Raw genomic sequence first — 144,179 nt, forward strand, 5'->3', positions numbered from 1 at the left:
ATCACACTGGCACAATACGTGTGAGAGAGGATTTGGGGTTTAAAATAAAAGATTTTAAAAAAATCAAGTCAATTAAATTAAGTCCCTCACATCTGTACTCTTATTCAAACGCTGGTTATGAAGTCTGGGTTATTGCTCTGAGTCTAATGTCCTGATGTGAACATTTCAAAAGAAGAGGGAAAAAAGGTTTATTTATAGTCAATCCAAATCTGTTGGAAATATTTTGATGTGGTCATAATTAAATGTAATGTTGATGTGGCACAGTGAGTGACTATCAAGAAAATAAAAAACCTGAAACTTCATGTCAAAAAGTTCGCCAACCTAAATCTAAAGTCTTAGTTCAGACCAAAGATTTGTGCCAAGGCGAAACCATGTTAAGCCTGATTCATACTTTGTCATAAGTGACTCGTGCCCGAAACTAGCCGACCTATAGGCTCACTACGTCAAATCTTTGCTTCTGGGGGGTCCCTGATACATAATATTTTAAGATGGGGGTCCTTGACATGAAAACGTTTTGAGAACCAGTGTTTCAGAAAACTGTGATTTAGAAGACATTTATAGAACCGGGGGACCTCAGGTCTTAATGGGTTATTAACGCAGTGCTTCTTAACCTTTTCAGACCGCGACCACCAAAATAATCATATCTTAACTGGGGACCCACACCCTGATGAGCACTAAGAGTTGAGGCATTACATTTTGTATAACACAGTTCTATTGTGGAAATAGCAGATCTACATGCTCACAACGCCTCGCAACGCGAGCGTTGTGAGCAGATACCCTCTATACACTTAAACTTTATGTTGGTTCGTTTACTGTTGAGTGAGAAAAAGGTTGAGAACCCCTGGGTTAACAGGTTAACCATTTCCCTGAATGACTACATTTCCCACCATGCAGTGCTGGCGTGGGGAGGACGGGCGTGTTCATCACGCTCAGCATCGTGCTGGAGAGGATGAGGTACGAGGGAGTGGTGGACATCTTCCAGACCGTCAAGATGCTCCGCACGCAGAGACCTGCCACCGTCCAGACAGAGGTCTGCAATGCTTCTCCTTCATGCTGTACCTTTTAGAGCAATGGTCTTCAACAGGGGGTCCGGGACCCTGAGGGGGTCCTCAGAGTTACTGCAGGGGGTCCTCCAAATCTTTGTGTGATAGAAACTTTTTTTTTCTCCTTTTTTATATGAAACACTTGGACCCTAGCGTCCATATTCTGAGAACTTTTGCCAAAAATAGCAGATCTACAAGCTCACAACGCCTCGCGCTGCGAGGCGTTGTGAGCTTGTAGATCGGCTATTTTCGGCAAAGGTTTGGTCTAGAGGGGAAAAGGAGCAGACTAAGTACAGAGTGAAAGGTCAAGTTTAGTCAAGTATTGACGGTTCAGGTGGTTAAATATCTGAAAACACAAATTGACATGAATCCAAAATACACTGATGATTGTGCTGTCAAACAATGAAACAATATGGAATCTATGAAAAGGTTATGGGGGTCCCTGCTTCATCTCTCTCTCAACTAAGGGGTCCTTGGCCTGAAAACGTTGAAGACCCCTGTTTTAGAGACCACTTGAGCCACAGCATGCCTGTTCTGGGCCGCAAAACACGCGTAGATCAGCTATTTTTGGTGCAAAAAGAAAACTGCTTTGTTTGGAGGGTATAAGTGGTTAAACCCCCGCCAATTTTCCATTTTCAATTCCAAAATCGGCATGATAAAATATGTTTTACACGGCCAAAGCATACATATAACATTCTGTGAAACACACACCATCTCTCTTTCCGTGATGCGGTGGTTCCTTTTGTCCTTGGAGCCCCCCCCCCCTTCTTACATCTGACAAAAACTGAGAGCCACACCAACCATAGGAAGAAGGGAGGTCCGCACACTGTTCTTGTAGCTCCAGCGCCAATTTTATTAAGGAGAAACAACGTTTCGACCCTAGCGGGTCTTCATTAGGTCTGGAGACCTGATGAAGACCTGATGAAGAGCTCTGGCGGCGAAAGGCCCCCAGAGCTATGGGAGCCCTATTCTGGCGGCGCCGAAGGCGCCGCCAGAATAGGGCTCCCATAGCTCTGTGGGTATAACTCGATCACTGCCCCACACACACACATTTGAGAAATGTTAACCACTTTCCTACAGTATATACTGTGGCAGATAACTGGCAGATAACTGGAAGCAGTACTCTTCCTATTGTGGCCTCCTGGTGGCGCTACAATAGGCCAATGTGAAAAGGGTGCCATGTCTTCTTCAGCCTTTCACGGCACACGAACACTGCATTCATGATTTGAGGTATTTTGTTCCAATGCCTCGACCTGCCGATATACTGTAACAGGTCAATGTGAAAAGGGTGGCATTTGTTCCATGACCTACAGCAGTGGGAATGTGCATGCAAAATGTCACGGAAATCACAGGCTGCGTTCATGAACCAATCCTGCAAACTTTGGAAGCCAATAAGCCAGTTAGGATGGAATATGAATTATCGGAACAATATTTATAGCACGATTTATTAGGGATGGGTATCGTTCACCTTTGAATCAATACGATACCTTTTTCGATACCTGGGAATCGATACGTACCCTTTTCGATACTTTTTATTTAAGTTTAACTTCAACACGGAAAGAGTGGTGACTCGCTGGCTGCAAGAGCAGAGGTGATGATGATGATCACACAGTGTGGCGGAGCGGAGAGTATAGACGTTGGATCATCATCATAATAATAAACATTATAGGCTATTGTCGGCTATTTTCCACAGTAACGAGTGTAGCCTACTAAAGCAGTCATTAAACTCTCAGTAGCCCAACTGTTAGAGATGCGACCGGCCAGGGGTGCGTTCAAGAGTATCGAAACGAGGTATCGTTCGTTTTTACGTGAACCGATACTCGATAGTATCAACGTCATGCGATCGATACCATTAAAAGTATCGCAAACGATACCCATCCCTACGAGTTATTGGAGTTAGGGTTGATTTAAAAACAATTACAGTATTTTCTGGACTATAAGGCGCACCTGACTATAAGGCGCACTGTCAATGAATGGTCTATTTTCAAACTGTTTTCATATATAAGGCGCACCTGACTATAAGGCGCACATAATAGACGCTACCGTTGCGTTATGCATCCAACAGATGGAGCTGTGCTAAAGGGAATGTCAATGTCAATGAATGATCCATATATAAGGCGCACTGGACTATAAGGCGCACTGTAGTTTTTTGAGAAAATTAAAGGCTTTTAAGTGCGCCTTATAGTCTGGAAAATACGGTAAGTGACATTTTGTCCTTGCCTATGGGAATGTGCGTGGACAGTTTCCACTATGGTGGAGACACATATAGATTTCTTTTGACTACTTTTGAACACTATTATGACCTGTAAATGCTAGTTATGATCTTCTACAATGTGTCTAAAATGTAGACACATTTAGACACGTTTAGACCCACACTGCTCTGACGGACCTTTTCTCTCCCCCTCCAGGACCAGTATCAGTTCTGCTACCGGGCCAGTCTGGAGTATCTGGGAAGCTTTGACCACTATGCAACATAAAGCCCTCCAAACCACATCCCAAACCACATCCTACCTAGTGCACTTCTCAAAAAGGTCACGAGTGTTTATGAGTCAGTGCACTAGGCAGCAAGCGTGTCTTTTGGAGATTTTGCCCGCCGCGTGCGGAAGTGAAAGGGGACCATCGACCTAACCCTATATACCCAGCAAGAGCACCTCTACCTGAGCCATAGTTACCTGCTTGACAAGGGTGCATCCTTCCACCCTCAGCCCAAACTCACCCATCGGTCAGTCTGAAGAAGCAACTTCCACCACCGCTCAAAAGAAATACAGGATATGGATGGTATTTGTTTCAGTGCTCGGATCGCTTTACATTGTTTGGGTGTGGGACTCGTCCCATCCACTACCAGTGTAGCATCACCAACCTAAATACAGTACAGGACTCCACTACAGTATTAAAACTGTCACATGAAACTTTTTTTTTTTTTTTTTTTTTTTTTCTATCTTGAGACTTCGACAGAAACTTATACCAATCAATGTCATGGAAGCCTCAAGGACTGAGTGAACTTGTGAGCTGTTAAAGCCACTTTTTGAGGGACCTAAATGGCCAATGGGAGGCTGACAACACTAGAGCACACAGTATTGAAGAAAACAATGAAACACACAAAAAGAAGAGAGACACCAAGAAGATTTTCTTTGTTTGTTTGTTTGTTTTGGAAACAGACTCTCGTTTCCTGAGAATGAAGAAGATATTTCTAAAGTAAAAGAAAAAAAGAAAAAAAAAGAAAGAAAAGAAAGAAAAACACCATTTCAACCTTATGCTTCACAAATTAAGATAAGGGAAATTTGGGAGAAGGTCAAAAGGTACAGTACAGTACGCCACAAAGTAAAAGGTGAATTTAGTTTTTTAGAAATATATAGATCTGTGACTATCTTTTTTTGTTTTTTTTTAAACTGGCTATTAATTATTTTTCATGTTGTTTGTTCTTTTTTCTTTTCTTTTTTTTTACTGACTTGTGACTTTGTCCCCTCTGACCATACACAGACAAGGTTGTGAAATGTTTTCTTTTTTGTAATCCAATGAGGCGTAGCGAGGTTTTTGTAAAGATATATAGTACTGTTTTAAAGTGTACAATCAAAGCCAATTTGAAAATGTTCACTGTTCTATGAACACCACCACCGTCACCGAGTGTCACTCCTCCTCCTGTAGTCCCTTCTTCCCTTTCTAACGTCTCTTTCCCACAACCAAACAGAACCCCTGCAGTTCTGAGATGCTTTTTTGTTTACGTTAACATTATAGCCACAACCACTCCTGAAAGTGGAGCTACGTACGTCATCAAAAACAAACAAATAGCAGAGATAGCCGATCCACAAAGCTAAATCCACAATGTATCGCAACGCGACGTGTTGTGAAAGTTGCCGATCTGCTATTTTAGAAAGAAAGTTTATGAAAGTGTAAGTTGTGAGTTCTGGGTTACCGCCTCTGGAGCAGGGCCCAAATAATGAGGTTCTGAGAAACCTTATGTGAAACCAAGCTGTAGCGTATGGAAACACATCCAGAACCCGTGGAATACAGTTCACTTAGTTCTTGTGGTTGAAGAGAGCCATACCTTCTCTTTTCTAACACCCACGCAGAGTTGGAGAGACCCGCCGCCTCATTTCTATCTAGCCATGTGATGTCATTAACATGGGTGGCCATTTTGAATTGCCAGGGACCATAGAAGTACAGTGTTAGAACCTGCTGCTACCAAACCTTACACTTTACCCCACCAAGCAGTGCTGTGTGCAGGTCCAGAGAAACCCCCACATCCACATAAAGCCTGAGTTATACTGCACTTGGTTGCACCTGGGGGGGTCACACAGTGAAAAGAGTGGATCTACAAGCTCACAAAGTGTCGCAGCGGGACACGTTGTGAGCTTGTAGATCTGCTATTTATGGTGTGCGACACCTGCATGCAACTAAGTATGAATGAGGCATAACGTATGCACAGAATAATGAATAGATCTATGAAAAAAATATATAAGTATTTATATGTTGAAATAAGCTTCACAAAGATTTTTCAAGCAGGGATGGAGAAAGGGGGATTTAAAAAAAGGTGGGAGAGAGAGGGTGAAATGATCTTTCTCACTGGAATGCTCACCAATATATGACTCTGTCTGATTCAGTGTGCAATAAGTAGATGTATTATTATTATTATATATTTTTGTGTCAAGTCACTAACTGCAGTTGTATGCCATGATGATGATAATAATGATTATGTTGACGGTGTATCATTTTTTATGAGTGATATGGTATCCGCCACCGTTTAATTTGTCCAAATAGAGCAGTGGTTCTCAACCTGTGGACCGGGGACCACTGGTGGGCCCCCAAGTAGTTGGCAAAACACAAAGAAATGGCATTAATTTAAAACCTATAAAATGGCTTTCTATGTAGAATTAATAATAAATAGGAACTTAAAGTATGTGATGTACCTTCAAGCAATGAAACCCATTTTGATTGATCATTAAAGCAAACCTGCTCTGAAAATTACACATGGCCCGCCCATCGGACCGCTTAAAACTGCTGTGTTAAGTGGTTTGATTTTTGATTGAATACTTTTTTAGATGTTTGCATAGGAAAAAGTACAGGACGGTACACTTCAGATACACGGCCCACTGAAAGGATTTAAACCACTAGAAAGCACAATGGCTTGTTTCTATTGGGGTCCTTTTGTACTGAAATTCATAAAGTCGGGTCAGATGGGCGGGCCGCAAACACTTGGGGATTTTCAATTGGTCCCTGATTCAGAGAAGGTTGAGAAGCACTGAGACGGAGGGATGGCCTCGGACCTACATAGGACCTACAGTACATCGTCACTGTCGGGCCAGAAACCTCGTATTTCCAAGTTTCAAGTTTGTACGTTTTTTCACCAAGTAAAGCCCTGCTTCATCATACAAGGCTGTCGCACAAAAGTAGTGAAAACAGCCGATCTACAAGCACCTCGCCCTGTTTTCACTAGTTTAGTTAATTTTTTTAAATGATAAATACAAAACGAACGGTCTTGGACATACAAGGTTTCCACCCGACAACGACGACATACTGTAGGACCTCCATAGGAACTAGAGCTGTTCTCTCGTCGCCATGCCAGTAGAGGATGTCATCCCTTAGTGTGTCACAGCAACCAATCCAATGATCAAACTCATATTTCAGCAGCGTCCGATACGTATTTTTTAGTTTAGATTTCTAGTGCCTTATATTACACGCCTATTTTGATAAAGTTACTTTACAACTTTTTTTTTTATGTGTATTTTACGTGTGTATGCTTGTACTGTATGTATGTGAACTGGAATATCCCTGTATGTTGTGTATAACTCTATTATGTTACGTTAATGTTATGTTGTGTTACATTTATGTTATGTGACATATGTACTGTATGTGTTGTGCGTTCAGTGGTCGGCTGCATGGAAGGTAGGCTGGGTGGTTGTTGTGTTCACAATGTTAAATCAAGCAACAGCATTAATCCTGTTTCATTAAATAAATAAACAAACACATTTTCATGAGACTTCACGACTAGAGACGAAAATAGTGATTTAAAAAAGGCCATTAGCAAGGAGAGTCCAATTATCTTTGATGAGAGAGGCTGGAGAATGAGTTTTCAAGTTTTTCCATTTTTTTCGTTTTCCTCCTGGGGCTTTTAGTTCTGTGCAGAACGTTAAGAGACTTACGTTTGGCTGCCATGACATTTTGGCCATAGAAATAACTTGGGCGATGACTCTGAACTGGCCCCGGCCCCCGCACTCTTACTCTCGCCTACAGTATGTGGGACTATGAGGATGAAATAGTTGTAGCTTTCTTGTCAATTTGAAGAAAAGCAAAATGACAAACTTTCCAGGGATGGTTATGTATTCAACCTGAAGACCTGCACCTAAAATCAGTAAGGCATTATTATTATTTCTGCTATGTTGTCTGTATATTTCTTTCCTTTACTGACAAAGGCTGAGGGAGGTTCAGGTGCTAAGTTTTGTTTTGTTTTGTTTTAATCTTCATTCATGCTTAACCATATGGGATCATTCATAATTGTCCACAATCTTACCTTTCTTTTTTTTTTATATATGCATGGTACCACTTTTAAGACGCCCCCTTGGTCACACCTGTTATGGGAAGACTTGCACTTTCTCTCTTTGTACTATGCACTAATATTAATGCCCTGTTATCCCTGAGATCCCCCAAAGGAAAAGAATAATAATAATAATTTTACTTGAACTAGGTAAAGATGGACCCTATAATGCTCACAATGGTTGTGTATATGTAAATAACACAAAACACAGAGTAATCTAAAAAAGAAGAAAAAAAAAGAAAAAAAAAGTCAAATGCATTAATAAATAAACAAAGTAAAGAATAAAATAAAAGTCTAACAGATATAACAGAGTTGTATAATGAGAGGATTCACCTGAAGTCACTGATTATGGCACATGCCGTAGTGCAATACATCACATCATGGATATATTGTACCACAAAAGAAGAAAATCACAAGTGTTATATCCCCCCTTCCCCCCAATGTATCATGTGGATGAATAAAACTGGAGTTTATAAATTGTATAAAATAAATTAAAAAAACAAAAACATGGTGTGTTACATGGATCCGTTACCTCCAATTGGTCTGTAAATGTAAGGAGTTTTTTGTTTTGTTCTCTGCTCCGGGTGAAACAAGTGCTTTTTATTTTCTTACTTTGGTTCTCGGGGTGTGTGAAACAGAAAAAAAAATAAGTCTGTATGGAATTCTGGTCTTTGTCGACACAAGTTTGATTTGTTACAAATAAACTGAAGTGAAATACTTCCTTTGGGTGTCATTTTAAGCGGGAGCGTTTCGCTGTTACTACGTGTCATCTGTTCGATTGGATTAACCATTGGGCCGGTGGGGCCGTTGCCAGGGGCCCTTGGCTCTCAGGGGTCCTTGGGGGAACTGGGCCGCGAGGTCATTGACAATTTACTATTACATTTATACGTTAATTAAAAACGTATAAACGTATAAAAGTGTGGGCCCCTCCTCTGTTGTCTACAGGTGCTTTCCTGGCCCACAGATGATCATCGTGGCTTAAAATCCGAGCTGGGTAGTGCGCATCAGGAGGGAGGGCCCTGTTCTACAGTTCAATGGTTTCAAGTCTAAAAAAAACAACAACTAAAGAGCGCTTCAACAGTAGTATTAAGGTAACAGACATGGGTCAAAAGTGACTGAGGTATAGTATGGTGGCCTACTCATTGCCAGAGTTCAAGTCCCAGTTGATCAATGCTGTATGGTGTTTAACTTTACCAATTAAAAGCTAACATAGGCCTACTAGAACACTTCAAATTTACTAAGAGATGTCTGACTGAATGGTGCATGCAGCACATAGATTCCATTTTCAAATCAGCAGCTTAATTTAATTTTAATAATTGAAGACTAACATACAAATGAATAGTAGGCTACTAAAATGATTCTGAAGAATGTCTCTGAGAGGTGGTGTAATGGTCTAAGCATCTGATTGTATGTGCAACCAGTCCTTGTTCAAATCCCACGCCTCCTATTATTAAAAGCTGGAGTAAGTGGAGTTTCAACTTAACTTTACTAACTGAAGACAATCATGCAAAATAACTCTTGAATATTAAGATACCATTGCATTAAACAAACTGAGTTATTATAGTGTAGATGTTTAATGTGAGATACAATAGAGACAATATCACTTTGTTTTCATGAGTTATAGGCTACAGCCATCTAAACACTTCAATTTCAATCCAAAAGCCATAATTCAATGTTGCACAAAGACGTTGTTATGATGTCTTTTCTACAATAGCCTCTAATACCCAGACTTTTATTTAGCATTCTCCTCTCTGTCCACTTTTTGGGGATTTTTTCTCCGGGTGTTTCGCCTTGATGGGACTCACTTTTCTCCGGGTGTTTCGCCTTGATGGGACTCACTTTTCTCCGGGTGTTTCGCCTTGATGGGACTCACTTTTCTCCGGGTGTTTCGCCTTGATGGGGACTCACTTTTTTCCAGGTGTTTCACCTTGATTTTGGGACTCACTTTTTGGGGGATTTTGGGACTCACTTTTCTCCGGGTGTTTCGCCTTGATGGGACTCACTTTTCTCCGGGTGTTTCGCCTTGATGGGACTCACTTTTTTCCAGGTGTTTCGCCTTGATTTTTTGGACTCACTTTTTGGGGGATTTTTGGACTCACTTTTCTCTGGGTGTTTCGCCTTGATGGGACTCAATTTTCTCTGGGTGTTTTGCCTTGATGGGACTCAATTTTCTCCGGGTGTTTTGCCACTTTTCTATGGGTGTTTCGCCTTGATGGGGACTCAACTTTTTCCTGGTGTTTCGCCTTGATTTTGGGACTCACTTTTTTGGTGATTTTTGGACTCACTTTTCTCTGGGTGTTTCGCCTTGATGGGACTCACTTTTTTCCAGGTGTTTCGCCTTGATTTTGGGACTCACTTTTTTTTTTTTTTTTACTCTGAGGCAATTATCTTAACCAGTGCACCACTGTGGTTCTTATTTAGTCTGTTCTCTTGCAAGCTGTCAAGTGAAAAATTAGAGGTAAAGGTACAAGAGCCAGGTAAAATCCCTTTATTGGGTTTTAACCAGAAACCTCCCGCTTGTCAGTACTGTATCTACTCCACTGCACCACCATGGCTCATACTTGTTGTTCTCTTGCACAATTTCAACTGAAGATTAGTTAAAGGTATAGGAGCCAGTTAAAACTTTGAGCAACACCCTTGCCAGGTTTGAACAAGTAACCTTCTGGCCACAATGCCTTAACCTTAACCACTAATCCATGAAGGTTGAAAAAAACAGATAAAAATAGGAAATAAACAACAAATGGTTTTGCTTGTGGTAACTTGAAAAACACACCTTGAATCTAGAACCTTCAGATAATGAGAGCTGTAGCTTAACCACTGCTCCACCCCGCAGGTGGCCCACCATGGATCATACTGGTTTTTCATCTTGCATGTTCTTGATTACAAGATTAGACAAGGGTAAATGAGGCAGGTAAAACTAAATTAAAGGTCCTTGTTAGGATTGAACCAACAACCTCCTGACACTAAGTCCAATTTCTCAACCACTACTCCTCATGGTTAACACTGTATAGTTTCTCTTGCATTATTTTCCCTAAAAGATTAGATAAAAATGCACGAGTAATGTAAAAAATGGCAGATATCTATGCTGGGTTTGAACCAAGGACTTTAAAATTGCAAACTCTATGTCTTTACCACTGCACCAACTGTAGTTTGTACTTATATTCGTCTGTGTTGTTCAGTGTAAGATTAGATAAAATGTAAAAGATCCAGGTAAAAGTTGGAGAAAAGTCACCACTGGTTTTGAACTAAGAACGATCTATATTAAAGGTCTGTATCCAAACCACTCCACTATTCAAGTTATCACTTTTCTGCATACTTTAACCGAGCAACTTGATTGAGATTTTTACTTTGAAATAATTTGTAGTTTTTGAAATATTTAACTTTAAGTGCCCAATGCATTGTCAATGACAATGGCCTTTTAAAGGAGAGGAAAACCAAGCCATCAGTGTTAATTGCTCAAATGCAGAGGAGCTAGGATTTGATCCTCATGATGATGATGAGTCAAGAGCTTTTCCAACAGAGCTACCATAACTCAGATGTCTTAGCGCCCAATGCATTTATGAAGACATTTTATGTGAAATTAGGTAGAATAAAGCATGTTTCTGCAATGAATTGTAGCATTCACAGTCCCCTCGATGTGTGGTTCAAGTTTGGGTCTGATCGAACTAATTTAAACAGCTTTAATCGCTGGTTACCATAGCCAGATATTTGACCTCTTGGCCAACCTTTCAATTGGCCAAGAGGTCAATACTGCCTTGCTCATTAAATTAAGAACTAGAAATGCAAGGTGCCAACTTGCGCACAATAGCCCATGTATGTCCTAGTTGTGCGCAAGCAGAGTGCGCCATGAGGTGCGCTCACCACTGGCATCACCACTTAAAAACCAAAAAAAAAAGAAAAAAAGAAGATATATGCCAATGCCATCATCACCACTGGAATCACCAGGAATACTGGTCCCTCATTACCTGTTGATGATGTCGGTGCCAGAGATGCTGCTTCCTGATTGGCCTACGGTCTTAAACAAGAGAAGACATCGACCAACAGACATACGTACGTACGTACGTACGTACGTACGTACATACATACCCAGCCGATCACTCTGCTTGCGTATTAAAGTAACTATAAGAAGATGGCTGGTCAGGGATATGGGGCAGCACTGGCTCAAGGGGTAGAGTGGCTACATGGGAATGGCAGGGTTTCTGGTTCATCCTAGCATCCTGTCAAACTAACTGCTCCCTGGGTGCTGTTCAGTAGCAGCACACTGCTAATACTGTAGGCTGGTTTAATACAGAGGAGTACGGAGCCCCCTAGTGGCCACTGGAGGGGGAAAAAATATATAATGCTAATTCGTGGCCACGAATTACTATTTCGTGGGCATGAATTAGTATTTTGTGGCCACCAATTACTATTTCGTGGGCATTAATTAGTATTTCGTGGCCACCAATTAGTATTTCGTGGGCATGAATTAGTATTTCGTGGCCACCAATTAGTATTTCGTGGCCACCAATTAGTATTTCGTGGCCACTAATTACTATTTCGTGGCCACCAATTACTACTTCATGGCCACCAATTACTATACTATTTCGTGGCCACCAATTACTATTTCGTGGCCACCAATTACTATTTCGTGGGCATGAATTAGTATTTCGTGGTCACCAATTACTATTTCGTGGCCACCAATTACTATTTCGTGGCCACCAATTACTATTTCGTGGGCACGAATTAGTATTTCGTGGCCACCAATTACTATTTCGTGGCCACGAATTAGCATTATATATTTTTTTTCCCTCCAGTGGCCACTGCGGGGCTCCGTAGAGGAGACATTTTGTGTATGTGCAAAATATTACCCAATTACATGTTTTTGTTTAGTTTTTAACTACAATCCACACGCAAACACACTTGCTGATATTCAGGAGAAAGCAAGTAGAGTACGTCACTCAAATATAGCTGACTGTTGTCTTCAGGATCACAACCTGTCAACTGGCAAAATTGATCATTACACTTCAAATACTGTACAGTGATGCTCACACTATCATATTGCTGGTTGCTGGTTTAATTATTGCTGGTATTAACCTATACCTTTTAAATAATTGACAGTAACGTTAATAGAAAAGCAAACATGGATGTTTTTTTTATTTAGTTTTTCTTACAGCAGTTAACAATACATTACCTATAGCAAGCCAAAAATAAATACAGATATTAACTTAAATAATTTGAACAAAGTGATTCAACACAGAGTCAATAGAGTTTCTTTTTAAAATGTGACAGGTAGTGAATCAACTTCAATAGTCTAACATGGCCTCTTATCCTTCTCTTTTTTTATCATTACATCCCTTTGAGAGAATGATGAAATGAAATACGGTACAGAAATTCATTCCTTCTCAAATGAGAATTTAGTTTCAAAAATCCAAAGCAATACTTTTGGATATAAAAATGTTTTTTAATCAGTGGATGAAAAGAATGGAAGAAGAGGAAGCCACAGCAGATTACTGAGACACAAACCGTCAGAAGCATAACGTTGTTGTCGGGTGGAAACCTTGTATCTTCCAAGTTTCAAATGTGTACGTTCTTTCGCAAAGTAAAGCCCTGCTTCATCATACAAGGCCGTCGCACAAAAGTAGTGAAAACAGCCGATCTACAAGCACACAACGCCTCGCACCGCGAGGCGTTGCGTGCTTGTAGATCAGCTTGTGGATCTGGACATACAAGGTTTTCACCCGACAACGACGACAATGATGTTTAACATGCGGAACAGCAGGACACGGGATGAAAAAATACAACACGCAGTGCAGAAATATTCTAAATAATACAAACGGACAGAAAACAGAGTCCCAAAAGTCTACTGTAGGTGACGCTATTTAGAAAAATCTAATTTCTTGAAATCGTCAAATGTACAAATGAAAAACATCTCGTTTCAAAAAAGGTGGTGTGACAAATATAAGCTTTTTTTTTGTTTGTTTTGTTCATTTTTTTTCTTCTTTTTTTTAAATTCCCTGACAGATGTGAAAGCACTGAGCCAACCATGGGCCACGATACACCCGGTTTAGATCACCAGTCCAATCAGAATCCTCCTCCTGGCTTAACACTTCACCCTACAAATTATCAGACACCAACACACATGAAGCTAATGGCCATCTTATCCACTAGACCCATTCCGTAGAGGTTCTGAAACCAGAGGTGGAATGGGCAAACAGTTGTTAAGATGGACCTGGGTCCTACACGCACAGATGCTTCTTGAGCATGCGCGCGTGTACACACGCACGCACAAAACATGATAAAACAGTACATTTCCCATTTACATCCCCCCTCTCTACACAGTGCATTCATTTGTCATTGATCTTTAGCCTCTCAGCGTCCTATGGCCTAATTCATACTTTGTTGCACGCTAGTGCCGCACACACCGGAAATAGCCGATCTACAAGCGTCGATCTGCTATTTTCAGTGAGTGCCACATTGCGCGAACCGAGTCTAAATCGCTGGCGTAATAATACGTGGCTCCTCATTTCCCTTTGGAGTTGCGCGGCTCCCATGTGCTTCTGGTGGCGGTGCGGAGGTCGGACAGAGCCACGTAGTCTTTCTGGAAGCGCGAGTTGGGAGTTCTCTGCCTCTTCCTCTCGCCCTGCGTGGTGAAGAAGGTGTCCTGGAACCGCATACTGGAGGCTGTAGACTAGAGAGAGAGAGATAGAGAGATAGAGACAGAGGCAAGTGAAATTAGAAAAGTCAATGATGTCAGTGCTGAGTCTGAACATATATATTTTTTTAAATAATTATTAATAGCAGTTTACACAGTGTTTATAAGGTGAGGAGTGTAGATCTTAGGTTTGGGCGGTATCCATTTTCTCATACTGTACCTTCATACCTACCTGACATTTCACCGGTGTACAGTATACGTCACGTTATATGATGTTATATTATTCGTGTAGAGGAAAAAACATACACGCTTATAGAAGTCCTTGTAACATATAATCTAAACATTATCTGGCATACAATGAGGTGTGTCTAATATGGTCTCTGTCAGGTGGAAGTCCAAAACTGTTACTTTTCAGCATTCAAATTCAAAAGCAGCAAAAGTAGCTGATCAGCTTGCAGATCTGCTATGTTTGTGTGATGCTGTAGTACAGGGTTCCCCAATAGGCGGCCCGCGGGAGGCTACTGTCTGGCCCCCACCAACCACAGTAATAATGGTGGTATAAGAGCAGCAACAACACTAGTATATTGTCGTTGTCGGGTGGAAACCTTGTATGTCCAAAACCGTTTGTTTTGTATCTATCGTCTAAAAAATGTACTAAACTAGTACAGCCGATCTACAAGCACACAACGCCTCGCATCGCGAGGCGTTGTGTGCTTGTAGATCTGCTGTTTTCACTAGTTTTGTCACTTTTGTGCAATGGTCTTGTATGATGAAGCAGGGCTTTGCTTTACCAAAAAACGTACACATTTGAAACTTAGAGATACAAGGTTTCTGCCCGACAGTGACGATATCTGAACTGTCGCTGGAGTAGCGGGAACGCCGCCGTCGCCCCCCGCAATGCTGTGGCCCTCGGCTTGGTACCCTAGACATAATTCGGCCCTTGAGGAAAACTAATCGGGGAACCCTGCTGTAGTATGATCAAGTAGGGCGGTGATTTACAGAAGAAAGAAAACACACGAATAGAATAAAATATAGAGATAGATAGGTTTCTGCCCGACAGCAAGGATAAATGCAATTAGCCTACTAAAACTACTGCAGTAGTCTGGTGTAGTCTCTGCCTACCAATATGTCTGGTGACGTCTACATTCAATGTAAGGGGCTTGAACTGGGTGGAAACCTTCAGAGATATAAAGACCGGGAATGCGTTAATTTAACCATTATTTTATGCTTTAACTATAAAATCTACGCAGATCTACAAGCTCACAGTTCGTGCTGGGCAGCGAGCTTGTAGATCTGCTATTTAAAAAAAAAAAAACTTGAACATTTGTCTTTGAGTATTTTGACCCGATTCTAGACTATAAATGTCTTCAAAATCATTCTAAGGTTTTTGAAAGACATGTTTTTTACGTCAGTGGTTCTCAAACTTGTCAAGGACCCCTAGAATTATATGTAGTTTTCATGCCGACCCGCGTCTCAAAATATTATGTATCAGGGAGCCCCCACAGAAGGAAATGTTTGAGTTACAAATGTTCACTGTTCAAAGATTTGAACACATTTTCATGGTTTGAAAAAAATAGCAGATCTACATGCTCGGAGCGAGGCACAGTATTTCTGCTATGTTTCAATAGCTAAAATATAAAATAATTCCAGGTCTTAATGGGCTAATATAGATGTTACCAGACATTTTGGTAGCTGGAGAGCTCCAATATGGCTGGCTACGAGAGACTATCGTAGACAAAGTCTGGCTGGGTTCAAATAATCATGGCCTATAGAAAAATGAACAGAAATAATTATGCACACTCCTTCCCTCCATAGATTCAGCATACCTTGCTGGAGGAGCCGGTGACACTTGTTGCTGTGGCGGGTGCCGACACATCAGTGGTCTGAAAGGTGGTGGCAGACTGGCAGTTCAATAAAATCATGCGGCTGATAAACTGATTTTTGTAGTTGGAAGAAGTCATCTCAACATAAAGTTATATGTGGTAATATTTTCATGATTCCGTGTCTACTTTTTGGACAGTAATGAGAACCCATGGATTAAAGCTAAATGAAATCTCACGACTGACAAATGGTGTCCTAATGTGCGATTTGGGAAACCCCCACCACACACACACACACACACACTAGCGCTGGTTCCTAAACAATTAACGCAATATGTTAAATTATTAGCACATTAGGCTTTCATGAAATATCTGAGACCATTAGTGTTTTGATGCTTCGTTTGACCGCTTCAAATGCGCTAATCTTAAATAAAAACCAAAGTAGGGATGGGACGTTATGAAAATGTCATATCACGATTATTGTGACAAAAGAAATTGGGATTTACAATATTATCGCGATAATTAAAATCCATTATCCTGGGGCGGAACATTTGTCAGAACATGTCAAACATGACATTTGATAGAGTGAAGGAAAAAAAAGACTGTATCAAGTACGTATATTCTAAGTACCTTTTACCAATTATAGAGGGTTTAAGTGGTACCGGATAGGCAGTTCGGCAAATAAAAGGTAAATTGATCCCAGTGCATGACGGAGGACGATATCACGATAAATTAAATCTCCACAATATGATTATCGTGAGCGTTTTTTATCATGAACGATAAACGATAATATCGCTTATTGTCCCATCCCTAAACCAAAGTAGCCTATCTACAAGCTTTCAATGAGAGCTTGTAGAACAGCTACTTTCGTTGTGCAACATGCTTCCACAGAAGACATGCCAACTTCTATGGAATCCAAATGACTGAAATCAGTCGTGGCGGCTGAGAACTTTAATCCATGAGAACCATACCTTTATTTCTGAATACTCTGGTATACCGTAACACCTTGATACCGCCCAAGCCTATTAGATCTACATTTTAACATGCAGCCTATTTATTGCTTATGGGCTGTACAACAGTAGACTACAGTACAGACTGTGACACTTACAAGTCTACCCTTCACCTTTTTAGGCAGGTCTTCATCCAAAGTATAAACATCCTCCCTCTTTGCCAGCACCTGAGACCCATCCTCAAACTCCACCTACAGTGAGAGAACACACACACAAAAAAAACTCTCCACTTATTATTGTTTTTATGTCTATATTTTTCTCTATATCTATATTTGTATAAGTTTTTTATATGCAGTGATATCAACCTAAAGAAAAGAGTTTGCTCTCAATGAATATGATCTTCCCTGGATGAATAAAGCCTGATTCAATGCATGAGTTTATTTTTCTTTTGACAATACTCAAAATACTCTCTGTTTTACATTTTTTTATGGTTTATCCTTTGACAATCCCTTGTGCTGCGATAAAACAAATATCCATGTTTTTAGCCCCGCTAGCTACATGTCTCTTAAGGACTGGCATTTAGTCCATCGATCTGTCTAACACTTGTAAACTCAAAGGTATGAAAACTACTGGCTGGATTGCAATGGAATTTGCCAATTGGTCCCGACTCCTAAACAAGACGCGTTTAAAACTACTACTGCACCCAAGTTGTTAGGAACAGCGCAACCTCTTAAGAGCTGCTAGCAGGGCTTTTAAACTCTTAGGCCTCTAGTTTGAGGGCAGAAAATGTTCATGTTTATCGGCAGCAAAACTGTTGGATTGACACAGCAGCGAATTGGTAGAGTTGGCAGTAAGTGGCAGGTTCAGCAGGGGAGGGAGCTCAGCACATTGTGGAAGTCAGCGCCTTGAACGCTTGCGCCGCTCGCTATGGCAAAACCCCCGCCGGGTCAAAACAAATGAGAAGTCTAGCAGGGGAGTGCTTTAAAATGCAGAACAAACACATTTTGGCAGCTTATGATTTCCCTGAGCTATACAAGATGTCTTGAGGTGAAAAGCTCTCTCAAGGAAAACGGGTTCCGACGATACAAGGTTTGTTTAAATGGAGTGGAGATTAGAGATGTGACAAAAATGATATTTCGTAAATATATATTTTTTTTTAATGGAGGAAACATACATTTCTACAACCGCTACAAGTTACCTCCCCATTCATAGCACAGTAGAAAGGATATATATCTTATTTACTTTGAAAACCTATTCAATACATCCACCCTTAATCCACCCCATGTTCGCTCGAACAACGTGTATGACAGGCATACACGTTGTTTGAATACTGTACTGTCTGTTGAGAGAAATCCACATTTATCTTAGTTGCCTTTACAGAGGTTCTCAAACTTTGTAATTCCAAGGACCTCCAGGGTGGTATGTATTAGGGTAATCTAAACCTAACCCTAACCTCAGTAAAACTATGCCTAAACCTAACCCTAACCCTAAACCCTAAGTCTAACCAAAGGTCGGTCCCCTGTATTAGGGTCACAGACCCCATACCTCGGGTCAGAGAGTGTACAAATGGAACCAAATGGACCATTGGGGGCCACAAATGATCTTACGAGTCATGTGACAAAGAGCATCCCACAGCGTATTAATATCCCATACTGTTATGTCATACACCTTATGTCATAGAAATGCAGGTCATGACGGATGCAACCAACTACTTACAGAACCTTAGCTAGGCAACCCAACCTGCTGAGCACCACTTTCTAATTTCATTTTTAAACACAAAGGAACAAAAAAAAAAATAGTTCCTGTCTTCTTCTGAGATTGACCCATTTCTAAAACCATCTTTAGGTGTGTGTTGTGTGTGTGTGTGTGTGTGTGTGTGTGTGTGTGTGCGTCAGAAATGCATTTGCGCATAGCGAATGGTTGACGCCCAGCTAAACTAAATAAAGATTCAAATGGAAGCAGCCTGACATCTTGGCTTGGTTAATATTTCAGTGTGTTTGAATAATGCAGATTGTCACCTCCTCCTCATCCCCCACCTCTCGCTCTTTTCTCCCCTCTACCCATCCTCTTCCGCTCTGCGCTCTCCTTATGTGCATTTGCTCCGATCTGTCCATCTCCTCCCTCTTACAGGCCCTCCTCCCCTCTGCCCACAGCTCTCCTCTTTTCTCACCACTGCTCCAATCAATCTGCCCCGTCCTCTCCTCATCCTCCCATCTGGCGCATCTTCTTAAGACTGCCTCGGTGCCCTCGTCGGCTTTTCTTTCACCCGCTATCCCTTTCTGAGGCTCCACCTGTCTCTATACATAGACCTGATAACGTCAGCCGAGTCAGGTGGATTCTGAAGGCGGTCAAGAAGTTTATTGCAGTGTTCCTATGACCATCTGCTGGGTTTTGCAACATTCTCTGCCAGCTATCAAAAGACACCATGTACATATTCATGGAGATGATGTGTGTTGTTTGCACTTAGGGCTGTCACAATTGTTACATAATAGTCTAATCGTGATTATTTGACATAATCTTGATTATTTGACATAATCGTGATTATTTTTCAGAATCGTCATAATTGTTTCCATGTTGAAAAATGTTCATACTGTATTATGTTTTTTTAAGTTAAAAATAGTGGAAATAGCAGATCTACAAGCTCACAACGCGTCGCGATGTGAGCTTGTAGATCGGCTATGTCCACTATCAATGTTCTTTTTTAAGTATAAAGTTGTCAAATATGTCAGTAATTTCTTTGTATATTTAGGTTATGTGTCATATCTGCCATGTGCAACTTCAAAGCCTAAAAGCTAAACAGAAATGTAATCGCGATTATTTGAGTGACAATTAATCGTCATGTAAAATGTCATAACAGCGCCCTACACAGCCCTATTTGCACTTGCGTATGCTTGCTCACTGCACGTGGTGCTGGCTGTGAGAATGCACAGTACTGGCATGCGTACCTGGTACATATAGGAGACGTTGGACCCCAGGTATTTGGCCCCATAGAACAGTCCATCCGGCCATTTGACCTGGACAGCCTCTCCCACCTCTGGAGGACCCAAGTTCACACAGTCTCTGCTCTGTAAAAGAAAGGAGAATACTGGTCAGTCTGTGTGTGTCTTCATGCAAAAATGCTCCTAATTGTGAACAATAAGGTTTGGGATGAAAATAAGCTTAGCCTTATGTTTGTTGTGTCCATAGTAGGGATGGGACGATATGAAAACTTCATATCACGATTATTGTGACAAAATAAATCGCGATTTACGATATTATCACGACAATCAAAATCTATTATCCTGGGGCGGAACATTTGCCAAAAAATAGCCGATCTACAAGCTCACAGCGCGTCACAACGTTGTGAGCTTGTAGATCGGCTATTTTTTGGCAAAGACATTTGATAGAGTGAAAAAAAGACTGTATCAAGTGCGTATATTATAAGTACCTTTTACCAATAGAGGGTTTAAGTGGTACCGGATATGCAGCTCAGCAAATAAAAGGTGAATTGATCCCAGTGCATGACGGAGGACGATATCACGATATGTTAAATCTCCACAATACGATTATCGAACCCGTTTTTATCACGATAAACGATAATATCGCGTATCGTCCCATCCCTAGTCCATAGTTAAGCTGTTTTGTGTACAGTAGATGTTTGTGACCATTCAGGCAAGATGTGACAGTCATAAACGACACATTGCCCACACAGTAGAATAGTGTTAGAACATAAAAGCTTACAAACTGCAATACAAGGGACACTACATGGGAGTTCAGGACCATACTGCATGTGCCTGCAGGCATCATATCTAATTTCTGGGAAAACATGATCTCCCAAAAGGTTCTCATGGTTAGCTGGGCTGACATTGGTCTTGGCAGAAACACCACTTAGAGAGAGCTTAGGCACTATGAATTGTTTGTCACTATTTGGGGAACATGCAGCGGGGAACACGTCTTCAAGTTACTAAAAACACCAGGTTGTTGTAACTCAAATGACATTGCAATATTAGTCAACCATGATTCATTCGATGGGAGCGTGCGCCTAATGCCTTCACTGGGTTAGCCAAGATCACAGTGAAGCCAAGTTCACCATGACCCGAGATGGGAGAACGTAATCCCAACCCAGAGGAACCTGTCAAAATAGAATGAGGCGCCAGGCTTAAAAGATTTCTTAATGATTTATTGTCAAAAGAATTATGTTGCTATATAGTGTACATAGCGACAAGAACCCAAAAAGGGGTCCCGTCTTGAAAAGTAAAAACCCCAAAAGGGTTAGTTCCCATCCAAAATGGGTTAAGACGACATCATCACTGCATCAGGCTCACTAGGTAGAAGGCTCACTAGTGTCGGAGGTGCTCTGAACGGCAACGTTTCAAACGGAGTGCAATGGAGACGTCTAATCAAGTAGGATAAACTTTAATTTGTCGTTTCTTGAAGTTTGATGGAGAAGCAGGTTAATTTAGGCTACAGTGTTGATGGAGGAAGAGTGTCTTATGCCTGCCTGTATGCATGCAGCGCAGATCCACGCGGTGCAGCGAGCGCACGCACACACACGCACCGCACGCAATCTCACACACACACACACACACACACACACACACACACACACACACACACACACACACACACACACACACACACACACACACACACACACACACACACACACACACACACACACACACACACACACACACACACACACACACACACACACGCCTCTGTTCTGTGTCTGAACGTGATTGAACGGTGAAGCGATGACTTTATACTTTTATGCAAAAAAGTGCGGGGATTGTGAAATCAAGCGATAATCAGCGGCATTTATTGATTATTGCGGGAAATTCTGCGATCGCATAATCGCGTTTTTCTGGAGGGTCTAATCTATACTGTTATACTGTTAAACTGTTTGTGTGTCCCAGTCTCTGCTCTTGGCTGGCTTCTCTGTGTATTTCCGGTCCTCTGCTCCAAGAACCATTTGCTAACAGCAACTACAATAGCTAAAGTTAAATGTTAAAGTTAAATGGACCAAGCAAGAAAATGCCTCACATCTCATACACATTAATGTTGTATGTACTGTATGCTGCAAGGTTTACCAATCCACAAAGTAGCACTTTCTCCATGGCACTATGAACCAGTCTAACTCTATGCACATGGAAAACTTCTCCAGATGTTCACAGCTCAAAACTTGGAAGGTGTGGCTACATGAAAACCACGTAAGACATTTGGGGCTAGATTCAGAGCTGGCTCACACGTACAGAATTAATGCGAGACAATCCAAAACATACCCACATTCTGGAAGTTTCTCTGTGCAGATGTTTATCTCATGCGCAGGGAGGGGGGCCTATATTCTTAGGAATAATGACACATGATAAATGACCTGATGAAGGTTAATATTAAAGGCTTGGTATTTGAGAAAGTTCAGGCTAAGGGCTTCCAACACATTGCAGAGATAAATGTGGGGCTGATATATCGACCCATCCTGTGCAGATACAGTACAGTATATGCCTACGGGGTGCAGGTGTGTGCAGGTGGTGGTCCCAAAGTCTGAATAGTAGAGAACATCTCTGAACAAAATCTGTATTAATTACCTGATTACCTAATCTAAACTCTGAATGCAGCCATTAGGAGGTTAATGAATGCAATCAACGCCTATATGGAATTAAAAGAATGTGCTTGCAAGTATAACAGCTGTGCATGTACTGTGTGTGTGTGTGTGTGTGTGTGTGTGTGTGTGTGTGTGTGTGTGTGTGTGTGTGTGTGTGTGTGTGTGTTTCTTTTATAGCTCTAGAGGTTTCAGTCTAGAACGACATGAATTAATCCATTAACTTCATTGCCTCCGGAAGCGTCAAGTCAGTCATTTCCCCGCAGCTATGATGTCAAGAACCAACGCTTCAATTACCCGCTGTTCTTTGCAAAGCTTAATATTCCTATTAATTCCCTTTCCTTCTGAGCAGTTCTTCCAACTAAATTGGCTCATGTTAAGTTGTCACATCACGTGACATGCCCCATGTCAAGTGAGCGGTTGATTATAATTAGAGCTATTTAACAGTTCTGCTGCCGTTGACATTCCTCACCGTCATTGAAAGGGTTAAAGTCATGGTGCCGTTGACGGTGAGGACTGTCAATCTTACTGTATATACAGTAAAGGTATAATTACTTACTGTACGTCACTCCGGTCCCGCCCGCATCGGTAATGTCCGCGATTTGTTTACAACGCACATCGGGCATGCACGCGACGTCAACGTCCTCCATAGTAAATCCATTGAGAGGCCCATAAAGAGACTTCATTTACTCAAAAGAGACATTTTCATACAAAGAGTGGTCTCCATACTGTACACTATAGACTCGGGCTGGGCGCAGACATGTTTCTCTTCTGGGCTCACACTGTCATGTGACTAGATGACGTAATCGTTGCCGTCAAGTGATAATCCAAAAAAACAAAAACAACCCCCTTCCGGCCCTTCAAAATAATAGCGGCGGCCTACGGAGGAAACGGCGCGGCACCAAGGCACCAAGCATCCCTTCAGATTAAAAGGCAGTAGATGTGTTAATAACACAGAATCCTTTGTTCCTTTGGCAGCTTTGTGTCATGGCACTAAAACAAGTAACACGCCGTGATGGCGAGAAGCGATCGTCAGGTCGCGCTGAAACAACTAAGCATAAGAAAGAAAAAAAGTTTGCAGGCCAGGGAAACAACAGTCTTATTTTGAAGTCCACCGACCGGAAGTCAATGGTTGACGTTCATCTAACTCAGTGGTTCTCAACCTTTTCAGGCCGTGACGTCCGCCCTGACAAGCCCTAAGAGTTGAGGCATTCCATTTTGTATATCACGGTTTTGTTGTGAAATAACGCGAGGCGTTGTGAGCATGTAGATTGGCTATTTTCACAATTTCTGCCTCTAATATTTGTCAATTTGGCCAATGTTTAATTTGTCATTTCCGAGGTATTAAAGTCCTTAAATTGTCACTTTAGAAATGTGCCATACGCTTAAACTTTATGTTGGTTTGTTTACTGTTTACTGTGAGAAAACAGTGTTGCACATTAAGTTAATCATCTGGGGACCACCCAAAATAATTTCGGGGTCCCGACCCACAGGTTGAACCAGTGATCTAACTTGACACATGCAGCTGCTTGACGTTAGCTGCTTGCTGGAGCGCCCCAGCTGACAGCAATTTCGCCCAACATACACACAGATGCATGTGAGTGATTAGCGTGACTCACTCACGGACGGACATGAGTTCGCACTTGTAACAAGCATTTTGTGTTTCAGTTGTGACAGCACTGATGGGATCATTTCTAAAACGTTTGAATGTATGAATAGTCCTCACCACTATATCCTCCGGGTAGGTGTCATTGGAGAAGGAGCCGTCATCGAACATGACCTCGTAGAAGGTCTGAGAGGTGATCTGGGTGACCTTGGAGCTGTAGTAGCGAAGGTTCTTGTGTTTGGAGATCACCGTCTGCCCCAGCGAGATGGCCACCTGCCGCGCATGCTGCTTCTGACACACACACACACACACACACACACACACACACACACACACACACACACACACACACACACACACACACACACACACACACACACACACACACACACACACACACACACACACACACACACACACACACACACACAGTAGATATTAACCATGAGGCTGATTCTACAAATGTCTTCAAAATCTAAACAGTTTCAGTGTCAAGGAACCCCAACATGTAAGATTTGAGTTACAAATGTTTGTTTTAAAAATAGCGTGGCGGCATGGTGGTGCCGTTCTGTGAGCTTGTAGATCTGCTATTTTTGAATAGCCCAAAGTATAAAATAATGGTGAAAGTGGTTAAAATCTAAAAAGTTACAGATGCCTTCCAGGTCTGAATGGGTTAAGGAAAGTTCACCTGCAAATAATTAAAAGTTTACAGTACAGTATAGAGCACTTTATTACATTTGATTTGCTTAAAAATACTATTACAATAAAACTAGATTTGGCCCCTGTTTACAAATGAGATTATGAGTTTATACTTTGATGAGTTTATGACTTGCTGATGTCCATTTGTGCAGTACACAATTTGGTTCATGACAAACACAGAGACTCTCATCACTCACGGCTGAGGTGATGCGTGTTTGGTGCCTGTGGCAGGTGATTGACACGACATATGGCCAATCATCAGGCTCCATGGTTACCCCAGCAGCATGGGCACAGGTGACATGAAAGGAGGTAGGACATCGACCACATGAGCATTGGATACAAGCTCCTGTCTGCCGCTTCCCTGCACAGCGCTTGCGACAGTAGATACACTTCTGTAAGGAATACAGACATGCATGTAAAAACAAAATTACTCTCAAAACAAAACAAACAACAAAAGTTACTTTCCAAACATCTCAGAGGCATTTACATTTATGTCACCTGCTCTTATCCAGAGCTGCTTATAAGTGCAAAATGTGAATAAACAGAGTAAGCCAATAAACAACGGTAAATCACATAAGTTGAGTGCAGAGAGAATAATTTAATGCCTAAAAGAAGCTTGGACGCCAGGTAAACTATGAACCGAGCATCTGTCTAAACAACAAGCTATCTAAATCCTAATTTAGAGGGGGGATAAATTAGGATGGGGGGGGCTTTTTATGCTTTTATTGATAGGATAATAGGTTGACAAGAAATGGGGAGAGAGATGGGGAGTGACATGCAGCAAAGGCTGTCAGGATCGGGACTAACATTGCCACTATGCCAGCAGTTCGGGCCACTTTGGTTGATTTTTGTGGATTATTTGTAATAATATTTTAGAAAATCCTTTTCTTATAAGTTACATCGATCAGTTCGATTAACTGTTGCACATTTGTGACATTATGTTGCATGTTTAAAGACTGGACAATGTTGTAGCATGTTCACTGACAAAAGGCATAAATATCTTAAGTGGTCCTCAGTTCCTCTGTTGTACTGTAGTCTAGGAAACCCAAACATACAGTTTGCAATGTTTAAACCTTGGAACATGGTCAAGTGTGAGTAATAACAGATCTGCTTTCAAGCGCTGAAGAGGAACTATTCAGTATTAACCAATTATTATTATAACATCTGTAAGTGCTTTGCTATTTAATGTATGCCCTGAAAAACATAAGCTAAATGATACAGTCCATGCCAATTTCTCCTATGAAATGCATATGAAAAGGAAATGTTCTGACTGAGCAAACCCCCTGTTCCCATTTGGTAAATTCCACACAGCTCACTTGACCAAAATCTGCATTTTATGCTACCAAACACAAAATAAAATAATAAAATAGCCTATTGCGTGCTCCAAATAATCACTGGTTCAGTCTGCTCTGCTCTCTGTTATTGGATACAGCAAAGCAAACAATGTGTGGAGACCACTGGGCATTGAGTAAGACAGTGAAACAGAAATAGTGGGTGAGAGAAAGACAAGGGGGGGAGATGACCCCCAGCCCAAACAGTCACAAAGAACATGTTATTTCTCACCACAGAGTGCAAGGAAACCCTCAAATAAGACCCAATCTGATGACATCATTTGAGGTTTACACAAGAGCCAGTGTTACAGTGCCTGTGTGTTGTGGTGTTTTTTTTTGTCATCTTGGAGGTCAGAGACAGAGAGTGGTAGACATTAGACAACTGCTCTCGAGTCGGTACAGTACATATAACGATGCACGCACACACACACATTTCTCTCACACACACACACACGCACGCACGCACGCACGCACACACAAACACACACATTTCTCTCTCACACACACACACACACACACACGCGCACGCACGTGCACACGCACGCACGCACACACGCACACGCCCGCATTTCTCAAACTACTGCTGGTTTTCTGCACCAAACAGCCCATCAAGTCCATTTCCTCTGCTGCTGTGGCATCTTTCACCCTCTTATCCTCTGCTCTCCCACTAAGGGGAAGAAATGACGGCATTCCCCCCATTATAGCCCTACTCTCTCGGCTCACTCCTTTCTCCCGCATCACAGCTCTCTCCTTCCTTCCAGTCTTCCCCTCATAAGAGACTATATAGGGATGGGACGATAAGCGATAATATCGTTTATCGTGATAAAAAACACTCATGATATTCGTATCGTGGAGATTTAATTCATCGTGATATCGTCCTCCGTCATGCACTGGGATCAATTCACCTTTTATTTGCCGAGCTGCATGTCCGGTACCACTTAAACCCTCTATTGGTAAAACATACTTGTAATATACGTACTTGATGCAGTCTTTTTTTTTCACTCTCTACGAAATGTCTTTGCCAAAAAATTGCCGATCTACAAGCTCACAACGCGTCGCAACGCGACACGTTGTGAGCTTGTAGATCGGCTATTTATTTTGGCAAATGCTCCGCCCCAGGATAATGGATGTTGGGGATATTTTGATTATCGCGATAATATCGTAAATCGCGATTTCTTTGGTCACAATAATCGTGACATGAATTTTTCATATCGTCCCATCCCTATAAGAGACCTTCCCTTTCCCCAACCCCTGCCTTTCTCCCTCTTGCCAAGTTGTTTCACGTCTCTTTCAAGTTGAATTTATTCATTAATCTAATTCCACTGAAGCCGTATTTATACAGTATCTCCGTACATGGAAGCATGTAATAGGCCTATATTTAGAGGAACTCTCTTGGGGAATGTGCTCTGCTGGCAAGTGGGGCTCAAATGGGATCTAGGCTGGCTCGTAAATATGAAAGCTAGCAGATAAAAAGGCCTGATGATAACGTACGTACACTCTCATAACACTGTATATATACAGTAGTATGTGAGCACTGAGCACATGCAGAGGTACCTGCATTTTTTTAAAGGGCCCTGGGAGCTTTCATCTCTAGGTATATTTGAATAATAAGTAAGCATAGCCAAAGGCAAGATTGTACTGTATTTGAAGGTTGGTAAATACAAGGTCTTTTACAAATCCCTGTATCCAACTAAGCTAGGCCCTTGAAATAAGTAGCCTTCTTTGCTTGTTTGCTTTTATAACTGAACATTTGCAAATGTTATTCAATGTGAAACCTGCTTTCTATAAAAGCTAATTCGAAATTCTACTAACGTAGCATTTTAATTAGCTGCTAGTTTACTAGTAGTATTCATACATAAACAGAGGATCTATGTTTTTAGTTCATTTGGTGACCATAATTAAACAAGTTTTACTTTTATTTCCTAAAATGATTACCATTACCATGTCAACTTTTTTGCCTGTATGTTTTGGCTGTCTCCAATGTCTACAGACTAGTATAGACTGACATGTTATCATTAGTAGCTTTGTAACCTTAAGGCATTAACAGAGGCTAGCAATATTATCGATTACCCATACGGCTGATATATACTATATATCTATAACCTATTACAACAGGTGTAGGGGGATACAACTATCAGGATACCTTGATGTTTAGGACGGACGGTGTAATAAAGGACTTAGATACACATTTATGAAAATGAAACTCACTGAACTACCACATAGGATGTGTATCAAATGTCTCTCTGTGCTTACTGCCTAGTAAACTTTTGAAGAGACTTTTCCCCCCCACATACTGTAGGTCACCCACTTTTTTAAATGACTAACTTGGCCTACATTTCATGAAGACTTAAACCACCTTCAATATGGACAGCAGTACACTGATGAACTGACCTGACTGTCTGGCCTGCATATTCAGGCCAAGATGATGAACAAGACTCAGACTGGCATGCAACGCACATCTTATCTGTGTGTGTCTGTAGCTACAGTATGTGTATAAATCTGCGTGTTAAAAAACAACAATGTGAATGTGCTTATGTAGTGTGTGTGTGTGTGTGTGTGTGTGTGTGTGTGTGTGTGTGTGTGTGTGTGTGTGTGTGTGTGTGTGTGTGTGTGTGCGCGCGCGTGTGTGTGTGTGTGCGTGTGTGTGTGTGTGTGTGTCTAACCCACTTTCATCTCCAGAGTGTATTTGGGTCCCTGTGTTGAGCCATGCGTTAAGAACATTCCCACAGTAAATTATGAATGCGTGTGCGCATGCAAGTGTGTACACGTCAGTAAATTATGAATGTCTGGGGCGACTAGTGCCGGCTACAGGGGCAATGGGTACAACGCAAAGATTCTTTTTTTGCACGTGGCTCCGCTGAAGGGACGCACAAACGAAGGAGTGGACAAACTACAGGAGATGAAAGTGTGCCAGTGCCACCCACAGTCTGTGGCCCTCACCGTTTACACACACTCATCATAACATCCATGTCGTGCTGTCAAAGCTACGAAGAGATATGGCGACACCCGCTGTGCCTTCTACAGATGTGTTTACATGCACTGTATACTGTATCTGCTACCGTGAGAGAAAGGACAAGAGGCTCAGAGCTCCCATGCAAGCCAAATGACGTCATGATGACGTCCTCCGGTGACGTTCAGAACTAGGCCAGATCACAGCCCATATGGGGATGATCTTGACGTCATTACCAGGACGTCATATGGATTTATGGATTATTGTTATTGTTTGTAATGTTGAAATATAAGCATATAAGGTTATATTCTGGGACATATCTGACTAGTTATGATATTTATCTGGCCTCGATCGGACCCTCTGATTAATCCAGGACGTCCGTTTTCGTGGGCAGGATTTATGTTGGTTGAAATCAGGTGATATTCTAGGCCAGATCTGACTAGTCATGGTTTGACTTGATATGGCCCCAATCGAGACGTCACTGATTGGTCCAGGTCCTGACCGTGCTTGCTGGGTCTATTTGGCTCTTAAACTCTACTAGAGGTTCGGGCTGCTACGCCGCGGCCCGTCCTCACACCTACGTCGCACCACTGATCCGGCATCCCGCCGGCCCATCCTCCCTCTTTGTGCAGTATGCAGTCAGGGAGTAAATGCTGACTAAAGGGAACAAGAGTCTCTCAACAAGTGACGCTGGTGGCGCCACTGGACCACTTGGGTTTTACAGCAGTGAAACTACGTGGGCGTTGACTCTCCAGTGGGTGCTATTTGTTAAGTACAAGCTGAAGAATTTAACGAATGAATAAAATGTGTATAGTTTCAATGTGGTGGTCCAGGGTGGCTTTCACTTCATGTTGCACTGATGTTGAGACGTTCCGGCCTGTCCTCACTTAAGCCACTTTAATATACTGTAGGATATACTTTGTTGACCGGGGTCCACCAGGGGTCTGCACTTGGTCGTCCCCCTATTCCCTTTAAACCACATTTATTTGCCCCCAAAACTGCCAATTTACCGACCTATACGTAGTACGTACCCCAACCCATCTGTGAGATAATTGGAGCAGAAATTGTAAGCTCTAATGCCAGTGAGAGTCATTAGCACTGAAAATACACCAAACGCTTCCATAGCATATTTAATAAATAATACAGACTGACTTAACTCATTGATTGTCCAGATTAAAAATAAACTTTCTGGCTACACCCGCATAGTTTCACTGCTAAACCCAAGTGGTGAATTTAGTCTGCCTTTACTCCCTGACCTTGTACCGCACAAAGAGCTACACCAAGCAAATTATGGTTATGTTTAGAAAACAAAACGTCTGATAATTTATAAAATAACATATTTTTTTACAGAATAAAGAAATCAGATCAGAGCCATGGTTAAAGTTAAACTCAGAGGACATAGGCCTACTGGCCGAGTTGTCTCAGGGTGAGAGAAATCCCCATTGGCAGCGCCTTCTCTCTGATTCAATAGCCTGGTTGTGTTCTCCCAATGGACTTGGTTTTGATTGTTGCAACAGAGGAGGGAGATTAACAGGAAATTGATTTGAAAGCTAAATGAATGCAACACAGCAGTTCCGCCTGAGGCCAACAAGAGTTGTGCAAATCAAGTTGTGTTTAGTATCAATTTAAATTATTCCAGGAGGAAAACAACACAGTAGGCAAGCAGCCATCAATTTGGCCACGTAAAACACTTAAAAATGAACATGCTTTCTGGCTTTTCAGTGTTGACTGAATATTAATATGTTTTCTGGTTTATTCTCTCAAAGTCTGGTTTATGTAACAGTTATGAACACAATTATGCAAAACCCAGGTGCTGCTCCACTTGGAATTGGAAACTGAAAGAGTGGATTATTACATACGAATGAGCTTAGCCATTTTCCACCGGGTGTCACTATTATGGGCATGTCCTTAAAGGCGAACATTTTCTGAAATAGCGGAAAATAAACGATCTACAAGCTCACAGCGCGTTGCAATGCGACGTGTTGTAAGCTTGTCTGTCAGCTATTTTGCAGCACAACACCATCGTACGACAAAGTGTAAAATAGAGCTTAAATGATTCATGGTAATACAGTCGCAGCTGATATGAATGTGGATGCAATTCTAAAGGCATTGCATCAGCCCCTTGCTTTTACTGACACAGGAGCAGCTCTACAATTTGTTTCTCTCTGACATCACCATCCACCCTGCTGTTCCTAGTTAGAGGCATGCTTCTGTTCACAATTCAACTGCTCTCAAATGACTGCGGAATTCTTATGTACGGAAGCGACGTTTTAGCATGACTAACACTGAAATACTTGTTGACTTTGTTGTTTGGACACCATCAGTGATTTACACATTATTTGTCTAAAGCAGGGGTCTTCAACAGAGGGTCCGGGACCCCTAGGGGGTCCTCCAAATTGTTTGTGTGATATAAACTCTTTTTCTCGTTTTTTGTATATGAACTGCCAAAAATAGCAGATCTACAAGCTCACAACGCCTCGTGAGGCTGTGAGCTTGTAGGGGAAAAAGAGTGAAAGAGAGTGAAAGGTCAAGTTTATTAAGTATTGACGGTTCAAGTGGTTAAATATCTGAAAACACAGATTGACATGAATCCAAAATACACTGATCATTTTGCTGTCAAACGAAGAAACTATATGGAATCTATGAGAAGGTTGTGGGGGTTCCCACTTCATCTCTCTCTCTCAACTAAGAGGTCCTTGGTCTGAAAATGTTGAAGACCCCTGGTCTAAAGTGTCAATATCCTAATCATCCCATGCTTAATTCAGCACCTTAACCAAAACCTGTCCTATATCCTACATACGGTGCAAAAAGCGTTTTTATTATAAGAATAATATAAGTTATAAGTTATGTTAAAAGTAAAATGTCACACCAAGTAAGGCTCATTAAAACCCTGAAATACTCTTTAAATACGGTATGCTTGTCTCCTAAATAACAATGCAAGCTATGTACTAAAAGATAACATTCGATCACTGCTATCCATCTTGTGCTTGAATGTGCATCTCCCAACAATTGTGTTTGTGCTGAGCTATCATGGCGCCTGCAGCAGAGAGCTAACTATAGTGGCACTGTGTGTCAGGTCTGCTGAGACTGGTTTTCTCATTAAGCAAACATGCACACATGCATGCACACCAATACAAAAAGTAACACAAGCACGTTCAAACACACTTAGGTAGACCGGCACATAAACTCGGGTATGCATGCACACACACAAGTAGTTAATTATCTAGCTTTGATGGCGGGCATGTTCGTCTCACATTGTTAATTAGCGCTGAGAACACTTTATTAATTAGACTGAGCCATTCCTCAAGGTCCTGGGGAATTCCAACAGTGGATATGTGTGTGTGTGTGTGTGTGTGTGTGTGTGTGTGTGTGTGTGTGTGTGTGTGTGTGTGTGTCCTCACCAGTTTGTATCTCTGCATGGGGATCCTACTGGTGTCAATGGGACTCCTCTTGGCTTCATCTGTGAACCTCGCTTCAGGCAGAGCTACAGCACACATAATGTGGGCCCACCTGCACACGCACACACAAAATGTTATCTGAAGACACAAACAACGACTTAATCTTAATCAAGCTTAAGCGATCGCAAATGAACAAATGCAGCTAATCGTAACACAAAAGCCTCTTACTTGTCATCGGTGGTTTTCTTTAGCGCTCCACCCCTGAGATTGCATAGGCAGCACTCCTAAGAGACCGAGAGGAGAGGAGCATCACATCCTCCATCCAAAGAACAACTTCTTTAATCTTTTGTTGACTGAGTTGGAATCAATCGCTTGCCCAGGCACTAACTCCGTTTAGTCCAGCCTGTTTGTTTTGATTAATAGTAGGGCTGCAACAGTCCATCTAACTAATCGATTATAAAGAATTATGATAATTTCATGAAATAATCAATTAATAATGTTTTAACCCATTTAGACCTGGAAAGCATTTGTGCACGCACTATGAGCTTGTAGATCTGCTATTTTTGATGAATCATGTTTAAAGCAAACATTTTTAACTCAAATCTTTGCTTTCTGGGGTGGTCCCTGATAAATAATATTTTTAGATGGGGGTAGGCAGCCAAATACATATTATTTCGGGGATCCATGACATGAAAACCTTTTGAGAACCACTGATATTATAGCAACATAAGAGTTTCAGCAAACTGATTTAGAAGACATTTTGTAAGAATGGGCCTCAGGTCTAAATGGGAAAAGATTACGTTTAAATATGATTTAACTGATTTAGTGTACTATAAGGAAAGATAACACCATGCAAGGGACTAGGGTTAGTGAACGTACTGCTGTGAAGCTTCCATCCGTACAACGATCACATGACCATTCCCCACTGACATCTTCGGCAGCCACTCCATAACAACCTGAAATACAAACAATGATCACAATTAGTTCTACACAAGAATGTAATCCAAAGTTATATTGATCTATAGGATTGTAGTTTGAGGGCTTAAACACTTGTTTATCGGCAGTGCAACTGATGGGTTCGTAGGTTTGAGATGGCAGCTGAACCGGTGAGCCTCGTCCTAGCAGTAAGGGACTAAAGACTCGCTTCATGAAAAGGGACATCCCACAATGCCACCACAAGAACACTGGCTTTTATTTTGCCATTTTATTTGGATCTGCGTACCCTATCAAGTCGATGTGGTTCTCCAAATAACAGGGAATGTCCCTTTTCTCCATATATGGCTGTCGGTCATACTTGTACATGTTCAATGGAATATTGTGGACACTCTCACATCAGGAAGGCTACATCCACAGTGATGATGTAGGCTCACAATACTTGTGGACCACAGGAAGGCTAGCGACCACTTTGTGTAAGCTAATGAGAATCATTATAAAAGAATAAAGAATAAATACTTGGGAATCCTGTGTTTAAAGGATATTAATGCTGACAGAGTTAACACAATGTGGGTGTTGGTTATCAGCCGAGAACACCAGTTTACTGCCCTCCGCGCTAGAGGCTTTAGAGTTTGGCAATGCACCGATACATGTCTGACAGGAAAGGGCAGACAATGCCTGCCCTTATTGCAAGTTGTACTACCATAAGAACATTTATTTTCCAAAAAGACAAAAGTGTACAAATACAGACAAACACAAATAAACACAAAACCACATTTTCCACATCTCCCATTGTTGTTTCCATTGGCTGCTGACAGAGTGGTGGGTTTGTTCCGTGCAGAAGAGACTACTGTTGCAGACTACGCGGAAATGTAGATGTCTGTGGAATGCATGTGTCTGTATTGCGGGTGTGTTAAGGGAAGGTTAAGCATAACATTTTAGAAGTTAAGGTTGTTCAAGTGCACTACTATGTATGCGTGTGTGAGTGAATGCAGGTGCTTTCATGCATCTGTGAGTGTTGTTCAGTCATGTATCAATGACCGTTCTATGCCACTGAGGCTTGCCACAACCGTGCCAGGCTTGTTCTGGTGAGACGCATTAGCTTCGGGGGCTAACGCGGTGAGTCCTGCCCAACCCCGACAACGTAACACACACATACTCTCAAAAGCAAAACACAGGCTGGAAAAACAACAGCAGCAGCTTTGCTTTAGTTATCGTCTACGTATGTCAGTGGTGGCAAACATTTCATGAAAAGAGAGTTTCTCTTGGCCAACAGGATTCGTGTGTGTGTGTGTGTGTGTGTGTGTGTGTGCGTGTGTGTGTGTGTGTGTGTGTGTGTGTTCTCCATTCCTGATATCCATCATCAAACTAAATATAAAACCCAAGCTCACCGCTACATCCTTAACCCATTTAGAACGGGTACACATTTTGTGTATCATTATTTTATGCTTTAACTATTGAAAAATAGCAGATATACAAGCTCACAGCGCGGCACCGAGTGCCGCGCTGCGAGCTCGTAGATCTGCTATTTTTGAAAAGTCGTGAACATTAGAATTTCGACCCGATTCTATAAGTGTCTTTTGAATCCTTCTAATTCTAGGCCTAAATGGGTTAAAAGAGTTCAAATAACAACATGGAAGGAAAGCAACATCAAACCATATTTATCGTTTGATCACGCAACCAAAAATGTGACTTTTACGTCAATGTCAAATATGCCCTTGATCTCTCTCTCACGCACGCATGCACGCACACACACACACACACAAAAATGCACAGATACACACAAACGTCCTTCCTCTTCATCCCTCATAGCCCTCATTCTCAGTTGAATTGTGAACAGAACAGTTATAAGTGAGACCCCCACAACCTGGTAATAGATTCCATAATATAGTTTCATCTTTTGACAGCCCAATCATCAGTGTATTTTGGATTCATGTTAGTTTGTTTTCAGATATTTAACCGGTTGAACTGTCAATACTTAATAAACTTGACCTTTCACTCTGTGCTTAGTCTGCTCTTTTTCCCCTCTCTACTCCAAAGCTCTTTGCCGAAAATAGCCGATCTACAAGCTCACAACGCCTCGCGCTTGTAGATCTGCTATTTTTGGCTAAAGTTCTCTGAAAATGGACGCTATGGTTCAAGTTGTTCATATAAAAAAGGATAAAAAAAAAGTTTCTATCACTCAAAGATTTGGAGGACCCCCTGTAGTAACTCTGAGGACCCCCTAGGGATCCCGGACCCCCTGTTGAAGACCCCTGATCTAAAGGATTTACTGCAGAGACACAAAGTTGTGTGTGGATGTGTGTGTGTGTGTGTGTGTGTGTGTGTGTGTGTGCGTGCGCATTTAATTGCGACTTAAGAGTTAAGAGTGTACACAAGATATAATTGGTAAATGTACGGTATATGGGACAGGGAAGAGACCTAGGCCTGTAGGAATATGAGTGGAGGATTGAGAAAACGTGTTACGCATTAGTGTCTGTGTGCATGTACTGTATGTGTGTGTATTGTATACTCAGGGTTGTATCAGTGTGTGTGTGTGTGTGTGTGTGTGTGTGTGTGTGTGTGTGTGTGTGTGTGTGTGTGTGTGTGTGTGTGTAGGCTTGTGGCATTGGCAGCAGCTGTTAGACAGGAAGTGCGTGTGGTAAAGACAGAGGATTCATCTGCGTTCAGCTGACGAAGGAAATAAAATACTCCAAACCACAGTGTCTGTGTGTGTGTGTGTGTGTGTGTGTGTGTGTGTGTGTGTGTGTGTGTGTGTGTGTGTGTGTGTGTGTGTGTGTGTGTGTGTGTGTGTGTGCACGCATGCACGCGTGTGCATGAGGGACTGAGGGAGCGAAAAGGGAGAGGGTGAGGAAAATTAAGGGGAAAGAGTCAAGACTTAAACCCACTGAACCTTTGAAAATTACATCAAGAGAGATGAGTGCAGTAAGAACTCTTCATAGGTTGGCGAAGAGAAGGTAGAGGGCATCCATGAAGAAACCCAGCAAACATTAGCCAGTAAAGTACTGGACACACAACACTAACTTAACCCATTTAGAACGGGTACACATTTTGTGTATCATTATTTTATGATTTAACTATTGAAAAATAGCAGATATACAAGCTCACAGCGCGGCACCGAGTGCCGTGCTGCGAGCTTGTAGATCTGCTATTTTTGAAAAATCGTGAAAATTGGAATTTTGACCCGATTCTATAAGTGTCTTTTGAATCCTTCTAAGATTTTCTGAAAAACCTATGTTTCTATGCCAGCAATCTGGCCAGCCATCGTCAAAGAAAAGGTCCTTTTCACTTAAATGGAGCTCATTTAGTCTGTTCTTGAGAGACTACTATGTCAGTGGTTCTCATACTTTTTCATGTGAAGTACCCTCAAAATGATATTTATTTGGCCACGGACCCCCATCTCAAAATATTTCGTTCCAGGGACCACCCAGAAGCAAAATTTGAGTTACAAACGTTTGCTTTGAAAATACAAATATTCAAAGATTTGCACACATTTTCACGACTTTTTCCAAAAAATAGCAGATCTACAAGCTCGCAGCGCGGCACTCGGTGCCGCGCTGTGAGCTTGTAGATCTGCTATTTTTCACTGGTTAAAGCATTCGATAATTTTAGGCCTAAATCTGGGTTAAAGACAAGGTAGCACCATAGAAGTGTGACTGCAACTGTAGGTGCTACATTTTTTTTTTCACACATAGCCAGCTTATTTTGCCCTGGGTGAGGGGAGTGAAGCCAACAGAGAGGGTGATATCGCATAACGCCTTGGGTTGATAACCCCAGGAGCTGATATGACAATAGTGCAAGCTAAAGGGCTGACCGTGTGTCACTATTAGCACCCTCACTGGGCAAGGATCTCACCATGACAGTCATGGCCGCAATGGTTGGCAAAATGCTCTCCATTTCTTTGTGAATTAATAAGGACATGGGAATGTGATAACTAAATCATCCCCAAGACATTCATGGTTGCCCTCAGTAACCAACCTCAGGCAAAGATGAATATCTAGGGAGGCAATACAGTATATCGTCATTGTCGGGTGGGAACCCTCTATGTCCAAAACCTTTCGTTTTGTGTTTATCATTTTTTTAAATGATTTAAAAAAGTGAAAACAGCCAATCTACAAGCACACAACGCCTCGCAATGCGAGGCATTGTGTGCTTGTAGATCTGCTATTTTCACTAGTTTTGTGCGACAGTCTTGTATGATGAAGCAGGGCTTTACCTTACCAAAAAAACGTAACAAATTTGAAACTTGGAGATACGAGGTTTCTGCCCGACAGTGATGATATGTATTTTCCTACGTTTTTTTTTTCATGTACCAATGTCAGCCAAAAATGTCAAATAATACATAAATAATACATACACAATTAATTTATTCCCTGTAGAACGTCCTCAGTGCAATGACAGCATGTGTCATACAGTATGCACTCCACTTCTTTCTCATAAACGTGTAGCTACTTTAAAACAATTTAAAAAAAAATATTCCGAATTCTTGTTTGCAGAAGTTTTCGCCAATAATGGAGAGAGGGCGAGATCATTTAGCGACCTTTAGCGACCCGGTCGGTAGATCTAGCGACCTGGTCGGTGATTTAGCAGCCCGGTTGGTAGATTTAGTGAAAACTACCGACCAGGTTGCGACCAGGTTGGAGGTCGCTAAATGATCTCGCTCCTACTGCAATAATGACATGGCCAAGCAGTCACACCAGGTAGAAAGTGGTTGCACGCACGAGCGCACACGCACAGTCGCACACGCACAGTCGCACGCACGCACGCACGCACGCACGCACACACGCGCACACACACACGCGCACACACACACACACACACACACACACACACACACACACACGGTGGATACGTACTTGCATGGACCTGCAGGCAGCAGCCCTGACAGTAGAGCAGAGGAGAGGTCCCGTCCTCCTGCAGCAGAGGGTTGGTGGGAGCCGGAGGGCAGCTGTGCTCCCCGTAGGAGAAGCAGATCTCTGGTACCAAGGGCGTGGTCCTCCTCAGCCCTGCTGCCAGCTCAGCGTTGCCATCCAGGAGGGGAGAGGAGGAGGCCAAGGAGGCCGGGACGGGCTTACTGTCCTCGGCTCTGTCCTCGCTCTGAAGGAGCAGCCCAAATGAAAAAGAAAATCAGCTTGGCTTCTTGAGTTTTTTCGAGTGAGGCGTTTTCTAAGGCAGTGTTTCTCAACCACTGTGCCTATGGGGACCTTTGGTGTGCCCCTGAGAAGGGTCAAGTCAAGTGTGCCCCTTGAAACTGCTTTAAAGCCAGTATTGTATTTTAACATTTTAAAAATGATTTGAACTAGTGAAAACAGCCGATCTACAAGCATACAACGCCTCGCGGTGCGAGGCGTTGTGTGCTTGTAGATCTGCTGTTTTCACTACCGTTGTGCGACAGCCTTGTATGATGAAGCAGGACTTTACTTTGCGAAGAAACATACAAATTTGAAACTTGGAATTACAAGGTTTCTTCCCGACAGTGATATTTTCCCTCCCCCCCCGTATTATGTTGGTGTGCCCATGGATTAATTCTTGGGACATGAAAAGTGTGCCCATGCAGAAAAAAGGTTGAGAAACACTGTTCTAAGGGTTAAAGAGCTTGCACACAGGTCTGTATTTTACTTCAGAGATTTGTCGCACATAAATAAGGAACACAACCTCGCGTAGTATCAATCACGTTTACACACCGCCTCTGAAACTTTAATCCGTCAAAAAAAAAAAAAAAAAAAATACCGGATCAGGTTCGATTTTCTGCGTAGTGTCTAATATTTTATTTCGGAGGAGAGAGAAAGATAAAAACCAGCATTTCGACAACATCATTGCCTTCCTCAGGTTATTACAACCTTATGGATTCACAGTCACACTACAAACAGGTACGTCAGTTACAGGTTTATCAATTACAGGATATATAGAGATCTGTCTGCCAATAAAAGTGTGTTCAGGGCCCCCGCTGGCCTACTGGTCCAGGCGCATACCACTTAGGCATTACCACATAGACATGGATGCCTGCGTGTCTCTCCCCATCTCTCCCCCCATCTCCTGTCAGTCTACTGTCCTCTCAATAAAGGCATAAAAGCACAAAAACAAATCTTTGAAAAAAAAAAAAGTAAATGTGTGTTCAGCCAAATTTTTTGTCTTGTATCGGAAATAGCGGATCTACAAACTCACAAATAGTAGATTGGAATACAGGTAGATTGGCTGTTTTCAGTGCAAGACACAAAGTATAAATAAGGTCCCGTGTACCTGATAGTAGGGCATGAAGAGTGTGCAGACAGAGCAGTACGGTTGCATGGTGGCTGCGTTGGCGTTGTACTCCCTCTCTGCAGTGAAGTTGTTCTTCTTGCTCTGCCACAGGAAGAGGAGGGGCTTAGCCCATGCTTCCACTTCCTGCTCCTCCTCCTCCGCCAAGCTTGCCTCGGGAGGCTCTGAGTTAAGACACATAGTACAGTCTTAGTACAATGCAAAGACTTACATCAGGGGTCTTCAACGTTTTCAGGCCAAGGACCCCTTAGCTGAGAGACAGATGAAGCAGGGACCCCCTCTACATGTTGTATAAAACTGTTTTGCAGATTTTCATCGATTTAGATAGATTTAGGTAGATTCATAGACTTGTTTGACAGCACTGTCATCAGTCGATGTTAGTTGGAGTTGTGTTAAAGTGTTTTTTCAGACATTTAATCACTTAAATTGTTGATACTTTGTAAACTTGAACTATAACTCGGTACATGGTCTGCTCTTTTTTTTACCTCCACACAGGAGACCCCGTGGCAGACCAAAGACCATATGGAAGGATTATATCTCCAAACTGGCTTGGGAACGCCTCGGTATACTCCCTGAGGGAGTGGAGGAAGTTGCTCGGGATAAGGAAATCTGGAAATCTCAGTTGGAACTGTTAAGCTCAATACAGACCGGCGAATTAGCGAAGCGTCGCAAATAAGCGAACAAAAAGGCGAAGTAACCGAGGACCCCTAGAGGACTCCCGGACCCCCTGTTGAAGACCCCTGTTGAAGACCCCTTACATATTCCATTGGTGCCCTTTTCAACAATGTCATGGGCTCGGAGATCCATGAGTGACGCACTAAACACAAACTTAAACTTTTACGTCTTTAACACATTTTGTTAATTCAGTGTATTCTACAAAGAAACTACAACCAAAGTGTGAACTGAATATTAAGAGCCTTCACACAGCATGCCTCGTCCTCCCTGCGTTTTTAATCATCTTCTCTGCCAGATCAGACTTAATCCATCCAATGTGGTAACAATTTCTCCAGTGGCTTGAACAAAAAAAAGAAGAAAAAAAAAAACAATCAATCCTGAATGAACGGAGCCCTATCTGTTTATAAAATTGCTCCAAATGATTGAGAGCCCTCATCATCATAAAATAAGCTAGCCAGAGCCATGAATGGTCATTTCATGGTCATTTCTTACTCGGGAATAAACAACTAAAATGGCTGCTGAATTATTCATTTCTTTCCTCAACCACAAAGATGATGAGCGTGACTATGGATGTGTATACAGTACAGTACACACACGACCACGTATGTGCGTGAGTACGTTAGTAGCCGTTAACCGAGGGAGGGCTCCCCTTCTTCAATTTTAACCACTTTAACCCTGGTGTCCCAATTTTGGTCATGTCATTATGGGCAGAAATAGCAGAGCTAGAAGGTCACAATGCATCGCGACACGCTGTGAGCTTCCAGATATGCTTTATTCCTTGTACTACACCGTCGCACAATGATGTATAAAATATCACCAGGGTCACAACAGCAACCTCAGGGCTGGAGGGGTTCAAATCACTAAGACAGATTGAGAAACTCCAACCAGGGTAACAGCCCAGTTCATTTCACTGCGGTAGACCAGACAGATAAATCTGGTTTGGTGTGTGCTTGTTGAATGTGTGCAGTGACGTCAGAGGAGTCATTTGAGGCGGGGGGATAAAATGTGAAAAATGAAGCTGGGACAGCAGAGCTGGTTGAACTCTTCCATTTTTACAGGCTATATTTCACGGAACAGAAACTGTTACCCGACATTGATTACACAATATTTCAAACATAATGAGTACACCCCCGTCATTTTGTACACAAATGTTTCACGAAAACAATTAACATCAACATTCATTATGAGATTGTATTTCTGTCGGCAATCAAAAGCCAAGGTAACTTTTCGTTTTTTTTTTAAGATGAAATTTGCATTTTTGACAAATACAAGCGGTCAAATAGCCTTATGTGAACTTAATCTGTTTTTTTTTTAATCAAAGGCTTGGTTAGAAGGCTGTGTGTTTGTGTTTGTGTGTGTGTGTGTGTGTGTGTGTGTGTGTGTGTGTGTGTGTGTGTGTGTGTGTGTGTGTGTGTGTGTGTGTGTGTGTGTGCGTGCGTGCGTGCGTGCGTGCGTGCGTGCGTGCGTGCGTGCGTGCGTGCGTGCGTGCCCCTACCATCGTCACTTGCAGTCTGTTGTTTAACAGCGGTTGGCACGGCTCTAGCAGTGGGTTTCCTCAACGGGTGACGCCAGCTCTTACTGGTCCTCCTCTTCACAGACAGGGCAGGGTACTGGCAGGGGCGTCACAAGGGGTAGGAAAGTGGGACTGAGTTACTAGGGCCCAAGGTGGTGGAGGGGCCTTAATTATTTTATACTTTAACTATTGAAAAATAGCAGATATACAAGCTCACAGCGAGGCACCGAGTGCCGCGCTGCGAGCTTGTAGATCTGCTATTTTTGAAAAGTTGTGAAAATGTGTGCAAATCTTTGAATATATGTATTTTTTAAGCGAACATTTGTAACTCAAATTTTGCTTCTGGGGGGTCCCTGGAACTAAATATTTTGAGATAGGGGTCTGTGGCCAAATACATACCATTTTGGGGGTCCTTCACAAAAGGTTTGAGCTTTACTGACATCGAAACATAGATTTTTCTAAAAACCTTAGAAGGATTTGAAATATTCAAAGATTTTCATGATTTTTCAAAAATAGCAGATCTACAAGCTTGCAGCGCGGCACTCGGTGCCGCGCTGTGAGCTTGTATATCTGCTATTTTTCAATAGTTAAAGCACAGGGGTCCCCACAGTGAATCCTTGTACCCAGGGCCCAGAATTTGGTGCGACACCCCTAGGTACTGGCATTAGAGAGGCAGCATCAGTGTTAATTTTGTCGACTAAGACTAAAAGACTACAAGATTTTGATATTTAGTCGATAAGACCAGACTAAAACAATTTCAGAAGACTAAGACTATTATGTATGTTATTCAAAAGACTAAGACTAAATCTAAGTCTAAGACTAATGGCTGTAAAGATTAACACTGGTATGTAACTGCAATGAAATTAAGGCCAAATACATCTTTTATGTATGATTTATTTTGACCATGTAACAGGCAGTAGAAGACAATGACTTGTTTAGAATTATGTGGTTATATTTAGCCTAAAAAACGTATCCTAAAAGGCGAAGACTAAAAGTCTAAGACTATTCCCAAAAGACTAAGACTAAAATGTTTTGATATTTAGTCGACTAAGACTAGACTAGACAAAAACAATTTCAGAAGACTAAGACAGGACTAGGACTAAAAAGTGTGTTATTCAAAAGCACACTTAGACTAAATCAAGATTTGCTGAAAATAATGAACATTGGCAGCATTAAATGTGTGTGTGTGTGTGTGTGTGTGTGTGTGTGTGTGTGTGTGTGTGTGTGTGTGTGTGTGTGTGTGTGTGTGTGTGTGTGTGTGTGTGTGTGTGTGTGTGTTGTGTGTGTGGGTGTGTGGCCAAATGTCCCCACAAGTATAGTATAATTTGAGAAATAAACATTGTGAGGACCGTTTTCCTTGGCCTTAAAAGAGAAATGGTTGTTTATGGTTAAAAAATGTTTTGGGGTCGCTGTTGGCGACCCCAAAACATCTAGGAAAAAATCTAGGAAAATATACCTTCCACAAAGGCTTCAGACAATATGGCTTCCCTCAACTGGGGGTGGAACCTGCATGACAATAGATGGAATGCCATCTTGTATTTGGCCAAAAAATATTAATTCACACCAAAACCACCAATCTAGGCTGAATAGTAATTGAGATGCAACCATTTTAAGCTCCCGGCCACCATCTTGAAAAAGACGCCTTTCTGGGACAGGAAATCTCAGTTGGAACTGTTACCCCCGCGACCCGATTCCGGATAAGCGGTTGAAGATGGATGGATGGACCCAACCTATTTGCCGAAAATAGCCGATCTACAAGCTCTATGTATGCATAGAGGTACCACAATCAGTTGAAAATATATATTTTAATTTTTTTTCATTTGAACCAATTAGACATTTTAAGCTCCTGGCAGCAATCTTTGACGTTTGACGTTGATGTTTCCAGAATGTACATTTTGCTAGATTTGTTTGTATATTATTTAGTATGACCAATACTACCGGAGTCCATTGAAAACCCTTGTGTATCCATTTTTGGGGGGGTTAACCTTATATTGACCCATCTAGTGTGCGTGTGAGACAAAAACTATGCCGACTGATATGAAAAGGATACTCACAGCACAAACCTCTCCAGGTTCTAGGCCTGCTTCATCACACTCATGGTCCGATGGATCATTTTCCTCCTCTTCATCTGATGACTCACTACTGCTATCCTCCCTGGTTTTCAGACTCTGCTCCAGTTCGTGCACTCCCAGTCCCCCCTCCTCCATGTCAGACACCTCCTCCTGTGCTGCACCTCCTCTCAGTCCCAAAAGACAAGCAGGTGTGTCCAGATCGCCCCCTGCATCCCTTCCCCTCCCAAGCTCCCTGCACAGTGCTAGGGCTTCAGTCACCTCTGCTTCCCCTCTCTGTAGATCATTGCCTTCACAGAGCGCCAGGGGCTCCAAGACACCGGCTGACACGAGCGAGGTGGGCTCCAGCTGGGCCCAGGTAAGCGGCCCGTCCCCCTCCTCTGGGTTCCCAGTGTGGCAGAGGTCTTGGTCCGCATTGCCCGGGTCCGTGACCTCTTTACACTGTGGTTCAGTCCACATGGTGTAAGCCAGAGACTCGTGGGTGAAGTCGGAAGGGAGTTCGGGGTGGAGGCTTTGGATGAGTACCGCGGGACCCGGGGAGTTGAGGTTTTTCCAGATGCTGCTGGAGAAGGGTTTGGGCTCCAGGTAGGGGCTCTGGGAATTACAATGGGAGGGAGAGTACACATTTTGGTTGAGAGGAGATTCATACACATGATGGTGTTGTAGTGCCAGGTTGCTGTCATGTTGGGTGTATAATGGGAGAGATGGCGCTGGCAGCTTGTGGTCTGAGGTCGTGGTCAAAAGAGAGCCTATATTACTGAGAGTGAGTGTGCCGTCTCTTTGCGTTAGGTTCATGCAGTCCCCCTTAGATGTTAAATCTGCCAAGCTTTGCAGCGGCTCCATGTGAAGAAGAGTGTTCTGAACAGGCTGGCTACTGGTGGCGTTGCTCTTTGTAGTGTTAACACTTTTTAACGTACTATCTTCATGATTAATGTGAACGGTATCATTTGTCAAATTAGCAGCGTTAGCTTCCAAATCAGGGATGCTAGGCCAGCCATGGTCACAATGAGGAGAATCCAAACGCAAGTTGCTAGCATGATTTACACACTGAGTTTGTTTTAATGCCATTAAGTTGGTCTTTTTCTTCCCTGATTGAGTTCCCTGTGAGGATAGAGAGCCACCCAGCGTCTCCCGCTGAAGCACAGGTGCCACCTGGTCAGGATGTGATCCTGTTGGAATGGCCTCAGCTTGCTTCTCCTCAACAATGGTAAGCGAGGGCATTTCTTGAATGAGGACAGGCGGAAGGGGGCAAAATCCAACCTCGTCTCCACCGCGTTCAGGAGTGAGGAGTGGCATATCAACTCCACTCTTCTGTAACAGGGGAGGCAAAAGGTTTTCCTCTGTGCCGTTTTTGACACAGTGTTGATGTCCCGTGTGGGGTAGGGATCTACTGGACGTGTACCTATCCCCTCCTCGCGGCTCAGTGTGGAGATCATAAAGTGCTTGTGTGCTGGAGTGTTGGTTGATATGTGCTGGGTTAGTCGAGTTTGTCGTCTCTGCCTTAGCGTTGTTGTTAGTGTCAGGCTCACTACTTGTGTTCATTTTGCTGTCCGTGCGTAATGTTGGGTTTACAGCTTCATCTCTACATGAATGACTAGATACCCGGGATTCAGAGTCAGAGGGACACAAGCCTACCTCAGGCACAGACGGACACACTGTTGGGTAAGAGGAGCCCGTTTGGCTTGTCTGTGGAGGGGTGACCAACATTGAGCAGTCCTGAGGAGTTGAGAGGTTTTGTGGGTGAGGAGAATGTGGCTTGGACAATCCAATTCCAGCACACATCTTAGGCCTTCGTTGGGTTCCAACAGCACTTAGGCCTTTGACCTCTGAACTTGAGTGGCGGTCTTGAGAGGTGGTACCCACTGCCAGGTCTAAACTAACCTGTAAGGCAGCGGAGGGAGTGGGGGTGGAGACTGGGTTTTCGGATGAGTCTATTTTGGAAAAGCACAAACTGTCATTCTCCACCCGTTTCACCTTGACCACACACATCTGTTTGCAAGGACCTGTTGTTGACAAAAACAAGGTAAAATGTGTTATCTGCAAAACAGAACTGCAAATTATTATTCAGTTATCAGTCTAGACACATTGAAAAAGAGAAACACACCGACTCAGCCACACACATAGGACATTCAATATCTAACATCATTCTTTTCTTTTGTAACTAACTCAAGAATTATAATTTTTACCCTTTTCGTCATCATGACCAGATCGTTCTGATTTTCTGTTGTTGTAGAGACTTTTGGTCTCCACAAAGATAGTATAACTTGGTACACACGCTCTTGACTGCATAGCGCACACTCCAAAATGCACTAGATAATAATTCACTTCTCAAACAAAATACCTTCTGGCACCACCAGTCAGTCTCTTACCAGGTAGCTGGAGAGAGTTCTGATTCTGGCTGTGCTTTGATACAGATTCAACTTCTTCTTCCTGTTCCTCCTCCTCTGCCTCTTTAGTACTGCAAGTTGTCTGTCGCCCCTTGGGCCCAAGTGGACCACCTTTCCTCTTGCTACCGCACAGGGCTGTGCTGCCTTCTAAAGTGAGCGGCGCCTCTGTGGTTCGGAGGCGCTTGGAGCGCATGCGGGAGTGGGTTCTACTCCAAGAGAGAAGAGGATTCAAAGTGAAACCCTGATTAACACTCACATTAACAATAGCAGTTTAGGCAATCCTTAAATTTTGTGACTTGGGAACAAGGCCATTTGGACTATAGATATGTCATAGGTTTCATGGCACAAAAGATAACTTGCGTTAATGTAATCTACTGCAAGTCTCTTTATGAATATACAATGTCATCTGATCTCACCTCATATTTTTTTACTGATTTGATATATATTATCATTCATTGGTTACAATGAAGGATTATGGGTCCCCTTAATACAATGAGCCCAGCAAGCAATTTATCACTCAGTGCCAGTTTGCAATTGGCTGAGCTCTATCCCAGTGCAGAGACAAACAATACTGCAATATTTCTGAGGACATTTTAAGGCATTTCTGCTTTAGCTGTAACAGAGAATAGATACAGCAATAAGTACAGATAGACGGTTTGACACTCATCAAGGGTCTGGCCATTTATGCTTTGAATTCCCTTTGTGTATGAAATATGCTGCACATAAATTTGCCATGCGGCAGACTCAAGCCCAGAACGGCACTAGCGATATTGCAGCAATATTTTCAAAGAAACATTACAAGTATTACATTTAATGGAATATTGTAGGAGTTTGTCTACTGGTTTACACACACAGGAAAAGTATCACTAAGGTCTAATTTGTATTTTGTGTCTACAGTATGTTGCTAATCGAGAACAACTTTCAACTTTCTTCAGTCAACAGCAAATCTAGATTGGCCAATGTTCCCACTGGAATAGGCATGCTGGGGTTAGGAGAGGGGGGAAATATTAATGACACCAAAGAACAGCAGGGTTCTCTAGAAGTTTAGTACCCTTTGTTGACTGGTTTGGTTTTGTTTCGCCTCTCAAGCCAACTCTGCAGCTCAGGTGTTGTACGGGGCGTGGTCCGGGTGTGGTCAAGAGCCAATGAGTCTTTGCCCAGCATCCAGTTGGGATAGCGATCTGGCTGAAAACGTTTAACGAATGGTTCCATGGAGATCTTTACCATGTCCTTACTGCATGTGCACTATAGGCAGGAGAGAGACATACATCATGTGTAAATATTGTAATATGTTTGTTCATATTGTTTCTAATTTAAAAAAAAAATCTTGGTGAATAAAATACAGTTAGGAGCATTTTGGGAAAAATAATTATCTTTTTGTTCCATTCATCAACACCGTCAACTTGACCCAGACAGATTTTTTTTTTACCTGTGTGGCCACCTTGCCATAATCTATCCAGCGGATGCTAGCAAAGTTGGTTGACTCAGCACAGTTGAAGCCATGATTGAAGCCAGCATGGTAGCCATAGGGGAAGGTGATCATGAATTCTCCTGCTTCCTGAGTAATCTGGTATGGGGAAGGATGGAGGGTAGAGGGAGAGACAGATACAAACAGAACCCATTAACCACACCCTATTCTGGACATGCTATAATAGGCAACATTCAGCAAAAATAGGCCATTTGCCAGAAAGAGCAGATCTACAGTACAATCTCACAACGCAACACGGTGTGGGCTTGTATATGGTCTATTTTTGGCGAGATCTGTGTGGAAAAAGGAGGGGGCAAAGTATTGACCTCTGAGGGAGCCTGGTCATCGAAGTACAGTAGATGGTTTACATGTAAGTGCTTAACTCATCGACTGGCAGAATATTTAACAAAACTACTGCAAAACTCATTTTTCTTACCTTTTAAAAGTAGTCACAGCATATTTATCTCAAGTAAGATTCAGACCGGTCTCGAAACATGTACACGCACACACGCTGTGCTTCAAACATGTTTGGTTCCAGATATGTAATGCAACTCAACTAGATCAAAATCCATGATTTCCCATAATTCAATGTGAATTTAATATTCAATATTGAATTCCATATTCATCTAACTATGTAGCATTGCTAAACATCTGGTAGGAAGAAAGAGTGGGAGTGCAGTTATTCAAAGTGGCACTCAGCCACCTACCTTATCAAAGGGGATGCCATACTTCTTCAGTATGGACGGGGAGATTAGAGTCATCTTGTGACGGAGGAAAGCCTCACATCCCTTGAAGCTATTGGGAAAGAAACCTGGACAAAGACATTGACAGAATTAACACAGACAATGAGACAGTTTCACAAAGTTTTCCAAAAAGCCGAATAAGAGTGAGTCTTCCCTCGGAAGCAAAGCCTGTTGTTCACGAGAAGTAATAAAACACCAAGTGGCGGCAGCATTTTTTAACTTTGATGGATTATAGTGATATTTCGTGTGTGAATACCCAAGTGTCCTTTTGCACTCTGGGTGTATTTTATCATACTGCTAAGATTTGCTACCGACTCCAGAGTGCTTACTCATCATTTTAGTTTGCATAAGATAACTAGATAGGGGTCCATCGTAAATTAGGCGAAAACACATTGACTCTTTAGGGTACTGAGCTTTTTAGGATCATCTTCTAACCTGACTTAGGTCTTGACTTGTCCAGACAAGTAAAGGGCACTTCAGGACAATAAAGAATTCTCATTACAGGAGTTAACATAATGTTCCCAATTCACAAGTACTGGAATAGGCTGTTTTGTAGACGCAATTGACTAATTGTACTATTTCACAATAAGGTGGTATATAATATTATTGTTTTTACCTGTAGCCAGACGTTCCAATCTTTTCCCATGCTCAGGGGGGATGGCATACCTGTTAGAATCAAGGGAGATGGATAAGTGCCATGATAATTTAGCTATACAATAAGAAACTCACTAATTCTACTCAGTAGAATGCAGTCAAACAAATATTTTGCAAAGCTCTGGGGTTGAGTTTCTACATTTTAAAGTACCCTTTATAGTTCCAAGACTGCCATCAAGTGGCGAGTAAATGAATAGAATGTTGGGAGGAAGAGAAAACAGTTCTATGCAGGGGCGTCACACCAAATTCTGGGCCCTGGGTACAAGGATTCACTGCGGGCCCCCCATGAATGTTAACTATTGAAAAATAGCAGCGAGCTTGTATATCTGCTATTTTTGAAAAAGCATGAAAATGTGTGCAAGAAACCTATGTCAAGGACCCCCCAAGATGATATGTATTTGGCCACGGACCCCGATCTCAAAATATTTAGTTCCAGGGACCCCCCAGAAGCAAAATTTGAGTTAGAAATGTTCGCTTAAAAAATACATATATTCAAAGATTTTCACACATTTTCACAACTTTTCAAAATAGCAGATCTACAAGCTCGCAGCGCGGCACTCGGTGCCGCGCTGTGAGCTTGTATATCTGCTATTTTTGGAGCTGTGTGAAACACAGGCTCCCTATACGTGGCCGTGTGGGTCTGTGTGTGTGTGTGTCTGTCTGTGTGTCTGTCTGTCTGTGTGTATGTAGCCTGAACTTCCTAAACTTCGGCACGCCACTAGTCCCACAGTTTTGCCACCACACACTCGCGCCATATGTCAAATCGACCGGCTTACTCGGGAATCGTGGGCTATTACTTTTCTAAGAGAAAGGTTCTATAGTTTAATTGATATTAATTTATTAGTGAATTAATTTTCCCCATTGACTTATAATGGGAATTGCAAAAACTCACATTCAATTATTTGTCTCTCGCAAACCATAGGGGCTAGAGTTTCAAGACTTGGAGAGGAGGTTCATAATGATTTCAAGGATTAAATAAAAAATAATTGTGTCATTTGGCCGCATGGTGGCGCCATAACACCCCACTTTACGTTTTGGCCTGTAACTCTTGAACCGTAGGTCGGAAAATTAAAAATATTTTTTCCCTGGATTCCTTGGGTCATGACGCATCTCCCCATATAGGCCACGCCCATTTGCGCCATGATAGATTTTCCGCCATCTTGAATTTTCTCCAAAACACACTTTTTGCTCCTTTTCCTACATATTTTCTTCAAATGTCACAAAAATCGGTACACATGATCAACACACACACACACACACACACACACACACACACACACACACACACACACACACACACACACACACACACACACACACACACACACACACACACACACACACACACACACACACACACACACACACACACACACACACACACACACACACACACACAGGTGTGATTTTTCAATAGATAAAGTTATTAGGGCCCCTCCACCTTGGGCCCCAGTAACTCAGTCCCACTTTCCTACCCCTTGTGACGCCCCTGGTTGTATGCATTCTCAAATTAGACACATTAATGAGTTCACATTAGTTGCAGAGATAGATCGTTAAGGTGTGAGAGCTACTGTAGGGAGATCATTATCTTCCCCAGGTTAAAGGAGTCATCCAGACCAAAACACATATAGGGTTAAATCTGTCTTTTATCATACCCCTTTATACCTGCTTTAGTCGATTTTTGAGCGGTGGTAGACCGCTCCATAGCATGGCCGTGTGTGTATCCGTGTATCCGTGTATCCGTGTATGTATGTGTGTATGTAGCCTGAACTACCACTCAGTGACCAGAGAGGGTGCTCTTGAGTCTAGTCTGAGCATCAACTGCAATACTCTCTCTCTCTCTCTCTCTCACACACACACGCGCACACACACACGCACACACACACGCACACACACACACACACACACAACCACCGCTCAGTTCACACGGGTGTGATTTTTTCATAGCTGCCCCTGTTGCTAGATTTCGGCTGCCCCTGTTGCTAGATTTTGCGGTCCCTCTCATAACTAACAGAGTAGATAGACTTTATACTAGTGCGGTTATTTCTTCAGCTTCAAAGTTAGTATTTTTTTATTGGATTGTGTTTACACAACGTCCTGAGACCAACCAAACCACTGTTTTGACCTCAAAGGCACCCTTACTTGTCAAACGGCTTCTGCTCTGCACCAGAGCAGGGAGAGGAGAGGCTAGAAAGGGAGGGGAGGGAGGGGTCGGTTTGACAAGTAAGGGTGCCTGTGAGGTCAAAACAGCGGTTTGGATTGTCTCAGGATGTTGTGTAAACACAATCCAATAAAAAAATACTAACTTTGAAGCTGAAGAAATAACCGCACTAGTATAAAGTCTATCTACTCTGCTAGTTATGAGAGGGCCTGCAAAATCTAGCAACAGGGGCAGCCGAAATCTAGCAACAGGGGCAGCTATGAAAAAAATGGAATAAAGCAGGTATAAAGGGGTATGATAAAAGACAGATTTAACCCTATATGTGTTTTGGTCTGGATGACTCCTTTAAAGCTATACTGTGTAAGATTCTCAACTAGTGGTCAGTAGCCATATAGCAAACCGCGGTCGCGTTCGCGTCTTTCGCCCGTTTTTCGTACCTTCACACCCCCGCGTCTGCCTCCACAACGCCGAGAGCTATCTTTAGAGGGGTCCCTGGTTCCTGTGCGTTCAGGCATTCCGGAGAAACGGACTACTTCACCCTGCCTGGTAGGCGAGATTAGCTTTTGAGTAAAGAGACACACGGGCGACTACAAATATGGCGACCCCACTTCAAGATGCGCTGCATTGGCCGGTAGTGTACCATGTGTGCATGATCGGCGATGTGATTGGGCAACGTATACACAACGTATACAGATGATGCAGATTACGTCATCATGGCGCGAAATTCTCCCCCCCTCACGGCTCATAGAAAACATATAAAGAGAAGGCTTCAGAAGCTGAAAATAACGGAGTGGGTGTTCTAAAACTTTAGCGATTTAACAGTTAGGACAATTTTAAGATTTGTTTTATAAAAAAAGTTACATAGTAAAACTTTAACAGTCTGAGAGGTGAAGAAGATGCCCCTGTCAATGTGTGCACAGCTAATGTCGGACTGGACACCACTGAAGCCATCAGCATCAAACTGTGCATTCACACTCCCAGCAGGCCAAGGAAGACACACACACACCGCCGCCATTTTCATTCTTCGCTGCTACTGCTACAGATGATAGCGTTCCAAAACTCACAGCAATCACAACACATTATCCCTGGAGTCATCTTCAACAGGGGGTCCGGCACCACTAGGGGGTCCTAAGAGTTACTACAGGGGGGTCACCAAATCTTTGTGTGATAAGAACTTTGTTTTTACATTAACCAGTTGAATCCTAGCATCCCTAATCTTAGGAGAACATTAGCCGAAAATAGCAGATCTACAAATTCCCAACGCCATAGATCAGTTATTTTTGGATAAGAGGTTTGGTGTAGAGGGGGAAAAGACCAGACCAAGTACAGAGTGAAAGGTCCAGTTTACTACTGAAAAACAGGACACTGATGATAGTGCTGTCAAACAAGTCTATGAAGCCATCTATGAAATCATTCAATCTGTATAATTTTATACAGTATGTAATGGGGGTCCCTGCTTCATCTCTCTCTCAGCTAGGGGGTCCTTGGCTCTATACAGCAACGGTTGCGATCACAATATAGTACTTTTAACAAAATACTATTTGTATTAACCATAAAATATCACTTACCCTACTTTTAAAGCTATAACCTCTAACTCTAAAAGGAAGGGGGTTGCAAGACTTGGCCAATAGTCTTTAGTTTTTAGGGGTCGCCAGCCTAAAACATTGAGAAGCACTGTTCTAGATGGCTCGCCCGTAGGCGCCACACTGTAGTAGAAAAGGAAAAAGGCAAAACCCTTTGACCTCATTCTGCATCATGCTATGCCACACAGCCTATGAATTATGAATTCTAACACCCAAAGTTCTCGGAAAGAACCGTTAAGAGATCTTGACAGAATTCCCTCCAGGTATACAGCATTCCATTTGACTCGCATATTCTGTCTATGGTCTGTGGCATTTCTATCATCATATCGTCTGTCAGTTTCCGCCGAGTGGTGGGAGAAGTATGCGAGGGGGGAGGTAACCTCCGCTAAAGGTGGAGGGTGAGGAGAGGTGAGAGGGGTGCAGGGGGTATATCTTTAAGCCGTTCTCATCCTCTAGGGATGAGCTGTCAAAATAGAGGGAGGTGTGTGTGCGCGCATGTGCGTGCGTGCGCGCCAGATGATAAGGGCAAGTGTGGGTGTATGGATACTCAAGGCTGTATGTGTGTCACTGTCTGAATGTGACACTGATCTCTGTGGGGATGCAGGGCTCACCGCTATAATGAGCAGAACTACCCCCAGGGCCAAATACGGAGAGAGATATAGAACGATACAGCATGACAATAAAAAGAAATCGCCCATGTTCTTCACCTTTCTCTCCCTTAATTTCCCTTTCCCTGTCATTTCCCTTTGCATGTCTTCATACACAGATTTATTTTCGTTTAACCTTTTCATCAATTTCAATTAAAATAAATGAATGTGTTTGAATGATTTTCTATTCTATCACTTGAGTTATAAAATGCTTTAGATTAAATTCAAATCACAACACTTTCCCACTTTCCCTTTTACGTCCTCCTCACGCATTATTACTTTCTTAACCACCAGTGGGAAGTCCAGTGAGAGGGTGATCCACAATAGTAAAGTTAACTTAAATGTTTCAAACCAAATTAAAAAGGTAATGTAAGCTTAAATCCTAAGACTAGACTTTTAAAATTATACTGCAAACCTAACCACACTTAAACTCAGTGTGACATATACGCCATACAGTATACCCAATACTGAGGCAGTGGAAATGTATGCTGTCTCGTTTACATTGTATACATGTCCCCTTATCACACCTGGATTTGGCTCCTCCATAGAACAGGCATGTTGTCCACTTGTCAAGTTCAGTATGTACTGTATGTATGGATAGAGTACAAAACTGGACCATGCTCTTTCCATTCATTACTCTGGATGTATCCAAGTAAATCCAGGTGAAAGCTATCACCTCTAAAGTTCAGCTGTTAAATATATCTCAGCCATTAATAGGAATATACAGTACTGTACAAAAGTTTTGGGGACTTTTTTAAGTACTTTAAAAAATAATGACCAGAAACAGAAATATCTGAAACAAATCAATATTTGCTGTGACTACCATTTGTCTAAAACAGCACCAATTCTCCTGGGTGCTGTACACCATTTGTTAAGGTACTTGGCAGGTAGGTTGTTATAAACATTTTTGGAGAAATTGCCACACATCTTCTGTGGATTTAGGCTATCTCAAATGCTTTGACTCTTCATGTAAACCCAGACAGACTCAATGATGTTGAGACCACGGGCCTGCACTAAGAAGTAACAGTTAATAGAATAGTTAATAGAATAGAACAAATAGAACTAATCCATTGATTCTAATTATGAAAAATTGATAAAATAGTTTCGTTTAAAAAGTACCAGAAATATCAAGCTTTACAAGCTTGCAACGCATTGTGAAACGCATCAAATCAGACTATTGGTCTCTCACAACAAATATAACATACTGTACATCGTCTTTGTCAAGTGGAAACTCATGTCTAAAACTGTTACTTTTTAGGATTCAAATACAAATTTAGCAGATCTACAAGCTAAAGATGTGTCGCTTAACGTCGCGATACAAGCTTATGGATCTGCTACTTCTGTGTGACACTGTAGTATGATCTAATAGGGCTTTAATTTACGAAAAAAACACAAAAAGTTAGAATATGAGATAAGAGGTTTCAGCCTGACAATGTTGATATAAAAAAGATCACACCTAGTGTGAAGTGAGCAGTGTTATTTATGACTTAAAGATGCAGTGCCATGATTTTTTTCCCCTCTAAAACATGATTATCAGGTGTTATGATTATACTAGGAGGAGGATTCTTTCCAAAAAAGTGTACAGAAAGAGTTAAAATTAGGTTCTTATGTGGCCACACCCACCAGTTCATTAAGTATGCCTGGTTGTCATGGTGGGTGGTGACCCAGCTGAAGTTAGCCACACCCACAGTGTTGAGTGAATGGTAAAAGGGGAGGGGATGATTCTATGATGTAATTGTATCTGTGTTTTTGGATTGGCACTTTTGACCCACAAGGTGGCAGCCTCCAGGAAGACACCCCAAATACAAAGGGAATACATACTTGCTCATAACAACCACACCAGGGGGTCTAATGAAGTACTGTCAACCTCCTAGACACATGAAAACCAGAAAAATAACAAATCTATGGCACCGCCTCTTTAATTTCATTAAGCGTCCCACGAAGCTGGGCCAATGTGACCCTGAGCTCCTGGATGCTTGCGAAGCGTCCGGTACGAAGCGTCCAGGACAAAGCCAGATGTTGGAGCTTAGCTCCTTACATAAAATAAGAATTTCACCTAAAAGACGTTCTGCTCAATTGTTTGATTAATCAAAGAGATAATCAATAAAACTATCTCCATGAAGATAATCAGCTAGTTCAACATACTGTACCCAGGATTCACTAACCCAAACAATCACAGCAAGTCAACTCGTGTTACTTTCAATGCGTCTTAAGCACAGAGTTCAACATTGGTGAACTTAGACCAGGCTTCTATCAACCAATAGGTATTAGGTAAGACGTCATGTGCATTGTTGACCCAACTTGGTAGCCATTTTACTTGTAGTTGTCTTTCAGTGAGCCAAGTCAAAATAACTACACACCATGAAACCAGGACTGACCACAATCTGCAACTTCTTCAGCAACCTCACCCAGAGTTTCATTCCCCGTTTCTGATACAATTCATGATTTCCATTTTTTTTTTTTTATCTGGAAAGTGGTCTATTACTTTCTTTCTTTAATGACATAAATATCTCACTGGAATATTTCTCTATTTTCAAAAGGAATGTTTAAAAGCCTAGCTTATATGCATAAGTCGCAAATATTTTGCTCTTCCTCACACCCACAATAATGGCACAGACAGATGATTGATATAATAAAGTACATCCCATCCATCCTCTAAAACCTGCACAAATGCTTCAGTAGCTTAAAGGAAATATGGAGAAAAATAGTTAAAAGCTTGAGGTGAGAGCACTGGAAAAGCCTCAAGCATAGCCCAACGAAGTCTAGGCTTGTGCATGGAAAACACTCTCCGCATTACATCTGCCTTGATAACAACCTCCCTCCACATGAACCCATAGCCAAGGCACATAGGTATGTTGTACTGGAGGATCGGCCCTCACATCTAGAATTCTGTCCTCCCGCTGGTCCTCCCTTAAGCCAATTTTAATATAGGATGTGCCTTCATTGGATTCAATACATTGTCCAATACTATACTGGATGTCTGGCTAGGGAGTGCACAGCCAGCCTACACACAGGAGAACGTGGAAAACCAGTGCTCCCCTAAACAACAGGTTTTGAGATCTGTTGGGAATTGCATAGTTGCAAAGGGATCCCTCCCCGAGTCCCCGAGATTCCCCACTAACCAGGACTTCGGCTCTCCAAAGTGAAGGTAGTTGATGCTGTAGAGGTCCATGTCCTCAGTGTGCCAGGAGAAGGAGGTCTTCCACATGCCAAAGTACAGATATGGCGTGTTGACCCCCTGAATGGAGACACCACAGTCCTCCTCAATAACGTCCAAGATGGAGTTCAGATGGCCGATGTTCCACTCCTCTATATCCTAGGAGAGAAAGAGTTACAGGTGTTACATGTCCAGGTTTTCTACTTGGAAGCTAAATGAGTCCAAACTCAAAGACAGTTTGAGAGTTATTCCCATTTGAGTTTGAGCGACAGAGTCTAGATTTTAATAGTATGAAAACTTGGTTTTAGATTTTTAGACTGGATGGTCAAAGTATCACAGGAATGTGGAGGGAATGTGATGACAGATATGAAGAGGAGTGAGTGGGATCGAAAAATGATGGAACACAACACTGAAACGAAAACTGAGAGTCAAACTGAGAGAAAGTAGCCAATAGTGAGAGGACATTCACCTCATCATAGAGGCTTCCACTGACATCAGCTCCATATATGGGTGGAACAAACGTGACGTTCTTCCAGTACTTCCTCTCAAGGTCGTCATAGTTCAGGTAGCGAGGTGTAGAGTAACTGTGAATGAGAAAGAAATGGCTCAGAAGAATAGTAAAAAAAACATTTTATGGCCAATTTGTATTTATCCATTCAGGTAGAGGCAGGTCATCTGTGGTGGAAAAGCAGTTAAAGCTACAATCTGTAGGTCCTCTCTCTCTCCTGACTGAGAAGAGGTAATTGCTACCGGTATGTCATAACTGCAATGCAGATAGTGGCGTATCGAGTGTCCCATCCGGTGCACCGTCTACTTCAAATAACTGTATTGCCATATCAACCTGTAGGTGACCTACACAACACCAGGGTCTAGATTTCTCAACGGAAAATAGGGAAACCACCTCCAAGTTTGCAGATGTGCTGGTTATATATACATATCCTATATGGACCCCAGGAAGACTAGCTGTCGCTTCGCCGTCAGCTAATGGGGATCCATTCGATTAACAATATTAACATACTCTACCTTACAGATCGTTTAAAAATAATGCGTTTATTCATTAAAATAAGTCCCATATTGTAGCTTTAAATGAGGGGAACTATCACCTTTGTTTCATTTTTTCCTGCTCAAATGTCACGTACAGTGACAGTACAGTGACATGATGTCTAGCTGTGGTCTATATAATAAAGACATTTTAAATCGGTCATTGAGCCCTGGCTCCTACTCCTTTGCACTGCTGATGGTTATAAAGTGGGACATTCAATCCCATTTTATTGTATTTTAATTTACCGCCTCCAGGTTCAAACAGTTCTTTCCTGTCTGATTTTATGTCTTCCATTATCAAGTTTCAGAGAGTCCTTTTGGTTGCAGAGTCTGACTTTAATGTTCACGTTAATGACATCACCAACAGCTGTGCCTTTACTTTTTGAGCAGTGCTCCTGGAAGGAGCTAAGCTCCAACATCTGGCTTTGTCCGGGCTCTGAAGCGTGGCCTACATCTGGCCTACATCTTGGCACCAAGCGATTTTTTAAATATCATTGAATCTTTTAACTTCATTCAGTGTCAGGAGTCAGGACCGATGCACATCAAGGGAAACACTTTGGACCTGGCCTTTTCCTTAGGCTTAGATATTGACCGTATCTGTGCTAAGGAGCTTGTAATTATTTTGTTAAAATGTTGAAATGAAAAAAAGGAGCTCTCTGTGACTGATCACTCACTATTAGTTCTTTTAACATTTCATTTAATTTGAATTGTTTTATTGGTAAGCGCTCGTGTTTTTTACACCAGTATTATCAAATAAAGACTGCAGTGATATTATTGTATTTTTTGTGAACATGGTTGATAAAGTCAGACCTCCCCTCTGTCCTAGCCAGCAGTCAACTATGAGCCGTTTCCCCACAGTTTCTCTGCTAGAACTAACTGACCTTGTGAGTGTGATGAAATCCTCCTCCTGTCCACTCGACATCCTGCCCACATCAATGCTAAAAGATGTTTTAACTAAGTAGGCCCGTCTCTATTTTCTATTATTAATAGCTCTCTGACATTTGGTTGTGTCACCTCTTGTTTTAAACAGGCAATTGTTCAACCGATCATTTAATGTCAATCAAAAAGTCAAACTTAGATCCATCAGTACCCCTGAACTACAGACCAAACTCCAAGCTTTCTTTTACTTCTAAGGTTCTGGAAAAGAATTGTGGCCAGTCAGCTTACTGATGTCTAACATGACATTATGGACAGATTTCAGTCCGGCTTCCGTCAGAAGCACTCCACAGAGACAGCCCTTCTCAGGGTGTCTAATGACATCATGATGTCATCTGATGCGGGTGAACGACTGCTGCTGGATCTCAGCCACCGGATCATTGATACAGTAGAACACACCATTTTAATGTATAGCAGCGAGGTGTTGTGAGCTTGTAGATCTGCTATTTTTGGCTAAAGTGCTCAGAATATGGACGCTAGGATTCAAGTGGTTAATATAAAAAAAGTGTGTTCTAGACTTTTTTTGAGGGCATACTATAATCTATGATCCGCGGCTATTCGTGTGGCCAGCACATACGCCAGTGCATAAAGCCAATCAGATACGCTACTTTGAAAGGTTCACGAGGGAATACTCTTTTTCAAAGAAAATAAATCTTCACAGCATACTCTGTATACCTGCGTGACAGGTAGAACACAGCACTGCACCACCCTATAATGTGGTGTTCCACAGGGCTGTCTTAGGCCCTATAGGGCCTAGGTCCTATTATAACACATTTCAAGGGAATCTCCTACCATTGCTATGCACACAGAATATACAGTATTGTTCCTTTAAGCCAGATAGCATGGATGTAATTGTTGAACTGCATGCAGATTGAATCTGTGTGTAAGAAAACAAAGCAAAGAATCTACTTCCTTCGCCGTTTAAGATCATTTGGTGCTAGTAGACAGATTCTTCTTATGTTATTATGAGTGTTCTTCAGTACTGTAGTACCACCTGGTATGGATGCTTGTCTGCAGCCCTTAAGTCACAACTGCTGCAACAACTGAACATTTGTTCAAAGATAGTTGGACAACCACTTCAGAGGCTATATACGACTACGTATGAGAACAGCATTCTAAGGTTGGCAAGAAATATTACCTCTAATAGTAGCCATGTGTTGCATAGAGAATATAGGCTGCTGCCTTCAGGAAGGAGATACAGTGTTCCAGCATACAATAAGGTCAGACTAAAAAGGTCTTTTGTCCATCAGTCGACATTAAGGCTTAATCAGGAGTTTGGCCATAGGTAGGCTTGGCGGTGGACACTGCTCTTGTCTATATTATCCTTATTGTATATGTAAACCTGCCTTGTTTTTGTTCCCTGTGTCAAATGTTTGTGTATATGTTTCGCATACATGGCTGCTGTGTCGCAAGACAAATTTCAGTGTGAACTGACAATAAAGTACTATATCATATCATATCATATCATATCATATCATATCATATCATATCATGATTGTTTGTCTGCCACTAAGGGTTTGAATGGCCAGCAACTTTCTACAACTTTCTACAAGTTTTAGTTATTGCTCCAGATAAGATTGCCGCAAATGTTGCAAAATGTCTTGGGTCCTAATGTATGTTCAAATCTTAGAGGCCATGGCATCATACTCGATCAGGTCATGCTTTTAGACAAGCATATTAACTCTGTCCCGACCCGCACCTGTTTTTATCCATTGTCTCCAACCTAGAAATGATAATTCATGTGTTTGTGTCTTCATGCTTGGACAATTATGACTTATTTTTCACATATCTCTCTAAGCATCTCTGAACCGCCTACAACTAGTCCAGACTGCGGCTGCCAGGCTACTGACCAGGTCCAGGATATCCTATCACATAACCCCATTCTGGCCTCCTTACACTAGCCCCAGTTAACTTCAGAATCCATTTCAAGGTTCTTTTAATCACATACACAGCCCTCCATGGTCAGGAACCCCATACTGTATGTATGTGACCAGCTCAAGCCTTATGTTCCCCAGTAGGTCTCTGAGATCCTCATCCCACGAGACTTGAGAGCAAAGGTGATCACGCCTTTGCTAGCTTTGCCCCTAGGCTATGGAATGATCTCCCCCTAGACCTCAGAATTATGGCCTCTGTGGAAATCTTCAAAAGACCATCAAAGACTCACCTGTTCAAACAGGCTTCCACATAGCTCCTTTGTGATTACAGCTCTGTGTTGAGACTTATTCTGAGTTTGTTTGTTTTCTTTGACATTGTTTTGGTTGATTTGCTATATGGTGATTGTTTTATTCTGTTTTTGATTATTTTACTGATATGCATGTGAAACACTGTGACTATCAATGTCTGTGAAAGGTGCTCTACAAATAAATGTAACTTACATTTTCAAAACATTTAGAAAAAAGAAAAGAAAAAGAAAAACGTTTTGGACATACAAGGTTTCTGCGCAATCTTAAAATCACTTTAAGTCGTTATTTTAGGACTGAGGCTGATTCTAAAAACGCCTTCTAAATGCTGACCTAAGCTTTCTGGAAAAACTTCAAATATTTATTCAAAAATGAATACTGTCAATTAGAGAAAGCCTATTTGTGAGGTCCCTCAAGAACCTGAAAAACATTATTTTATGTACAAAATGAATTATGAGAAAAAGGAAACATAGTCAAGGTTGAGCTAAAACAGAAAATGATGCTGCCTTTGCATATCGGCACTCAGACTTTGGTTTAACCTCCCACAAATTAAGCCATTATTATACTGACTTGTCACTGTTTGCTAGTTGTCTGAACTCCTGCACCGTAAGAGGTTTCTTCTGGATGTTATATTGGGTGAAGAGCCCTGATTGGCCGGCCACCATTTGCTGGATAGGAGCAGGGATCACGAGGTCATCTATGTTGTCATAGGAACGACGTGGCTTCCAACCTTTTGGAGGAATCACCTGGATGGCAGAAAAGGAGATAAAAGGATAATGAAACAAGGTTCTTATAGCGTGGTTCTCAACCTTTTCAGGCCGCGACCCCCCAAATAATCATATTTGAAGTGCCCCCCCCCCCCTCTCTGTACAAGCACTTGGAATTGTGGGAGTTGGCATTACATTTAGTTTGACTCGATCTGTTCCATTGTGAAAATAGCCGATCTACATGCTCACAACGCCTCACTATAGCGAGGCATTGTGAGCATGTAGATCTGCTATTTTCACAATTTCTGCCTATAATATTTGACAATTTGACCAATGTTTGACCAGAGGTACTAAAAAGGTCTTCAAAGTCCTTAAATTGTCACTTTAGAAATGTGCAGATACCCTGTATTAACTTAAACTGTATGTTGGTCTGTTTACTGTTGAGTGAGAAAACAATGTTAACATTTAGCTAAACATCTGGGGACCCCCCAAAATAATGTGGGGACCCCTCTGGGGGTCCCGACCCACAGGCTGAGAACCACTGTCTTATAGGACAGAAAATGGTCAAGTGTATTCAGTGTTTCTGATAACATTTCGTAAAGTAGAAGGGACACCTCTACAGTATAAATAATGTAATGCTACTCATGATGTTGGGTGAATGTGTGTAATGAGAGTGTAATAAGGCTGTCTAGTTTTATAACAACTATGAGCAATTGTTTCAATCACTACTTGATGGTATGTAATTTTCTTTTTACATTCAATTGTTGGCCTTATTCACAAATGGCATCATATTCCAATTCAATTATAGTGTTTCTGTCATTATAACTGGATTATCACAAGGATTATTGATGCACACAGCAACTGACACATTATGCCTATACCCACCTTGGCCAGACCTGCCCGGTGTGCCCCTTGAGACTCCATATAAACCAGATACTGGTTGAAGTCCTGGAATTCCTCCATGGTAGGCCTAAAGGTCATAATCTTGCAGGTGGGGTTCGCAGGGGTATACACCTCTGCTCCCGCCATCCTGCCAGTTTACCAGATAAAGCCTGTAAACAGAAAAAAAAAACATAATTTCGGAAGGTTAATGTTATACTACGTCAACTTTTCAAACACAGCAGTCAGTATTAAAATGGCGCTGAGAGTGTGTATGTTTGGCTTAAAACAAAAAGCTTTTGTTAAAATGTAAATTTAAAATACGTTTTCAGGTGGGGAGTGAGACACCAATTTTCATCCAATCAGGAGCTCTCTTCCAATTTCACTTCATTTTCTGTCCTGTATGAGTTCTCTCTCTCTGAATAAATGTGTGTCCCTCCCTGGTGCTGATAATGTATTTTCTGTTCATTACAAAAGCTGGAGAGAGGGGCGCCCGCTGGCCTACTGGTCCAGGCGTATACCACTTAGGCATGGATGCCTGGCGGCGTCGCCAGTTCGATTCCTGATCCGGACGACCTTTGCCACGTGTCACTGCCATCTCTCCCCCCATTTCCTGTCAGTCTATACTGTCCTATTAATAAACGGCATAAAAGCCCAAAAACAAATCTTTTAAAAAAAGAAAGAAAAGCTGGAGAGAAGGGGGGGAGCCCTGTTAACACTCTGTTGCAGTGGTAGGCAACAGGTAGCCATGATGCCTATACAGATACCACTGGCCCACCAGTGATATCTGGCTCTGAAAATACATGTGCAATATCTGACTGACAGTCCCACATTTTGTATGTCGGATATGGACAGCAATGGCTTTGATTTACAAAACTGTGTAGGATGAATGCACAGTCCATTGATTCAATGTTATGGTTTCACATTTCTTTTTAGACTTTTGGATGAAAAACACTTCTAAGACTAAAATGTTGTAAAAATGTGTTGTTTCTAAGAAACCTTGAAACATGAAAGCCGTATGACTGTCTCTAGATAAAATGTAAACATTTTGATTATAACTAAATATCCTACAAGTGCCACATGCATATTTCTGTATGCACCTGTAATTTTTGATTTCATTACACACACGCACACATTTCCATCAATTATAGGACACACAGATTTATTCATTAACTTGTATAGCAATAGTTATTATTGTATATTAGGTGGTTTGTTGCATGTCTCAGGCCATACATTTTGTCCTTGTTTGTGTTCTGGCACTCCTAAGGAGTGCCAGAACACACTTCTATTGGCTTACTTGCCAACCCCCAGACTGACTAGTCTATAGCAATGATTACTGTGGTAATATAGTAGAGCTTTTTGAAGCGGTGAAAGCCGCTTCTAAGGTGTGGCTTTGTGTGTCCCGTACCTGTCCCGGGCATCTCTGCGCTGTGATTGGTTAGTTTTGTCTGTCCCGTACATGTCCCGTGCATGCTTGACCAATTGAGGATTGGTCAATCTTCACATGCCAATTTGGCCCTCCAGACAAAATCATTCACTCATTCAGAATTCAAAAACAAATAAAGCACATAGAAAGTATAGATCTAGAACACAGAATGTATAGATCTAGATTATAACACAGATTTCATAGCTCTAGAACACATAGAATAAAAATTCACCGCTTCACTTCGAACCGAGGTTTGATTTTTAACACTCGTTTAAAAAAAATATTATTATTATTATTACACCTTTACAACTTGCCGTGAACACTACCAATAACTGTAAAGAAAAGTGGACTGGTTAATGAGCCCAAGGAGATTTCCCTCTGTGTTATTCACAGGTTCGCCACTAGATGGAAGTCAACTTTCATTTAATGTCGATGTGATAATGATGGAGACAGCATCATGCATGAGACACCCTCTGTGGATTTTGGTCCCTTGTCTTGATCCCCCATCCCACTCCCAACTCAAAATGTAGTTGCTTTGGGACAAAGGACCTTATCACCCGCAGTGGCTGTTATTGTGATTTCGCCGTGGTAGTTGACAATAATCACGACGATATTTAATGACATGATTCGATTATGTAACAGGTCATCATAGCAATGATGAAAGTAGAAAGAAAAGGCAAAACAACTTTGATGATGCTGATGCATCGCATGCATGTAAATTAGAATATTACAATAGTCTTATTTAACCTTAGTCTTCTTCATCAACACAAATATATACAGTATATAAACAGGCTATTCTGCAATATAAAGTATTATTCATAATAATAATACCGATAAACAACAATACAGGTTCACTGCATGGCCCATTACAGCGCTAATATATCAAGCTTTTTGAATTCCAGAGTAAACGTGTGAACAGACGCTTAGCTTTGTTGTCTGACTAGCAGCAATCTAGCCAGTTAGCCTACGTTTTGTTGTGATGCTAAGCAATGGCTGGTCGCTGATCAGCTGTCTGTCTGTCTGTCTGTCTGGGTAATAAGTCCCCATTGTAGCGTCGTTAATGTGAACGTAAAGACAGAGAGTTGATAAGAGTTCACCTCAGGAGCAGGTTATAGCGGTTATTACACAGTTATAACGCCAAGAACAACCTACCTATAGGTATAGCTATCTGCTAGCACCACCACAGCTAAGCTAACTTAAATGCTGGAGACTCGGGGATTTAAATGCCCCTTGCAAGGTTGCTATTGCTTCAGATGCTATAGGCCAGTTGTTGTGCCACATTTTGTATCCCCATCAGAATCGGTTTCCCCACAATGTTCTCGTCTATGAATGTTCCCAAAACAACTTTAGCATGTTCGACCACAATGGATCCTCGTTTTAGGCTCTTTAATTGTTGTAAAGATATGCGAGAATATAGATATATATATTTTACATTCTTTTTATATTTTAAACAAAGAACATGTCTTTTGTATTTCCTCGCGTGGAACCCGAAGGGGACGGGGCGAAACACATTCTGACGGAACACACATTTCTGCATAACACCTCCGTGCAACTATATAGCCTGAGCTTGGCTCTGTTCAAAATGTATTTGGGTCTCTTTTCATTACTTTGATCCGTGGCTTGTTAGACAGAGTCGTGTTCAAGTCGAACAAGAACATTATTAGCAACGTTACACACCCATGGTTACACCGCGAGACCACACGAGCGCGTGCCAACTTGGTGTAGCAGCTGCTGAAAGCTATGGCTGCATGCTAGCTAATTTAGCACAGTTAAAGCAAGTAAAAGTGACGACAATTAGACCTCTAATAGCTCCATTTGACGGTTAGACCAACGGCTAAATCACCAATATACGCAGTTCTACATGTCGCGTGTCACTGTCATGATGCTTTGCATTTACCTGGTTGCAGAAACACGAATGATCGCACTGTTGTTTTGTTTATCCTCTTTCCTTCTCCGTGCACTCCAGCTGTTTCACATGACAGCTGCTAGTTGAACACACAAACACACACACACACACACACACACACACACACACACACACGGACGCGGACGCGTTCCTGGTCGCCACTCCACTCCACTGCTGCGCTGCTGCCAGTCTGTACTACTGCTGTGTTAGATCTGCTAAAGCATGTGATGGCTTGGCTTTTTAGTGTGAAATACTTCATCAGTACATTGTGAGATCTGATAACCGTCTGCAAACGAAAGCTGCATACAAGTCCAAGCAGGGACAGGCAGCAGCTGCCTATTAGGCTGCACCTGCTGCTCAATATGAATATATTATTGTGTTCCTGAAAAATAATAAAAGCATCCAACCATCCATTCTATGGTCAATGTAGCCCTGGCTAGAATGTCTGTGGATCTTACACTATTTTGATATAATATGTATAATAATAACTTTATATATTATGTCCGAAACTGAACACTGTGGCATTGTTTGGGCTATATATATTTTTTATTTGTATTTCTGTTATTTTATTCTCTCTCTCTCTCTCTCTCTCTCTCTCTCTCTCTCTCTCTCTCTCTCTCTCTCTTTCTCGAGAAAGAGTGAGAGAGAAAGAGAGAGAGAGTGAGAGTGAGAGAGTGCACACTTTGGGGTGAGAAGAATGGGCAGTGGGCACCGCAACTGAGGCCGCACTATGGATATCTGGGCACCAAACAGAGCTGGGCACTGGCACTGGGAAGGGAACACTGGGCACTAGAAAGAGTGGGCACTAGAGGGTTAAGGTTAGGCATAGCCTAGATCAGAGCCCTAGAATGGAGAGTTGCGTCACTCCCGTTCACTTCATGGGGCCAGGTCTTCTACGCACACATCTATTGGCGTATAGTGACAAACGGCCAACCGGAAGTTTACAAAATGCATTGAAGTCTATGAGGTGTAAAGTGACAATGAACCACGTGACCAGCGCTGTTTCTGACCCCGCGGTGACACCACTCTCTGATTATACTGCTCTGGCCTAGATATGACGATAATGTTCGTGCTGATTCACACAGGTGATCTAGCTATAGACAGGTAATAGCTGGCACATTCATGCGCATGCACATTCACGCACGCGCAGAAGACCATGGTTATTACAAACATACAGGCAATGTTCATGTTTACTGATTATTGGTTAGAAGAGCACTGAATAAATAAATACATACATATGTATATATATGTATATATATATATATATATATATATATATATATATATATATATATATATATATATATATATATATATATATGCAGTGTGGCACCTGTGCGCGTGCGTGCATGTGTATGCGTGCGTGTGTGTGTGTGTGTGTGTGTGTGTGTGTGTGTGTGTGTGTGTGTGTGTGTGTGTGTGTGTGTGTGTGTGTGTGTGTGTCGCATGCATGCACTGAGTCTGTGCACTGTGCAGTGGCACTCGGTAATCTGGGAGGGTCGCTCTTGACTTTCTCTAAACATGGCTGCTCAGGATGAACTCAGTAAGTTTGTCTAAGCTCTCATTGATCTGTACAGATGTCATTGGCGTTGATGTCTGTTAAATGTACACATTATACTGTATTGGGTTTTCCTCTTTTGAACAGCAGAAACGGCACTAAAATAATGTAGATTCAAAGGTTAGCGCAGGAGTGGCACCACAGTTAGCTAACCGGGGCTATTGCTGCTATAGCTAGCATGCTAACGTCATTTGCCCAGTCATGGTCAAAATTAAAGTATCACGGTTAAATATATTGACATTTGGCTGTGCTAAACCTTAGTGGATTTTTAGAATGTTCGGCTCATCAAGTATTCGTTTTACAGACTGTCACGGGCAATTAAAAGCCAATGTCCTGAGGCAAAGAAGCGAGAATATGCGTGAGGATAGTCAGTGAGTTAGCCTGCTGCTGTGAACCATGCCAACAATAAAAGGGCTGGGTGGGTGATGATGGATACAGCAGCAGGATATCTTGAGATTCAGTAACCCCAGAATGGTTGATATTTTCCATACATTGCATTCAAGAAGTGAATGCAGGTGGAGACTTCACCTCATGGGCACTAGATATAGTGGAACTTTGAACAGAAAACTATTAGATGTGGCTCTCACTATCACTATTAATAATAATGACTAGTTGCCTACCAATACGGCAAACATTTGCTACGAATGAGACAGTTACATTGTTGGAAAGGCCTAAATTATTATAATAATTTATTTCAATTTCTTTGTATTTCACAGATCAGTTGGAACGCGTGTTCCTTCGCTTGGGCCATGCAGAGACAGATGATCAACTACAAGACATAATTTCCAAGTTCCTACCCCCTGTACTCCTCAAACTCTCCAGTGTTCAGGAAGGAGTGCGGAAAAAAGTAAGTAAGAGACTCCAGTATTCTGTGTATCTGATTGAAATCAGCCATAGAGGCGGCAGTAGTTCAGGAGGTATAGCGTCCCATATTTATTGTATGGTGTAGAGGAGTGGCAATGTGGCACCTGTGTGTGTCGCATGTGTGTGCCCTGCATTGAGACTGTGCATTGAGTTTGATGCCCTGCCCCTCCAGAAATGTGTCAAGTGGCAACTGCTCCAAATGAACAGGTTGGTGCCTTGCATGGTTGCCTCAGCGTGTATGAATGTGTGAATGTAACGCACATTTGTAAAGGCCTTGGAAAAGATGACCAACTAGACTAGACTGCACTGCACTCTGTCGTCGTGCCTTCTTGTTCACTCGTGGCCATATATGGCCTGAGTGCACAAGTACTGCGATCGCTGCTGTCTCTATGTGGGAAAGTTGGCACTCTGTTGAGGTGCCAAGTGCTAACTTGCACCTTGTTATTTATACCACTATTGGTGAGAACTTAGCGCACCTGGGCGCGTGCACATGGCTGCTTTGGCATGTATACTCTTCTGCTGAGCTGGTCGAGTCATCAATGTGATGTCAGAACAGGTCAGCTATATCCATACAGTATATGGAGTCCGTGAGATCAGATGGGGGATAATCTTTGTAATGTTTTTGTTGGTAGTCATGGCCGCCAGTTCCCACCTGTTGTCATGTGGGAGTCCAGACTGCTCCAGATCATGCTGAGTGACTGCTAGCTTGCATAACATTTTCAGGTCAGGATGTACAGGTCACTGTACATCCAAGGTTTCCTTTGTGTGCTCAATGGATGATAATACGATCTCCCAACATGCAGCAGCACATCCCAAACAACCTACACAGGCTTTTCCGCTTGGGCTCAACCTGCTTCCAGGAAAGGGTCTCTTGACTGAATTTCCACAGATCATTGCAGCACTTGTTCATTTTGTGGCCACCAAATATGTACAGCTCTCCATTGTAGGCAAAAGCTGAATGATGCGAACGTTCTTCTGGGATAAGGTGTCCAGAAGGTTTGCTCAGTCAGCAGTTGGTCTCTGTGTCATACACTCTGATGACTGATGCTGTCTCATGTGGTCTATGACTTTTTGAGAAAAGTCATTTTTTGGATAAATAATTCACAAATAAATTAATTCAAATTAAACTATGTAGAACCGTATCGCTTAGCAAAATGCAAGCAGTCAAGTCCTGATGAAGCCGGTCAATTTGACAAAAACATATGTTGCAATTTGAAACCAAGATTATATTTATATATCTCGCTGCAGACCCCCATCTGTTTAATTCAAGGGACCCCCAAGAGCAAATACCTAAATGCTATGTTGTTATATATACAGTAGGTCCTTAACCCTTTCCTCACCCATCCCATCCTATAACTACTAGGAGCAGGGATTTTGCTCTGGAGCAATTAGGGGAGAGTCTTGCTCTGGGACACATTGCTGGCCTGGCCTGGAATCGAACTTGCGACTACCAGGGCCTCTGGCTGTCCAGGCAGGTTCACTAACCACTCAGCTATGGCTGCCCATAAATGACGTACAGGTACAGTCGTACACAATAAGTAGTAGGGGGTCCCTGCCTCCCTGTTTCATCTCTCTCTCAGCTAAGGGGTCCTTGGTCTCGAGAACGTTTCAAGCTCTGATCTATAGCAAATATAACTATAGAGAAAGGTGCAATTCTGGGATATTGCGACCGCCACGTCGCATATACAAACTTTAGAAGGCAGTCGTAGCCAATCAGGAGGGAATATGGGAAATGGGACAGATCCATGTTGATGACATGACCTTAGAGATACTGTGTACCGCTTTGCATGATTTTAGGCCAAAATCTGTAGGAGCAGTGTCCAAAAATGTGTTTTGCAAGAATCAGTCTCATGGTGGCGCTAGAAGAGGGCCATGTGAGAAATTAGGGGTGGAGGTTGTGGTTTGGCAGCCAAGGAGTGTGTGTGCAAAGTTTGGCATGGATGGGGGCAACGGTGGCGGAGATATGAGTAGGGGAAAAGTGTGACGTGACGTGACATGACTGAGAGACAGTCAGATTGACAGAAAGACTGACAGGTTTTGATAAACACTTTGCCAGCAAGTTGAATGAAAATAGTGCTATATAGTAGAAATATGTCAACAATACAAATGACGTTGGTTTTGTGGATTCGTTTATTATTCAAAATGGGGCCGGCCAAATCAATGGAAAATGACCACAGCTCTGTCCACGGGACTGGGGCAACCAGTAAATGAATTCCTTTGCAACGACTAAATTAATGTCAAATATTTCCTACAGCTTCAGGTTTAAACATCCGAACCAACACTTTAAGCTACAATTTGTACATAAATAGTCTGACTATACTTCATGTCCTCCCTTCTAGGTAATGGAGTTGTTGGTCCACTTGAACAAGAGGATTAAGAGCCGACCCAAGATTCAACTTCCAGTAGAAACTCTGCTTGTGCAGTACCAAGATCCTGCAGCTGCATCCTTTGTTACAGTAAGAACATGTTTTGAGCTCGAATAAGTGTCGTGATTTTTGTCCATGTGTTTATGTACAGTGGTCCCTATCTGTATGTCCCTTTTCTGATTGGAGAATTTGCCTCCTGTGACATCATGTGGGTCTATCATACATCATCATCATACTATACTGTATTCTCTAGTGTGAAATGTCACACAGGTGTGATTTTTATACTGTAGCTCTGTTAAATCCAGATATTTTGCACAAGATTACAATAATCATGTTTCTAATTTTGGTATAGCACTATTAACACATCGGCTGCCCAAAAGGTGGCGCCAGAGCCCCAGCTAAGTGCCCAAAGACACTCTATTGACCTCCATAGAAGAATACAAGGCCCTGTTGCGTCAATGCATGCGTCATGACGTCACTTGGTCACATGAGCGCAGACAGGATGTTATTGTGTAACTTACTGTATGGGCCAGTGTTGATCATAGCTGTTCATTGCCGATCAAAATTTGGACATTTTGCCGCACGCGGCCACAGTTTTAGCCATAAAACAAACATCAGAGATAAAGGGCGTTAAAGATGGGGAAATGCATTGGAGTATACAGAGAAAAACGGCCACGCGATGCTCTCAGCGTCGACTTGAAGCGACTAGCGGCTAATGGGCTACATCCAGGCGCAGCCCCAACGTAACGGTGAGATTTAAAGTTAATACTGTATATACAGTAAACACGTCAACGTGTCGTGGGCCTCCTGGGACATCAAAGAGATTGGCGTGTAGACACCTCGTGGGCACCCGCTGTGTTAACTGTTCTGCTGCTGTTGACGGCGCTCACCGTCATTGAAAGGGTTAATACCATGGCGCCGTTGACGGTGAGGACTGTCAATCTTACTGTATATACAGTAAAGGTATTATTACTTACTGTACGTCGCTCCGGTCCCGCCCGCATCGGTAATGTCCGCGATTTGTTTACAACGCACGTCGGGCGTGCACGCGAAGTGAAGCTCCTCCATGTTAAGTCAATGGAGAGGCCCATAAAGAGACCTCATTTTCTCCAAAAGGGACATTCTTATACAAAGGATGGTCTCCACTCTTCCATACTGTAAACAAAGGATGGGCGCAGCCATGTTCTCTTCTGGACCCACACTGTCATGTGACTAGATGACGTAATCGTTGCCGTCAAGTGATAATCCAAAAAAACAAAAACAACCCCCTTCCAGCCCTTCAAAATAATAGCGGCGGCCTATGGAGGAAACGGCGTGGCACCGAGGCACCAAGCAACCTTCAGATTAAGAGGCACTATTAGTGTTAAGGGCCATTCAGACTGAGAACTAAAACTATAAAAGTATATTTGTATAGTTATCGTGCAGGTGGGAATAGCGCTTTAGTCTATACAACAGTTCGCTTTTCATTTAATAATAAAGTTTATACATGCTAACCTGTCAGCCCATGTATGTACCACCAGTCCATTGCTTTATATTGAATGTCTTTCTCTTTTTTTCAGAATTTCACCATCATCTATATCAAGATAGGTTACCCTCGTTTGGAGGTTGGCAAACAGTGTGAACTTGCCCCCACCCTGCTCACTGCCATGGAGGGCAAGCCTCAGCCACAGCAGGACAGGTGAGGACATGCACATAGGCACAGCATGTGAAAGCAATGTTTGACATTACAATTTATTATTATCAAGCTATTCTTGTGGTGTGGCTATAGGCCAAGCTGCCTTGAACAGGGTTTGATTATACAGTATTTAGATATAGTGTAGATTATGTCTGCTGAAAAGTAGACCAATCATGGCTCATGCCTTTTTGTGCTTGATGTCATAAAACAGGAGCACATCTGTGGCCATGAAAGCCTGAAATGCCTGTTGAAGTGAAACTTAAGAAGAGCATGAAAGAGTGTTTGAAAATATAGTCATGTGAAAACATCTAGTTATGTCACTATGTATGTAGTTTTGAATGTGATTAATAACTACTGTATTCATTGTCTGAAATGGGACCAAAATAAACTACCAGTAACCTAAAAACCTAAAAGAAAAACACATTTTTCTTTGAAGCACTTAAGGTCCTTTCCCACTGGGGCGCTATTAACGATAGTTCGTATCGTGACCCTTGTACGGTTTTATAATAATACTTGTCTTGTTTTGATTTGATTTGTTTGGGTTCATAATCGGTTGAATAAATGCCAGAAATCAAAAAAACATTTTCCTCTGCCTTGCTGTTTTCTAATCTAATCCCTCTCCAAACTATTTATTTTCCTAGTTTGATGCACCTGCTGATCCCCACACTCTACCATATGAAGTATCCCGCTGATCCCTCCAAGAATGCCTCCCCCTTCATCCTGGTAGAGAGACCAAAGACGGTGCAACTACTGCTGGAGTTCATGCTCGACGTCCTACTCATGCCCTATGGGTATGCATTGGATTTCTGCATTGATTTCTTGTAAGACAAAGAAGAGCAGGGCCTGTGTATGAAATGCCCGAAAGCACAATAGGGAAAGCTACTCAGGCTGTTTGTCACTTTCAATCCAGGTCAGTGAAGATTTATAAAGGAGACCAGTGGAGCATGTCGTATTTATTATCAAGATGCACCCGTAAGTGTTGTTAGAGTTGCAGTCTGTAGTAGAGGTCTGCAGCGGGAGCGCACTCCCGCAGGACCTGCAGGTCCCTTCGCAAATAGTTGCGGCGCGGGCGGTCTTTTAATCCCTGCGGGCGGGAGCAGTCGGTCAAAATAAAGCCAGTGGACCACGCAAAATCCTGCACTCTCCCGCAATAAACGAGACATAGAGCTTATATCTATACTTTCTTTAGCAAGATGTGAACATGTAGAGAACGTAATTCGCTCTGCTGAGGACAACGCACGCACCAGTCTCTCTCTCTGTCTCTTTCTCTCTCTCCCTCCGTGGCACCGTGACGTCCCTCTCTCTCGCTCTTCCTCTCTCTCTCTCATTTTGTTCTGATGCTACCGTGAGCAGCGTGTCGCGGCATGCATTGTCATTCATTATTTAATTCAATATATAACTATTTATATATGTTCCTCTCTCCCATCGCAATATAAACACATTCCCACATGTGTGTGCAACCCCTCACAAATGCTCCTCTCATCGCGCACACTTATTCTGTTTGGTATTGAATGGTTTTGGATCTCAATGTGTCTTCTATGGGAGGGAGGCTGTTGGACGTGCATAATTTGTTTGTTTGCGGGCGGGAGCGGGCGGACAGGAATTGTCTGCGGGGCCGTGCAGGCGGTCAAAAATGAAATCATTGCGGTGGCGGGCAGGAGTGGTCAGAAATCAAGTGGGAGCGGGCGGTAATGGGATTAAAAAATCTGTCCCATGCAGACCTCTAGTCTGTAGGTTTTATTAATGGTTGGAGTGTGTGTGTGTGCGTGCGTGCGTGCGTGCATACACAGTATACATTACAAATATTTTGATTTGAGGCCCTTTGACCGACTTTAATTCTGAATCCCTCAGGTTTGTGCTGAATGAATCCCCCACCCGCCCTGCTCCCTCCCCACCCCAGGGAGTCACTGGGCCAGTGGTCACCGCTGCCCCAGGTCTCCCCCAGCCTCCCCCAGGGATGAGTGTCTATGCTGCCAAGAGGGTGATTGGAGAAGCCCAGTGGAGTGCTGAGCAGCTGGAACAGGTAGCCTACCTACCGCACATGAGTCAGGAAAATGTGCAGGCGAAGTGCAACGCCAAATTGCTTTGGCAAGGTGGTGGTCTTTGATGGGACGTAATCTTGTATATCGTCACTGTCAGGCCAAAACCTTGTATCTCCAAGTTTCAAATTTGTACGTTTTTCCACGAAGTAAAGTCCTGCTTCATCAGACAAGGCCGTCACACAAAAGTAGTGAAAACAGCAGATCTACAAGCACACAACGCCTCGCACCGCGAGGCGTTGTGTGCTTGTAGATCGGCTGTTTTCACTAGTTTAAATCATTTTTAAAAATGATAGATACAAAATGAACGGTTTTGGACATACAAGGTTTTCACCCGACAACGACGATATACTGTATGGCTGTAAATAATGATTATTTTCATAATTGATTGTGTATTGATTGTGCGATTTGTTTTATTTGCTTAATCTATGCTTAATTTTTAGACCAGCGGTTTTCAACCCTTTTCATATCAAGGCCCATTATTTGTTCGGCATTTGACTGGGAATATTTTGTTATCATTGGATAAGATTTTGTCCACAATTCCAATGCTGTATTGATGTTGGCATAAGAGAGAAGAGCAAACGTTTATCAAAATAACAATTCTTCTACATTCTCTAATTGTGTAGACTTATTGTAAATTGAGTAATACAGATGGTTTAACAATAATTGAACTCGTAAAAGTGTGGTTTCATTTTACATTCTAAAGATCTACAAGGAACCATTTGGTTACCAACTCTTCGTCATTTAGCTGAGTACTGTACCACCTGTCACCCCCTGAAGGACCACTGGTTGAGAACCGCTGATTTAGACAGTAAAATCATGGTGACATTGTGTACAAATGTATTGTGCGCAAATGTAATCAATTGAAACCCTTATATTAGTATTTTGTACACTCATACCATGTAATTGTCTGTCTGTCTGTCTGTCTGTGTCATCATGTCAGTGTAAGTTAGGCATAGTGAAGTTCATTGAGGCAGAGCAGGTTCCGGAGGTGGAGACTGTGGTGCATTTAGTGGTTGCTTCCAGTGACACTCGACACAGCGTGGCCACTGCTGCGGATCTGGAGCTGAAGAGCAAACAGAGGTAGGAGGAGGAATCAACTTGTCTTTCCGGCCTCTCGTCGGCATATACTGTACATCTACAGTGTATATATATACAGTATTAATGAACAAAAAGATGTGATGGGTGAGAGAGCGTGCTGACACTGAGATAAATTCAATAATAAATCCTAAAATACATTTGCTTATGTAGGTTTTATCATAACGTCATGGGATCTGTGATGTGATCCTGGTTCAGTATTCTTTTTAGTCTAATAAATTGTGTCCAAGAGATTTCTATCACACTGGTTAAGGGATCAACAATCCTCAAGATAAGAATCATTATGGTTTGCTAAGGTGCACATTCTGCACAATGAATGTACCGTAGTTAGTTAAATTATGTCATAGTGTAAATGGATAAAGTTATGATGAAATCATGGCCAATGTACTATATCTATTTATTTTCTAGCCTCATTGATTGGAACAATCCTTCGATCATCAACAAGATGTACAAGGTCTACCTGGGAGATATTCCTCTAAAAACTAAGGTCTGTAACTCTTCTCATTGTTCTCAGCTCATTGTCACCGTATTCAAAGGTAACTTTCATGTGGTTTGAATATAGTTTTATAGAATGCACTATGTACGTGTGGATGTTCTAGGGGGCCACTGTGAAGCAAGAGCTGAAACATGAGCCAGTGAGCACCAGAGTCAAACTCAAGATCCTGCCACATCTTCTACGGTCACGTCTAGCAGCAGAATGCTTCCCTGCCAATATACAGGTTAGTGTGCGTGCATAGGCATGTGTGTGTGTGTGTGTGTGTGTGTGTGTGCGTGCGTGCGTGCGCATGTGCGTGCATAGGCATGTTTATGCTCACCTTGAGACAAAATTACGTTCCCCAAGGGAATTGAATGCTCTGAATGCTTCTGTAGTTTTGTGCATTTATTTTGTCTGCCTTATTACCTTTCTGCCATGTAAATTATAACCACTTTCCTTGGGTTCCTCTCAGGTTGTGTATGATGGTCTGTTTGGAGCCAACACCAACAACAAACTGTTGTCTCTCACTCTACAATTTGTGCATCACATCTGCATGGTGTAAGAAAAAGTTGTCTGTTCTCTGGAAATATCCTGGGGAATCTCCAGATTCTCCACAAAGTTACACGTAGTTATTCAATTCTAAATTGTAATATTTGGCAATTCCCTCTCTGTTTCAGATGTCCTGACACCAACAAACCTCTGGGCTTGATGCTGCTCAATGGTCTTACCAAGCTCATTAACGAATACAAGGAGGTAAAATCTGTCTGCCCGTTCCACAACACGTTTATATTTATATTAATTATATTTTTTCATAGTGTAACAGTTGATGTCGTAACTGTTGAAATAACTTTGCAGGATCCCAAGTTGCTGTGTGTTGCATACTCTGCTGTTGGGAAGCTATCAAGGTATCAGTGAAACACTAATTGTATTGTTCTTGAAATGGGTCAGCCTGGTGGGATGAGACTTGATGATTTGTGTCATTTTCTGCTCCCTCTCACTTAGCCGCATGCCCCAGCTGTTCACAAAGGATATAGCATTAGTCCAGCAATTCTTTGAGTCCATGTGCAAGGTGGGTTAAAGATGCATGTCATGAGAATCAGGTTTTCATCTTGGAACTGCAACACAATATAATCAGCACATTTAACCTAGTATATCACAACGCCCCCTTAGTATATGATCCTTTTTGTGTGTAATATTTGAGTAAGGTAAAGGGGATGTCTGACTTTGGTATTTCCTAATAAACGTCTCCAGGAGGAGTCGGACGTTCGTCTGGCCATTCAGGAAGCTCTGTCCATGATGGTAGGGGCATATGCCAACCTGCAGGGGGCACTGCTCACTCTGATGGAGGCCCTGGTGGCCGCATACATAGGGAAGGTAGGCAGACTTGAGATTTTTTAAATGGTACAAATAACTATCAAGTTAAGTCGAACGCTTTTGAATTGGAATTTATTGTGGATTATGTGAATTGCTTGTATTATTCTGTATATGTACTGTATATATTGTTTTGTATGTATATATTGTATGATGATAATGTGTCATTATATCTTTGGTCAGCCCGAAGTGCAGGTTCGTCAGGTGGCCATGAAGTTTGCTAGCACAGTGTTTGCACCTGATCATGTGAGCTCTAGATACCTGCTGCTTTTGGCTGCCGGAGACCCGTAAGTCCCAAACGTATTCTATACAGAAGAATAAACGAAATCCACCGTATTCATAATAATATCCGTAAAAATGTATAAATATATGATCACCAGGTAATTCGTGGTTGCCCGAGGCTATCTAACTGTGAGAGCATCACCATGTATTCCTGGGTGTTTTTTTTTACACCTACACATTTTATTTGGTAATAAAAACGTGTTACCTTTTATCACTCCCTCACCCAGGGCAAATAAAGGCTGGTTATGTGAAAAATACTATATTCTATATTATCTGGTCTGAAAAGTAATAGAGGTCAATGCAATTTTGGTTTATTTCATAATTCATAGGTCATAATTACATTAGTATTATGGTTAGTAGATGAGGAGTACTTGTGCTCTGCCTTGCAGGAGAGAGGAGGTGTCTGCGGAGGCCCAAAAGGTCCTGAGGGCTGTTAACACCAAGAGCACGGAGAAGGAAAAAAAACCAATGCCTTCCTTCACGGAGATGGTGGCGTACATCCAGGAGAAGGTTAGGAGCTTAAGCCTGAGTTATACTTTGTTGGAAACAGGTGATGTGCACAGAAAATAGGCCATCTACAAGCTCATACAGAGTTTGTAGATCTACTATTTTCAGTGCTAGACACCGGTGCGCAACCAAGTACAGTATAAATTGGGCATTAGCCTTTTTCCCTCTGTCCTTTAACATACTGTACTTTCAGCTATAGTAACACCCTGGTTAAGAGTTGTCTCCACCATTTCTTCAAAGATCTTCCCACATCTCTCTTTTGATCTTCTCATTATCAGGCAGTTCAGAGGATGAAAACGCCAGCCAAGTACATCGTTGGAACCTCCACACTTCCCTTCAACCCATCTGCATTTGGAGAGGTAAGAAGAAATGATTGATACATACAGCTCTATTATACTGCACAGAAACTAAGTACAGTAAGTAAGTATCCTTGCCCATAGGTCACAATGTATCAGTACTTACTGCCTATTTAGTGATGTCATCAAAATAACTGGCTGTTTTTGATGACTTCCCCATATCTCCATATTTATTCAACTTTCTGGCCCTTAGCGGTTCTGGCCCTTAAGACAATTTTGATATAAGATCGAACGGGCACTTACTGAGATACAGACAGACAGACAAACAGACAGAGACAGACACACACACTTGTGCATTTCTGGTTCTGGAAAGCCTCCGAATTCCCACTCAGCATAACACACCCTCAGGTCTCTGCACCACACGCCACATTTGAAGTAAATCGTCGAATGGTCCTCGAGTTTTGCGTGACACACACACACTCAGGTTTTGTGCATATTGATGTTGGTTAAATGTTCACATTCTCATGCCGCTTATCCGATTTTGCGAGAGTTTCTGTGTGAGAGTATCTAAATTTTATACATCCTATCATCTTTCCCTTGCTTCCCTTGCCTCTCACTGTGACTTGGCACAGATCTTGCTATACCTGAGGATGTGTCTAGCCTACAGTGCCGGCGCCACACCCATGTCAAAAAGCCTGGTAGACATGCAGGACGATGCACCCGCCATCGGCCGCTACGTCCACACACTGCTGACCTCTGAAAGCCAGTCCTCCGGGTCCAAGGGCAGCGAGTCCAACCCTGTACATGTCTACATTGACCTGCTGCAGCAGCTGCTGTCTGCCATAGGAGGTAAGGCAAAGTCATCTTTTATTCTGTTTATTTTATTGGTTATGTTTGGTGTACACTGGAGACGTAGCTGTACAAGAGTATCCATACAAGATGAAAATAGGGGTGTACTACAATGTAGGTGTACTACATTAAGTGCATGAAATGCATGTGGCATTATATACAGTATATATATATATACAATATACATTCATATGTAGCATGTTACAGTATATATACTGAAAAGAGCATTTTATTCTGTGAACTTATTTATGTCTATGTTCTTTCAACAGGAATCCCAGTTATGTACTGTCTTCTAGAGGTGGTGTCTGGCTGCCCAGAGAAGTTGGCTCCAAGATTTGTTGACAAAATTGACTGGATTAAAGTGAGTAGAACAAAAACAAAAGAATCTATTGATTACTCACCCCATCCTTGAATTCATGGATATTATTTCGTATTTTTATTTTGTTTTTGTCGCATTCCTAAGCCAATAATTTGATAAGGAACAGTGGTTCCATACTGTATGGATGCACAAAGAGCCTGCTTTGTTCCCTCTTCAAATTATTGGCTTAGGAATGCAACAGAAACAAAAAAATCACACCCAATGTGAAGTGAGCGGTGGTCGTGCTTGCATACCGTCTTCAGACTAGGATATACAGTAGGTCTAGGATGTAATTGGTGATGTAATACAGGCTACACACACACACACATTGCTATGGCAAAACGCTGAGGAAAAATCACACCCAATTACATCTAGGATGTAATTGGTGATGTAATACAGGCTACACACACACACACACACACACACATTGCTATGACAAAACACTGAGGAAAGGTGGCTGCTATGGCAAAACGCTGAGGAAAAGGTGGCTACAGACACACGTCCAGCCACTCTATGGAGCGGTTTACCACCGCTCAAAAAGATAGCCATGAATTCAAGTCTCCTTGGGTTGAGTAACTTTTCGGGAGAATCATCCACTTGTCAATGTAGTCAATTGCAAAACTATGAATATCAGTTCCGATAATCCTGTGGTTCTCAACATGGGTTATGGTTAATGCTGAATGTTCCTTACCTGGCCAGAGTCTGATGAACACCAACAAGGAGGACATGAGGGAGTTGGCAGCCCAACTGTATGCTGTGGTCGTCTCCACTATGTCTGGGAATGAGCTGAAGACTGCTGTGCACAACCTGGTCAAGATCACTAAAGACAACCATGTACGCATGCAATATCTCTGATTCTCTGTACAGATCTGATCACATCACAAACAGAAATGGCTTAGGGAAGCAATAAGCATTGTATTCATTGATATGTTTAACTGTATGCTAAAAATATTCATCTTTATGGGTTTGATTGAACCTTTTAGAGCCCCGAGACTCAGCATGGGGCCATCATGGCACTGGGCTACATGGTGGGCAGGTACATGAGTAAGAAGAAAGCTATAGATCTGCAAATGAATACCACGCCCCAGGAGGACGATGAGCTTGTCGCCATGGCCACCAAGACAATCGGTAATTACATGTAGGGCTGTCACAATTACTACATAATCGTCTAATCGCAATTATTTGACATAATCGTCATAATCGTTTCCAAGTTTTAAAAAAAGTCAAAAATAGTGGAAATAGCAGATCTACAAGCTCACAATGCGTTGTGAGCTTGTAGATTGGCTGTTATTTTTTAAGTATAGTTGTCAAATATGTCAGTAATTTCTTTGTATATTTAGGTTATGTGTCATATCTACCATGTGAATTAATCGTCATGTAAAATGTCATAATCGTGACAGCCCTAATTACATGATGATTTGTCATAAATACAAGCATCCCTGAATCTGAGGTAAATTTACTGCAGATATAATGAATCCTATTGATGGAGATTTCCATTATTTCAAATTGAATTTAGCTCATTTGAAATGCTCTATGTGGACCCAATACTAGAGCGAATGTAATTGTGTTTGTTTCAAGTCATAATGTGTGTGTCTGTCTCCAGGTTCCTTTCTGGATAGCAGTAGTGCATTACTGGCAGTAGCAGCATGTACAGCGCTGGGGGAAATTGGACGCAACGGGCCTCTATTGGTCCCCTCAGAGGGTGAGGGCTTCACCAAACTGGCCGTCGTAGACAACCTCTTGGCTCGCATCCCCTCTGGAAAGGAGAGCACCAAGGTAACCGTACAGGAAATGTGCTCTTTTATTCTAGATACTGTAAATATATTATATTTACTTTGTCATTTTTGACAAATAAAGAAGGGAAAAAAGTCGATGTATTGTTCCATTTATGTCATTATTCAAACATACTGATCGTGTCTGTATGTGTGCAGATGAAGGAGCGATCCATCCAGACATTGGGATACCTACCTGTGGGAGATGTTGACTTTCCACATCAAAAGAGGCTACTGCAGGGACTCATGGACTCTGTGGAGGTACAGTTTTCAACTCGTATGATAGACTGGACATCTGCACAGTACAACAATTTTGAAATCAGGTTGCATCAAGGATAATCTCATTAAAGAACCACTCATAATCTCATAAGATTCTCTTCTCTATAATATTAAAACATGCACACACAAGATAAAAAATAATGGTGCATTACACACTACAGGATTTAACAGTTGTGTTTTTGCCACATATCGACAAGCCTCAGCTGTCCAACGCCCCCATTACAGGATGTTTTCATAGACTTGGCCTCAATTCTTTATATGAATACTTTCTACATGGGGACTATCTTGTGTTTATTATATCCAGACATTGTTATTGCTTTATTTGGGGCGGCATAGCTCAGGGGTAGAGAAACCGTTATTAGAGCACGAAGGGTTCCCGAAGGGTTCCCAGTTCGAATCCGGGCTCCCCCTGAGTTAATGTCGAAGAGTCCTTGGGCAAGACTCTGAACCCCTAATTGCTCCCGGTGAGTAGGTTGGTGCCTTGCATGGTTTCCTCCGCCACCGGTGTATGAATGTGTGCGTGAATAGGTGAATGTAATGCACAATCTATGTAAAGCGCTTTGGATAAAAGCGCTATATAAATGCACCATTTACCATTTAGCAAATGCCCACAGCAAATGTGTTTGCCTCAATAGAGTGACAGTGTATCATTGATTTCATATCTAACAAACATACATAACTCCACACATCTCTACTTGCAACCCTCTCTCAGGCTAAGCAGGTTGAGCTGCAGTTTACAGTAGGAGAGGCCATCACCAGTGGTGCCATAGGAAGCCGCTCTGGAGCCGCCAGGGACCCGTGGACCTGCACTGAGGATCAGTATAGCCCACCACAAGGTAAAAACTGTCTCACACCAGCACTTAGAATATTGTACACACTGTAAATCAGCCTGTCCTCCAAGCCTGTCCTCCAAGTCTTTGTGTGATAGAAACTTTTTTCTCCTTTTTTATATTAACCACTTGAATCCTAGCGTCCATATCCTAAGAACTTTAGCCAAAAAAAGCAGATCTACAAGCTCACAACGCCTCGCAGCGCGAGGCGTTGTGAGTTTGTAGATCAGCTATTTTCGGCACGGGTTTGGTGTAGAGGGGAAAAGGAGCACACTAAGTACAGAGTTCAAGGTCAAGGTTATTAAGTATTGACAGTTCAAGTGGTTGAATATCTGAAAACACAAATTGACATGAATTCAAAATACACTGATGATTGTGCTGTCAAACGATGAAACTATATGGGATCTATGAAAAAGTTGTGGGGGCCCCTGCTTCATCTCTCTCAACTAAGGGGTCCTTGGCCTGAAAACGTTGAAGACTTCTGCATTAAATTCTGCCACATCAGCCCTGGTGAAAAGGGATAGTCTTTGTATTTAAAAACAAAACAAAGAACGCCACAGAGTTAAAGGGGCACTCCACCACTTTTCAACCTATCTTCATATAATAGGTCCTCACTAATGTTCATGATAAAATATCAAAAAAAAAAATCTACTCAGTTTCGGTCTCATAGGAGAGCTGAGGGTGGGTCAAATCCTACTACCGGTGACATCATCAATGGGAAATGCAAGCTAATAGAAACGGCAGGCTTTCTATTCCTGAAGAAGTTGCAATGTTAAAGTGGAAGCCATTGTTCTCGTGATAATAAAAATCTAAATATTTTTTTTCAAAAATATTATTACTTTTTTTTTGTCAAACGATGATGTCACCGGTAGTAGGATTTGACAGCGCTCCTATGAGACCTAGACTTAATAGAAACAAATTGTGCTATTTTATTATGAACATTAGTGAGGACCTATTATATGAAGACAGGTTGAAAAGTGGTGAACTACTCCTTTAAGTAATTAGCAGCTGAACAGGGTCTGTTGTTTCAGGAACACTCTTTCTCTTCTGTGCAGTGTCAGATGTGAAGAACAATGATGTGGTGCCGTGGGTCCTCAACTCCATTCTGTCAACGTACATACCCAGCCAGAACCCACATGTCCGACAAGCAGCCTGCATCTGGCTGCTCTCTCTGGTCAGGAAGCTGAGCCATCACAAGCAGATCAAGGTACCCAGCTCAGAGGTTATAACCACATGAACCCTGCTATCCCTAGGGATGGAACCATATTCGTTATTATCGTGATTAAAAAACACTCACAATAATCGTATCGTAGAGATTGTATTTTATCGTGACATTATCCTCCGTCATGCACTGGGATCAATTCAACTTTTATGTTGCCAAGCTGCATATCGGGTACCATTTAAACCCTTTCCAGGTAAAACGGACCTGGAAATAACGTACTTGATACAGTCACAGATGGGGGAGTGGTGACGTTCTGTCTATCCAGGCAATAAATATATGCAACCACACTACCACACTTGCAATTTCCAATCGCATCTTTTCTAGTTAGTGTGGTTGCCCAACAGGGCAACACACTGTAGTCCTGGGGAAACTTTATTTGTTCTTCTAGATAAACTTTATTTGTGAATGGGTTCTTACATTGAATCAGATGCAATTGGAAATTGGTGGAAAAACATTTGGGAGCAGTGCTAGCTCGAGTATTGGTCAGCTTCAGGAGGCACGGTGGCGGTGTGGTTAGTGCTTCGCCTCACAGCTAGAAGGTCCTGGGTTCGATTCCCGCCGGGGGACGCTGTGGGCGCTGGCGGCGTGTTCCTCCTCTGCGTCATCAGCGCCCACACCCTAGGTGGGGTTGGCGATAGGGCCTTTCTGTGTGGAGTTTGCATGTTCTCCCCGTGTCTCCTAGGGTTGATACCCTCACAAAAACATGCACGTAATCCTGGTCTCAATAATGCCTCCCCCTGGCCAGCCGGGGCGCCTGATGGAGGGGAAAGGAACTGGTTGGAATAACGTGTTCCTTCCACGCGCTACGTCCAAACCAGGGAAATCTCCACTGTCAGGTGAAAAGAAGCAACTTGGACTCCTCATGCATAGAAGGAAGCATGAGGTCAGTCCGTTGTCTCCCTTGGCGCGGCAGAGGGAGAGCAGAGCCCAGGATTACATAGGCAATTAGCACTGGGTGAAAAAATGGGTTACAAAATTGTGGGATAAAAATTATAGAAAAAAAAAAAAAAAAGAGTATTGGTCAGCTTCACATGACTGTTGGCTTGCTGCAGCATATATTCACGTCGGCAAACACACTTGCAATTTCCTATTGCATCTTTCTAGTTAGTGTGGTTGCAACACAAAACCAACAGGGCAACACATTATAATGTCCTAGGGAACCGTTTATAGACCTCTAGGGTACCCTTTTACCTTTTCCGCTGCCATTGGAAATGGCAGGGATAGGGAATCAATAGGGAATCAATGGGAGTGGGAATCAATAGGGAATCAATTGGTCGAGTTTCATCATGACAGTTAGCTTGCTGTAGAATATAGTCAGCAACTGTCGGCAACCACACTCTGGTCCTTTTATTCATCATGCTTTATGCACTCTTTCCTGTCTTCCAGTCCAACCTGAAGGAGATTCAGACAGCGTTCATCTCCACTCTCTCAGACCCTGATGGTAAGATTGATGATCCAATCTGAAATCCACAATCGACTATATTTCTGCCATTGTTGGCATTGGTGAAATGCATAGAACAAAACAAACTTTGAAGCGCCTTCTTTCTGGCCCTCTGCTTCAGAATTGAGTCAGGATGTGGCGTCTAAAGGTCTGGGCCTGGTCTACGAGATGGGAGGAGAAGGGGACCAGCAGGAACTGGTGTCCACCCTGGTGGAAACACTCATGACTGGCAAGAGGTGATGGAGAGGACAGAAGAGTGTGGCTATTTGTTGTAGCAACTCTAATGCAGCAAAAGATTACTTGTCAAACTTTGTGTCAAATGTCAAACTTTGTAACAAATATTGGTCAAAGGAAATGCACATTGACTGTGGGTGCTGGTCTAAAAAGGTGTAACTTTAAAGAGGTAGAGCATGCACACCAAACGGTAAAAGAATCATTTGGTAAAAAGTTGACAATGTTTCGATCCACTGTGGATCTTCTTCAGGTCAGGACCAGCATCGAACCCAAAATCTGTCCGGCTCTAATTTCCAGTCGCAACTCCAAAGGGGGATGAGGAATGATGTGATGTCAAATGTTGGTTTCTTTCCAAACAGAGTGAAGCATGCCGTATCAGGCGACACAGAGGTGTTCCAAGGGGAGGCTTTGGGGAAAGCACCAGACGGGTCAGTCATTTCCCACCAGAATTCATTTCTTACCATTCCATATAATGTGAATAACACATTTATGTACACCAAGAAAGTTTGAATAAGAATCCAGTCATTAAATTGACCTTATTCATCTCATATCATACTTGCATATTTGGTAACAGTAGAGAAAACTGGCTACCTGGTCAATATGTTCAATGGGTGATTTTTATGTACATCTCATGAGGCTGTAGTTGATCGCCATTTTATTATTATTTTTTCTCATGGTTCATGGCAGACAAGGCTTGTCCACATACAAGGAGCTTTGCTCATTGGCCAGCGACCTCAACCAACCAGATCTGGTCTACAAGTTCATGAACTTGGCCAATCACCATGCCATGTGGAACTCCCGCAAGGTACTGCTTTTCATCATGTGAATATCAGAATGAGGTGCTCAATCACTAGTGTGCTTGTTTCAATATAAACACGGAAACAAAAAAAGGAAAGGTAGTGCTTTTAACACTAGTACTTTTTCAACAATTTCAACTTCTGTCAGGCCTATAGGAATGAAGTAGATTTTCAAGTGCTCATTTAGATTTGACGTACACATTATGACATATTTCATTCAAAATAGGCCCACATAATTTAGACTTTATGGGATGTGGATTTTAGTTTTTGTTACTAATACTGGCTGTACTTATAACTGTTCATTCAACATGACTCACCTGCTGTCCTCTGTGTTTTACAGGGAGCAGCGTTTGGGTTCCACATCATAGCTGCGAAAGCTGGAGAACAGCTGACTCCCTTCCTTCCCCAGCTGATCCCCCGACTCTATCGCTACCAGTTTGACCCAAACCTTGCCATCCGCCAGGCCATGACCAGCATCTGGGACGCACTGGTCAAGGACAAAACCCTGGTAGGAGCTGATGAAGATATAGTACACGCACAATACACACACACTCAGTGCTTCTCAAACCTTTTTCATTTCAAGGACGCCCACAACTCTGAGAGAGTGCAAATGGAACCAAATGGACCTGTGGGAAACGGGGTCCAAGGGTCCATTTGGCTAATAGCCCCTTTTCGACTGCAGCTTTAGCACCACACCACACCACACTACACTACACCACACCACACCACATAAAAATATCTACATTTTCCATTACACAAAAGTACCCCTATCGGTAAGAAACAAATTGACCCTTTTAACTGTGATTATAATACAATATAAATTTGTATTACAACTATCCTAACTTATAATACACTATAATGGATTATAACTGTGATTATAATACACTTTAAAGTATTAATGTATTACTATGATAATTATAATTCACTATAATAGATTGTAATAGTGGTCACAACTAAATAGAACCTATTATCATGTATTACAACTATATCCTGGTGGTCTAAATGAAAAGTCAGTGAGTGATCAGTCATTATGAAGTGTTTGGCCCCGTTTGGCCTAGCTCAGACCTACTCTAGAGTGGATACTTTTTAGTACCACGTTTAGTACCACCTTCACACCACTCTACCCAGGTCCTTGTAGTGGAAAACCTGGCACAAGTGGGCGGTGTGGTGTGGAGTGGTGTGGTGTCGGGCCTGTGGAAAAGGGGCTTTTGTTACCCTCACAGAGTTACAGACCTATAAGGGTGGATTTAGAACACTCTCCTGGACCCTGCTTGGAGAACCACTGCGCGCGCTCATTGACAAAACAGTGTTCCCTTACATAATAACATTCCTGCACATGGTCTTGATGTACTCTGAATAAAGTTTGTGCTGACGACGTGTTTCAGGTGGATAGGTACCTGAAGGAGATTCTGCAGGACGTCCTCTCTAACCTGACCAGTAACACCTGGAGAGTACGAGAATCCAGGTGCAGTTTTATAATCCATTCCCAACACACTCGAGGACACAAAAAGTCTTTGCCAAAGCATTCTCCTGAATGCAGGACAAAACAATTTAACTCTGCATATAGTAATACCATTGTGTTGTAAGCATATATACAGTATATATTTATTTTTTTTGGAGCGGTGAAAGCGCTCCCAATAGACAGGTATGTCCGTGGGTATGTGGGTGGCTGGGTGGCTGGCTGGGTGGCTGGCTGGGAGGGTGGCTGGCTGGCCATGTCCGTAGCCTGGCAATACCTTGAGTGGCCACACACAACACACTAGTTAAAGGAGGGGCGCTGTTTTGTGCAGGCCAGGCACACTCACCACTCACTCACAGGCACAGTTTACTCACTCACTCACTCACTCACATAGGGTACAGCTGCTCAAATTCACCGCTCCACTTCGAACCGAGGTTTGATTTTTTTTGACAATTGTCACACCCAGCTGCTTGGCCCTGAACGACCTGATCCGTGGCCGTCAGGCTGATGACATCATTGACCACTTGGCAGAGATGTGGGAGACCCTGTTCAGAGTACTGGATGACATCAAGGTCCGTATTCCCTGCACATAGATGTTACTACTCAGAGAAAATTGAGCCATACATTAACCACTTAAACCCCAGCATCCATATTCTGGGGGAATATTAGAGATTTGGTGTTGACAGAAAATAGTACATTTAACAGATAAAAAATTGATATAACATATTATATATGATATTACATGTATCATATACTGACCATGTTGTGTGGCTGTGTTTCAGGAGTCTGTGAGGAAGGCTGCAGACATAACACTGAAAACACTCAGTAAGGTAAGACAATGTTTGTATTTACGTGTGTCTATAGTAAGACTTAGGTGGCTAATCAGATACAAATGTAATACTCTCTCTTTGTCTGTAACAGGTGTGTACTCGCATGTGTGAATCCACGGGCGCTGCAGCCCAGAGGACTGTAGCAGTAATGTTGCCAACTCTGCTGGACAAAGGCATTGTCAGCAACGTTCCGGAGGTCCGCGCACTCAGGTATAGCCTCCACTTCCATTTCTGTTGGTTTCTGTCATATCGCTTCATAGCCATCTCTCTCCATCTTCCTCCCTGTTTTCTGGAACCTCTCTCTCTCTGGCTCACTTTGTGTTGCATTTATGATGCTATGATTTTCCTTTCTAGGAAGTTTCAAATGCAGTGACCTACCCTACCAGTCAAAACACATAGCAGACATTCAATGTGTGTGAGAAGTTGTGTCCAAACTTTTGACTGGTAGGGTAAGTACACTAGGAATTGTTTGGACTTGATGCTGTTCATTTCTATGTTGTTCTAAATGCCGTATCATGCATTGTTAGGGCTGTCACAATTATTACATAATCATCTAATCACAATTATTTGAGGTAATCGCAATTATTTCGCATAATAGTCTTAATCGTTTCTATGTTGAGAAATGTTAATATAGTTTCAAACACATTCAAAAGGTAGTGGAAATAGCAGATCTACAAGCTCTCAACACGTCGCATCGTGACGTGTTGTGAGCTTGTAGATCGGCTAATTCCACTATCAATGTTCTTTAGTATAAAGTATAAAGTTGTCAAATACATGTATGTCAATAATTTCTTTGTATATTTTAGTAAGTTATGTGTCATAATTGTCTCCACCAGCCGAAGGCTGAGGGAGAGTATGTTTTCCCCTCCGTCCGTCCGTGCGTCCGTGCGTCCGTCCGTCCGTCCGTCCGTCCGTCCGTGCGTGCGTCCTCGCAGTTTGTGAGCAGCTAATCTCAGTCACCGTTGGCCCGATCGCTGCCAAACTGAGCACACACACTCCCTGGATGCCAATCTAGAACCTCTGCCCCACATTTTTCAAATCAGCCTCATGGTGGCGCTATAACAGGCCGATTTGTGTGGCCTGGTTTTTACCAGCTAATCTCCGGCGCCGTTGGCCCGATCGCTGCCAAACTGAGCACACACACTCCCTGGATGCTAATTCAGAACCTCTGCCCCACATTTTTTAAATCAGCCTCATGGTGGCGCTATAACAGGCCGATTTGTGTGGCCTGGTGGAGACCTGTGCTCGGAAGAGCACTGCTTCTAGTTGCCATGTGCAACTTCAAAGCCTAAAAGCCAAACAGAACGACAAGCGACAACGACAAATACACTATTAAATCATAAAAACACAATTATTTGATGACAATTAATCGTTATGTAAAATGCCATAATCGTGACAGCCTTATGTATTGTATTCTCTTTTATGGACCCCAAGAAGCCAAGGCTAATGGGGATCCATCTAAAAAAACCTCTAAACGTTCTCCCTCCCTCAGCATCCAGACCCTGGTGAAGGTGAGTAAGACGGCTGGTGCCAGGCTGAAACCTCACACCCCTCGGCTGATCCCAGCCCTGCTGGAGGCCCTGAGCACCCTGGAGCCCCAGGTCCTCAACTACCTCAGCCTCCGAGCCACAGAGCAGGAGAAGGTAAACCTGGAGACCGTGGTGAACCGCTGTCATCATGAGATAATCTGTCCCCTCAAGTATACCGTAGCACTTTTCAAACAACTTTTGAAAAGTACTACTCATACATAACAACTTAGTTCTTTTTTGTAAATGCTGTGTTTGTTTAAAAACATTTTAGATGACGTTTCACATGTTAGCCCCCACACGTTACATTTTGTGTGTTATGTGAACTTAACATCTTCCTTAAATGAAACGTATTGCTCTGTTGTTTGTGTTTTGTGTTTCCGATGGCTGTAAAAATAATCTATCAGCGTCCTGTGCTATATTGTCGTTTGGCAGCACCTCGAGTCATCACTACAGGAGTTTTTTTTAATCTGTTTTGACTCTTGCTTTCCCCCCAGAGTGCCATGGATGCAGCTAGGCTGAGTGCTGCCAAGTCCTCCCCCATGATGGAGACCATAAACATGGTAAAAATGTATTATTATAGTGCACCCATTTTTATAATTGAGGTTACATGAAATCATTTTCCAGTTTGTTGGTATTTCAAACAGAACCTTGCAAACATCAAGTGCAGAATACATCTTGGGAAGCGCTTTGAGATATCTCCCTTCTGTGTGTTTGTATAGTGTCTTCAGCATCTGGATGTGTCTGTACTGGGAGAACTGGTCCCCAGGCTCTGTGAGCTGCTCAAGAGTGGAGTGGGGCTAGGAACCAAGGTACACACACCTAAGCCTAATTTATACTTCATTGTACGACTGACTGTAGCCGATCCACAAGCTCTCAACATGTCTCATCACGGTGCAATGAGCGCTTGTGGATTGGCTGTTTTCATAATTAAGCATTTCTCAAATTCTTTGCTTTCTTTCAGTCCCCTTTCTGTCTCGTACCCCCATCCACCTACCGTCTGTATGAATAGATGCAGTGCACTGTGAGTCATGTTATTGCTCTGTATTTATTTGCCTCTGTCCCTCCATAGGGTGGTTGTGCCAGTGTCATTGTTTCCCTCACAGTGCAGTGTCCCCAAGACCTCACCCCATACTCAGGTACGACTGCACAACTACTACTGCCAATACAATTAGTCTTGAGACTCTTTAACCCATTTAGGCCTGAACACATTATGACGCAATATTTTATGCTTTAACTATTGAAAAATAGCAGATATACAAGCTCACAGCGCGGCACCGAGTGCCGCGCTGCGAACTTGTAGATCTGCTATTTTTGAAAAATCGTGAAAATTAGATTTTTGACCCGATTACATAAGTGTCTTTTGAATCCTTCTAAGATTTTTTGAAAAACCGATGTTTGTATGTCAACAATCTGGCCAGCCATCATCAAAGAAAAGGTCCTTTTCATTTAACTGGAGCTCAGTTAGTCTGTTCTTGAGAGACTACTATGTCAGTGGTTCTCAAACCTTTTCATGTGAAGGACCCCCAAAATGATATTTATTTGGCCACGGACCCCCATCTCAAAATATTTAGTCCCAGGGACCACCCAGAAGCAAAATTTGAGTTACAAACGTTCGCTTTGAAAATACATATATTCAAAGATTTGCACACATTTTCACGACTTTTTCAAAAAATAGCAGATCTACAAGCTCGCAGCGCGGCACTCAGTGCCGCGCTGTGAGCTTGTATATCTGCTATTTTTCACTGGTTAAAGCATTCAATAATTTTAGGCCTAAATGGGTTAACCACGTGAACCCAAGTGTCCTGAGGTGAACATTTGGCGAAAATAGCAGATCTAAAAACTTGCAACGGATGCCAGAAATTGCAAATCTAAAAACGTGGATGCAATGGATTTTGCAATATTTCTGTATATCTGTGCGAAACAATATAATCTCTTAGCAAGTAGATATTTTTAGTTTATAATGATATGATTATATATTGTTTCACAAGACATACTGGTACACAATGTAACTGAATTGGCTGAAAAGGGTCAAGCAAGTCATCATTTTATTTCGGTTTGAGATCAAATTCCCCATTCTAGCAGCGAGGCTACAGCAGCTATACATCGCTGATCACAAGGGGGGGGGGTTCTTATTAACACACAATCAAGGTCTAAGGTATATAAATGACATACCGGTAGTATAGTGTTGAAAATGAGTGCTCTTCTGCTTTAACCCATTTAGGCCTACGATTATTGACTGCTTTAACTACTGAAAAATAGCAGATATACAAGCTCACAGCGCGGCACCGAGTGCCGCGCTGCGAGCTTGTAGATCTGCTATTTTTGAAAAAGTCGTGCAAATCTTTGAATATATGTATTTTCAAAGCGAACGTTTGTAACTCAAATTTTGCTTCTGGGTGGTCCCTGGAACTAGATATTTTGAGATGGGGGTCCGTGGCCAAATACATATCATTTTGGGGGTCCTTCACATGAAAAGGTTTGAGAACCACTGACATAGTAGTCTCTCAAGAACAGACTAACTGAGCTCCAGTTAAGTGAAAAGGACCTTTTCTTTGATGATGGCTGGCCAGATTGCTGACATAGAAACATAGGTTTTTTCCAAAATCTTAGAAGGATTCAAAAGACACTTATAAGAATCGGGTCAGAATTCTAATTTTCACGATTTTTCAAAAATAGCAGATCTACAAGCTCACAGCGCGGCACTCGGTGCCGCGCTGTGAGCTTGTATATCTGCTATTTTTCAATATTTAAAGCATAAAATATTGCGTCATAATGTGTTCAGGCCTAAATGGGTTAAGTGATAACGTATACTGTCTGTACACTGGTGTGTTTGACGTTGCTACTGTAGGTAAACTGATGAGTGCCCTGCTGAATGGCATCCATGACAGGAGCAGTGTGGTGCAGAAAGCTTTTGCCTTCGCTCTGGGCCACCTGGTCAGGGTAAGCATGGCTTTTCACAAACACTAGTTAACACAGATGTTATTCACACAGCCCCATTTTGCTTTTACAACATACTGTACGTCATGCTTCAATCACCTGAAACTTAGGTTAATCAAAGTCCTTATTATCTGCATAAATTGAAAAAGAAAATAGGAAGAAAAGACATGTGGCATTAGAAATCACACACACGGACATTTTGACTTATACTGACTGCAGCGCTCTACAGTCTCAAATAACCCTTTTTTTCTGTCCCCAAATCCCCCAGACTGCAAAGGACAGCAGTGTAGAGAAACTACTACTGAAGCTCAATAACTGGTACCTGGAGAAAGAGGGTGAGAGGACACAAACACAGGTTCATTCCATTTAAACGTGGAATTAGTTGAAATGAGCTGTAGCTATTGCCTGATTTATACTTGGATATGCGACTATGTCAAACCAATCGACACCGGCGAGCGAAGTGAACAGTGAATCGATTTTCCCCTTCTCCCAGACCCGGTGTACAAGTCGTCGTGCGCGCAGACGATGCACGCCATCAGCCATTACAGTCCTGATGTGCTGAAGAGCCATGCTGGAGTGGCACTGCCCCTGGCCTTCCTGGGCATGCACCAGGCTCCAGGCCCAGAGGAGGAGAAAGGAGAGTGCCACGATGCCACGCTGTTCACCGAGGTGTGGCAGGAGAACGTCCCAGGTAAGCTTGCTTCATCCCATTAAGACCTGAGGCCCATTCAACGAAATGTCCTCTCTAAACAATATATATATATTCAAAGATTTGCACAAATGTATTTTTGAATAGCAAAAAAAAAATGGGTCACTTATGTAATGTTGTCATTATGGTGGTGTCGCTCACCGAATATGGCAGACCTACAAGCTCGCAACACGTTGCATTTATGATTCTTTTTACATACTATGGCAATCATCATAGGCACTTTCCTTGTTTCATGTTTTTCCCTCAACCCTTGTCTCTGTAGAGTTCTTGAGTATCGTCCATTTTGACCATTTGTCGTCCATTTGTTCTTTCTGCAGCCTCAAGCGATGCGTCAGTTTTTCCATGGCATTTATGATTCTTTTATTGATATTACGATATCCATTTTTCGATTAAGTGATTTGGTTTAGAGGGAAAAAAGGAGCTGAACAAACATAGAGCACTGAGAGACCCTGGGGAACAAAGTATGTAGGGTACAAGTATGTAGGGTACAGTATACTGTATGTGTTAATGTATGAGGATCATGACTTGAGGGCCTCTGGTGTGTGTTTGCTTGACCACCAGGAAGCTTTGGAGGCATCAGGCTTTACATGACAGAGCTGATCGAGATTACCCAGAAGGCTTTGCATTCCCAGTCCTGGAAGATGAAGGCTCAAGGCGCCGCTGCCATGGCGACTGTAGCAAAGGAACAGACGGGCTCCTTGGTGGCGCCACACCTTGGCATGGTGCTGAGCGCTCTGATGCAGGGACTGTCTGGACGCACATGGGCGGGCAAGGTCAAAACTGCTAATCCATTTGTTTTCTTTTTTATGGAAAGTATGTTTAGGGAGTGAAACAGCTGCAGAGTCGGCAAAGAGGCCGTCTGGGAATCAGATCACTGCCTGTTGAAGTGTCCCTGAGTACTGTATTAATAGTGTCCTCTTCTCCTAATATTTAGGATGGCTAGGAGCACAGGACATATTCACACATATGCATTGTACAGTGACAGAAAATATGCCAAAGGAGTGTAGTCTAAATTATTATTGCTGTTATTAAATAATGTTAAATAGTCAAGTGAGCTAATAAACTGACTTGTGCCTTTTGATTTCCTCCAGGAGGAGTTGTTGAAAGCCATTGGGTCAGTGGTATCCAAGTGCAGGTATGGTATCTTTCACAATACGTTATGTGTACGCATCTTCTAAGACATTACCTTACCTAATCTAAGAATACGACTTTGATCTTCCTGTAAAGTGTTGGTTGGCCATCACTGTTTTAAATTAGACGTTTTCTACCTGTCGCCTCAAGAACCCCCACATGAGCTAGCCTTGCGTAGCCAGACTATACCACTGCGTGAATATGAGTCTGATATATATATGGACGTTCTTTCTAGCATCTATGGTAGGGCTTAGCTACAGTAATTGAGTGCCAGGCAACAAATGTTCCGAAATCAAATATGAGAGCTAATCGCTCTGGTTGAGCAAATCATGCACCATGAATGGAGCCAGTCTAGTGGCCAATCTACAAGTTCACTATGCAAGTGTGAACTTGTATTTTTGCTAAGGCTTGATAAATCAAACCTTAGACAGTTTATTGCTTACCCAGATTCCCCCCTTGATTCAAAGAATTCTCATCATCTTTTGTGTACAGTATGTACTGTCATTTTATCCATGGTTTACATTGTTTTCTCACTGCAGTTCTGAGCTGCAGAAGCCCTGTCCAGGCCAGCCCAGCATCTCTGAGGTGTTGGCAGTGGTGATGAAGGAGTGCTGCAAGGAGAGCTTGGTGTACAAGATGGCCGCCCTGCGCTGTGCAGGAGATGTGCTGCACAGCAGCCAGGAGGACCGCTTCAGTGATATGGCCCAGATCCTCATCCCTCTTATCAAGAAGGTAACAGGACATAGGGCAGCAGTGGCTCAGGAGTAGAGAAACCGTCATTAGAACACAGAGGGTTCCCAGTTCGATCACAGGCTCCCCCAGAGTTAGTGTCGAAGAGTCCTTGAGCAAGACTCTGAACCCCTAGTTGCTCCTGATGGGTTGGTGCCTTGCATGGTTTCCTCCGCCATCGGTGTATGACTGTGTGAATGTATGCACAATCTCTGTAAAGTGCCTTAGAAGCCTAGATGAAGGGGCTATATAAATGCAAAATGTACATTTAGGACATAAACACTGTATGTCAACAAGTAGTCCTTAAAAACATGTTTGAAGTCTTTGTGGAGCATGTCACACCTACATTTAGCCTACACCTACATTTAGACAAACAAACCTCCTCTTGACTCCTGACAGAACTGTCCAGAGAGTGGCGGCGTATCCCCGAGGTCCCTGGAAGAGGATGATGGAGATAAGAAGGACCGGGAGCTGCAAACAGAAGCTCTGCTCTGTGCCTTCGACACGTTGGGAAAGGCCTGGCCCAAGAATCCACAAACCCAAGGTAAATCTACAGCTAATTCCACAGAATAGGTCTTTGATGACAGCATGTCGTTCATGCAAGCATGTTGCACAGCGAAAATACTGTAGCCTATCTACCTACGGTTATTAAGATTAGAGCATTTGAAGTGGTCAAACTGGGAATATGTTCTGAAGCATCTTTCATAAAACCCTAACCGTCTCGGATATTTCATAAAAGCAATGGTTAAAGCCTCAATCTGTAATCTCCACCTGCCCGAAAATATTTATCTGCCAATGGCAGGTGGGCAACCCTTTGTGTCAACGCATGATTAAGTATGCCTGGTTTTTAGGCGGGTGGTTGGCCACACCCACAGTGTTGTTGAATGGTAAAAAGGGGAGGGGGATGACATTATGATGTCATTATATCAGTGTATTTAATTTGGGCCTGTTGACTCAGAGGCTTTCAGCTTTCAGGAAGTAACCAAATATACACAGGAAATATACACATATTTACATATTATAACCACACCTGGGGTCTATTCAAGTAATGTTAACTCCATAGACACACAGAAAACAGAAAAGTACAAAACTATGGCACCACCTCTTTCACCTGGTTGGTGGTATATAGAACGGCAGCAACAATAATATTGTTATGTGTTAATCCTTTCACACCATTTCACAAATTGTAAATCATGACTTAGCCGTACAACATGTCTCAGTTGTGGGTTTTATTTTTGCTTTAATTCATGCTTTAAACGTTGCTCCTTTGGGTCTGTGCAGCTCGTTACCAGGTGGAGGTGTGCACACTGATTTGTGAGAAGCTCAGGCTGAGCACGTGGAAGGTCCAGCTGGGAGTTCTACACTGTCTGAAGGCTTACATCCAGGGGTACGTGATAGAAATAATAGCAATACCCTATTAATCACAATGAATGGCTTTAAAGCTAGTAAGCCAGTGTGGTGTTTGTTTATTTGTTTGTAGGTGCCATTGAGCTTTTATCTGTTGTTGTTTAGATGCTGCTGTCCTGTATTCTTCTACATTTACTTTATTTATTCATCCACATTGGCACTATTTTGAATCCCCTCAAGGGCACCTGGGGGTCCCCACACCCCACTTTGAGAACCACTGGACTAGGGTTCATGCCACTTAACACATTTAGAACGGGTACACATTATTGTGTATCATTATTTTATGATTTAACTATTGAAAAATAGCAGATATACAAGCTCACAGCGCGGCACCGAGTGCCACGCTGCAAGCTTGTAGATCTGCTATTTTTGAAAAATCTTGAAAATTTGAATTTTGTCTTTTGAATCCTTCTAAGGTTTTTTGAAAAACCTATGTTTCTATGTCCGCAATCTGGCTCGCCATCGTCAAAGAAAAGGTCCTTTTCACTTAACTGGAGCTCAGTTAGTCTGTTCTTGAGAGACTACTATGTCAGTGGCTCTCAAACTTTTTCATGTGAAGGACCCCCAAAATGACATGAATTTGGACACAGACCCCTATCTCAAAATATTTAGTTCCAGGGACCACCCAGAAGCAAAATTTGAGTTACAAACGTTTGCTTAAAAAATACATAATTATATTCAAAGATTTGCAAACATTTTCACGACTTTTTCAAAAATAGCAGATCTACAAGCTCGCAGCTTGTATATCTGCTATTTTTCAATAGTTAAAGCGTTAAATAATGTTAGGCCTAAATAGGTTAAACGCACCTTCTAAGGCGCTCAGCATGAGAACGTCTTGATCAGTTTTGAAGTGAATGTTTTGTCTTTTTAGGCTGTTGCTGCTGGAGAAGGGCTATCAGGATCCTAATGCACTATCTCAGATCCTCACAGAGACCTGTGCTGCTCTCACATACCCGCTAGGTATGATTGCTAACAGTATATAGACTATCTTCTGCATTAACCACTTGAACCCCAGTGTCCTTATTCTGGGCACGTCATAACAGGTGATCTACAGGCTCACAAAGCATCGCAACACGGGTTGTGAACTTGTAGATTTACTTTTGTTGGCAATGAAATGTGTTGATTGAATGATTTGTTTTTATTGAGAAATTTTTACATTAACATAATTTGTGTATTTGTATATTCTCCCTCAAGAAAATAAGAGTTATTCATCAGTGAGGACGGAAGCCTTGTCTGTTGTGGAGCTTCTGGTGAAGAGGACTGGAGGTAAATAGACAACTATTAACTCATTTTATACTACAGTTTGGATCTTTTGTTTTAAAACACAAGAATTTTTTTATCTATTTGTAACTCTGAGGTCATTACAAATGTAACCAAATGGACCCTTACAGGTCCATTTGGTTAAAATTTTATATCCTCTCAAAGTTAAACTAGAAATGCAGTTCCTGCAGAAACTGCGTGAGCTCGCTCTAAGATAACACACATTGAACTCGACACACTTTTTTGGGGTTTGGGTTTTACAAAAAAGGTTACTAGAAAAGGTCCATTGAATTCATCCATAACTTTGTGGTATTTCTACTATTTATATTACAAGCCGTAATCTAAAGTCTAGTAAGAGAGAATTAATTTCCCATAGGAATTCACTGGGAAACGGTTTTTTCAAAAATTATAAAAGATTGTAACGAGAAAAATACAAGCACACATAACTGTGTAAAGCTGAACAAGTTGAAGTTTGAACGAAATCTGTATCTCAAAATATTTGGAAGAAATTGGGTGCTAAAAAATTGTCATGGGACAACTAAGTTAGCCTGGCATTGCCAGACTAACTTAGTGAATTGTGGATTCACTCACATGTTCCTCCACAGTATCAGACTGGACTTCGGCCCATAGGCAGAGAGTATGAGAAATCAGAAAATTACCGGACCAATCAGAGGTTTTTCACTGTTTCCGGACTGCAGTTGAAACGCAGTCACTGATTGGTCCAGTCATTTTCTGATTTCTCATACTCTCTCTCTCTGCCTATGGGCCGAAGTCCAGACTGATCCTGTGGAGGAACGTGTGAGTGAATCCACGTCATCAGTCTGGCTAAAGCGAGCCCAAAATGAATACTGTACTAGTCCTACAACCTCAGGTTGGTGCTAAGCAAATGATTTAGCTCAGGGGTCTTTAACGTTTTCAGGCCAAGGACTCCTTAGCTGAGAGAGAGATGAAGCAGGGACCCCCACAACCTTTTCAGAGATTCCATATAGTTTCATGGTTTGACAGCACTATCATCAGTGTGTCAATTTGTGTTTTCAGATATTTAACCACTTGAATTGCCAATACTTAATAAACTTGACCTTTCACTCCGTACTTAGTCTGCTCTTTCCCCCCTCTACACCAAACCACTTTGCCGAAAATAGCTGATCTACAAGCTCACAATGCCTCGCGCTGTAAGGCGTTGTGAGCTTGTAGATCGGCTTTTCGGCTAAAGTTCTCAGAATATGGACGTTAGGCTTCAAGTGGTTAATATAAAAAAGGAGAAAAAGGTTTCTATCACACAAAGATTTGGAGGACCCCCTGTTGTAAGTCTGACCCCTGATTTAGATCATTCTGTAAAAACTGTAATTGCATGTGCTTTGTCCGTGACTGTTGCTAAAGGTGTGTGTGTGTGTGTGTGTGTGTGTGTGTGTGTGTGTGTGTGTGTGTGTGTGTGTGTGTGTGTGTGTGTGTGTGTGTGTGTGTGTGTGTGTGTGTGTGTGTGTGTGTGTGTGTGTGTGTGTGTGTGTGTGTGTGTGTGTTCCTGCAGAGAGCGAGCAGTGGGACTGCGTATCCGTGAAGAGCAGAGAGCAGCTCCAGCGCTCTCTGTCCACCCTGCAGTCAGACACCAGGCCTGACCTGAAGGACAAGGCTCAGGAGCTCCGCAGACACATTCAGAGCCAGCCCTGAAAACCCAACCACACCTGTCTCTAACCACGCGCACACACACACACAGCCAGTCCTAATAAGACAACGCCAAATCAGAGCACACTAGGGAAAAGAAAATAATTTGTTCATGCTCTCCTTTAACTGCTCTATTTTTTACAACGCTGGTTCTTTCTCCACTGACCTTCACCCACCTCCGACCATGTTAGCAAACCATATTACTTGTACAGATGAAACTGCCCCATGCAAGCGTCACGACTGGTTCGGTTTATAAGGCTGGTAAACTTAGCTCTGTTTAAATGTGGACAATGAGGAGGAGGAGGAGGAGGAGGAGGGAGGTGGTTTGTTGGGTTTACATTTCTAATAATAATGATGATAATAATAAATACCATATAAACGTGTGTTTTATTTGTGAACACTGTATACCTGTAGCTCCTCTAGGGGGCGTTCTACTGCTGCCATGAGTTATCTGTTGTCGCTGACGGGCAGAAAGCTTGTATGTCCATAAGCGTTACTTTTCAGGAGATGGAAAAAAGTTCGAATGGATCCAATATCATTATTATTTAGTAACACGTTCTTAATACTTTCCAAATGTTTTTAATAGCAACAATGGCAGATCTACAAGCTCACGCCTCATGTAGGTCGGCAATATTATCTGCTACTTGTACAACAAAGTAGGGCATTAATTTACAAATAAAGAGTTGAAATATGGAGATAAAAGGTTTCTGCCCAACAGCAACGATATACAGAAATCGGTCTAAAGGCACAGGGGTAGTCTAGCCTTTAACCACTTTCAACCTGGCATGTCTATTTTGTGCATGTTCTAGGAGAAAATGAGCCAATCTGCAAGCTCAGTGCGTTGCATCACAAAGTGTTTTGAGCTTGGAGATCGACTATTTTTTTTTTGTGCGACAGTTGTTCAACAAAGTATAAAGCGGGGCTTAAATGGTTAAAGTTTGGACCCAAATATGCTCTTTTACTGATCCACTGCTACACCACTGCTGTTACCATCATGGATTTAACATGAAGCATTCTGGGTACAAGAGCACATGCTTAGGGAAACCCAGTGCTTTAAAAGGTGTTAGGATATTACGTTTGTGTTAGGAATGGATATTGCAAAAGTAATGATGGAGATGTAATTAAAACGTAAAATATTTTGCACCTCTTGTTTTGTTTTAAGTGGCGAGTCACGTGTTGAAAATCACATTTTCTCCTCCCATTTGCTGTGGGAAGGAGGTGTTAAACTAAATATTTTCAGAAGCCTTGGAAATAAAATCCCATCCATGAATTTGGCATGAAGTGTTTGTGTTCATTTGTCTCCCACTACAGAACTGTAATCTTTTATAGATGTTTTTTGTCTGACCGGGATGTGCATTTATTTATGTAGTATGAGAAAGCAAGCTTTGGAAAATCTACGGGATTAATACATAAGCAGCAATCATAGTAGTAATGTCGTCATACCATGGTAATTATAGTTCAATAATAAATAACCACTAAGATGAGTCCCTTTTAGCTACCAACCCAGGGCCACAAACATACAATGGTCACACCCATGGGTGTCGCATCAAATTCTGGGCCCTGGGTACAAGGATTCACTGTGGGGCCCCTGTGCTTTAACTATTGAAAAATAGCAGATATACAAGCTCTGCTATTTTTGAAAAATCATGAAAATCTTTGAATATTTCAAATCTTTCTAAGGTTTTTTTTGAAAAACCTATATATGTTTCGATGTCAGTGGAGCTCAAACCTTTTCATGTGCAGGACCCCCAAAATGGTATGTATTTGGCCACAGACCCCCATCTCAAAATATTTAGTTCCAGGGACCCCCCAGAAGCAAAATTTGAGTTACAAATGTTCGCTTAAAAAATACACATATTCAAAGATTTGCACACATTTTCACGACTTTTCAAAAATAGCAGATCTACAAGCTCGCAGCGCGGCACTCGGTGCCGCGCTGTGAGCTTGTATATCTGCTATTTTTCAATAGTTAAAGCATAAAATAATTAAGGCCCCTCCAACACCTTGGGCCCTAGTAACTCAGTCCCACTTTCCTACCCCTTGTGACCCAAGAGTAAAAGTCTAAGTAAAATAACTCATTCAGAGCAAGTTGCAAGTTTTAAATCTACAAAGTAAAGTTTTCAAATAACTAGTGGATTAAAAGCATGATTAAAAATAGCCTACAATGTTTGCCTCGGAGACGTATAGTAGTGGACTAGATCGAGGTAAAAGGTAAAAATTGAAATACTCAAGTAAAGTAAAATAACTAAATTGTACTTATGTACAGTACTTGAGTAAATATACTTAAACTGTTACTTTCCACAACATGCATACTCAAGTGCTGGGCTGGATAGAGCATAAAGTCATGTTGTTTTGGGGTTTACTGGCCAAGTACATTCAGTGGACATACTGGCATATTACCAGCGATCGAACTGGGCTGCCAAACGGCCACTTAGCAGTTTGATCTGCTGCTGGCGCCTACACAAAAACACTCCGTCCCTGGGTGGATTCGAACCACCAACCTTTCGGTTAACAGCCGAACGCGCTAACCGATTGCCAGAGACCGCTATTACACTAAAGTGACACTTTTAAGCCATCTAGTGGACAAAGTGAGAAACTGCAATACTAGTCCGGGAAAAAAAGGGTGATTTTTGGCTGAACGTGGATTCGCCTGTAAAAGTTTTTTTCTCAACTGATTCTTGTAGCTTGGGGTCACCTCTTAAGGATTCAAGAGGATGACCAGTGATATCCATTGAGCATTTTTTATTATTAAAAAATGCTCAATGGATATCTATATATATATATATATAAAATTGCCCTAAAAAACCACTTACAGGCAGCAGCCGTTCACAACTGGTAAAAACCTAGCCCAACCCTACCCTCCCTGCCCCTTCCTTGTATATACTGTACATACTGATTGTTTAGACTTACTGTTACCTGCCCCTTCCTTGTATATATTGTATATACTGTACTTACTGATTGTATAGACCTACTGTTTTCTTTTTTTCTTTACATATCTACTGCATAGTACTGTGTTCTATTTGTCTGTCATTCAATGTTATATGAGATACTTTAATGGTTTCCTGTTGAAATAAGCTTAGTCTTTTCATGGATCTCCTTTTAGTAGACCTTGTACCAGTGAACTGTACCGTCATGAATCTGTACATTTTCCTATGCAAACTTCTAATAAAGCCTTCAATCAATCAATCAATCAATGCACTGTCTGTGTTGTTGTTTGTTTTCAATGTCGGAACTAATTACGGGCCGGAACCTACGCGTCGTGCACCTCCAAAATGATTCCCCTAGTTTAAAATGGGGTTGGTTTGGTATAATCGTTTCTTTTTGGTGTAAAATTAATACTCGTTTGCTATATTATATTATAACAAATTGTTTTTCGCATTAGTTTAGCCTCCCCTCCCCACAACAAACAAACCGGAAACCGGATCATATTGCTCAGTTTTAGAAATGTGTTTGTTTACCTTTAAGGAATGCGTGGGCGTGGCTTCTGCTGATACGTCAGAGCTTATCCGCGCCGCGGATTGGCTCATTTCACAGCGAAGCCGCACGCGCTTCGCTCAACACATTTAAAGACGGTTCCCAGCGAGTTTCCACCGCACACCTCTCTCAGACACCGAACAGATCAGCACGAAGCAAACGGAGAACGGACATATCTTCTACAACACAACAGTCAGTTACAGTTGTCTTCTTTTGAGATGAGCGTCGACAATATCTGCTACAACAGTCAGTTACAGTTGTCTTCTTTTGAGATGAGCGTCGACAAGACGACAACAACCATGACTTTGTCAGAGAGCTCAAAACGACCGTCAGTTGCCGCCGAGGAGGAACTTCTCGTCACCATGGAGGCTGGAAACGGAGCCGTTGCAGGACTCGGAGGAGGGCCCGTCGTCGTCGTCGGCGGCCGGGGAAACGTCTTGGAAAGTGACACGAGAGATCTGATCAGCACTTTCCTAATGGAAAGTGCAGGCGTGTCATCATCATCCTCTCCAAGCAGCAGGAGACGTCAAAGCGACGCTCATGCAACGATGAAGCGAGTTGTGGAGAAGGCCGTCGAAAAACACCGGTACTTGTTCAACGGCATGATCCGCAAACTGAAGTTGGACGGAGGAGATGACCTGATGATGAGCGGCGTGGGTGCAGTAGCAGCTGAGACCTTCAGCGATGGCATCACAAGCTGGGGTCGCGTTGCCAGCCTGGTGGCCTTCGGGGCAGTCGTGTGCCAGCAGTTGAAGAAGGATGACAGGGAAGATTGCGTTGGACTGGTGGCCCAAGAGATCTCCACGTACCTCCTCACCCACCAACGGGAGTGGTTGGTCAAGAACAATTCGTGGGATGGTTTTGTGGAGTTCTTTCGCGTGTCGGACCCAGAGTCCACGGTGAGGAGCACGCTGCTGATGGCAGTGGCTGGGGTCGCTGGCGTTGGGTTTGTCCTGGCCCTGTTCAGGTGAGTGTGTTAACTTGGACTCGAGAGACTGTTTCACACCCCCGACCAAATAATGCAGTGTTTCTCAAACTTTCAAATTCCAAGGTCTTCTCTAACTCTGACAATGTACAAATGGATTCCATTTGTTTGCAATTATGGAGTTACAGACTTTTATGGGTCAATTTAGACCCCCCCCCCCCCCCCCCTAAAGAAACCCACATAGTTCCTAGATTCCATTTTGAGAACTGAAATAATGGAACATTTGAGGACATAAATGTCCATGGGACATTTTTAGATGTAGGTCTACTGTAAATGATGTGAATAGAGTTGTTCTGACAATTTCAACATTTTTCTGATGTGTTTTGAAAAATAGGATGTGTTGGAGTTTGAATATTTAATTTTCTTTGTGTACAATCATTTCCCCTTCACACCTTTTGGACATTTTCATTAAGGATTAGGTTTGTGCAGTTTGCACCACCCACCTGAACTCATGTATCTATTGTATATAATGAAGCTACAAATATATATTTAATTTTTCTCAATAATGCACAATGTATTGTCTACTCTATGCATTTCTGGTTGTATTTTCTAATAAATCTATGAAAAATGTACATTGTCTGCAATATTTAAGTTCTAGGTCTGAATTCCTTACTGTATGTTAATTCCACACAGGCATTAATTTGCCTACCTGTTTTTGAAGAGTAAAATAAGGTATTTTAAAAACAAAACAATTAGTGTGGTGTGACAGACTATAGTGCTTGTCAGACTTTATTCTTTCCATCTTTCCAGATAAACTTTAGTTTGCCACACTACTCTTCCCAGTTTTGGTGGGACGTACTTGGTCCATGAGTCAAATTGACTGGCTTCATCGGGATTCTGTTCCTTGCATTTTGCAAAGATAATTTATTTGTGAATGAATCTGACTTTAAAATGTTAACTTTTCCCAAATATAGAGATGACTGACATCATAGGTGTTTGACATCATAGACCACATGAGACTGACACCAGTATGTCCATATATGGGCTTTTTAATATTGATGTCAGGGATCTATGGGCATAAAAGGGACAAGGACGGAACTGTTCAAATGGGGACTGACAGAGATATCCATATATGGTCAAGAAAGGGACAAATGGTATGATAGCAAAATGAACCCAAATCAGCACCGGACAGTTCCCCACCAGACAGGCAGTTCAGCACCACAGACAGCTCCCCACCAGACAGCCAGTTAAGCGCCATAAACCTTTCCTATAAATTTAAAAAAATATATTCAATGCTTGATCAATCATGGTGCTGGGGCAAAATCTTTTTAATAAGGGGTTTTCCGCAATGATGTTGTGTGATGAGCAAATGGACAAAATGTGCCACAGAGGTACAAATAAATCCAAGTCCATGCACTCAGGTGGATTTAAAAATAAAAGGCCTTTATTTGGACAAGGGGGCTAGAACATTATAAAACACCAATGCGTTTCGCCAAAGCCTTCTTCAGGGTGTTACTTAACAAAGACAAAATGCAGCCCCCCTGGTGGCATCCTACACATGTTGTCTACACATGAAAGCACAAAACAGGGTATGCCTACTGCTGTTAAAAATACTTTACCATGCTTATAGAGTGATAAGTTACAGATACACCATATATAGGAACCCAGTTGAGTAGTTTCTTAAAGCAGCTTTAACTATTTAACTCCAAACCAAGGACAAAAAGGGAACACAAACAAATAAAAAGATATACAATGAAATAATTCAGAAAGCAATAATTATGTACTGTGTATAGCAGTACAAAGTAAACTGTCAACAGTGTTAGATGTGTATACACAATGAATGAGACAGTATCATACGTAATATACAGACCAGTTAGACATATCGTAATATTACTGTATGTGTGCACTGTGCAACTGGATGCTGGATACCGGCTCTTACTGTAGTCCACTCAATGTATGCCATTCAGCTGCTGAGTGCCACGGCACGTGGGGAAAAAAATGTTTGTATACTTGGTTCATGGTTTTGATTACCCAGAGTCGCTTCCCAGTGGTGAGAACATGCAAGAGTTTGTGTTCAGGGCTCATGATGAGAGGGGTCAGATGATTACACCCGCTTGCTTCTGGGAAGCATGCAGTTCGTTGATGGGGACAGTAGTACATTTCCCTTTGGGAATTAACTGGAATTTATTAGGAATTAACCATAAATAACAGGAATAAAATAGAGTTTTACAGATTTATTTATCTTTTGAATAATGAACAGACATAATTGTAAACCCTTCCTTCTGATAGAAATGAACAATAATAATAATCTGCAGTTTAATTGATTTTAAATGTAATTGTGGGCTCGCCTGAAAGGCGAGACCAGTATGTTATCTTCATTATTTGTGTCCCAATTTGGCTGGGAGCCAGTCATTGGATTTTTATTCATTTTCATTTTTTCATTTCATTTGAAATCTGGGGATCATAGCTACAAAATGATATATTGGTTGTGGAGATTGACCCAACAGTTTTGAAGATATGGCTTATAGAATGATGCCATGCTGAAATACTACTTTTGAGATATTCAAGTTCTAAATAAATTTCTAACTTGCAAATGACCTGACGATCTCTCACATTAATTAAAAAAAGTCTTATTTACATGCAGAGTTAAGCTCTGGCGTTTAAGTGAAATGTAGCCTGAAATTTATGAAATGCTTTAATGGCTTTATCACATTTTAGTGAAAAAAAAAAAAAAAGGTATTTTCAGTCCCTGTCTAAAGCTGTACTTTCCGAGATGACTGGCTCTCAGTGAGATTGGGACACATTTATATAGCGAGTTCCATCGCAGCCAGTACAAAGGCAGGGATAATCTGGGAGTGGTGTTAGCTGGAGTATTGGTTGAGCTTCACATGACAGTTAGCACGCTGCAGAATATAGTCACGAGCGAGCCCACACTTTTTTGTAGGAATAGTATTTCTAGTTAAATTAGTTGTCTCATTTAATATTGTAATACACTTTCATTGAACAACAAAATCATTTCCTTATACGCTCCTCCAGGGAAAATGGCCCCTCAAAAAAAGGCCCTTCAGGCCTCAATAGCCTCTTCATGGACTTTTGATGACTCATTTAGTTGAGATCAAATTGAATTGGATTAGTTGACTCATTGTATATACTCAAAAACATTCCCAATTTCCCATTCACGTTCCCATGTTCGCCGATAGTTTATATAGTCTTTTCTTTCTTTCAGGGATGCAGCAGACAAATTGTTCAGTGAGATTGTGCAAAGGAGGAGAGCAGAGATTCAGGCTGACCCCAAGATCTCTCACAGTCTGCTGGCGTTCCAGAGGTGAAGTATATAATGGGATATAGAAATGATTATTAAAACAAACGACAGTTTTGTATGGCGTATAAATTAATAACCGTCATTCATCTCTTGTTTTTCGTTTGTATTACCTACCAACATGACACGCTATGGTCCTCACATACACTGAGGTTCAGTATTCATTGTTTGAATCTATTTTGAAAGGAAATTGCAATGGAAACGTTGATGGTTGATATTTACAAAAGCCAGTATAAAACGGGAGAAGAGGGCGCAAACCTCCTATTGATGACGTCACTCTTGCCCAAATCTGGAGGGGTGGCAGCCTGCGCACATCGGTGTTGTCAGGCATGTATGGCAACCGGTTGTGTTGTGAATGAGGTCAGACCAGAGCTCTGCTCAAATAAGATTAGAATTTTAGAACTTTCGCTTCATTCCACAGAGGATTGTGTGTCCTTACTCACTGTTGTTAGAGAAAGAGATAGAAAACAAAGTTATCAATTACCCAGCAGAACCTAAATATCTGTCCCTATCACAGTCCATGTATAGATGCCGATTTGATGATGAACCACCGCTCCAGGAAGGAGTGTGGTCTAGATCTTCCCAGACTATGGTCTGCTGTTCGGTTTCTACATACTTCAGATCTCAATCAAGCCACGATGACCTCTATTGCCAAATGCCCATACATGGACAGATCCCCTCCGAATCCTTCCAGCAAAACACCAGAATTGTAACCAGCCAGGAACAAGGAGACACAGACGAACCAAAAGCTTACAGTCATCAAAAGTTTACCAAGACTTTAACTCAACAAGGAGAAGTGAAGACACATCAGCTGACTTATACAGGGAAGAAAGCTCACATCTGTAAACAGTGTGACAAGAGTTTCATTCAGTTAGGTCAACTGAAGAGTCACCAGCGTACCCACACTGGAGAAAAACCTTTTCACTGTAAAGAGTGTGACAAGAGTTTCATTCAGTTAGGTCACCTGAAGAGTCACCAGCGTACCCACACTGGAGAAAAACCTTTTCACTGTAAAGAGTGCGACAAGAGTTTCATTCAGTTATGTCACCTAAAGAGTCACCAGCGTACCCACACTGGAGAAAAACCTTTTCACTGTAAAGAGTGCGGCAAGAGTTTCAGTCAGTTAAGTAGCCTGAAGAGACACCTGTCAATCCACACAGGAGAAAAACCTTTCTATTGTAAACAGTGTGAAAAGGCTTTTAGTTGGTTAGGTGACCTGAAGGTTCACCAGCGTATCCACACTGGAGAAAAACCTTTCTATTGTAAACAGTGTGAAAAGGCTTTTAGTCGGTTAGGTGACCTGAAGATTCACCAGCGTATCCACACTGGAGAAAAACCTTTTCACTGTAAAGAGTGTGACAAGAGTTTCAGTCGGTTAGGTACTCTGAAGGATCACCAGCGTGTCCACACTGGAGAAAAACCTTTTCACTGTAAAGAGTGTGACAAGAGTTTCAGTCGATTAGGTACTCTGAAGGATCACCAGCGTGTCCACACTGGAGAAAAACCTTTTCACTGTAAACAGTGAAAACCACCATCTGCACAAGTAATGTGGTCACACCAACGCATGCCGTGGCTGTAGGTTGCTGATAACTGCAGGTTGTGGACGGCTGCTTCGTGCAGCCCATTGTGAATAAGCAGTGCATTTTTGTCCCACGAAGCTAAAAGCCTGGGTACCCGAGGCTACACAAAGCTTAACCAATGGCATGCTATGCAGGAAGTACAGATGTACAAAAAGACAAAGCCAGAAGTAGAAGTGGTTAGTATTGCTCAGAAAGTAAGGAGTGTGTGTGGAGCCCTTTGAGTATACTAAACAGTTTTCTGTATAATGGTGGCCACCAATTTGCATATTCAGGAGTAGTCTTACAACTTATTTAAAATGCCTTAATCACATTGTCCGACACTCAGAACATAGATGTAGACACTTTATTTGTCGGTTTTTCTTGCGTGTGTGTTTGTGTGTCTGCGCTAATGTCATTCAATGGGAAAACCCTTGGAAAAACAGTGACAGTGAAAAGTTACAGAAGCAGTAATGTGCACACGTGACTCGCCAATCATCTGTGTTGCAGCCGAGGAGAGAAATGGCCACAGGCTGACAAAAACATGGAACTGGTTGACAAAACGAGCGATTTAAAAGTATTGTTTCAACACATTGCTTGGATTACCCCTGCCGTTAAAAAAATAGACATGTGAGAGATGGCTATAGGACCTTTACTTTTTGGATAGGTAAGAACGGTCAAAAACGTGGCAAACTAACCCCGGAAAAACTCATGTGGGCTTGTAATGAGCAGGAACCTCATCTCGGAGCTGTCTAGCGGAGGAAGAGGCTCCTGAAAGGAGCTATATCTAGCATAACTATGGCCAGGACTGAAGAAGGGATAGTTTCTCATAAGGTGCAGCCAGTGAAAGAATAGAGATGAACTCTAGCCTCCACATCATAGAAGGAGACCAGACCCCTCCTCATAATCCACTCCCACTTTCTGGACCTTCTCGTACAGGGAGGACGATACAAGGGCCTTGCACTCATTTCCACTCCTCAGCCCTAGAGTCCAGTAACCATTGTTGGGGTTCACTGTGATGAATCGATCCTTCCTGTTGATGGACTCCCTGGCCACTCCTAGATCCCAGGAAGACTTCCCTCTAACCTGAACCTCATAGTAAAACGTGTTAAAAGTGTAAGTGTTTGGGGGCGGGATATGGGTTGCCCATGGACATGGTATTTGTCGCATTCTTAAGACAAAAACAATATTATAGAAAACGTACTCCCATTGATTCCTGATGGGGACCCAAATGCAGTTGGGGCCCCATCCGGAATCAAAGGGGGTACATTTATTGTAATCAAATTATTGGCTTAGCCATGTGACAAATACCAAAACATATTATTGAACTCAAGTCTCCATGGCACAAACACAAGATCTCCAATGAGAATACAGTACTACCGGTATACACATTCCACAATGTACAGTACTCCAATCTAGACATGTTTAAAATAAACACTATGGGACACCAATACAGTATATAACGTAGTTTCATTCAGTTAGGTCAACTGAAGAGTCACCAGCGTACCCACACTGGAGAAAAACCTTCTCACTGTAAAGAGTGCGACAAGAGTTTCATTTAGTTAGGTCAACTGAAGAGTCACCAGCGTACCCACACTGGAGAAAAACCTTTTCACTGTAAAGAGTGCGACAAGGCTTTTAGTTGGTTAGGTGACCTGAAGGTTCACCAGCGTATCCACACTGGAGAAAAACCTTTCTATTGTAAACAGTGTGAAAAGGCTTTTAGTCGGTTAGGTGACCTGAAGATTCACCAGCGTATCCACACTGGAGAAAAACCTTTTCACTGTAAAGAGTGTGACAAGAGTTTCAGTCGGTTAGGTACTCTGAAGGATCACTAGCGTGTCCACACTGGAGAAAAACCTTTTCACTGTAAACAGTGAAAACCACCATCTGCACAAGTAATGTGGTCACACCAACGCATGCCGTGGCTGTAGGTTGCTGATAACTGCAGGTTGTGGACGGCTGCTTCGTGCAGCCCATTGTGAATAAGCAGTGCATTTTTGTCCCACGAAGCTAAAAGCCTGGGTACCCGAGGCTACACAAAGCTTAACCAATGGCATGCTATGCAGGAAGTACAGATGTACAAAAAGACAAAGCCAGAAGTAGAAGTGGTTAGTATTGCTCAGAAAGTAAGGAGTGTGTGTGGAGCCCTTTGAGTATACTAAACAGTTTTCTGTATAATGGTGGCCACTAATTTGCATATTCAGGAGTAGTCTTACAACTTATTTAAAATGCCTTAATCACATTGTCCGACACTCAGAACATAGATGTAGACACTTTATTTGTCGGTTTTTCTTGCGTGTGTGTTTGTGTGTCTGCGCTAATGTCATTCAATGGGAAAACCCTTGGAAAACCAGTGACAGTGAAAAGTTACAGAAGCAGTAATGTGCACACGTGACTCGCCAATCATCTGTGTTGCAGCCGAGGAGAGAAATGGCCACAGGCTGACAAAAACATGGAACTGGTTGACAAAACGAGCGATTTAAAAGTATTGTTTCAACACATTGCTTGGATTACCCCTGCCGTTAAAAAAATAGACATGTGAGAGATGGCTATAGGACCTTTACTTTTTGGATAGGTAAGAACGGTCAAAAACGTGGCAAACTAACCCCGGAAAAACTCATGTGGGCTTGTAATGAGCAGGAACCTCATCTCGGAGCTGTCTAGCGGAGGAAGAGGCTCCTGAAAGGAGCTATATCTAGCATAACTATGGCCAGGACTGAAGAAGGGATAGTTTCTCATAAGGTGCAGCCAGTGAAAGAATAGAGATGAACTCTAGCCTCCACATCATAGAAGGAGACCAGACCCCTCCTCATAATCCACTCCCACTTTCTGGACCTTCTCGTACAGGGAGGACGATACAAGGGCCTTGCACTCATTTCCACTCCTCAGCCCTAGAGTCCAGTAACCATTGTTGGGGTTCACTGTGATGAATCGATCCTTCCTGTTGATGGACTCCCTGGCCACTCCTAGATCCCAGGAAGACTTCCCTCTAACCTGAACCTCATAGTAAAACGTGTTAAAAGTGTAAGTGTTTGGGGGCGGGATATGGGTTGCCCATGGACATGGTATTTGTCGCATTCTTAAGACAAAAACAATATTATAGAAAACGTACTCCCATTGATTCCTGATGGGGACCCAAATGCAGTTGGGGCCCCATCCGGAATCAAAGGGGGTATATTTATTGTAATCAAATTATTGGGAGAGATCTCCAATGAGAATACAGTACTACGGCCAGGGGTTGACACTAAGGTCTCAGAGGCACTTGCCCATCGGGCAAGTACAGGTCATGTTCTACTTGCCCAAAGGTAATGCCCACTTGCCCGAAAAGTAAATCGTCCATTATAAAAATATTATAGGTACAATTTCAATTACCGCTCAATTTAACACTTATTTCTTTACTTTCTGGGGCTGTGCGATAAAATGTCATACCTCAATACCTCCAAATCCAAATACTTTAGCTATGATTGAATTATATGTCTATGGGTTCACACTTGTTATTTTTTATTTTTAAATGTAGCAACTGGCCATGTTCAGGTGTTTAGACAGATATCTGGTGTTGTGTTTATAGACATTTGTGTCCCCTCTGAAATGAGCACTTGCCTTGTCGGGCAACCTGAAAGCCAACTTCACCTGCCCTGACGTTTTATTTACCTGCCGGGGGCAGGTGGGCAAGCCTTAGTGTCAATGCCTGACTACGGTATACACATTCCGCAATGTACAGTACTCCAATCTAGACATGTTTAAAATAGACACTATGGGACACCAATACAGTATATACGTAGGTTCTTTATTTAGCTGAAAGAAAGTGAAAGCCAAAAAGACAGTAACAGGAACAACATAAAAAAAAGACGAATATAATACAATTGCGTCACAATAAAATCCAAATATATTCCTTAAAAAGATTCTCTACATCACTCCAATGAGTTGCTTGTTCCTCTTGTCTTTAGAACGAGCCTTGTCCTGGCCTTTCTGAGCGGGGCCGCTGTCGCTCTGGCTGAGGGCCGTTCTGGACACTGTCGACATGCCGTCAACAAACTTTGTCTTGAACAGAACGTTGGCGTTGGTGAACATGCCATCCTTCAGCGACACCACCACAAACTGGACGGAGAGAGAGACACACATTTAGGGTGAGACAGTTAATACTAATAATCCGTTCGAAAAATAAACAATTTTATATGAATTGATTATTTTTTATTCAAAATGTTTTTTTTTTTTTTTTTAAACATACAAGCTTTTTTTAATAGTTAAAATATTTGATATTTCCGCTATTCTTCTGCAACACTGTTGTACGACAGTATGAAATAGGGCCGGGGCTCAATTGGTTAATAATATTAATAATCGTAGTCATAAGATTAATAATCGTAGTCATATATATATATATATATATACCGTATTTTCCGGACTATAAGGCGCACTTAAAAGCCTTTAATTTTCTCAAAAAACTACAGTGCGCCTTATAGTCCAGTGCGCCTTATATATGGATCATTCATTGACATTGACATTCCCTTTAGCACAGCTCCATCTGTTGGATGCATAACGCAACGGTAGCGTCTATTATGTGCGCCTTATAGTCAGGTGCGCCTTATATATGAAAACAGTTTGAAAATAGACCATTCATTGACAGTGCGCCTTATAGTCAGGTGCGCCTTATAGTCCAGAAAATACTGTATATATGTTACAGTATGTTTGGGTAACTCAGTACGTTCATTGTAAGAGCGCTTGTTTTGTTGTTCACCACACACCAATCACCACCAGATGACAGCCATTCACTAGTGAAGGCGCTGACGTCACTCGTTTGCGACTCTTTCTTTATTTACTAGCCTAGCTCGGCAGTGTTTAGCCATTAGCTTACTATGAGCTAGGGAGCGCTCCATTGTAGTCACTTGGACAGGGCGTTTATCGTGGGCCTTACGGCCTGGGCATAAATATAACGATTGCATTCACCACGGCTTCGTAACCACTCGCGCCTGCGGCGCTCGGGGGCGAAGAGCAGGACCAAGGTCCGCTGGCCTTCGCGCCGCTTGCAATGTCGTGGACAATCGAGCGGCTCCGCCTGGAGGACGTTGTTTTGGCTCAAAGCGACCGCTTGTTCCGCCCCGTGCCGCACGACGAGTGCTCCGTTTCTCGACCGTACTGTTTCTCTATCAAACCGTAATATATATATATGTCATAGTATATTATAGAAACAGCACATTCGAGACGCGGAGCACTCGAGGTGCGGCACGGGGCGGAGCAAGCGGTCGCCACAACAACGTATTCCAGGCGGTGCGCCGCTCTATTGTCCACGACACTGCGAGCGGCTACCGAAGCCCCCCTGTATCCACGAAGCCCAAACGAGTTACGAGGCCCCCCTGGGTCCACGAAGCCCCAAGCGGCGCGAAGGCCAGCGGACCTTGGTCCTGCTCTTCGCCCCCGAGCGCCGCAGGCGCGAGTGGCCGCGAAGAGCGGGCCAGGGCCGCGCGGCCGGCGGAGCGCCGCGCGAGTTACGAAGCCGTGGTGAATGCAATCGTTATATTTATGCCCAGGCCGTAAGGCCTGGGCAAGCGCACGTTAAACGCCCTGTCCAAGTGACTACAATGGAGCTAATGGCTAGGCTAGGCTAGGCTAGGCTAGGCTAGTAAATAAAGAGTAAACACTTCCGGTCTGCGGCGAGTTCAAAGCGTGACGTAACTCTCTTATCCAGTGGCTGACGTCGCCATCTGGTGGTGATTAGTGTGTGGTGAACGTCAAAACGAGTGCTCCTTGACAACTTTTACTGGTTTCTTGAACATACTGTAACATATATATATATATATATATATATATATATATATATATATATATATATATATATATATATATATATATATATATATATATATATATATATATTTTTTTTTATTTTTTTTGCCTTTGATATATGAAAGATAAAATAAATCTAAATAAAGCTGCCCGATTATAATCGATTGATAGAAAAAACACTAAGAATATAACCAGTAGTCACAGCTGTGGTGGGCCTTTGGAAGCCAATGTTAGCCAATTAGGATGGAATATGAAATATTGATCACATGACTAAAGAGATGCTGTGTACTGGTTTGCAGAAGGATTAATAGCCTCCTGGTGGCGCTATAAAAGGCAGATATGAAAAATGCAGGGCAAGCCTCTAGGGAGTGCGCATACAAAGTTTTACACTGTTCAGTGGAGTTATGGGTATGTGCCGTTATGCATTTATTTATTACACACCTGAGAGTGCCTGAAATGCGTGCGCAGCATCTGTCCAATGTTCTGTGTGTGGGAGAGGTCCAGGGCTGCGTCCACCTCATCTAGGATGTAGATGGGAGCCGGCTTAAACAGCAGCATGGCCAGGATCAGAGACAGGGCCACCAAGGACCTGGAACACACACACACACAAGTTAAGAAAGTTAACACCATTTAGACGGGGAACGCATTATTGCTTTAACCGTTATTTTATGCTATTGAAAAAATAACAGATATCCAAATTATTTTGGGGGGGTCCATTGTTTTCTCACTCAACAGTAAACAAAACAACATAGTTTTAAGTGTATAGAGGGTATCTGCACATTTCTAAAGTGACGATTTAAGGTATTCTTAATACCTATAAAATGACAAATGAAACATAAAACTAATTTCTGATTTAGCCCTATTCTATAGGTTAGGCCTAAATGGGTTAAAAAAAAAACACACACACAAAAAGAAAATGTATAATATAGAACAGTGGTCGGGACTCCAAGTGGGGGGTCCCCAGATGATTAGCTTAATGTAAAAAAAAATGTCTCACTCAACGGTAAACAAACCTACATAAGAGTATAGGGTATCTGCACATTTATAAAGTGACAATTTAAGGACTTTCAAGACCGTTTTAATACCAAACTGGCCAAACTGTCAAATATTAACTCATTTTGTGCCACTAGATGTCACCTGACCCAAACAAATGCCATCATAGGTTCAACATTGTAAATTCAGAAGCCCCTATGTGGGCATGTGCACATTTTTGCGCACGTCACATGTTTCAACGGATACCCGGATGTTGTGATGGAACAGAAAGCAGCAGCCATTACTAGCATTAAGCTTACAAAGTAGTGAGTTTTGGGCCATGAAAAGATGCGGTTTAAGCTTGATCCAGATGTTATTTGGAGAAAAGGGGGCCTTTTTGAAGCACAATGAGTTCATATATGTTTATTTTGGGGGTCACGGCCTAAAAAGGTAAAGAAAATAACACTAATCAAGTAACATAAGTTTGTATTGACAGACCTCTGTCCACCACTGAGCTCAGAGAGGTTCTCCTTCCAGGTGTCGCCCAGGGCCACCTTGAACTCCAGCCCGTCCAGGACTCCACGGCCCTGGGGAGGGGCCAGACGGGCGTTGGCCCCCGGGAGCAGAGTGGAGAAGATGGAGCCAAAGTCCTTGTTCACCTGATGGAAACATGACGGTTAGTTGGAAGTCTTAACTGTACAACCAGTGGTGGAAAAAGTACTCACATTTTTCACTTAAGTAAAAGTATCAATACTGCAATGTAGAAATACAAAATGTACATGATTGACAACAGCAGGTCTAAAATAGGGCTAAAGTTGTTTGTCTATGTTTTATAATGTTATAAATGAGTAAACGGTAACTAAAGTTTTCAAATAAATGTAGTGAAGTAAAAGTACAATATTTGGATCGGAGATGTAGTGGAGTATAAGTAAAAATATTGGAAATTGGAAATACTCAAATAAAGTAAAAATACCTAAAAATGTTACAGTACTTGAGTAAATATACTTAGTTATTTTACACCATGGTGTACAACATGCCACCGTTAGCAACAGGGCAGAATTATTTGTCACGTTGTCATGTTGTGATGCACCCTTTAGTGACCCACTAAATAGCTTGTGCAGAAAGATAAGCAAAACGTGACTTTAGCTTATCAAGAAAAAGTGAGATAATGAATCCCGACACTGTCGAAAAGAGACTTTTGTCCTGCAGAGAGCGAGCAGTGGCATTTATGCATGTTTGGTAAATGTACAGGTTCAACAGTCTCCTTTTTCCATTTCCTGATCAGTAACCATTTGACAGGAAAGGTTTCCACTTTCCACCCAACAGCGGCCATACAGTATATTAAATCAAGGGTCTTCAAAAGGGGGTCCGGGACCCCTAGGGGGTCCTCAGAGTTACTACAGCAGGTCCTACAAATCTTTGTATGATAGAAACTTTTCTCTTTTTTTATATTAACCACTTGAACCCTTGTGTCCTTATTCTGAGGACTTTAGCCAAAAATAGCAGATCTACAAGCTCACAACGCCATTGTGATCTTGTAGATCAGCTATTTTTGGCAAAGAGGTTTTGTGTAGAGGGGAAAAGAGCAGAGGGGGAAAAGAGCAGACTAAGTACAGAGACAGAGTGAAAGGTCAAGTTTAAGTATTGACGGTTCAAGTGGTTAAATATCTGAAAACACAAATTGACATGAATCCAAAATACACTGATGATTGTGCTGTCAAACAATGAAACTATATGGAATCTCTGAAAAGGATCGTGGGGGTCCCTGCTTCATCTCTCTCTCAACTAAGGGGTCCTTGGCCTGAAAACGTTGAAGACTCCTTTATTAAATGACTCAATTCATTAATAGAGAGACATGAGGACACACCTTCTGCCAGGCCACATTGAGAGCCACATTCTTCTTCTGATCCAACTCCTCGATGGTCTGTAGGATCTTTGACTTGTCGTTCTCCACGATCCTCTTCTTCTTCATCAGGTCATTGTACTGGAGGAGGAAAGTGTTGCATGTCATTGTCATTTGATTGAAAGGTGCCTCTGAGACGCATAAAGCTAGTTTCCATTAAAAAACAAAATGCTTTTTTTTTTTACTCCAACCCTAAAGCCAAAAATATATCTACAAACTCAAAATGTTGCAATGCGTTGTGAGCTTCTAGATCTGCTGTTCTTAGAACCCCATGTATAAATCAGACTGTATCTTCAACCCCAACTATTAAACCCTAATCCTTATCCCATTCCCAACCCCAATGTTTTCCTAATCATAAACCAATCGAAAAACATTTTTATAACCATAAAAACCATTTATCTTGTGAGGAACCAGGAAAATAATTTCTCAAATTCTACTATACTTGTGGGGACATTTGGTACAAGTACACACACACACACACACACACACACACACACACACACACACACACCGACCCACCCTCTCCTCCGTCTCGCTCAGCATGTTCATAGCCCTCTTGTTGACGTTCCTCTCCAGCTTGGCAGAAGTCTCCTCCAGTTTCTTCAGCCGCTGGCCGGCCTCTTTGGGGTTGTTGGTCTTGAAGTCGTAGGCTGTGTTGGGCATGCCAAAGTACTGGCGCTCCAGCTGGATCCAGTCATGTTCCCTCAGCATGCGAGTCACCTGAAATAAAACACAGGTAGTGGTGGGAAAAGTTACTTGAGTAAAAGTACCAATTGAAGTTGTCAATGTAGGTTTTGTAATAATAACCAATCTACAAAGTAACTAAAGTTTTCAAGTAATTGTAGTGCAGTAAAAGTACAATATTTGGATCCGACTCATCCGAGATGTATTGGAAATTGGAATTACTCAAGTAAAGTACAACAAATACCTCAATAGTGTACATAAGTACAGAACACCGAGATGACATCACACCGGTGTACTTTACAATACAAACCCCAAAATCAATCCTCCAGTTCTAGGCAACACAGAAGGGTGGGAACTTTTATTTTATTTCCACACAACTCCTCTAAGGTCGGGTACACATTTTAGTGTATGGGAGGGGCTTACAGTACACTCGGTGCCGCGCTGTGAGCTTGTATATCTGCTATTTTTCAATAGTTAAAGCAGTCAATAATCCTAGGCCTAAATGGGTTAAATCTCCACAATACGATTATCGTGAGTGTTTTTATCCTAACGTGGAACTAATTATTATGTGGACATGTTGCCAGGCTCCTGTGTGTACCTTGTCCGCAGCGTCCTGGCTGTCCTTACGGTGCTTGTTGATGTTGTGCTCCAGCTCCTTGATCTTCAGCTGGGCGTCGTTGGTCTGCTCCCTGATCTTATTGGCCTCCGTGCTCTTTTCCTGGAACATTCAATAAAAGAAATCATACAATGTGAAGAACAAGACAAGACTTTTCTTATTCATTGTTGATTACTTTTATTTAGTCCAGCAGCACCCAGCTTATATGGCTCTGGATGTTGCATGACCTTTTTGGCTGTTTGTCAGCCTATACGACAGCATCATCCACAAAATTAAAAAATCACATAATTATAGGGGTGCAAGGATACATTTTAATAGCGATTCGATACATATCACGATACATGGTTGACGATACGATACATGGACGATATTGGTTCATTCATGGCGATACGATACAATGATTTAAAATCGATATAGTAACTATTTAGGAAAGACATTAAATCTGTGTGAAAGGTGTGGATAGTGCAGGTTTTTAAGGGAAACATGTATTATTATGGATATAAATAAGTAAACACAGTGATTATCTGCCAAATACATGGACATTGTATATTGACAAACCTGCACCTTGACATGAACCCATAGATTACACACATTTATCGATAGACCAGTGTAGCTATATGGAAAGGAAAAGTAATTAAACCCCTCCTTTTCATTTTTTCTTCTTAAAAATGCTAAATACAATGCACAAGTAGGTAGTATCGATACAATCGATTCTTTGCACTGCCGATTCGATACAAAATAAAACGATACGATTCGATTTTAGCCGTTTTCATTTCGATATACTTCGATTTTTTTAGTTAAAACCGATATTTCGATACAGTTACTATATCGTTACACCCCTACAAAATTAATATAATTTATGAAGAAAAAGAAAGAAATTGAAATAAATCAAGGGCCTACTGGAAAATCCAAAGCAAAGAAAATAATTATGGATCTTGATCAGCGTGAGAAATGCTGTAAAGAATGACTGTTCTTACCTTGATTTCTTTATCCTTGGTCATGATCACCTCCTTCTGCCGGGCGAGTTCCTCCTGAGCAGTACGCACTGCCTCCTATGGAGCAAAGGCGTGAAGAGTGAAATGGGATTTGAGGAAAACTTAAAATACAGGAATTTCAGTTGCCATTAGGGATGGGACGATAAGCAATATTATCATTTATCGTGATCAAAAACACTCACGATAATCTTGGAGATTACATTTATCGTGATATCGTCATGCACTGGGATCAATTCACCTTTTATTTGCGGAGCTTCATATCCGGTACCACTTAAACCCTCTATAATTGGTAAAAGTTACTTATAATATACGTACTTGATACAGTCTTTTTTTCACTCTCTATCAAATGTCTTAGCCAGAAAATAGCCGATCTATAAGCTCACAAATGCGACGCGTTGTGAGCTTGTAGATCTGCTAGTTTTGGCACGTTTGCCCCAACGATAATATCGTAAATGGCGATTTCTTTTGTCACAATAATCGTGATATGACATTTTCATATCGTCCCATCCCTAGTTGACGTAACCCGACAAAACAAGTTGGTACTTTACCTTGTTCTGGGCCACGGTGGTAGACATGCTGTCTATCTGTTCCTGAATGGCTTTCATGGCATCGTCCACTGCCTGGATCTGTTGTTCATAGCCAGCCTGCTCTCGTCGCAGCTCTTCCAACTCCAGGGCCACGGCCTCAGACTCCTACATGCATGGACGTGCCCAAACATGGACAGAAGACACATGAGTTGATAGAAGACGGGTAAGGCATGGCACTGTTAGCCTAGCTGGAGCTAGACTTCATCCCCACACATGTTAAAACCTCTGGTTAAAACATGCAGTTACTAGTTAGCTGCATTGTATATAGGCTGGCCCCAGGCTATGGCACTGTGGCCTGTCCACTCTTACAAATTCTATATCATGCCGTTTCTGGCCAATAGATGGTGGTGTTTACTAAACTATGAGACCCCAGTCTATCCTCTGCTGTCTGGGTTAGCTGTGGCTATCAGTTATATGACAGCCCAGCTGATCTACAGCCTGGGAACTAAGGATGCGAAAGATCTCGAAAATGTACCTTCATCGAGGCATCAACATAAGAGGTATACATACTGACGAAGACGGCTTGAAATGAGGTATTGGTGTATGTGTCAAATTAATTAACAGACACGCTATGCATGCACGTAGCATATGCAAAAAAAGCAGTGCATCTGTAACCAGGTGTGATTATTTCAATAAAACCATTGTTGGAAAATGGAAATAAGGCATTTAATGTCTTTATTCTATGTGTACTGTGTGCATGCATGGATATGCCATTCATTATCTGGGTTAGGCGAGCAGTGGACCTAAAGCAGAAAAACATTAAAAACTACAGTGCAATCGTTTTGCCTAATATCGTGAGTAATATCGATAGAGGTATTCAACAACGTTATCGAATATCAAAGGTTTTCCTAAACCTAAGCCTAAGCCAGTCTTACTGGCCCCCCAGAAGTAACTTTTCAACAATACATTATTTGTCTGTCTGTCTGTCTGTGCGCGCGTATGAATCCTCAAATGGATTATCCCTGGGGTTGATTTCTTTTTCTCCCAACTGCTAGAGGGCCATGCAGGTTTTTTAAGATCTTTTTTATTTTTAGTATCATTCCAGCTGCCAGAAAAGGTACATTACTGAAAAACCTTGGCTGTGTATAGTAGCTTTAATACACAATTGATACCTTGTGGTGATTTTGTTAAAATAGCCAATCCAGAAGGTATTTTCCCCCAAAAATAGAAATTAGATTAACAGTAGATTGCATAATAGATTCTGAGACAGAAAATATGCTATTTATATTTTTTACCCCATCGTAAATTCAAATATAGGTCTTCTTTACTCTAATGTTTAATCTTTTCTGCACAGAAACAGCATAATGCTTTAGACCAGTGGTTTTAAAACATTGTGCCCAAAGCACACCAAAGTAAGTCAAAATCTTAAGACACACACACATATTATCTTATTTTTTACTAATAATGCCAAATAAAACATGTTCTATGTTATGTAATTTGCCTTCGTACTGGGAAAATAAGTGTACGCAAAGTATACAAAATTAACACTCACGATAATTGTATCGTGGAGATTTAATTTATCATGATGGATCATGAGGGATCAATTCACCTTTTATTTGCTGAACTGCATATCCAGTAACACTTACACCCTCTATAATTGGTAAAATGTACTTATAATACCGGTATACGTACTTGTCTTTACTTGTCTTTTTTTCCCCACTATCAAATGTCTTTGCCAAAAAATAGACGATCTACAAGCTCACAACGCGTCACGACACGTTGTGAGCTTGTAGATCGGCTATTTTTTGGCAAATGTTCTGCCCCAGGATAATGGGTTTATCGCGATAATATCGTAAATCGCGATTTATTTTGTCACAATCATCGTGATATGAAATGTTCATATCGTCCCATCCCTAATGGAGACACATCCTGTGTCTCCAATCAACATACCTGCTGTTTCTCCTTGAGCGTCTTGTTGAAAGCATCAGCTTTGGCCTTGGCTGCGTTGAGTTTCTGCTGGGCAGCTTTAAGCTCCTTCTCTCTCTCTGCCTCGGCGTTCTTCATCTTGTTCTCCAGCACCTTGAACTTCTCCTCTGCTCGCTTCTGCACCTCCTTGGTGCTGCGCAGAGTCTCCTCGCTCACCTCTGGACAAACGCACGCACGCACCCCAATAAATAAATAACATAACAAGGGCTGGGACTTTAACTGATTAACACTCTTAAGGGGGTTCCACACTATGCACGGTCACCGCCTCCTAGCAAATCATTTTCAAAGGGAGGCGGGCGGCTATTTTGGCCGCGCAGCGAAGTTTTGGGGCGGCGAGGCGAGCGTGGTCCCGTGAAATCCCCCGCGAGTGTGCTCGTTTGTGCATGCGTACGCAGGCGGTGAGAGATGGATTGTGTTCATCTTTGTGAAATACCGCGCGGCGTTTACTCACTGAGTGAGTGTGCTTGTGTCTCACCGCGGTGCGGCCACCGCTGATCCTAGCGGCAGCCCCGACGGCAACCGCCTGTAGTGTGGAGGGCACCTTATTGCTAGCCTATTTCTGTGTTTTTTCACAACCACAAGAGAGCGCTGTCTACACACATACATCTATCCGTTCTGCCCATTCTTTTCTGTGGCCTGGGTGACGCCAAAATCCACCATCGCTACATTCTATCCAGCGATTAAAAAAAACTTAACGTGGGGCGCCTGCTGGCCTACGGGTCCAGGCGCATACTATACCACTTAGGCATTGCCACATAGGAATGGATGCCTGGCGGCATCGTCGGTTCGATTCCCGATCCGGAGGACCTTTGCCGCGTGTCACTCACCATCTCTCACCCCATTTCCTGTCAGACTACTGTCCCATCAATAAAGGCATTTAAAAGCCCAAAAGAACGCTTAGTTTTTGCACCATTGAAGTTTCAGGCGTACCGCTCCGCTCATACCGGTGGCACCAACCAAAAAAACTCACTCCTACACCAAAATGTGTTTTAATTGAAATAAAATTGCTTTTCAGGTCAAATATTGATATGGGATTAAACATGCGATTAATCTTGATTAATTATAATTACAAAGAGTCTAATTAGATTTTCTTTTTAAATCAAGTCCCAGCTCCAATAACATTTTAGTTTAGTGCTGAAAACACCTGAGGTAAGATATTGGTGTGCAAGCGGTTGAGTTTACACGTGTTCCCATGCATGTAATGCACACAGTGTGTGTGTCCCCTCACCAATGGCCTTGCGCAGTCTCTCCAGCTCCTCCTGCTGTTGGTGGAAGGAGCTCTGCTGCAGCTTGGCCTGCAGGATCTGCTCCTCCTCCACCTTCAGCTCATACTGCTGCTTCAGCTGACGGTACCTGCAGGAGGAGAGGAGGAACCATGGGAGGAGATGGAAGATGGAGGAATGGTTCATTAGGACCTGGAATTATTCTACTGAAAAATAGCATAGCGCAGTGTTTCTCAACCTTTTTTCTGCATGGGCACACTTTTCATGTCCCAAGAATCCATGGGCACACCAACATAATACAGGGGTGTAAATGTCGTCACTGTCGGGAAGAAACCTTGTATCTCAAAGTTTCAAATTTGTACGTTTCTTCGCAAAGTAAAGCCCTGCTTCATCATACAAGGCTGTCGCACAACAGTAGTGAAAACAGCCGATCTACAAGCACACAACGCCTCGCACCGCAAGGCGTTGGGTGTCATTTTAAAAATGATAAATACAATACTGGCTTTCAAGCAGTTTCAAGGGGCACACTTGACCCTTCTCAGGGGCACACCAAAGGTCCCCAGGCACAGTGGTTGAGAAACACTGGCATAGTGAGCTTGTAGATGGCGTAGCTGAATGGTTAGTGTCCATGCCTAGGACTCCTCCTGGGTCCCAGAGGTCCCAGGTATAATTCCAGAGTGTCCATGAGCAAGACACCTGTAACCCCTAACTGCTCCCCTCCCCTGCGATCCTTGGGTGCAGCACTCAGCTGGGTTAAGCTGAAACTGAATTTCCTCCGTGGGATAAAATAGGTAATTATTATTAGATCTGCCTTTTTTGAAAAATCTTGAAAGTTTGTGCAAATCTTTGGATATATATTTTTTATAAAAGCAAACTTTTGTAACTCAAATCTTTGCTTCTGGGGGTGGGTCCCTGGAACAACATATCTTGAGATGGGGTCGGCAGCCAAATACTTAAGATTTTGGGGGTGCTTGACATGAAAAGGTTTGAGGACCACGGATTTGGAAGAAAGATTTAGAAGACATTTATAGAATTGGGTCAGTATATTTCAAAGACTTGCATTGTCGTGATTTTTTTTTTTAAACAGCAGATCTATAAGCGCGCAGAAGCTTGTATATCTTCTATTTTTTAATAGTTAACATAAAATAATGGTTAAAGTGGTTAAAATCTAGAGTGAAACATATGCGTTTGACTTGTGTCTCTGTCAAACAGTGGGAATCGTACAAGCATTTGGAGCAGAACAGGTGTTGCAACCTCAACAACATTAGTGGAGCCTGGAAAAATGCACTAACATGTGGTATATCCTGTGAGCCTTTAACGTGTGTATGTGTGTGTGTGTGTGTGTGTGTGTGTGTGTGTGTGTGTGTGTGTGTGTGTGTGTGTGTGTGTGTGTGTGCGCGCCCCCGTACTTCTCAGCAGTTCCCTTTAGGCCGGCCAGTTGTCGATCTATGTCCTGTAGCTCGGTTTCCTTCTCGTTCAGGCGTTCGTGAACCTCCTTCAGCTCCTGCAGGCTTGCCAACACCGAGGCCGACTGGGATCGGGCTCCTAGAGGGTGGGAGGGAGTGGGGAAGAGTAAAGCGTGTAAGACAGCCATTCCAAACCTGTATGTAGGCCGCGAGGGTAATGCAAGTAACAATACAATCAATTATTTTGAAATAGTGCCTAGGGAAAGTCTTTTCTTTGACAAACAGCACTCGCCTCCACTGAGAGTTCCCTGTGGGTCAAAGATGTCCCCTCCCAAGGTCACGGTCTTGGTCATGACCCTCTTGTCGAAAGCCACCTTCTTGGCATTGTCCAGCGTGTCACACACCAGCGTGGAGCCAAACACGTATTCCATGGCCTTACGAAGGTCTTCCTCATAGCCCACCAGGGACAGGGCTGTGTGGACATTCTGCTCTCCGACCTAGGTGTTGAGGGAGAGAAAATGGAAGAAAAGAAAGAGTCAAGAAAAGATATGAAGAAGATGGAGGGATGCCTGTCATCAATGACTACTTTGCAATAACGGAATTGGCAATCCCATTACTGAAGCCCCTGTGTCCATTAGGATTAGATGGGCTCAACGATCAAACAACAGTCTCTTACCACATTGAGGGGTCTGGGGACCCCCAGGGGTCCTTGAGGGAGTTCCAGGGGGTCCCCATCTAAATGATAGTTAGAAACTAAATGGACCCTTATGGGTCTGTAACTCAAGAGTGTACAAATGGACCCATTTGTACACTCAAATTAACACTGTTGAGTCAAATTAACACATTGATTTTACAATATAAATTGGGGTTCCAGAGATAGAAATGCCATTAAATGGGGTCCGTGGCCTAATGCATGTCATTAAACGGGGTCCCTTGATGGTTGAGAATCACTGCTATAGCTGTAAAAGATCTTCTCGCATGGGAGGTCCTTGGCATATCTTTTCAAATGGGGGTCGGCGGTGGGGGTCCTTGACATGAAAAGGTCTGAGAGCCACTGACTTACCAGACTCTTGGCAGCGTTGACCACGTTGGCATTGAGTGTCCTGGCAGAGATCTTGTTGAGAGGTATGATGGTGTACCTCCGTTTCAGCTCACCCTTCTCCAGCAGCTTCTTACCCGTCACCTGGTAAACACAAACAGACCTTTTCTTCAAGACACATCTTCACAAATCTGGAAAAACGTACAATCCTGAAAATAAGATTAGAACAGGGGTCTTCAACAGGGGGTCCGGGACCCCTAGTGGGTCCTCAGAGTTACTACAGGGGGGCTGCCATATATTTGTGTTATAGGATCATTCTTTTAAATGAACAACTTGAACCCTCGCATCCCTATTCTAAGGAGAACTTCTGCGAGGCGTTGAGAGCTTGTAGATCAGCTATTTTTTGGCAAATAGGTTTGGTGTAGAGGTGAAAAAGAGCAAACAAAGTACAATATGAAAGGTCAAGTTTACTAAGTATTGACCATTTAAGTGGTTAAACACATGAATAAACACATTAACACGAATCCAACGGTGACGACAGTGCTGTCAAACAAGTCTATGAATCTATGAAATCGATGCCAATCTGCAACACAGTTATTATATACAACATGTAGAGGGGGGTCCCTGCTTCACCTGCCTCTCAGCTAAGGGGGTCCTTGGCCTGAAAACGTTGAAGACCCCCTGGATTAGAAAATCCCATACCTCCGTGTCCACGACTATGTTATAAAGCCTCCCTCCGGCGACCACCTCCAGTCCAGTGGCGTAGGAGACGTCCCTGACGGTGATCAGGTTGGCCAAAAGGCCCTTCACTTTGCTGCGGTCCCAGCCGCGCTCCGGGTCCCTGGAGGAGAGCAGTGACACTCGGTTAACCAACCACCTCCACCCACCCTGGCGTTCCTATTCCTTTTCATTTTACTCTTTTAGGTCCTAGAATTATTGAACGCTTTAACCAGTGAAAAATAGCAGATATACAAGCTCACAGCGCGGCACCGAGTGCCGCGCTGCGAGCTTGTAGATCTGCTATTTTTGAAAAAGTCGTGAAAACGTGTGAAAATCTTTGGATATGTGTGTTTTCAAAGCGAACGTTTGTAACTCAAATTTTGCTTCTGGGGGGGTCCCTGGAACTAAATATTTTGAGATGCGGGTCCGTGGCCAAATAAATATCAGTTTGGGGGTCCTTCACATGTAAAGGTTTGAGAACCACTGACATAGTAGTCTCTCAAGAACAGACTAACTGAGCTCCATTTAGGTGAAAAGGACCTTTTCTTTGACGATGGCTGGCCAGATTGCTGACACAGAAACAGTTTTTTTCAAAAAACCTTAGAAGGATTCAAAAGACACTTATAGAATTGGGTCAAAATTCTAATTTTCACAATTTTTCAAAAATAGCAGATATACAAGCTCGCAGCGCGGCACTCGGTGCCGTGCTGTGAGCTTGTATATCTGCTATTTTTCATTAGTTAAAGCATAAAATAATGATACACAATAATGTGATTGTGTACCCGTTCTGAATGGATTAAATATTGTAAAACTGGTTACAAACACCATCCTTACTAGCCCTGTGCTCTCACTATGCCTGCAGCTCCGGTTTAAGTTTGAGCCTTTGTAGCTGCCTATAGGTTTATGGTTTACTCTTTTGGAGATCTCTATAGGCCTGATTCACTGCCTTTCTTTTAATGCTTTTAATGTTGTTTTATGTTTTCACTTTTCTGCTTTATCTTTATGTACTTTTTCTGTAAAGCACTTTGATGTCTTGAAAGGTGCTATACAAATAGAGACAAATACTACTACTAACTACTACTACTACTACTACTTAAAGGGATATTTCACTTTCAAAAAAACTTTTGGTAATTTTATCATCTAATCAGGCTTTTATGAACACCCTGAACAGTTTTTAATTAGCTTGATTGAATATTTAGATATTTGATGTAAATGTTCAAAATTCATTTTAACCATGATAGATTCATTAAAAACACCCATTATTCTTTCTGGTGACTCATATTACCCTCCTAATATGTGAGCAGGCCGTGTTTTTTCGCTAACCTTTTTCATTTATTTGTAATAATTATTTTTTTGAATTTCATTTTTTCCATTTTCCCAAATAATTATTAAAAATAAATGAAAAAGGTTATCGAAAACACGGCCTGCTCACGTATTAGGAGGGTAGTATGAGTCACCAGAAAAAATAATGGGTGTTTTTAATGAATCTATCATGGTTAAAATGAAGTTTGAAGTTACAATGGGTGTGTGTGGGGAGAGAAGCCCTTCCACTGCTCCCTGTTGAAAGTGGAATATCCCTTTAAGTGAGAAAATAACTAAAAGAAAACGTCATCCTTCAACTAAGGGAGCAATATTTCATGGAAATTCAACTTATGTTGTTTCGGACCAATGTGTCCATAATACTCTGCCTCAAGCAGCGCTAGAAAAGAGCATTGTTGTACTGGTATTGAGCAATCAAGTTCATAAACCATTCAAAATGGTCAATTGATCATATTATCCAATAGATTTAGAAATGCTCGTTGGTTCTATTACCAAAAGCACAACCATAGTCCTTACTTGTAGTCAAAGCGAAGGTTGGGGAAGCGAGCAATGAGGCTCTCGTAGGTTTCTCTAAGTTTAGACGCCTCTCTGGATAGCTGTCTCCTCTTCTCATGCAAACTCTCTTCCTTACCATCTGTGTGTGTGCATGGATAGACAGACACATGATTTTACAGGCATTAAAATTGACATAGAGCACAAACCATTCCTTTTACAACACAACTGGATTGCACCGTCTACAGCAGTGTTTCCCAACCTTTTTTTCTGCTAGGGCACACTTTTATCAGCCAAAAGATCTCAGGGCACACCTAGATATACTGTGTGTGTGTGTGTGTGTGTGTGTGTGTGTGTGTGTGTGTGTGTGTGTGTGGCTATTTTCAAAAGGTTTTCCTCTTTCTAATATTATTTTACAATTTGGCCAATGTTTTACCAGTTTTTATATAGTTTGTTGATTACTTTTGATGCATTAATGGTATTTTTCTTTTCCTTTCTTGAGGTATTAAAAGGTTTTAAAAGTCCTTACATTGCGACTTGGGTTAGGGTTAGGGCACACCTAAGCATCTTAAAGGGCAAACCAAAGTTCCACGGCACACTGGTTGAGAAACACTGGTCTACAGCATGCACATACACACCTTCATAGTTGAGTTTAGCCAGCTCAGCCTGCAGTTTCTCTCTGCTGCTCTTCACAGCCTGGAAGTTGTCCTGGTCCTTCTTATAGCCACTGTCCATCTTCTTCACCTCTGCCTGTTTGGTCTTGAGTTCGGCCTGGGCATGCTGCAGTGTCATCTGGGCCTGGACAGAGAAGAGAGAAAGAAAACAAAGAAAGAAAACTGTAAGTGGAAGACACAGTCACAGAGAGAGAGATTGGGAGAACAACACTATGGTGTTTTCTTTTGATATTTGGTGAATTCTTTCCAAATATGGAGCTCTGCTTAATCAGGAGTTCAGCCTAGCCTAATTATGAGGAGACATGTGGGTCCATTCCTCACCTGCTTGGCCTCAGTATCGGCCTTGCTCATGTCGTTCTTGCAGGCCATCATCTGTCCTGCCAGTGTGGCCTCTTCTCCGTCCTCATTGGTGGAGAGACCGGCTGACACAGCCCTGAAGTGCTGCTCCGCTGCTTCCAGGTCCGCACCTTTCTGCCGGCCCTCCTCCTCCAGAGTCTGGAGCTTCTCAGTGTGCTTCGAAACCTCCTTTTCCTTCACCACTAGCATCTTCTTGTCCTGAAAATGGTGGAGAAGAACCCATGTAAATACGGTCCTTGTGGTATTCAAGTTTCATATACAATGCATTTCGACTTCCTTAAACAGTATCCGGTCACAACAAGGGAATGAACATAATTTTGTTAGCAGAACATCCCTTTTGTTAGCAGCACAAAGGCAAACCAAATATGCATTTCTTTTTTATCAGACAGATAGAAAATCAGTTTGGTTCACACACCTCCTCCATACTCTTGACAAGCTCGTTCTTCTTCTTGGTCTCATCCTTGAGGGACTTTTTCTTCATCTCCAGGGTACTCTGAGCCTTGGCGTCCTGCCGCTGTACATCACCCAGCGCGGTCTCCAGGGCCTTCAAGGATCCACCCACCTCCTACAGAGAGGGAAGCACACAAAAACATGTCTAGAGTTTTCCGCCACTGGCTTTTTCCGGGGTTCCCACACATTTTTACCAATTAATTTCCAAAACTTTTCCAGAATATTTAACCCAATTTCCAGGACTATATAACAATAATTCAGCTCAATAACAGGTAGGTAGTGTATGCCAATGGTTCTCAACCTTTTCAGGCTGTGACCCTTGAAGTAATATTTTAACTGACCCGGCACCCTGACAAGCACTAGAGTTGAGGAATTTTGTATAACACGGTTCTATTGTGAAAATAGCAGATCTACATGCTCACAACGCCTCGCGTTGCCAGGCGTTGTAAGCATGTAGATCGTCTATTTTCACAATTTCTCCCTCTAATATTTGACAATTTGGCCCATGTTTAATTTATCATTTCAGAGGTATTAACAAAATCAATAACCAAAGACAATGCATAGCTATTTTTCCAGGACCCTTGATAAATTCCAAAACTTTTCCAGTACTGGAAAAATATTTTTCTAATTTCAAAATATTTCCAGGAATTTCATGACCGTGGGAACCCTGTTTTTCACAGCCAATTGCTAGGCAATTATGTAGATATGGATAAACATCTGCAATTTTAAACGAGTATGTAATCAATAATTCTGAGTTGTAATTAAATGTATGAATACATTGTAAAACATGCTTTAAGCTTTAAATGTCTTGTAACCCCATGAAGGTTGGGCACTTTGTGTGCAGGACACAGAAATAAGCAAATCAATCATTCATTCATTGTAATCGCGGCATAAATTTGAAATAAATCATGATAGTCAAATAGCCCAGCCCTAACCCAGAGCATAAACTAAGAGCAATTTGCCACTGTATGAATCTGGTCCATCACCATTCAACAGCAACTAAAATGTGTCTCCCTGATGAACCACCATATCCCGAGAGAAATGTGCTGACCAAAAAAAAAAAAAAAAGAACTACAATATGAAACATTTTCTATCCGTCTATGCAGACCTGGTCCCTTTTCTTCTGCAGCTCCTGGATCTGGGCAGAGAGCTCCTGGACCTTCTGCTCATTTTCAGTCATCCTGGCCTGCATCTGAGAAATGGTGTCTTGGAAGACCTTCAGGTCCTCAGCTGACTTCAGCTTGGTCTCCTCTGCGCAGACAAACAGCCAGGCCACATAAAGCCGTGACAGGTGCTCGATCTCACGAATCAGCTTCTGGTACTCCAGGTATGAGGAGCGCTCCTGCAGATGGGGAGAAGAGCAAAGCGAGTGACTGGAACAAAGTTACAAACCAAAAAGTGATGAATCTGATGATAATGCAGAGTAAAAGTTGGAAAACAGGATTTTAACTGGGTTAGTGGCTGAAATATGAGAATATTTACAGTGTGCATGAATGAAATGAAAACATTGTTAAGGAGCAGGACATCATTCTTTGTTTCTTGACAGTCATGATTATCTTTTACCTCTTTCAGCTTCTGCATAGTTGGAGTAATTTCCTCATCCAAGATCTAAAGGAAAATGGGGAAAGATAATTGTCACAAAAGTGTTTGCCCTTAAAAGTAGTGTTTGTTTTTTACACACACACACACACACACCCACCCCTGTAGTAGTATTCGAGTACTAAATAATCCTAGTATTATTAGGGTCCAACATAGTCTACAAGCTATTCTTTTGGCTGCATTGCTATGCAGATCCTTGTATGTTTGTTTGAATTATTTGGCTTAATAACCCATTAAAACCTGAGACCGATTCTACAAATGCCTTCTACTGTAAATCAGTAGTTCTCACACTTTCAAGATTTTTCAAAAATGTAAGAAATAATTTGGTAGAATAGGACATACCGTCTGAATCTCCTTCAGTTTTGCCTCTTTCTTCTCAATGGTCTTCTGAGCACTGATCTTCTTACACTCGTACATCCTGGTGCCAGCTGCCTCTTCAATCATAGCAAGGATCTGGGAAAAGAATCATCATTTCATCATCGTGTCATCATTTCGACGGCACATCTTTTCGACGCGGGTGAATGTCAACCTGGTGAAAATGCTAACCTATTGACACTGGTGAATGCTAACCTGGTGAATGTTAGTCACTATACCGAAACCTCAGTAAAACTATGCCTAAACCTAACCCTAAAACCTAACCCAAAACCTAAGTCGAAATGATGTGCCGTCAAAAAAGCGAGATTTCCCCAATTCTAAAATCATGCCACTGTTCTATTTGCCAAATGCTATTCAAACAAAAACAATTACAAAAACACATTACCTCTTGTGGCTTCATGTTCAGGACCTTTGTGATCCTCCCCTGAAAGAACCAAAGCGACATGTGACAAACTACACAATATATAAATGCTGCTTCAAGGTTTGACACATGCAGACTCAGAGATGCAATATATACACACAGTATATACTGAAATGCTGCATAAGGGTTTGACACATGCAGAGATGCAATCAGACTACAGGAATCGAGAAATCCCACATCCAAAAAGCATGAACTCAGCACCAACGTCACCACACTACACTCACATCATGAATTACCATAAACCCATTCTGACCTGCATAATGAGGAAGTGTGGATTGTTGACATTGAGGCCAACAGAACAGAACAGGTCCTGTACCCTGGTGTTGTTGGCATTGACCCCATTGATGAGATACTTGTTTCTGCCAGCAATCATCACCTTAATAGGAAAGAACATTTGGTCATTCATCAAATCTATGATACACACAAACAGGGCTGTAACAATTATTACATAATCGTTTAATCGCGATTATTTGACATCATCGCGATGATTTGACATCATCGCGATGATTTGACATCATCGCGATTATTGTCATAATCGTTTCCATGTTGAAAAATGGGACGCGTTGTGAGCTTGTAGATCGGCTATTTCTAAGTATAAAGTTGTTGTCAAGTATGTCATCATTTCTTTGTGTATTTAGGTTATGTGTCATATCTGTCATGTGCAACTTCAAAGCCTAAAAGCCAAACATAAATGTAATTGTCAGCGACAAAAACACACGTTAATTATTATTAGCGATTATTTGAGTAACAATTAATCATCATGTAAAATGTCATAATCGTGACACACACACACACACACACACACACACACACACACACACACACACACACACACACACACACACACACACACACACACACACACACACACACACACACACACACACACACACACACACACACACACAGCTAACCTGTCTGGTAACAGTGATTTCATCATGAGTCTCAAACCCCAGTGGGCTTTGGCTTTTGTTAGAGTTGTCAAACGTGATGGACACTGTGGCCTTGGTGATTCCAGCCTGTCCATTCTTGTAGACCAAATCCTGGAGGTTTGATGCTCTGACCTGTCAAATTAAAATGTTGACAAGCAGACAACTTGATCCTTGGGGGAGGTCATCAGAGAACCAACATAGCTAACATAATGTTACATTGAAGATTATCCTTTATTTTTATTTTATTTTTGTTATTACAAGACACAAAGGACATATTAAATTCCGCTTAGGATAGATGACGTCAAAACCAGTGTTATTTTTTTACAGAACATTCTGGTTTCGTCTTTGTCTTATGAATAACACACGTTTAGTTTTATTCTTATGAAATTGTTTAGTCTTTAATAGTTGACTAAATATCTAAATATTTTAGTCTTAATGTAAATTTTGCCAGCAAAGATTTGGTCTTAACACACCATTTAGTCATAGTCTTCTGAAATGTTTTAGTCTAGTCTAGTCTAGGTCGACTGAATATAAAATCCATAGTCTTTTTTAGTCTTAGTCAGCTAAATTAACACCGGTCAAAACCCCATTTGTAAAGGGGTTACATTGCTTTACTAGTAGCTCTGTTTGCCCTGGCCCCTGCCCTGTCACCCTCCACGATAGCTCAGTCTAGGGCAGTGGTTCTCAACCCAAATTATTTTGGGGGGTCCCCAGATGATTAACTTATTGTGCAACACTGTTTTCTCACTCAACAGTAAACAAACCAACATGAAGTTTAAGTGTATAAACTATAGAGGGTATCTGCACATTTCTAAAGCGACAATTTAAGGACTTTGTAATACTGAAATGACAAATTAAACATTGGCCAAATTGTCAAATATTAGAGGCAGCAATTGTGAAAATAGCAGGCGTTGTGAGCATGTAGATCTGTTATTTTCACAATAGAATTACACAACAATAGAATTAGTGCTCGTCAGGGGTCCCCAATTAAAATATGATTATTTTGGAGGTCCGGCCTGAAAAGGTTGAGAACCACTGGTGGTCATGGGGAGGAAGCAAGGAGAGCTGTTTCCGAATGATCGGAGCTAATTAATAGCCAGGTAATTGTTAGATACTTTTATGTTTTCAGTTGGGTCATCCACTTACATGTGTGAGGTTGGAGATGCCCAGAAGGAAGCAGATGGAGTCCAGAATGTTGGACTTTCCACTGCCGTTCAGTCCGGTGATGGCATTGAACAGCGGGTCGAACCCGTTTATCTCCGTCCTCTGCGCGTAGGATTTGAATCCTTCAATGATAATGGACTTGATGTGCATCTTCCGCGGTTTTCCAGATCCAATGCGTATTTATTATGGTTAAAAGTTAAAATGATGAATAGTAAAAAAGCCCACTAAATAACGCGCTCGGTGAGATGTTTGTTCACAGACGACAACAACAGAAGTGGTCTTTCTCTCCTCTCTTTGAATTCAATTTTGGCGCCAGGCATACTGCCGCACTTCCGCGATGTTTACGCTGGCGGGCAACTTAACAAATCCATTGTTATTGTTTTAAAATATATTTAAGGACGAATTAATATGATAATAGAAATATTAGCACAATTACATTTACGTTTCTATGTAATGAACGTGCACTTCAAAATATATTGTTTTGTTTTCAGTCAGGCAGTGGTCTAGACAACTAAAACGCCATGTCGCTGTTGCCAAGTGGTTTGTCGCCATCTGCAGACGAACTTGAGTAACGCAGCCTTAAATAATTTGTGTTTAATAAAACAAGCAGGCCTAATAGATTGAACTGTCTTTTATTATTCATGCTGGTTTTTAAATGTTTATTTGTACAGTTGAGTACAGAGCCCAAGTAACATTGATCTTCAGCGCCTCCATAATAATAATCACCATTATCATCATCATAATCTTATCCATAATCATAATGAGAATAAAGTAGTTAATAGCTAACACAAAAGTGTTACAAAGTTGGCAGTGGTCAAGTATACAGCCTTTATTAGCAATGAACACACACACAGTCACACACGCCGTGCGCGCGCGCGTACACACACACACACACACACACACACACACACACACACACACACACACACACACACGAGCGCACACACTGCTTAAAATTAAAAACATATCTAAATAGAAAATAATGTCTTTCCACATAAATAGTCTTGACTCTTGATATGGTAGGCTACTGATGTAGTGCTGACATATAGGCTATTCACCATAAAATGCCATCCATTAACTCACTACATGTTGTCATGTTATAACACACACACATAGCCTACATGTATAGATCAACAAAGACAAAAAAATAATGAACACACACACACACATACACAGGCATGCACACACACCACACACACACACACACACACACACACACACACACACACACACACACACACACACACACACACACACACACACACACACACACACACAGAGTACAATCATTTGGCTATATACAACATTTAGTCCATAGGAACAGGGCACATGGACAGACAAACTAGGTTGAACGCATAGAAGCAGAACTGCATGAGCACAACACAGTCACCTCTGTTTGTGTAGTTGCATGTGGGTTTGATGTAAGCCAAGTCAAAGTTCGTCAACTTGAATTGTGTCTGACAGTCACAGTACTGGTCACTGAGGACCACCAGGGTACGCACCAGGGCGTATTTGGCAGAGCAGGTAATGGCAGTCACTACACGCACCTTGTCAAAGTGCATCAGAAAACAGGGGTCATCCTTGGAGCGTTGACAAGAAAAGAGAACAAATATGTTATTGACTGAAATGGGTGTTCATTTATCTATCTGTCTGTCTGTCTGTCTGTCTGTCTGTCTGTCTGTCTGTCTGTCTGTCTGTCTGTCTGTCTGTTATTTTTAAGCTAACCAGTAGTAAAGTAATAAATTGTAATTGAGTAACTTATTGATGCAGCATCTCAAAAGCTTAATTGACTATAATATGGAATATAACAATTTTGTAAGCAGAAGTAATACACTTTATCTATCAAAACAAATATATATATATAGGCTATTTAAATAATTCTAATAAAAGAACATACAGAAACATGACAGCATTATCCAAACCTGCAGTGTGTAATCAAATAATCCAAATGAAAACGTGCTGTGTGAATCAACAAATACAAATATGCAGGGAAACAATAATAAAACGGCAAATGATCTGATGATTGAATGAAGTGCTCATGATTTTTTGTATGGGCCCCTTATTTGGAAGCCAATTATAGCCAGCCTCAAAAGGCGTGAAATAGGTGCCACTGCCAAGTGCCAAGGCAATATTGAAATGAAAACAAACAAAGGGCAAACGGTAAAAGTAAAGGCACGGTTACTTGTATAAAAAGTACATGGATACGAAAAATATTAAAAATTACAATACATTTCAATCTATAGAAAGACCTTTCAATACAAGTAGTGACCAATTTAGAAAGTCTGAGCTGCTCCAGCAGGTTGTTCCAGAGTCAAAGCCCGGATAGCAAAGGCACAGTCACCCGTTGTCTATAGCCTCAACTCAGGAACAACCAGAGAACCACACAGGCTCGGAAAGAGTTAATAACCAAAAACTGTAATTAGCAGCCAGACCATGAAATGCCCTAAAGGTAATCAGTAAATTCTTAAAAATGTATCCTAAAATAACAGGCAACCATTATAGAGAAGTTACAATAGGAGTATTGTTCTCTTGGTTAAACATATAGCAGCAGCATTCTGACATTCTGTCATTTTGACCATTGAGTGTTTTCTGAAGAAATAAAAGCGTGTATTATTATTTTGGTATCTTAAAAGCTCATCTGATCCTGGATATGTTCCTGAGATGGTAGAAAACATACCAGAATAAGATTATTAATGTGGCTATCAAAATTCAGGCTAGTATCAAACAAGACATAAATGTTTTTAGCAACAAGCCTGACAAATGATAAATGGTGCATTTATATAGCACCTTTATCCAAGGCACTTTACAATGATTGTGTATTACATTCACCCTTTCATACACACAGATGGCGGGGGAAACCATAAAAGGCACTAACTCTAACTCTAGGAGAGCCTGGGATTGAACTGGGAGTCTGGGAACCTTCCGTTTCCCAAATGGCCGTTCTAGCTCCTGAGCCACTGCCGCCCTGGATCAAGAGATGACTGAATGTAATAAAGTAAGTATAAGTGGTTTAGTCATTTTAGTATTCAGATGTTTTTCTTTTTAGTATTACACATTTTATTTATAGTAAGATAGTAAGATACAATAAATTGTCTGATCGCAGAACAGAAGAATGAATGTCAAATTAAAATGAATGATCCCACCGGAATTCAACCGCAGTGATTAAAAGCAAAACAAAACTGTATAACAGACAGCAAGCATAAATCAAGCTTAAGGAACTCACTACATCAGGGTCTCGTCCATCTATCAGAGTCAGGTCTTGAAGGGACCAGACCTCCATCCTCTCGTAGGAATCCTCAAGTCGAGAACGTTTGGTATGGCAACCCTTGGATCCAGACTTTGAGGATTTCTTCGGCACACATCTGACGATGCATATCTGTACCACCTTGCTCTGTGGAACTGCAGATCATAGAGCAGCACAGAATTTAATCAGCATTAATGTAGTGGACCTTAACAATCATTTCAAGCCTGGGTGTCCGTTTCGTGGGCGGCACAAAATCTGACAAGGAGTGATTTGATCAATGATTTTGCCTTTGCATTATTATAAGTAACACAGTCTGTCAAAAGGCATCTTAATAGCTGTAGCTGGAAATCTAATAAATGGATGAAGACAACTATGACCATTTACTGTAACAATCTGTACACTCATATAAAGAAATATATACAGTATATATATTTGGAAGAACGAAACAGATACCTAATAATAATCACAGAGTGCTTTAATTGTTATACTGTGTATCCAAGGAAGATTTTTAAATAAACACTATGTAAGATGATCAGTAAGAAACAACAAAATTACCTGAAACACAGAGAAAATGCCTTCCCTGCTCCAGCTCCACAATCTCTATAAACTCCACCAATCTCTGTCGCTCAGGTCGGAATAAGACTTTCTGCATCTCCTTTTCCCGAAGGGATGACATCTCTGAAGACGTGTGAAGAGGATGTGTGGGGGAAAAGACACAGACAGAGGAGAAAAAGCAATATGAGCGACTGAGGATGCACAGCTTGCAGACACATTCAGAGAGTGAGAGAGAAATACACAAACAGACAGTAACAAAGGGATGGACAGATGCACAATTATTGAGATAAACAAACATAACATTTGAAATTATAGGCAACGCTATTAAAACCTTGATAGTGAGTATATTGGTGAGGTTTCCTCTGTCCAGAAAGCTTGGAACGACTGTGGCATGAGCTCTTTGCTAAGCAACACACACACACACACACACGCACACACACACACACACACACACACACACACACACACACACACACACACACATACCGGTATATACACACACACACACACACACACACACGCACGCACGCACACACACACACACACATACCGGTATATACACACACACACACACACACACACGCACGCACGCACGCACGCACGCACGCACACACACACACACACACACACACACACACACACACACACACACACACACACACACGTTGCATGCTATGCATGTGATCAGTTTACATCATTCCCATCTCTTTGAATAACATTGTCTTCACAACAACAAGCCCCAGAGGCATATACTGTAATAGAGAGCCTGCAATTAAGGCTTGATGTCATCAACTGTCAGTATTTAAGCCTCAATTAAACCCTACTGTGAAAGTATGAAGCTGCCAGCTGGGTCGGGATTTCAATATTAATTATGGTCTGTTGCTAAATGTACATTCCATTAGAATGGCTCACACTGGAAAGCATAGGATGTCTTTAGACATGGTATGGCTATGCTACAGTATGTGACTATACACACACACAGGGACGCGCTGGCCATTGGGAAAAGTGGGACAACTCCCGAACGGTCGGTTCATTCCCGGCCGGTCCAGGCCGGCCATTAGGAAAAAATTAAACTGTTTGCACAAAAGTAAAAATTAAACTGTTTGCACAAAAGTAGTGAAAACAGCAGACCGCGAGGCGTTGTGTGCTTGTAGATCGGCTGTTTTCACTATTTTAAATCATTTTTAAAATGATAAATATAAATACAAAACAAACGGTTTTGGACATACAAGGTTTCCACCCGACAACGACGAAATATAACTCATGTACAGTAATTGGCCCACTGGCTTGTCACTTGTCATGATCTGAAATGGCTAATCTTTTAGAGTAGCAGCAGCGCTATAGAGAGAGATCTCTCTCTATAGCGCACAATGAGGGCCTCTACAACTCTTTTTCCCGGGCTGAATCAGGGGCCCAGCATGTCCCTGCACACACATACACATACGCAAGCACACAAGTACACCACACGCACACGCACGCACACACAGGCACACACTCACACACCTACATTTGCCACTCATGGCATGGTGCCACATCAGTGATGAAATGTTTGTTGTGTGGGGAAAGGATGTCCCATAGCACTCTCCCACTTTCCATTATCCTACAGCAACCCAACCTTTCAGTACAGGTACGTCGTCCAGTTTACGAGTTCAGTTTACGAGTTCAGAGAGAATATAATTTATGATGTGCATTGTGCCGTACCTAATTAAACCAACTTTTTGGTTGACTGATTGATTCCAGCAATGAATTAATTGATTAATTGATTGATTGATTGATTGATTTTGTTAATGGATTAAAAACAACCACCCATCATAGGGATGACATGTAAGCAAACGATATTTCTGACATGGTCCCAATATCTTCTGGTTCCAGTCTAGGATGCGTTGATCAAAAATGCACTTTTCCGTGGGCAAACTACACTGGACAGAATGGGGCCATGGGGCTAATTTGATTTGTTTGTGGGAAATCGTGTGGGTCCATTAGATATTTTGTCACAATTGTGTAAACAAAGACAGGCTGTTCCAAAGCTAAGTGCTCTACAGTTATGGTTGTTGATGGTTTTTGTGGGTGTTTTCAGGAAAGGCTTTTTGCTTCTGAGATGGAAAGATGAGAGGATGGGGAGGAAGGAGGAAGGACAGGGTTCATAAAACTGTTGAATCTCATGAATAACACATGAGCTCCACCATGGCCAACTCTGACCACCTGAAAATACTTAGATGACAGTCCTACTTTAAGTACAGTAAAGGAGGCCTTAAAGGAGTGTAAATCCCTATACCTTCCTTTAAAACGGCACTGAAAAGCCACTTATAGAGGCGGCTGCTACTCGAAACTGGTAAAAGAAAACAAAACCTATCCTTTCTATTGTAAATACCATTTATTTTGCATTGTGTTTTTTCCTCAGCATTTTGCCATAGCAAAATGTGTGTACGTAGCACCATGTTTTCTAGTGATGTCATATGTCGTATGTCTGTAGCCTTTCTCCTCAGCATTTTGCCATAGCAAAACGTGTGTGTGTAGCATAGCCTGTACATCCTACAGTAGACTCAAATCCTATAGTCTGATGACGTTATGCAAGCACGACCACCGCTCACTTCACATTGGGTGTGATTTTTTTTATATGTTCTGCATAGTACTGTGTTTATTTGTCTGTCATTCTATATGTGAGTTAAAAAAAGGACCCCAATTGAAACAAGCCCAAAGGCTTTTTGGAGGAATCCTTTTAGTTGACCTTACCAGTGAACTGTACTGTCATGAAATTGTACCTTTTCCTATGCAAACTCTAACAGTCATCAATCAATCAATCAATCAATCAATCAATCAATCAATCAATCAAATATTTCTTTTAAGGTTTTGCTTTTAATAACATGCCCAAATAGGAATAGGTTATTAATTGATTATTTAATAAATTACTGATTATTTTGTTTCTATAATCGATTAAATCGATTAGTTCAATTAAAGGTACCATAAGATACCTTTTCATTAGGAAGCCCGCCTGGGGAACCAGAGCCCCTGGTTGTCCCGGGTTCGATTCCAGTCCAGGGTAGCAATGTCAACGTGTCCCTGACATGGAAAAAAAGATGTTCAGAAATGTTCATAAAATAGGCCTTTTGTAAAATTGTAAATCTACAAGCTCACAACACATCACTGCAATGTGTTGAGCTTGTAGATTTGCATATGGCATATATAGCAATATGTGGTTAATTGGGGCGATGATTGCACTATAAATAAAAAATAAACTGAAACTGAAACTTTTAACTTGAAATAGCTATATGGCATTAACAATATATATTTGAAAGAGCTCTTATTAACAGATTTGAATTTGGTGCTCACTCTGTTAACTTATTTAGAACTATTTAGTTCTATTTAGGCTACAAATGCATCAAATGATGTCTCTGAAATTAGATAGTGTGTTGTGGCAGCCTGTAATTGTTGGCATTAGCTATAGGAGAGGGTTAGATGTTTATGCACATTTCAACATATCAATACTAGGCCCCCCCTGGCTTCCTGGCCTGGGGCCAGCCTAGATACTAATGCATCTAGCTAACTAACTGCAGTATCTGCAGTAACTGCATTCCCTCCTTGTTTTAACATGGCTGGGATGTCTAGCTCAGCTAGGCTACTAGCTTCCATCCTTAAACATTTTGAACTTCAGTAAAGGGAATCCACAGTTGAGCCTCCACGTCATGGGCTGCAGAGCTTTCTGATTGGCTGTCGAGGGAAACCCCCTTCCTCGACGACCGGGCCACCCTTCCTTGTGGTTGTGTAACGTTACGTTACCTCTGATCCTACCGCAGCCGTGATGTGATGATGATGATCACCTCCTCATTCACTAAAAGAAAAGCCACTTACAACATGTCCAGGTCCAGCGGTCCAGACAGCACGATCACGTGCCCTGCTGCAAAGTCATATTGGTTGTGTACAATATGGCGCTGTTTGTGTTCTAATATATAAATGAATAACATTGCACGGCACAAATAAGGAAAAAACATTTCAATGTGCATATCCTTTACCACCCTTTACATACATTTTTTTTAAATAATGCACAAGTATGCTGAATGCACGATTCCTAAAGGGTTTAGATTAATCGTTTATCACATTCATTCATTCAAAGCCTATTGCAATCAAAATGTAGAATTACAATCTAATCCAAATAGAACAACATCTGTCTGTCTCTATATACGAAACGAGTCGCTTGCATAGCTGTAAATAGCCTACTACAAACATGTTGCTTTTTGTTGTTGCTCTCTCTCTCTCTCTCATTCATCCGTCTGTCTGCCCTACTGTACTTGCAGCTCTCTGCTGTCTGCTGTGTCCATTCCAGTGCGCATGCCTGTACGTCGTAATATGAAGTAGGCCTCCTGTTTTTCTACCCAACTCGGAGTCCAGCCAGTGGCGTCAGTTCAGAAAAAGCTAAGGTATGGCAACACGTGTCGCGCGCGTTCAAGACACCAGTCATGTTGCCATACCTTATCAACAGGCACGATTCATTTATTTTAAGAAGTACATTTTCTTTTTTCCCCCCGTTTCTACGGTTTCTTGGGATGGATAGGCCTATGGCAGCCTGGAACGGTTGTTCAAGCGCAGCTAAACTTGGCATTGTTAGTAAACGTGCCACAATTAACAATAATGCATTGCACCTGTGCAGCTGACCTGCGGAACCTGGGAATATACCATTCTGTCAAGATGAATAGAAATGTGGAGAATATCTACCTTGTTGAAGTGACCATTTTGTAACATTTTGCATTTGTAGTTATTTTACTGTATTTTATAACATATTAACCAGCACAGATAGACAAAGAGACATTCATGTATTTATATTTAAAAGTAACTTTAATTTCCTCCCTGGACCCAGGGTATGGCAGCTGCATACCCAGCTGCCATACCCAATTGACGCCTCTGTTCAGCCCCCCTCCCACCACCACCCGCTCCATGCAACCTTTAAAAAAAAAAGCAAAACACCGAGCCAAATGGTGGGGGAAATCGGGATCGAGGTAAGCCCTTTTTGATTCAACAATACGACGTTAATAACGCGCGTACAACGTTGGCGTATAGCGCGACCAGGGAGCGTTATTACCAACGGTGTGTGTGTTTCTTTTTGCGTGCGGAAGCGATCGGACTGCAGAGGAGGCTTTGGAAGTGTTTCCGCACGCTTGAGGGAGAGCAAGGCCCAGTGACCCACATTCGGAGCGGTGTGTGTATGGTGTGTGTGTACTTTGCGCTGGTGTGTATGAGTGTGTACGGATGAGTGGGCGAGCGAGCGTGTGAATGTGTGCCAGTGTGTATGTGTGTGCGGGGAGTCTCTCTCGCTCTGTGTGTGTGTGTGTGTGTGTGTGTGTGTGTGTGTGTGTGTGTGTGTGCGTGTGTGTGTGTGTGTGTGTGTGTGTGTGTGTGTGTGTGTGTGTGTGTGTGTGTGTGTGTGTGTGTGTGTGTGTGTTTATAGTCTACATCTGCCGCGAAAATGTTTCGATGATCGCCGCGCTGAGATGATAGATTGTTTTTTTTGTATTCGATCTTCTGATGTGAAAAAAAGGGGGACGCGTCTCCGCCGCCGATGTTTTGTAACAGATTCCCTGGCTACATTTTATGGAGATTATTATTCGTGCACAGCACACAATGTCAGTGGGTTGCGTGACAGCT

General features: G+C 42.1%; 6 protein-coding genes across 11 annotated transcripts in view; 3 read left to right on the forward strand and 3 right to left on the reverse strand.

Moving 5' to 3' along the window:
• Positions 1-3,559, forward strand: part of ptprdb (protein tyrosine phosphatase receptor type Db) — a gene marked incomplete at its 5' end in the record, with an annotated part of 121,778 nt that extends 118,219 nt beyond the window's left edge. Inside the window, 2 exons of the mRNA XM_080721173.1 lie at positions 895-1,030; positions 3,452-3,559. Of these exons, the coding sequence (XP_080577299.1) occupies positions 895-1,030; positions 3,452-3,520 (205 nt within the window). The 3' untranslated portion in view covers positions 3,521-3,559. The remainder of the gene's footprint in view (positions 1-894; positions 1,031-3,451) is intronic.
• A 9,697-nt stretch (positions 3,560-13,256) lies between these two features.
• Positions 13,257-65,974, reverse strand: kdm4c (lysine (K)-specific demethylase 4C). 5 transcript variants are annotated; one of them, XM_080722089.1, is made up of 23 exons: positions 65,856-65,974; positions 62,539-62,705; positions 61,517-61,692; positions 57,259-57,373; positions 56,755-56,948; positions 49,204-49,253; positions 48,552-48,655; positions 47,806-47,943; positions 47,428-47,621; positions 46,359-46,582; positions 45,625-45,992; positions 43,975-44,583; positions 41,903-42,017; positions 39,715-39,896; positions 38,331-38,571; positions 33,421-33,497; positions 32,770-32,825; positions 32,545-32,653; positions 25,060-25,254; positions 24,284-24,454; positions 19,922-20,041; positions 17,135-17,227; positions 13,257-14,242 (listed from the first exon to the last, which is right to left on the reverse strand). In XM_080722089.1, exons 2-23 carry the CDS (start codon positions 62,680-62,682, stop codon positions 14,075-14,077), a joined length of 3,843 nt encoding a protein of 1,280 aa, XP_080578215.1. In that variant the 5' UTR covers positions 62,683-62,705; positions 65,856-65,974; the 3' UTR covers positions 13,257-14,074. The 5 variants fall into 5 exon arrangements, with proteins under 5 accessions (XP_080578215.1, XP_080578213.1, XP_080578212.1 ...); XM_080722087.1 differs by having other exon boundaries at positions 24,284-24,448; positions 43,975-45,992; XM_080722086.1 differs by having other exon boundaries at positions 24,284-24,451; positions 43,975-45,992.
• A 1,360-nt stretch (positions 65,975-67,334) lies between these two features.
• On the forward strand, positions 67,335-101,105 carry ecpas (Ecm29 proteasome adaptor and scaffold). 2 transcript variants are annotated; one of them, XM_080721667.1, is made up of 49 exons: positions 67,335-67,407; positions 68,139-68,269; positions 70,626-70,742; positions 72,212-72,330; positions 72,969-73,118; positions 74,179-74,350; positions 75,310-75,449; positions 75,873-75,951; positions 76,064-76,183; positions 76,412-76,497; positions 76,617-76,692; positions 76,795-76,844; positions 76,942-77,008; positions 77,191-77,313; positions 77,494-77,597; positions 77,982-78,102; positions 78,378-78,458; positions 79,028-79,244; positions 79,514-79,605; positions 80,302-80,436; positions 80,586-80,730; positions 81,206-81,378; positions 81,534-81,635; positions 82,366-82,489; positions 83,539-83,690; positions 85,092-85,146; positions 85,268-85,382; positions 85,740-85,808; positions 86,068-86,185; positions 86,518-86,685; positions 87,563-87,642; positions 88,103-88,208; positions 88,419-88,466; positions 88,558-88,676; positions 89,959-90,109; positions 90,490-90,555; positions 90,715-90,804; positions 91,065-91,131; positions 92,844-92,935; positions 93,201-93,267; positions 93,426-93,623; positions 94,203-94,414; positions 94,733-94,776; positions 95,312-95,504; positions 95,901-96,045; positions 96,783-96,888; positions 97,780-97,868; positions 98,103-98,174; positions 99,697-101,105. In XM_080721667.1, exons 1-49 carry the CDS (start codon positions 67,386-67,388, stop codon positions 99,834-99,836), a joined length of 5,508 nt encoding a protein of 1,835 aa, XP_080577793.1. In that variant the 5' UTR covers positions 67,335-67,385; the 3' UTR covers positions 99,837-101,105. The 2 variants fall into 2 exon arrangements, with proteins under 2 accessions (XP_080577793.1, XP_080577794.1); XM_080721668.1 differs by having other exon boundaries at positions 83,545-83,690.
• An 11,908-nt stretch (positions 101,106-113,013) lies between these two features.
• Positions 113,014-134,993, reverse strand: smc2 (structural maintenance of chromosomes 2; the record flags this gene model as incomplete). The annotated part of the gene is made up of 25 exons (XM_080722628.1): positions 134,726-134,993; positions 133,562-133,711; positions 132,901-133,023; positions 132,612-132,650; positions 132,194-132,304; positions 131,816-131,860; positions 131,361-131,594; positions 130,218-130,367; positions 129,767-130,000; positions 129,410-129,569; positions 128,796-128,913; positions 126,942-127,080; positions 126,264-126,383; positions 125,493-125,697; positions 125,204-125,339; positions 123,800-123,924; positions 122,536-122,729; positions 120,607-120,750; positions 120,041-120,115; positions 119,046-119,165; positions 118,283-118,483; positions 117,728-117,844; positions 116,359-116,519; positions 115,330-115,477; positions 113,014-113,205 (listed from the first exon to the last, which is right to left on the reverse strand). Exons 1-25 carry the CDS (start codon positions 134,891-134,893, stop codon positions 113,014-113,016), a joined length of 3,609 nt encoding a protein of 1,202 aa, XP_080578754.1. The 5' UTR covers positions 134,894-134,993.
• A 1,036-nt stretch (positions 134,994-136,029) lies between these two features.
• On the reverse strand, positions 136,030-142,056 carry exoc1l (exocyst complex component 1 like). The gene is made up of 4 exons (XM_080721345.1): positions 141,515-142,056; positions 138,543-138,665; positions 137,967-138,142; positions 136,030-136,323 (listed from the first exon to the last, which is right to left on the reverse strand). The coding sequence occupies exons 2-4, from the start codon at positions 138,661-138,663 to the stop codon at positions 136,051-136,053; spliced, it is 570 nt and encodes a 189-aa protein (XP_080577471.1). The 5' UTR covers positions 138,664-138,665; positions 141,515-142,056; the 3' UTR covers positions 136,030-136,050.
• Positions 142,057-144,045: 1,989 nt separating this feature from the next.
• clockb (clock circadian regulator b) overlaps positions 144,046-144,179 on the forward strand; it is a gene marked incomplete at its 5' end in the record, with an annotated part of 39,748 nt that continues 39,614 nt past the window's right edge. The window contains one exon of the mRNA XM_080721989.1: positions 144,046-144,179. This exon is cut by the window's right edge and continues 43 nt beyond it.

This window comes from Nannobrachium achirus (genome assembly GCF_963921795.1).
Source record: "Nannobrachium achirus genome assembly, chromosome: 3".
Taxonomy (NCBI): Eukaryota; Metazoa; Chordata; class Actinopteri; order Myctophiformes; family Myctophidae; genus Nannobrachium; species Nannobrachium achirus.

What these genes read in the sequence shown, in the direction of transcription:
- ecpas (XM_080721667.1), top strand. Translation starts at nt 67,386, where the DNA reads ATGGCTGCTCAGGATGAACTCA. An exon ending in GGCTGCTCAGGATGAACTCA is followed by an intron (nt 67,408 to 68,138) that starts GTAAGTTTGTCT and finishes TGTATTTCACAG; the next exon opens with ATCAGTTGGAACGCGTGTTC. An exon ending in CCATGTGGAACTCCCGCAAG is followed by an intron (nt 86,186 to 86,517) that starts GTACTGCTTTTC and finishes TGTGTTTTACAG; the next exon opens with GGAGCAGCGTTTGGGTTCCA.
- exoc1l (XM_080721345.1), bottom strand. Translation starts at nt 138,663, where the DNA reads ATGTCATCCCTTCGGGAAAAGGAGATGCAGAAAGTCTTATTCCGACCT. An exon ending in GCATTTTCTCTGTGTTTCAG is followed by an intron (nt 138,143 to 138,542) that starts GTAATTTTGTTG and finishes TATGATCTGCAG; the next exon opens with TTCCACAGAGCAAGGTGGTA. An exon ending in ATGGACGAGACCCTGATGTA is followed by an intron (nt 136,324 to 137,966) that starts GTGAGTTCCTTA and finishes CAACGCTCCAAG; the next exon opens with GATGACCCCTGTTTTCTGAT.
- kdm4c (XM_080722085.1), bottom strand. Translation starts at nt 62,682, where the DNA reads ATGGCGGGAGCAGAGGTGTATACCCCTGCGAACCCCACCTGCAAGATT. An exon ending in AACCTGGAGAGGTTTGTGCT is followed by an intron (nt 42,018 to 43,974) that starts GTGAGTATCCTT and finishes CGCCCCTGCCAG; the next exon opens with TACCCTGCCCTGTCTGTGAA. An exon ending in AAACACGCATCACCTCAGCC is followed by an intron (nt 24,455 to 25,059) that starts GTGAGTGATGAG and finishes TGTGTGTGTCAG; the next exon opens with AAGCAGCATGCGCGGCAGGT.